The following is a 113,031-nucleotide window of genomic DNA, read 5'->3' as shown; positions in this document are numbered from 1 at the left end:
CTAGGTGGTTCCGGGTCGTCGACGCCGGGCAACCAGGGGTCGGCGACGTCGGGTGGGTACCAACCACCCACTTTCGATGTGGATGCCTACGCTCGACCACCCGGCTCGCGGCTTTCTCAGGGTTTGTCCCAGATTCGGGAGGATATCCCCGTAGAACCCACCCAGGGAGGAAGCCGAGGCGGTGGAAGCTCTAGGGCTGCGTCTGAGGCACCCGAGGAGGAGGATGAGGAACTGGAGGATCTGGGCCGGCATCCGTACAACAACGAAGAAACTAAGGCGGTGTACACCGCCTGGCTCACCGTCTCGTACGATCCCATCGTCGGAAACCAACAAGCCGCCAAGTGCTTCTGAGAAAAGGTCCGTGATGTCTACCACCAGACTAAGCCGAAAGGGGCCCGGAAGCGCAAATATACAATGCTCCGTGCTCACTTTGGCCGAGTCGACGCACAGGTCAAAAAATTTTGCGGCATCTACTCGGCCGAAGCGGCGAACTACCAAAGCGGAGCTTCGGGCGCCGACATTCTGAGGGCGGCTTTGCGCGTCTTCTACCAGGACACCGGTCTATAGTTCAAATATGTTGATATTTGGCAGCTCGTCAAGGACGAGGAAAGGTGGGCCGGCGGTGTCCGCTCGAGCTCGGGCTCAACCTCAAAGCGCACGAAGCACACGGCGAGCGGCCACTACTCGTCTGGTGACACCGGTGAGGCCAGCGAGGGTACACCGCAGGTGTTTGGGGGTACGGGGGATCCAACGCTCGACGAATACGGGGGATCCAGCCGTGGGCGCCGTCGGCCGCAAGGGACGAAGGCGGCGAAGACGGCTAGAGCGAGGAAGGGCCGAGGCGAATCAAGCCAGTCGGCCTCGGGATCGGGCTCGCGGGGAGGCTCGGACACACTTATGGTGGCGTACATGACGTCCACAATGGCGGACACTTCCCGCTTCTCGTATGCCCAATTCACGGCCTGGTGGAACGGAATTGTGTATATGGCAGCACAACTTGGCCTTCCGACTCCCCCTCAACCTCGACCGCCTCCGGAGGATGATTCGCCGGCGGAGTAGTTTTTTTATTTTCCCACCGTTTAATTGTGTGTTTTTTATTTTGTGTTTTTTATGTTTTTAGGATTTTAATTGTGTGCTTTTTTATTTTTTTTAAGTTTAAGTTGAATTTTTTTTAATGTTGTGTGTTTTTTAATAAAGTGTGTTTGTTTTTTATTAAAGTGTGTTTATTTAAATTGAATTGGGTTGGAAATAAAAAAAATGAAATTGAATGAATAGTAATTTAAGGAACGGTTAAGGAACGAAGGGTTGCAGGTTCCGTTCCTTAGTTAAGGAATGGAGTAAAAAAGTACAGTGGGGCCCTCAAATAGTGGTTTAAGGAACGGTATAAGAACGGTATAGGAACAGCGTTGTGGATGGTCTCAGACCACTCAAATTATTTCATTTTGCTTTGAACCTTAAAATGTACTTACCCTATGATGCTAGAATAAAATTATAGAATTTTTATGAGCACATATCATTTATCGTGATTTTACTAATTGAATGCGTAGTTGATCTTGATGACGAATTTGTATGTCTATACCAAAAATACATAAATTGGAGTTTGAAATTTAAATTTTACAAAATACTCATATTAATTGGCTCTTAATTTCACCAATCCTCCTCCAACAATCAATACAACCCAATGAAATAAATACAATCTTCCACACACTTCTCTCTTCCTCCTTCATCTTCCTCAACTCTCCTTCCTTAATACCTTAACAAAGCTCTTGTAGAATACGAATAAATAAATATTACTTACTTTGTATACTTTGTTTGTCATTGATATTTACATGCCCCCACCCCGGTCGCAGTCAATTTCCTCTCCAGAACGTCGCAAAATAAATTTTTTGGCTCCTTGCTCATGTTTTCATCGTTGCCGAAAAGCAGAAAGAGCCGGCTAAAGGAAAATGAGAAGATGACAGTAGATGAGAGAGATATCCATAGGAGAAGGATGAAAGTTTATTCAATGTAGTTTCTTTTTTTTTCGTATCTCAATATTACATGAAAGGAAATACTTGTAGGAGGATTTCATGTGCTCCACTACTCCACCAAACCAATTACATAGCAGTTATATATAACAAACTAAAAACCTTCTCATGTATTCCACTACTCACGTCTATGGTGTATATAGTCACTTTCACATTACCTTCTCCAATTGCATTACCTTTCATATATTTTACATGTGCTTTTTATGTGATTGTTAATTTGTTATGATACTAATTTTGTGATCTTTTGAAACCATGGAATTCACTGGTGGGGAGGGTATAATGAGAAGGTTTGTTCTCGATATTATGCAGCAAAGTTTTATTTATAGTTTTGACTGATTTATGTTATCAAGATGGAACTCAGCAGAAGAGCAATACCTATCATGATTTCAACTTTGCTCCATTTGTGTTTCTAATAAAATCACTTGTGAGGTTTGCAGAAAGAGAAAGGAAGACAACCACAGTAGATGATCTGCATTATTTGTCGAAAAATCTACATTATTGGTTGGTGTACATTATTAGAATGAAAATCTACATTATTACACTATAATGGTACATTATTGGTCGGTGTGCATTATTAGAATGAAAATTTGCATTATTAAATTACACATGACATTAATCTAACCGTCAAATGACAAAATCGTGAGGCTGATATCAGTTGAATGTTTGGACAATAATACATATGTATATAGGGTAGTTTGATAATAATTACTGTATAATTTATGATTATGAATTATGTATTTCATTTTATTTTATTATAATATTCATAATGACAGTTTTATAAATATCTCCAAAACTCTCATTTTATATATTTATTTATATATTTATACATTAGTAGTGTATATGTTATCACACGATTTGACGAGGGAAAAAATCGGCAACTATTTAAAGAAATTAGTTCTGTAATTGGATTGATGTGCATGACCTGTTAGGCTATTACCAAGTGCCAACAACCACTGCTAGTTGCCTTTTTCTTACAACGTGATGTCAATATATATAAAAATAATTAAATAAACTATTTCCTTCTGAAGTTTGAATATTAAATATGTAAGCTCCATGATCTCAACAGAATTAAATGCAATGAATCATAAAGCAAAAAAATAAACAAGGCAACAAAATACATACGACAATTTAATTTGACTAAAAATTAGCCCAATTGTCGACCCACCCGACCAATTCCACGACGCCCAAATCAAAGCGACTGAAATTCGTCTCTCCGCCGCCACCAAAGGTTCTGCTGCTTCCTCCGCCGATTCGCCATGGATTCCTCCCCATTCAACAATCTACCCCAAGACACCCTCCACCAGATCTTCTGCCACCTCCCCCTCCGCCAAATCGCCGCCGCCAAGTGCGTCTGCAAAGCCCTCCGCGCCGCTCTCTCCTCCGCCTCCTTCCACCACCTCCTCCACAGCCAATCCCGCTCCCTCCCCCTCCTCGCCCTCAAGACCTCCCACCGCCACGTCTCCACCCTCCTCAACCTCCACTCCTTCGACCCCGCCGCCAATCAGTGGCTCAAATTCTCCCTCTCCTTCCTCCCCTTCGCCGGCCTCCACCCCATCACCTCCTCCAACGGCCTCCTCTACCTCTGGGCCTCCTCCCCCCAAAATCCCCAAAAAGCCCTCGTCGTCTGCAATCCCCTCACCGCCCGCTTCAAAACCCTCCCCCTGCTCGGCTCCGCCTGGTCCCGCCACGGCGCCGTCCTTGCCGGCTCCCTCACCGCCGTCCTCGTCCTCACCGAGCTCGCCGTTCTCTACTACTCCGAAAATGGAAACCCTAATTTCACCCCCAATTGGCTCAAATTCTCCTCCAATTTACCCTCCAAACCCCGCAGCCCTGTCTTGGCCTCTGATTTCATCTTAACCCTATGCGACGTGGGGTCTCCGTGGAGGTCGCAGTGGGCGATGTTCAAGGGAAGGATTGTGGATACGGACAAGGCAATGCAGTGGGTGAGGCAGGAGAGGCGCGAGTGGGGGGACATTTTCGACATTTTGAAGCGGCCGCGGCTCGTCAAGGCCGGGAGCGATCGCAAGGTGTACATGGTGGGGGGGCTGAAGAGCTCCTACGCGCTGCAGAGCGCGTGCACGACCATCTTGGTACTGAGGCTGGACTTGGACACCTTGGAGTGGGAGGAGGCGGGGCGAATGCCGTTGGAGATGTATAGGTGTTTCGTGGAGAGTAGTAAGTTTAAGGTGTTTGGTGGGGGCGATAGGGTGTGTTTCTCGGCTAAGAGGGTCGGGAGGTTGGCGCTCTGGGAGGAGTTTGGGGACGGCAAGAATGCGTGGAGGTGGGTGGATGGCTTGCCTGGGAGCGGAGATGTCCTCTCCCGTGGATTCGTGTTTGAGGCCAGGCTCGATGCTGTTTTGTAGGTCAGAAAGATTTTCACTTTCTTTCTAATCTTGCTATGCTATACATGATTATGATGATTTGGAATATTGAATGTCTTGAATACAATGTGTTGTAGTATTACCATTGTTATTGTTTATGATCATGTTTATTTTATTTATGGGAGATGCTAGGGGCTTGAATTTCTTGTGTTGAATGTTGGCTGTTGAAGGTTGGAACTACAAATGTGTTTTGCTTAGTGCTTGTGTATGGGATTCAGATTTTAGCTGTAAGTTTGGTAAAACGACAGTTATTATTGTTGAGGAAGCAGTTGGTTTGTTTTTTTGCTCGGAGATGGATATGTCAAGCTTATTTTTATGTTCTTTTTCCCTATAGATGGTTCATAATTCTAGGCACGAATATGGTTGATACCTGTCTAGCACTTATGGATCCATTCGGATTTTATGTTCGTTTTCCCTATAAATGGTTAAGAGTTATAGGAACGAAACTGGTTGGCTCTGTCTAGATAATTATCTGTGTAGAACTTATGGATCCATTTGATGATTTTATGTTCTTTTTCCCTGTAAATGGTTAAAGAGTTTTAGGAATGAAACTGGTTGGCTTTGTCTGTACGATTATCTGTCTAGAACTTACGGATCATTTGATTGTTTTTTGTTCGTTTTCCCTATAGATGGTTAAGAATTATAGGAACGAATATGGTTGGTTCTGTCTAGATGATTTTCTGTTTTGAACTTTTGGATCCATCCGGATGATTTTGATCGACTCAGTCAAGGTCATACAATCATGCTTTTATAACTAATGGAACCATTCTTAAGACACATCAAGAGCCAAGCCCTTCTGAGTTACTAATAGCATAGTGTTTGGTTCCAATTCCCACTGAAGTGGCATTGGTTTCTCGTTGCACGAAATGTGCATTCCGTGCTATAATGGTTATGGGTTCGTCTTGTGTTTTGTTTTCTCACTTGAATGATGGAGTTCTAAACTGTGTGTACATTGTAATTGTCCCTTTATTTTCCTCATAAAAAGTCACTCCACAGTCCCTAGAAATTGCATAAGTAAAAGAAATAGAATAGGGAGATAGAAAATGGGTAGCTTATGGTACCTCGGCCTCTTTAGATCTCTCTATAGAATCTACCTATATTGTTTCAAAAGGCTTGAATATTTAGTAGTAGTAGTAGTAGTATACTACTAGTAGTTCATAGAATTGCAGAAACTACTACAAGGCTATCTAAGTTTGGCTTTTCAATAGTTATGAGTTACTATGATATACAAAAATTGTCCAAAATGGGCTCGGGTGAAGCTCGGCATCATGTTATACTATATAGGAAAGAGAAAAATATATAGTATAACATTTTCCCCGAGTCTTGAACAAAAGCTTATGGCAAGACAGATTAAATACTAAGTGCATGCTTGGCAGGCATGTTAAATTAGCACAAGATAATTAATTAGGATGAGCTTTAAGATAAGGATATGCTATCTCACTATTTTGGGTTGTTAAATAATCCATCCTTTTGAACTAATTCGCTTCGAGCCTCAGTAGGCCGAGATGGGCTTTGATGGCCTAACATGGACCTTATTTTATCTACCAAACAACTAAATAACCCATATAACTCATACTTCTCTCGTCTCATAGAAATAAGCCATATTTTCTTTTTCGTCTGACCCATACAAATAGTTCATATTCATTTATGGCAACAATTTTCTCCATCTCTTTTACTTTACTATTTATGGGCCCCACTATCTACTACATAATTTTAACTATTTTTTCTCCTCACTTTTACTTTATCAATTACATATTAAAACACGTGTCAATCCCAAATGACCTATTTTTATGGAACTGAAAGAGGATATATTGGCCTTATCTATGCTCAGTACTAAACACGGACCAAGTATATTGGTCCCAATGGCACATCTGTATTTGTCATGTCAACTTTAATTTATTGTTTAAATATCCCAAATTAACTTATCGATCAAAGTAGTTTAGATATAGAACAATATTTATTACGCTCTGGTACCAGACTGGATATGTGGGCCGCAACAAGGTAGGGCCCAATCCAAAGCAGCATAAGCCCAACATATTACTGACACATTGGTAACTGTCTCGGTTCCAACATTATTTTGTATATTTATATCCTATTTTTTTATTGCAGCATTTCACATTATATTTATCATACCTGAAAGTGAGGTTATTATTATTATTATTATTATTATTATTATTATTATTGATAAAAAAAAGTACTAATATTATATTACTTTCTTGAATTAAAGCATTTCTTTTAGGAAAGGCACAATTATTCTCTTTCAAGTGCACACGACCTAGAGTTGGATCCTACTCACGAGGATAAAAATAATTCTCCAATCAAATAGTTAGATCAAGTCTTCTTTGAACAATATTATATTTAGGCGTGACAATTGGTGTATTGTTATAGATGTATAATGTTATTTTGACTTATTGTGTTCTATAACTTTATTGTGATGGCGTGATTAAGGACACCAACTATTGTGTCACTGATATGAGAATAACATTATTAATCTATCATTCGATTGCTTTGATAGTTTGTGGCATGATATAATACAGGACAAGTAAACATTGAATAATGGCAGATAAACAATTGTATGGTTGGAAAGATAGTTTTAATACATATGAGCATATAATTACAAATTTATTCTAATACTTTTATTTTTTATTTTTTATTTTTCCTTGATTTGAAGCTAAGATTATTTTTGTTGGAGGAGTGGCTATGACTTCTCATGAATTGAACATAGTACATGTTCAATCATGAACTCAGATCATCCAAATCGAACGGCTCCTATGGGAAATTGTATGAGATTTATCACATTTTTTGAAAGATGATCAATAATGGTTTCTTATAAACCTTCTAAGTGACTTGAATCATCAACCAATAAAATTGTTGAAAAGTGTTTTATCAACTAAATTGCACTTCATTGTTGAGATTTATCATCATAAGACTAGATCATATTTTGAATTCAAATTCAATTCTTGTAACACATGTTTATAATTACAAGGACAAATAGCTTAATTAGTCTACCACTGAAATATGGAGCTAGGTCCAGATGTAAGTATAAAAAATCTGTGTCATCCAAGTAAGTATAAAAAGTATGGAATTACGTCTACAACTTTCTTTTGCAAGAAAATATACTCCCTTCATCTCATAATAGATGTCACACTTTTCTTTTTAGTTTATTCCACAAAAGATGTCACATTTCCTTTTTTAGAAAAAGTTCTCCCTCACATTAATATAAATATATTATTTTCCCTCTCCACTTAACACACAAAACATCGCGCCACTTCCCAAGTGTGTCGTCTATTATGGGACGGAGGTAGTAGTACTTAGTTATGCAAGAAAATGACACGGAAAATACTTCAAAATACCCAATATTAATTAATAGGTAGGATATTCAAAATCTGAAAATAAAATACATAAAACTTTAACAGATATATTATTTTCTCCCAATAATGTAACCGATTATATTCTCAGTCCTCTCACATTCTATATTAGCCTATTGACAATGTTTATTTCCTAACAATCGCTTTTATAAAGAAATTAGACCTTTCTAAATATAAATGTACTTATTCTTCGCATTTAATACCCATTTCCCGAAGTCACTTTTACTACTGTAATAAAGAAGTAATGATGAAACAATTTTTATTTGATTTTCAATACATGACATATTATTATTATTATTATTATTATTATTATTATTATTATTATTATTATTATTATTATTATATGAGTAAAGTAAAGAGTAAATGGAAATTTGACGAGGATTCATGAATCCAAATTTGAATAATGATATGACTTAAGGTAGCCTTTTACCATAGGAATGACGATCAAATATGTAAATAAAACTTTTTTCCGTCACTATCAACCTATGTCACCTTTGCCTAATTTCAAATCCACTAGTGTAGAATCTTCATAGGACCCATATTTAGCACAACAAATTTGGGCATTTCCCTCTTTTTTCTCAATTTTAATCCAATCAATGTCTCACATTGGAAGTGGACTCTATCCAATTGCCATTATTTTATTTAATGATGGGAGAGTACAATCCATCCGTAAAATTTGTTTCTCCAAATTCTGACTCAATTACTCTATTGACAACATGAGAGAATAAACCTCAACTTCAAAAGTTTTCAATTAAGTTTGAATTTCAACATTGAATAAAGGTCTAAGTTTGGACTCCAAATTTGTCCAAAACATTGTACTAGAATAGATGTAATTATTACACATTTGTGTGTCATGGTGTACTCGAAACTGAAACATTTGCCCTCGAACGTTAACTACTCTACCGCTAGGTTAACACACTAAAAATTTGAAGTTTGAATTTCATTGATATCTCTATAGATATGAATTGTATATCTTTTTACATAGTTAGTGAATTATTACATATAAACATGGATTTACTTGGCGAATGTTGAAAATTGTTGCTGATTCACATGAAAAAATAGATCAATGTATCATAATTTCTTTATACTTTTATACTCTCTCCGTCCATAAAAAACAGACAAGTTTTATTATTTTGAGGCGTCCACCAAAATTAGGTTAATTCTAAAAATGGAAAATTTTAAACCATAATACACATCATTCTAAATGTGGTCCCTACAATCCATTAACACTACTTCGACCACATTTTCATCTTCCCATCTATTTTACTTTACCAATCATGTATTAAAACTTGTATTGTTTACAATTTTATCTATTTTTTGCGAACGGATGGATGGAGTAATATGTAGATGATGTCATGGTGGGGCAATATTTAACTTTTAATTTGGATAGAAAGAAATGATGCCCTAGCACGATAATTAGTCGCCAATATATTAAGTTTAACGCAACAAAAAGGGTTAGAATTGTTTCGGCGTCATATTTCAACTTGAAAGCTACATGCGCTTGCACTACACAACAATAAATATTACTCCCTACTAGCAACAAATTTTATCATAGCCTTTTATTATTCAAATAACATGATAATGTTAGCTAAGAAACAAAAAATGATCACCGCGTTAACTAATGAAACCATCGGAAGATAAAAGATGCTTTCTTTAAGATAAACAGTGAGATAAAATAAATTTATTTAACTATTTGGGTTACAAACCATCCTACATAGTTGTATATGTGTTGTCCAATTATAATCACTCTGACTGTATGAAGCTTTTAGGTGATCCAAAAACAAATCTATGTGGATATGCTCCAACCTAAAGCGAACAATATCAAACTGGATATGACTCAAGTTCGAGCTGGATATGACTTGCTTACTTTGGTGTTATCGGGTTTGTGTCAAACAATGACATCAACGTCTTGAACCTGTTGCCTCACTGTAACGAAGTATTCCATGGAAGAGGCTCGACCATCAAATTCACTGCCAACGGCCGACCTTATCAGGCCATCCACAACGCTGTCACTAAACCGTCCCTTAGAGCACCCACAATGGGACGCCCGATGGCACGCCCGATGTGTGCCATCGTCCTCGGGCGCGCCCGATGGCTCCATTGTGAGTGCCGGATGATGGCAAGCCCTACGCCCACGCCCTAAGCTTTGGGCGCGGAAGAAGCGCGGACGATAGGCCATCGTCTGTGCCATCGGGCACCATTGTGGGCTCCGCGGACGATGACACGCGTTTTTGAAATTTTTTTCCGAATCTTGTCTATTTAAACCTCGTTTCTCATTCACTTATTCATACGAACATCTCGCCTCTCTAATTTCTCTCATCGCTCACATTTCTACCTCTCTTACATACCAAAATGAACCACGACGACGACACCACTAGTTCCTCGGAGGAAGGTAGTCCGACCGGGGATGCCTTAGATGCAGCCGTTGAAGAGGCCATGGCGGAATGCTTAGCCGAACTGCAGCGCGAGGAGGCGGCGGCGGCCGAGCGTATCCACAGGCCTATTCGATGTCGGACGGTTGTCCGATGCGACCACGCGGCAGCTCACCAACGTCTGGTTGCAGACTATTTTGCCGAGCAACCACGGTGGGGCCCGACTGTTTTCTGCCGCCGGTTTAGAATGCCGCGTTACCTTTTTCTCAGCATTGTCCGGACGTTGGAGTCACGTGATGAATACATGACGTATCGGGAAGATGGCGTCGGCAGACCCGGCATTACACCATTGCAAAAGTGCACGGTTGCACTCCGTCAGTTGGCCTACGGCACCACGACGGACATTTTCGACGAGTACCTCCACGTCGGGGAGACAACAGGCCGGGAGTGCCTGAAGAGATTTTGTAGGGGAATTGTGGAGGCCTACGGGGACACATATTTGCGTAGGCCGATTGCTGTTGATTGTCAGGGCCTGATGAAGATGCACGAGATGGTGCACGGATTTCCTGGGATGCTAGGGAGCATCGACTGTATGCACTGGGAGTGGAAGAATTGTCCGAAAGCGTGGAGAAGCCAATTCACTAGTGGATACAACTGCAGCCACCCGACGATGATCCTCGAAGTCGTTACTAACTATCGGCTCTGGATCTGGCATGCTTACTTCGGTGTAGCCGGGTCGAACAACGACATCAACGTCCTCAACTCATCCACCCTCTTCACCGAGCAATGCAATGGCAACGGCCCGACCATCGAGTTCACTGCCAACAGACGCCAATACCACATGGGGTACTACTTGGCTGAAGGCATATACCCACGGTGGCCTGTTTTTGTGAAGACGGTCAGCTGCCCAATTGGTGAGAAGAGGGTTTTATTTGCGCACAAGCAGGAGGCGGCGTGGAAGGATGTCGAGTGGGCATTTGGTGTGCTCCAAGCACGGTGGGCAATAGTGAAAGGGCCGACTCGTCTCTGGTTCAAGGAAGTCATCGCCGATGTCATGTATGCGTGCATAATCATGCACAACATGATAGTCGAGCATGAAGGGGGGAGCATCACCGACTGGAACGATGATGAAGGTGCATCTAGCTCGTCCGGCACGGCGACCGCGCCCACCGCTAGAGGATTACCGACGGGCTTCAATGGGGTTCTATCTAGACAGGCCTCAATGCGCAACCAACAAGACCATGCTCAGCTCATGAACGACATGATTGAAGAAGTGTGGGCACGTAACCGCCGTCGCTGAGTTTGCATATTTTATTAATTCGTATTTTAATGTATTAATTTTTATAAATGAAATGAAGTTTTTCCCAATTTTTTTTGTTATTTAAATATTCAAATAAAAGAAAATGCATAGGGCGCGCCTTAGGGCACGCCTAAGGGCGCCCCATTGCTAATGCTCTTAACCGTCCCTTAAATTACTATTCGCGGGCCCCACTGTACTTTTTTACTCCATCCCTTAACTAAGGGACGAAACCTGCAACCCTCCGTCCCTTAACCGTCCCTTAAATTACTATTCATTCAATTTAATTTTTTTATTTTTTTTCCAACAAATTCAATTAATAAAAAACACACTTCATAAATAAAATAACATTACATCATAAAATTAGAAAAAAAATAAAAAAAAAACATAATTAAAAATCCTAAAAAAATTAAAAATACATAATTTAATTTCCTCCACCAAAGTTTGCCCAAATGTGCTCCATTAGATCATCTTGGAGTTGGGCGTGGGCGGAAGAGTCACGTGTCCTTGCCCGAATAGACAACCGTTCTTGTATAGACGGATGCACTCCACTTCGAGGCGGACTACTAGCGGTTGAGCTTCCGGGGGCTTTAGGGTTGAACCAATTTCTTGCCTCGAAGAGGTCGGATTGGTAGAGCACGTTTATGTCGTTGTTAAAGCCGCCCCCGAAGTACGCATGCCAGATCCATAGCCGGTAGTCGGCGACGGCCTCGAGTATAACGGTGGGGTGGGTGCCTTTGTGGCCGCTCGTGTACGACCCCCTCCACGCCACCGGACAATTCTTCCATTGCCAGTGCATTCAGTCGACGCTGCCAAGCATCCTGGGGAATCCATGCACTTCTTCGTGAAGGCGGAGCAGGAACTGGCAATCAGTCGTGCTTGGCTTCCGGAGAAATTCATCGGTGAAGGCTGCCCGGACGCCTTTGCAGAATTGGAACAAGCACATTCTCCTAGTGTTGTCTCCAATGTGGAGGTATTCGTCGAACACATCCGTCGTTTGTCCAGTCGCAAGCTGACGGATTGCTGCAGTACATTTCTGCAGCGTCGTGTGGCTGGGACGGCCTACGGCGTCGAACCTTTCTTGGAAGAACTCTTCCCTGGCCGCCAATGTATTTGCGATGTGGAGAAATAGCGGTCGCCTCATGCGGAAACGGTGACGGAAGTAGGTATCTCCCCACACCGGGTTATCGCAAAAGTAGTCGCGGACTAACCTTGCGGCGGCTTCCTCCCGGTTACGATGGATGTAAGTCCGGGAGCGTCTTTGGGGCGGCGCGGCTTCCTCCGCTTACCGTCGTCAATCTTCTTCAAGTGATTCTTCCATTATTTGACGCATTTGCTCATATGGATCCATGAGATCGATTAAATTTGAGGGAAGAATACAAGAGATATGATTTGAGATGAAAATTGGAGAGGAAATGGAAATGATTTGGGAAGAATAGTTGTGTAGTTGTGTGTGAAATGAGGATGAATTAGGAGTATTTATAGAGTAAAAAAATTTAAAAAAATTGGAAAACGGCTAAAAAATGGTAATATTACCGTTTTCCACTTTTATTTTTTTTAATTTTATTTCAAATTAAAAAATGATTTATTGCGTCAGCGTGACGAATCCCACTCGCGGGCCGGCGAGTGGGCGTCACGCATGGCCTGGGAGCGCGCCACGTCCCAGGAGTGCGTGGCGAGCCGTCACATGCCGCGTCTCGGCGTGACGGGCGATCCGGCGAGACGGTGACGGGACGAGACGCTGCAACGCGTCCCGCCACCGTTCTGTCACGGAGTAACGAGATACGGGCCACCCGCGTAACGCGTTGCGAGTGGCCTCATATGTGGAGTACTAATTGGTTGATGGCATACCATAGGTGGTATGTACTTTTGAAGTCATTCACTTGTCCAACGAAGGCGAGGTGAGCTTTATTTGCTCAAAGGCAAGAGGCTGCGCTCAATGATGCCGAGTGGGCATTTGGTGTGTTGGGCGATATGCGATCGCGCTGGGCAATAGTGAAAGTCCTGACATGTTTCTTCTTCAAATCTTGTATCACTGATATAATGTATATTTGCATTATTATGCATAACATGATAGTCGAGGATGAAGGTGAAGGAGTCACCAATTGGGACGAGGAGGACATTGGACCTAGCTCCGGTGTAGCCCAAAAGCCCCAAAATTGGGGTTTACCGCCCCAATTTGATGAGGTTCTTCATGTACATACTATATACAATGCGTGAGGAACAAGCCCATGGACAACTCTAGTGTTATATGGTCGCAGAAATTTGATTCCATAACCATTGAAGCTTTTTTATACCTTTTTAAAAAAAAAATTGTTTCTCGTGGCACTTTTTATACATATTTTAATAATGTGTTTTTGAATCTATATTATTTTGCTATTTTTATTTATTTGATAACAATAACAGTAATAAAAAACAAAGATAAAAATGGTGAAATATGTTTGTAGGGTTCGGTAGCATACACCAAAACTCTACATTAGTATGATATTATATGTTTTGGGCGTCATGATTTTGCTCTTAAGAGCATGCACATCGGTGCTCGTCAACAAGGATGACGTCCCTGCCGTTGGCGCGGCATTGTGCAGTCCGCCGCAGTGCTCTTGCCGACGGTACGGCCCTGCTCGATTCCTCGAGCACGTCCATTGGTCAACGGCATAGCCGTTGGCATTTTCATTTTTTTAAAATTCGAAATTAATTAAAAAACTTTTTTAAAATTAAAAAAATATATTTTTCCACTTCCCAATAAATTATATCCGTTTTCTCACCACTTTTAATTTATTTTTCATTTTTTTTACCCCAAAATTCACATTTTCATCTATAAATACCTCCATTTCCACACAAAAAATTTCACACCACACTACACAATCTCTCATCATTTCTCTCATCAATTCTCACTCTTTCCACCACACCACACCAAAAAAATGTCCGGCTCCGGCGATCACCCTTCCGACTCCCGTGGATGGAACCACGAATGGTTCGGCTCATCGCCATTCCCAAATCCGAATACGGATTTCATCCCCCTCCTTAAACCCAAGGTTCGCATATTGCGGGTGGCTACCGACCTTACCCGGTGGACGAGCAAGATGCCTCTGGGGCAATACGGTTGGGCTCCCGAAACAGGCACCGGAAGGAGTGGCGGCTCCCAAACTCCGGAGGACAACCCCAACGCCCCTCCTCCCCCTCATAGTGTTCGTATTCAGGGTCGTGCCAGTGAACCTCACATCCGGACCCGTACACTTTGGGGGAGATGGAGATGTTATTCAAAGCCTACATGGTAATCTCCGAAGATCCGGAAACCGGCACGAACCAAATCGGGAGAGGTTTTGGTGGCGCGTCTGTCGCCGGTACAATGCCACCCGACCGGAGGGAACCATCGAGCGCAATGAAAGTATGGTGCGCAATGCCATCTTCAGAGCCAATGAAGAAATCCAAAAGTTCCAGGGGTATTACCTCCAGCAACAGCAGTCGGCGGGGAGCGGCACGAGACATCATCACTACCACCATGTCGACCTACCAATCTATTAATTACAAACCATTCAAGCACCTCAACGTTTGGCAGCAAGTGCGTACGAATCCGAAGTATAGGGGAGGCTTATCATCCTCCTCCAGCTCCTCCGACAAACGGTCGAGGTCGTTATCCCTATCCGACGCCGACGAGGATGAGGTGGCTAGCCAGCTTGTCAGAGCTAACTTGGGTAGCCCCGTCGCCGGCCCGAGCAGTTCCCAACGCCGGCCGCAAGGAAGGAAACATGCGATGACGCGCAGCAACTCCATCCGCCCCCGCTCCCCCTCCCTTTGTGCCACCTCAACTTCCCACCAACACGTTGTGGACCCTTTTGGCTCAACTCAATTTGGCCGATACGTCTCTGTTGACTCCCGAGCAACTTGATTCACATAGGGCAATGATACAAGGTCTCCGACAAACATTGGGGATAGCGCCATAGGCTAGTCTTCCATAGGGGTATTTTTAGGCTTTAATTATGTAATTTTTAATTTTGTAGGATTTAATTATGTAATTTTTATATTTTTTAAATTTGTAATAGTAGTTCGAGTATTTTTAATGTATTTTTATATTGTGAAAATGTTTTTAGTAATTGAAGTATTTAAATTGAATAATGGAATGGTGGAACCCTTGGGCATGTCCTTGCGGAAGGGCATGGATGTGAGTGTTGTGCTCTTGCCAAAGAGTAGGGAGTGAAAAATGAATAAAAGTGGGTCTGGGCCCACATCCATGCTCTTTGGCAAGAGCATGTATATGGATGCTCTAAGATACTTTCCAAAAGGTCATATACTAATGGAGTTTGGTAGCCCATATATATGTGTGCAACTTTTACTCTTTTTCTAATGTGGTACTCCCTCCGTCCCGGCTTAAACGAGACGTTTCTATTTTAGCACAATAATTTAGGCAGTGGTGTTTAGTGAATTAAATTATTGATAGTAAAGTAAGAGAGAGAGTAAAGTAAGAAAAAGAGAAAAAAATACGAGAGAGGATAAAGTAGGAGAGATGAGAGGATAAAGTAGGTGAAAGAGGTGAGGTGATTGTTGCAAAAAAAGAAAAAGTCTCACTTAAATTGGGACGTACCTAAAAGGAACACGTCTCAATTAGGCTGGGACGGAGGGAGTATATTCTTTGCATCTCCACAATGTTAAGAGCATCCACAATGGAGGCTAGCGGATAGGCTAGCCGATCGCGGGCGCTAGCCGATCCGCTAGCCTCCATCGCGACAATTTAGGCTAGCCAATCGGCGAGCTCTAGCCGATTCGCTGGCGCTAGGCGATCTGCTAGCCGCCATTGCGGGCTCGGAATCGGCTAGCCGATTTTTTTTTAAAATTATGTAATTTTTTTTATAATTTACTTTTTTTTAATTTAAATAAAATTATTGCATTTTCTCATATATGTGTCGTAAATTTAATTCCGTATTTGCGTGATTGTAATTTTTAATTATGTAATTCCGTAATTCCTGTGTGGAAGAGGAGTTTTTTTAAATTAATGTAAATTTTTTTAATTAATGTACTTTTTAATTTTAATATTATTATTGAATTTTCCCGTATCTATGTCGTAAATTTAATTCCGTATTTTGTGTGATTGTTAATTATTTATTTTTATAATTTTGTTTATTGTAGCTAGGCTATGACTGAGCTATTGCTTATCCAGTTGCTTGTCCTGATGATGTGGTAGGAGGAGTTTGTGGCTAGGATATAGCTGAGCTATTACTTGTCCAAAACCGTTGTGGACGCTCTAAAGCGAGTTTTGGATCTGACACTACCGTACTGTGGCTGAAAGTTGAAATGTAACGCGATAAAGAAAAAATAGAGATAGACGAATTTCTTGGTGCCATGATAAAGAAAAAAATAGAGATTGACGAATTTTTAGAGCAGGGATTAAGAACAGTGTAGCTAATTGGGTAAATTTGTGATGTTTTGATCAAATATACACGTGTCATTGGTATGTATTATCAGTTGGCCTTGCATTTTTGGTTTTATATGTAGCAAAGCAAACCCATGGCCATACCCTTTTTCTCCCAAACCGCCCCTCTCTTTCTCTCTCACACACAAATACACACACAGCGCTCAGTCTTCTCACCAGTCTCTGTCCAAAAACCAAAACTGACATTCCTCAGACTTGAAACCAAAACACTTGGAAATTTTCCATCTCTCATCGTACAACAGTAATCATCCGACAAATCTTGTGTCTGCTACAGCAATGGCGGATCTATTTACCTCCTTCCAAATTCACCGAATCCCTACTTTTTAGATTCTACCAACCGTTGGGAATCAAAGATACCGTTTCCGATGGAACTCGCTTAAACCGTCCTCCCTTTTTTTCCTGTACGGACATGGAATTCGCCGAGGAAGTAGGAGAGAGCTCCTCCCCGCCTCGGAGCTACTACGGCAGCGCAAACAACGATGTGATCAGGAATGATGTTTACAATCGCCTAATTGAGAATGGAAATGAGGAGGCGATTAGTAATCCTGATTTCTTCGACCTCTTGGAAGCTCACTTCAATCGCCTTCCTACAAGGTTTGTTGTTAATGTAGTATGTATAATCTCTCTCTTTATGCATTCAATATATGTGTGTTATGATTTGCCATTGAGTTCGAATAATTCATTTACAGTTTTGGCGGTTTTGGGATTTCAGTTGTATGTGGGAGTGTGATTCTTCTAGAGTTTGATTAGAGATTGTTTATATTGAGCTTCACACTTTCCAGATGCTTGGTTATGTGAATTGAGAGGCATGCTTTCACATTGAGCTTCACTAATTCTAATAATTCATTTACAATTTCAGTGTTTTAGAGCGGAAGGGAGACAGAAATTTCAGTTTGTATGATTCTTCTATAGTTTGATGTTCTGTTCCATTTTTTGGGATGTATATATAAGGTCGGGATTTTGTAGTTTATCTCGGGTTTAACATAGTATACGTTATGTCAGTCATTTAGTTTTATTGTATGATATGTTCTCTTAGTTGCTGTCATGTCCAATCTGGTGCTGTGACTTTGATGATTTGGTTTTATTGTGTGCAATCTGGTGCTGTGACATAGATGATTTGATATTATTATGTGTTTCAGTTATGGATTGGATATCAATATGGAAAAAGTTGAAGATGTGTTGTTACATCAGAAGCTTCTTGCTAGTGCGAAGGATCCTGACAATCAACCTGTTTTCCACATTCGTTTTCTAGAGGTACATTTCCATTCCCCATATTTGCATCCTCAAGAGTATTTGTAAGTGTTTGTGCATCCTCAGGAGTGTAACATTAATGGCTCATGGTTTTGATATTATTAGAAGCTTATGGATGCTGATTTTTAAATTGATTGACAGAGAAAGAAGGGAATGGTGGGGGGCAAGGAAACTATTAATGATTATGCAGAAAATTCTCATAAAAAAGTCAGAATGAATTTTGCGTTTGCATTCTTGATATTTTTATGTTTATCCAGTGACTTATTATTTTTTAAGTTGAGAATTAAAGACAGTATTGATATTTTGCTTGCTTTCCCAAATCGAGCATGAAAACATTGAAAATGATGGGAATTGTATCTGGTACTATTTGTTATACCAGATACCAGATTACTTTATCATTGTTGTTCCTCAGAAAGGGGAGTTATCTGCGTTTCGTATTTGTCTGATAACTAGTCTGCAGAGTGTTCAAGGATAGTACTTTTGCTTTCGCGACTACTGCTTTATTGCCAATATCTTTATCATTCATGAGGACATTGGTCCACATCTCTCAAATTTGAGCCGTTTATCTGCACTAATTTAGTATTTGTCAGCATTTTACTTCATGATATGTATCTAATGTATAATCATTTTTTTATACTGCTTAGAATTTTTGCACTAGAGATGATGATTTTGAGGGAGAACAGATTTTAAGTGCTCTCCCTGCCTCATTTCTAGATGATAGTGTCAATAATGGCGTCCTCTTGTCAAATGATAGGTAAGTGAGATTTTAATGAATTGATTATAAATTCTTTTTTTCCCGGTAAAGGCATGATCTTCCAGTATAATTTGCTTGGGAACAGGAATTCTGGGGGTGACTACGAGACTTTTTCTAAGCTTGAGGATCTGAATCTGGAAGTTAGGAAGAATTCCAATGATGTAAACAAGGAAATTTCTCTTGAAGATTTTGCACTAAGGTAGTTTTGCAATCCCTTTCATGATTTTTTCACTTCCACTTTTAGACTCTCAAAGAGATGAAACTTGCATCAGCTGAATCTAGAATTCACTTGAAAACCATGACATGGATCCAACTCAAGATCATATGAGATGGTTTAGGAGAGTTACTTTTATCATTAATATACCAGGAAGATATGTAAAATAGATTCTTTCTTTTCCATCACTTTGATGAGCATTTCCTTCAAGTCAACTAAGCGGTAATAGGATGACCGAAAATCCATGTTCATTGCAGGGAGGAAGCATCACTCTTACCAATTCATGAGATAATATTTTCAACTCTTGACAAGCCAAAACTTCTCAGTCAGGTAAAATTACAGGGTTATTGCTAAATAATCTTTGATTTTACCCCAACTATTTATTTTCTTGTGCCCAGCTATCTGCTTTGCTCTCTGATGCTGGACTAAATATCCGCGAAGCTCATGTTTTTTCAACAACAGATGGCTACTCCTTAGACGTATTTGTTTTCGATGGATGGCATTCTGAGGTATCTTGCTTAAGAGCTTGTGAGATGTGGCATATTTTATGTTGTAGGTTTTTTTTGACTTCTGCAATACTATGATTAGGATACAGAAGGTTTATACAACATTATGAGAAAAGCAATTGCTGAGAGTGAGGTAATTATATTGTTTTCCCATAACAACACTTTGAAAGTTGATATGTTTAAATTCAGTGCCATTCTTCAGTCTGTTATCATGCATTGGCTCTTACGGTTTACTCTTCATATGGTCATCCAATTATTATACAAGAATAGCATTGTTGTTAATGGCTAGTGGTAAATATTGCCTCACAAATCCCCTGCTTTCAATTATCAAGGGTTCGTGGTCTGGTTCTTCGCGATCTCAGTCAATTTTGGAGGAAGCTATTGCTGCACAGAGAAATTCGGAGGATTGGGAAATCGATTGGAGATTGCTGAAGATAGGGGAGAAAATTGCAGCTGGATCTTGTGGAGATCTGTTAGTTCAATGCTGCTGCTCATTAGAATTTGTTGATTTATGTCGGCCCATTTTTTTCCTAGTGCTTATGTCTCTAGTATTCTCACTGACAAGGTATCGTGGAGTATATCTTTGCGAAGACGTTGCTGTGAAGGTCCTAAAATCTGAGCATTTGAATAACTCCCTGCAGGCAGAGTTTGAGCAGGAAATTGCTATTCTAAGGTGGTTCTAGTGTGTTTTTACGAAACCAGGGATTTTTATCCTAAATCTACATTTAAATCCCTTTTATTGGAATGCAGACAGGTACAGCATGACAACGTTGTGCGTTTCATTGGTGCTTGCACAAAGTTGCCACATTTATACATAGTGACAGGTAAAGTCCTTTCAAGAAGAGTAGAGTGGCATACTTTAACTAGCTAGCTTCGCTCAATATTTTCGTTTCTATAACCATACTCTTCAGGGAGTTGAGTTTGCTAAATGGCTTCTTAACATATCTTATTAAATTTACCTGGCATTCTTGTATTGATATCTGAGTTTCCCTAAGATTTATTTGTCTCAATATCATTTCTAGAGTACATGCCCAGAGGGAGCCTTTACGAGTATTTGCATGAGAATCATTCTGCATTGAAGCTCCCACAGTTGCTGAAGTTCGCAATTGACATCTGCAAAGGAATGGAGTACCTACATCAGAAGAATGTTATTCATAGGGATCTGAAGACTGCAAATTTGCTTATGCATACTTCCAATGTGAGTTATTCATAAGAAATTAAAACTTTCAACCTTTTTGTTTTTAGCCCTTTTCCTATCTCTAGAGTTATGATTTGTTTGTTTCAAGGTTGTTAAAGTGGCAGATTTTGGAGTTGCGCGGTTCCAGAACAATGGTGGAGTTATGACAGCAGAAACCGGAACATACCGATGGATGGCCCCAGAGGTACAAGAAAACACATAACATGTGGCTTGACTTGGGTATTTATTTTATGTCTCTTTGATTTTCTCGTTCATTATATAGGTGATAAACCATCAACCATATGACCAAAAAGCAGATGTGTTCAGTTTTGCCATTGTTCTTTGGGAGCTTGTTACAGCCAAGGTGATGTTAAATTGTTGTTTGTATAAGCTTTCTAACTATTTTTTGAAGAATTTTCAATGAACAAGTTCAAGGGCAAGGCTTTATTCATCCTTGCTTCCTTTTCTTTCCATTACAGGTACCTTATGATAACATGACTCCTCTACAAGCTGCCTTGGGAGTGCGACAGGTCCGTGAACTACTTTCTGTGATACGCTATTGAATTGATTGAACATAGGAATATTGAATTCACATTCAACATAGGCTTTGATTCTAAGATGTGCATAGTTATGTATTGACTTGGTGTTTCTTATACATTTGCTAGGGTCTTCGACCAGAACTCCCGATAAATGCACACCCCAAAATACTAAGCCTGATGCAGAGATGCTGGGAAGCCATTCCTAGCAAACGCCCTTCGTTCAGTGAGATCAGAAGTGAGATGGAGGCGCTCCAGCAAGAAGTAAATGTATGCGCTTATAAATTCATTCAACAAAACGGTGAATAACGTGTTGCCAAATTTGCAGGATGCTCGAGATGCTGCGCCTAATGGCTCCTGACATCTATCTACAATCGACACGGTTTGATACTATCTAACGAGTAAGTGCTTCTTTAATTTTCCACATACTAAAGGTAAATGCCCCTGATATATATACTTATACATGGAACTGACACTCTTTGGGAAAAGATAAGTATATTTGTAATATAAATCATAGTAGTTGGTATGATGCAGTTTTGGATAGGAAGCTAACACCAATTTCACTACCTGTAAACAAAGTGAGTGTTTTCCACAGTTTGAGGAATGCAAATCTCTCACAATCACAATATGGATTTCACAAATATTATTCATATTTATATTTGTTTTATTCTATTGAATATGGTTTATGTCCAATTTGAATGACGGAATATGAATGATTTATATATGGTGATGGATGTGTATAGTAATTTTCTACTACTGTAGAAAGAGAATAGCAAATTCAATCTAATTTTGAATGTTGAATTAGATCCAATCTTCGAAGTGTTTAGTAACGTTTTGATTTTTCGAAGCATATTGTTTGAGTTGTTCGTGTATTGCCAATTTCAGCGTCACACGTCTATTGCAATTTTTACTTGTCAGAACAAAAGTTCAATATTTGGGATTTAAAGTGCAACTATCTTTTATGGCAGAGCTTTTTTTGCTCAAAATTTTAAATGTTTACTATGTACGTCTTATATTACATTATTGATTTAGTAAACACGTAAAATGATTTTTGATGGCGTGCACGCATGCAATGATAAAATTCTCTTGGCTTTTAAATTGAAACTACACATTACTAGTATTATAATTTCACCAATCACGTACAATCGCACGTTACCTTCGCTAGTACAATAAAATTACTATAGGAATGCAACATCAACTTGTCCTTTTCAAGTAGTCAAACTTTCCTAATTTCCCAAATGGTGAAGGCTTTTACTCTTCAATGAAATGACATGAAATCAAGAATTCATAATTCTAGTTTGGGTAAGGCCCACATTGAATTTAAGGCAATTGGAAAAGTTTTTGGAATTTCAAAATGTAAGGGTTGGGTTGTCTTTTGATAGTAACAATTTAACCATACGTCTTTGGTTCCATATAGACGAATAGGAAATTAAAGATGATAGCTGCTTTTTCTTCTTTACTTACCATACGTTTCAAACTATACTAAAACATTAACAAATTAAATTAAAGAAGATGTTGAAAAACGATAACACGTCTTCTCAATGAATTTTGTTTTGCAATTATAATATCCCCAATTTGTTTAGCAATTTTTTTTATCTGCACATGTACTCTAACACATTTTTATTTTTATCACCGAAATAATTATGAATGTATAGTTATAACATTCTTGATATCGTATAAACATACTCATTGTGTTATTCTAAAACTCGTTAGTCAATAAAATTGTTTTGTATTTGTAATATCCACGGGCTTTCTCTTTCTTGTAGAATAAGAATAACTTTATTTCAAAATAGTTGGTCAATAAAATTGACAATCCGAAGTTATACTACTATAAATTTCAACACGGTTATATTTGTATATTTATAGATATATGTTATTTAGTCTTTTTTTTCCATGAACATTAATTGTCAAGCAATAGGTCCACGTAGTCGATGTAGACTGTAGTCCGAATATTTAATATTTTACCAAACAAACTATTACTATTATTATTCAACATACACTACAAATTATTGATTATGACTTAAATTAAATTGTTCTCTACAACAAGTCTTTTAGCTGGACTTTAATGTCTCGTCGCTTACTGGAAATATTGTGAGCTTAGTTAGTCATCATATCTAACTTTCAAAAATCTTTGCTTCTTCAATAGCGTAACGGTTTCAACATCACATCACTTGTAGTTCATACTGAGAGTTCCAAGAAGGATTTTGGACTCTCTCTCTCTCAAATAATGACTCATTTTACTACTCCCTGCATCTCAAGAAAGATGATGTGGAAAATCATAACACGAAACATATAGAATAAGGAGGATTGAGAGAGAAGAAAAATCTTCATTTATGAATCAATCAAGTTACATTGAAAAAGCTAGATCACTATTTATACACAAAGCTAGATATTTTGGAGAAACAACTAACTCCTAACTAACTTCATAACAAACTTCTTAACTAACTATATGATGACTAAGCGCCTAATCACTACCAACACGACGCTGACTCGGCATGTTTCACATCTCACGCAAGCTTTCGTTCTTCCTTTTCATGCACATGCTTTCTCTCCTTTATGCATACCAGCTCTCTGCCTATGTCTTCATTCTCCATCTTTCACATTCCCCTTCAAGATGGATTGTAGAGGCTTTCGAAATTCATCTTGCTCAATATAGAGTGGAAAGCCATCGGCCCCAAAGGCTTAGTAAAAATGTCAGGAACTTGCAGATTGTTTCTGATATGTAAAGGCTTGATCACTCCTTCTAAGTATTTTTCCTCACAGTGTGACAATCTATCTCAATGTGTTTAGTTCTTTCATGGAATACCGGATTAGAACATATATGTATGGCTGATTGATTATCACAATATAAAGGGACATCCTTTTCAACCTTAACTCCAAAGTTAGCTAAGAGTGCCACTGACCAGACAACTTCACAAGTAGCTTGTGCCATCGCACTATATTCGGCTTCTACTGAGGATCTGGAAACGGTGTTCTGCTTCTTGGCTTTCCAAGATATCAAAGAGCTTCCAAGATATAGACAATAGCATGTCATTGACTTCCTTGTGTCTTGACATAATGCCCAATCTGCATCAGAGAAGATGCTAAGATTCACTTTGCAGTTGCTAGAGTAGAATAAGCCATGGCCTGGAGATCCCTTCAATTATCTTAAGACTTTCTCTGCAGCTTCCCAATGTTCATCAGTAGGGCTAGCTACATATTGACTCAATTTATGTACAACAAATGTTACATCAGGTCTGGTGATGCACAGGTACAACAGCCTGCCAATTAGCCTTCTATATTTTGATGCATCTTCCAAAGGTTTTCCTAAATCTACTCTCAGTTTCTTATGAGGATCCATAGGCACTGCAGATGGTTTGCATTCTCCCATTACAGTATCTCTCAGCAAATCCATAACATATTTTCTCTGAGAAATCAGGATTCCCTTCTTGTTTCTAGCTATCTTAACTCCTAGGAAATATTTAGGGACTCCCAAATCTTTAAACTTGAAGTGTTGAGATAGAAAATCTTTGAAGCTCTCTGTCATTTCAGGATCAGTTGTGGCTACTAGAATATCATCAACATACACAACAATGCCAAAGAAATCAGTGTGATCATGCTTGAAAAAGAAAGAATGGTTTGATGCAGACTGTTGTGGACCAAATCCTTTCAAGACTTGAGAGAATTTCAAGTACCATTGCCTAGATGCATGTTTTAAACCATATAGAGACTTCTTAAGCTTGCAAACTAATGTTGATTGGGAATTTGCCCCTTCAACAGTCTGCCAGTCAGCCTTGAAGCCCGGGGGAAGAGTCACATATATATCTTCTTCTAGATCTCCATATAAGAAAGCATTGTTGATATCAAGGTGAGTCAAGGACCATCCTTTACTGCAGCAAGAGCTAATAATAGTTTGACAGTAGTCAACTTTGCAACAGGAGAGAAGGTATCTAGAAAGTCCACACCTTCCAATTGGATGAAGCCTTTTGCCATAAGCCTTGCTTTGTACCTTTCCACTGATGCATCTGGGTTGAATTTTGCTTTGTAAACCCATTTGCAATCAATGGGTACCTTCCCCGGTGGCAAAACAGTAATGAACCATGTATCAGTTCTCAGAAAAGCAGACAACTCATCTTGCATTGCTTGCTGCCACTCAGGGTATTGGGAGGCTTGTTTATATGTGGTTGGCTCATAGATAGCAGACATGATAATGATATATTTGAGATATTCGGGAGAGAGCTTTGATAGGCTGAAGTATGAGGAGACTGGATAAGGTGAAGTGGAGCTCACAGAATTCCAGATAAAGTCAGTGAGGTGAGATGGTGGCTTTATTGTTCTTCCAGATTTAGAAATGGTCTTTTCTGGACAGGAGGTGGATGAGGGATAGATAGGTGTGGAAGAGGGAAGGTTATTATCATTATCAGATGGAACAATAACATGTGAGTGTTGAGTTACTGTTGTGTTTTCAGAAGATGGAAACTGAGATGGGGACAAATGGGAGAAAGGAAAAACATCTTCATGAAAAACAACATCTCTTGTGAAAAATTATTGCAAAGTCACTAAATCCAACAATTTATAACCCCTAAAATCTGATGGATATCCCAGAAGAACACATTTACTTGCTCTAGGGGAGAACTTGTCTCTGCCTCTCTGCAAAGTGGAGTCATAGCAGAGGCATCTATTACTCTCAAATGTGAGTATGATGGTGTTTTCTGGAAGAGAATTTGAAAGGGAGTGGAGTTATTTGGTAAAACTGAGGAAGGAATTCTGTTTAGGAGATAAGATGCATTGAGAATGCAGTCCCCCCAGAAGTGAATGAGCAAGAAAGATTGAAAAAGCAGACTCCTACCAACATTCAACAAGTGCTGGTGTTTTCTTTCTACCATGGCATTTTGTTGGGGAGTTTCAACACATGAGTGGTGTATAATAGTGCCAAATGAAGAGTATAAAGAAGGGATATTGAATTCAGGAGCATTGTCATAACGAATGGCTTTGATTTTCTTGCCAAACTGAGTGAAAACTGTATTGAAGAACTGAGGCAAAATAGCCCCAGCATCTGATTTGTTTTGCATCTGAAAAGTCCAAACAAACCTAGAGCAGTCATCTACTAAAGTAAGGAAGTATTTGAACCCTTGATTAGTAGAAGGACTGAAAGGACCCCATGTATCACAATGAACAAGATCAAAACAACTTTCTGCTATACTGTCTGATCTTGTGAAAGAGAGATGTTTTTGTTTTGCAAGGGGGACAAACTTAACACAGAGAAGTATTGGTTTTATTTGGAAAATGAAGAACATCAGACATGGATTTCAACTTGGCATATGATAAATGCCCCAATCTCTTGTACCATACATCAATGTTAGCAACAAGATTAACAGAAGGAATTACAGCAGAAGTGGAAAAAGAATTAAAAATAACTGGAAAAGATGAAGGAATTGAAGAACCTTTATTATCTTCTAAATCAGGAAGCTCTAGAGTGTATAGATTGCCTATTCGGCTACCCCTCCCAATCACAATTGCCTGAGAAACATCCTGAATTTCAAAGGAATTATGAGTGAAAATGACAGTACATGGAAGTGAGGAGGTTAAGGAACTTATAGAGATGAGATTGAAGCTGAAACTAGGGACATAGAGAACAGAAGATAGAGTAATATATGAGTTCAAAATGATAGAACCAATGTGTGTAACTAGAGCAGTTGCACCATTGGGAAGATGCACAAAGGCATTTTTTATGGCTGAATAGTTGTTAAACATTGACAAATCACAACAAACATGGTGAGTGGCTCCTGTGTCTAAGAGCCAATGTGGATTTGATGTAGTGACTGAAGCAATGAAATGAATGAAAGAAATAGTACATGTGAAGGAGTTTATGGAGGGATTATTTGGTGCGGCAGAAGATGAAGATAAAAAAGGTGTAGGTGTTGATGGTGAGGATTGAGTGGCAGTAGCAGCAAGTTGAGATTGCAGTAGACTGATGAGCTGCTGACATTGGCATAACAGTAGAGATAGCAGAGCTATTACATGAATCATCAAAGCTATTCTCCACAAAGTTCACATACTTGGAAAAATTGATATCCTTAGCATTGAATTTCCCTTTTCCTTTGCCAACACTTGGAGGAAATCCATGGAGTGCAAAGCATTTGTCTACTGTGTGGTTAGTCTTGCCACAATGAGAGCACAACCGACTCCTATTGTATGATTGAGCAGCATTTGCAGAATATAGTTGCTCACTCATTGAAGGAGCAATAGCAGGGGAGACATTACCATCAATTGTGCGTTGTCTCTCTTCCTGCAAAACAAGAGAGAAAACCTTGGATAAAGGAGGTGTAGGAATCATAGATAGAATGCTTGATCGGATCTGAGAAAAACTGGAGTTGAGCCCAATCAGAAATTGCATGCTACATTCCTCCTCCTGATATGTGTGCCATTTGGATGCACTGTTGCATCGACAAGTGCCACAAATACACCAAGCAATCGGCTGAGAATGTCTATATTCATCCCATAGAATTCGCAGATTTGTGAAATAGGTGTTAACATCATCATGCCCTTGCGTGAGAGACATGATCTTCTGCCTTAGTTGATACCATGTGGAAAATCATAACACGAAACATATAGAATAAGGATTGAGAGAGAAGAAACATATCTTCATTTATGAATCAATCAAGTTACAATGAAAAAGTTAGATCACTATTTATACACAAAGCTAGATATTTTGGAGAAACAACTAACTCCTGACTAACTTCATAACAAACTTCTTAACTAACTTTTTAACTATATGATGACTAAGTGCCTAGTCACTGCCAACACGACGCTGACTCAGCATGTTTCACATCTCACGCAAGCTTCCGTTCTTCCTTTTCATGCACATGCTTTCTCTCCTTTATGCATACCAGCTCTCTGCCTCTGTCTTCATTCTCCATCTTTCACAGATGACCCCTTCCTTGGGCGGCACAGGATTTTGTGCAATTTTATTTTATGTGTTAAGTGGAGAGAGGGAATAAAGTAGAGATAAAGGTGTTTTCATTTTTAGTAATGGGTCATCTTGGTTGGGATAAACAAAAAAAGGAAAGTGGGTCATCTTCGGTGGGACGGAGGGAATAGTATTTTGGTTGGGATAAAGAAAAAAAGGAAAGTGAATCATCTTCGGTGGGACGAAGGGAGTAGTATTTTAGAACAATAGCAGATTAAAATTTTATTTATTTATTTTTTATTTTTTTGATAAGTAAATACAAACTCTATTGAATCATTATACTCATATTCTATTATCAAACTAAAACATAAAAGTGATATCCTCATTCCACTAACTTTTTATATCCATTTTTCTTATAGAGTCACAATTTCTTAAAACTCGCGATGAGTCAAAACAAGTCTTTAAATCGCGGACGAAGAGTATTATACATCATATCTAATTACAATTGTTTAATTTAATTGAAAATATATTAGAACAAATGCAACGGCGCGTTTAAGATGGCCGACCGTGTAGTTTATATTAACTTTAATTTAATTGAAAATTGACTGATCGATCTTGTTATTACACTGATTATGAATATCACATTTTTATACCAAAATTTAAAAGTGTAGTTTATACATCATTTTTATAAACTAGACAATGCGTAAAAATGATATTGTTATATTGAATTCATCTTCAATATAATACTCCCTGCTTTGAATATTCGATATGATAGGTGTAGAAGGTGTACACGTGGATTTGAACTATATATTGAGAGGTGAATATTTCTTCTTTTTTTTATCGTGTGACAAATTTCACCCTGCTTTCGCGAATTGAATTATTGTTATTCTTTTCGTCCCAACTAAGTTGAGTCACTTCTTTTATGCACTCGTCTTGTAAAAAATATAAAAAATAGTTAAAGTGAATATATAATAAAGTAAAAGCGAGAATAATGAAGATAAGACTCTTCTTTATATTATTCTTGCTTTTACTATTTATTACGATTTTTTCAAAACGAGTGCAAAAAAGAAGTGATTCAACTTAGTCGGGAAGTGATGAGTGCTATATTTTAGTATACATGTGAAAGGTTTTCATTGATCGGCAACTAAAAACAGTATGCTATAAAAATTGTAACACCCGTACATTTAATTTATGGGTAATTAATCGTATACTATTCTAATATGTACTTTCATGAAAAAATCCCTGAAAATAACATCCATGCATGCCCTTTAACTTCTGTTATGTAATTATTAATTAACTAGGAACCCTTATCTAATATTTATATACTACTACTATAGTTCGAGAATAAATTTCCAAATTACATTTATGCTTATTATTCATCTAAATTAACTAGGAACCCTCGCCTAATAAATTACACGGCCGATGGTCCTTATTTTATACTTCTAGTAGGATAAAATTATTTTTATATGAACCAGACCCTATAATGCGCCCTCCGTCCTTAATAATTGGTACCATTTGACCCGGCACGAGTTTTTGGGGACGGACAAAAATGTAAATAAGTGATAAATTTTCAGGAACAAAGGGAGTACTAGGTAGCTAGAAAAAAGATGACATAAAATTATATTTATTCAAGAACAATAACAACAGCTCACACAAAAGAAACACACCAAGTACATAAAACACGTAAAATCACGCATGTTACCATGCAACAACACTTCATATGAAATAAAAAAGTGTCCCTTATTTTCACAAAACATATTAAGTAAAATTCCAATGTATCTCCCTCACTGCCTAGTAGTGAGGCGGTGGAGGGGACTTGTACTTGTAAACCAGTGGCGGTGGCGGCGGGGATTTGTATTTGTAAACCGGTGGTGGGGATTTGTATTTGTAAACCGGTGGTGGTGGTGGCGGAGGAGACTTATAAACATATGGTTTCTTCGGAGGTGGTGGAGGAGGAGGTGATTTGTACTCGTAGTGCTTCTTTGGTGGTGGTGGAGGTGGTGGCGATTTGTATTCGTATTGCTTCTTAGGAGGCGGTGGAGGTGGTGGTGATTTGTATTCGTATTGCTTTATAGGAGGCGGTGGTGGCGGAGGGGATTTGTAGTAGTAGGGTTTCTTGGGAGGTGGCGGTGGAGGAGGTGATTTGTAGACGTAAGGTTTCTTTGGAGGCGGCGGTGAGTATTTCTTCACCGGTGGCGGTGGAGAAGCATACTTATAATCGTCGGCTGTGGTTTGGGAAGGGAAGCTAATTAGAGACACTAATACCACTAAAAGAGTGGTAATTAGTGAGGCCATTCTCTTCCCCATTTTTGGTTACAATGAAATTTAACTTAGATTTCACCTCTTTAAGTAGATTTAGATTTCACCTCTTTAACTCAAGCCTACGTCAATAAATTGCCTACATAACATACATTTTTCAACATTTGGAAAAAAGTACTTCATATTTTAATATTAATCGGTGTTGAATGACTTACTATACAAATTAAACCAGGGAAGCATTAATTCTATGGGGCTTTTTTCTCACACGCATCAAAATCAACCGGCAACTTTGTCAACAATTAGCAATAATAGGAAATCTTGGGGTAGATCTTGATTAATTTGTTTGAAATGTAGTATTGATTAAGCTGAAGTTTTTTTTTTTACAGTTTAGAATTGTTCAAACATCTTTTTAAATCAAGTAATTTGTTATGCAGGATAAAAACATAATAATTGAAATTTTGTTAATCTTGAACTTCGCCCTTGAAATAAAAAATACTCCTCATCCGTCTACAATCATCTTGTTCCATTTTTTACTATTCATAAAAATACTCCAATAATTTCTTATTTATATCTTTCTCTCATTTGATCAATTTTGAATTAAAGCACGTCCTATATATCAACAGCTATATAAGATTGTTGGTATTTGACAAAATAAATAATATGAGTATTAAAACATAAGCTAAATGTCGGTTTGTTTACGTTGCACTTGCGTAGGTAACAAAATAAGCTTGGATGTTAGAATTGATCAAAAAACAACACAGAAAGAAAAAAACATACAAACTTTAGTAATTAATCATATAAAATCAATTAAACTAAGTACGTACATATGAACTTGAATTGATTATATGTACATAATAAAACTAATTAACTACAGTTATCCTACTTGCCAGTTTTATAGTGTCGTCCACTTTCAAAATTTTAAATATTAAATTGTTACGTTGTGTAGTTGTAATAAATTAAGATAGGATTTTAGAATTCGATAAAGAATAAAATTTAAATAAAAAACTCAACAAACTTAAGTAATAATCATATAAATTCAGTAAAACTAATTGTATGACAATGATTTATGAACTGTGAACTAATTGTTCTATTATAATAAATATAATAAAATATTTATTTATGGATGAATAGTGCCGCTTGCAAGAAACTTGATTTTGTGACTTCTGCTTCTGCAGACTGCTACCGTGCTACGTTAATTACTAACCAAAACTAGTCTTAGTATTTATTGTTTTTGGGCCTAAATATATTTTAAATATAAAATATAATTTAATAAAACTACTTAATAATGTTCCTAGACGGTAAAATTATTAACTATACAGTATGATATTGATATGGGATACTATAATATTAAAAATGGTAGTAATAAGATTTTATTTTTTTATGTATATATAAACGTACCTGTACTGCTAGTGACTTGAAGTCAACAAAGAATACCTAATCTCAGTAGAATAATTCAATTTGTTAAAGGTCCAGTCAATTTCTATCATGTAATTTAATGCATTGTTATTTTCGCTATATATATTTTTAATTTTAATTTTACTTTTACTAATTCTTATCTCATCTAGAATATTTTTGTTCACTTTTCTAATTGACAATTTCCATAATTAGGTACGCATTCTCTTAATTTATTTTGGGAAAAAGAGGGAAAATAAAACTCGCACATATACTTAATTTGAGTTCCTCCTTTATTTTATCTCCTTATCTTTATACAAGAAATTTCATTGGTTTTTGTTTGATGTTTCTTATTTTCACTCCCATAAGAACAAATTATATGGAGTAGTATTTAATTTTTTTCTCTACGAATAAGAGAGGATCAAACTGTATATTTGTAGACGTTTTATTTCATTAATTTTAGTCCAGGATTTTCATTTCATTGGGAGAAAATGTTGTTAAAATATAGTATAAAAAACTTTATGTGTTTGTTCTATTTGCTTGTATTCATATAAAATAGGAGTAATTGAAACTTTGTGATAGATCCATGAAAAATGAAATATGAAAAGTTAGAAACGAAAATAGAAATGTAAAGTTACCAATGACACACATCCACGTACCCACACAATGACATCCAACCAACTCCTTGTAGATTTTCATGATCAAAGAGCTAAAACTGTTTCTATATCTTAAAATAGAAATGAATTTTAATTAGTACTGCTTCATGCCATTTATAATTTTGTTTATTTTTTTTAACCGGAGGTAGTATATTTATTCAATAGAAAAAAATTATCTTGGAGTAAACACTTTAATGTTTTTTTTAAAGTGGGTGGGTGAACTACTTTTGGGAAATATCCTTATTATTTTCTTTGATAACAATAATCCAAGCTAGTCTTCAGTTAATTTTAAGCTTATGTACCATCTTATTCTTTAAATTTTTTATTTTAGATTTACTTATCTCACTTCAATTTTGCATCATTTGATAGTATTATATTTATAATTAGCTAGATCTCACATTTTATTAACACATTCCATAATTTATAATAGTATTTGTATGGAGTACTACTATTTAATTTATTTATCTATTATTTTAATTTCCCTTATTTTAGGCCAAGATTTTGTTTTCCACTTGATGACCAAGGAGGGGAGGGACATGCCCACCGGTTCCGGAACCGTGGCCATTTTCCCGAACCGGAACCGTCGGAATTCGGGTCGCGGTCCGGTTCCGGTTCAAGATATTTCGAACCGGAACCGTCACCGAACCGGCGGTTCCGGACGGTTCGGAACCGGCGGTTAACCGGCGGAACCGCCGGTTCGGGCGCGTATTTCAAGGCGTGTGGATGGGGCAGACCGGCGGCAGCTTTTCAGCTGAAAAACCGGCCGGTTCCGGCGGTTTTTGGGTCGTGAACCGGCGGTTAACCGTGAAAACCGGCGGTTAACCGCCGGTTCAGGGGGTTCCGGTTGCGGCGCGAGAAACGAGGCGACATGACGCAGCTTTTGCAGACGGTTTCGTTGACCGAACCGGCGGTTTTGTCCCGGAAACCGGCGGTTTTGCCCGGAAACCGGCGGTTCCGGCGGTTTTCCGCCAAAAACCGCCGGTTTTGCCGAAAATTCATTTTTTTTTCAAATTTCAAATTCGAATTCTTCCATTTTCTCCCCCATTTTTATCTATAAATACCCCCCTTCCGAGTCCCACGAGGCGACGACACTTTTAAATTATATTATATTGTTGTATGTTGTTGTATTGTATACTTATGTATTGTAAATTGTAATGTATCGTTGTCCGTTACAACTCAAAATCAATAAAATTTATTTCATTTTCTCCTTATTCGTCTTATTTGTGCTTGAATTATGCATTGTCTTGTTCCGATTTATTGTATAAAGCCAAATTTCAAATTTAAAAAAAAAATATTGAACCGGCAAAAACGCCGGTTCGAAAACCGGAAAACCGGCGGTTCCGAACCGGAACCGGAACCGCCGGTTTTCGAACCGGAACAGTGAAATAGCCTCACGGTTCGGTTCCGGTTCCGCCATCGACCGAACCGGAACTGGCGGTTCCGAACCGGAACCGCCGGTTCGTGAACCGTGGGCAACAATAGAGGGGACTGCTCTTTCTGTCAGGAAATTATATTATTTCCACGTGTACAAGTGGACTGAGTAATTTAAAGAATAAATTAAACGTTGACGATGTGTTCATTAACAAGCCATGAAGCCATAATAATGATATTATGGAGCCGGCTTGCAAACAAGCCACTTTAATCAAAATTTAATAAAAATTCTAGTGTATTTAAAGAAGCTTATTAATTAAAACAGTTTAGTCTATATACTCCATTTATTACTCCATGAAAGTAACGTAATTCAATATTTATGTTATTTATCAATTTTTTAAATATATTTCAAATAAATTTAAAATTCCTGTAAATTAGATTTATGATTTATTAATCGCAGTGAACTTAGTACTACTTAATAGACAAAATTTGAAGTTCTGTTTATTTCATCATTACTATTATTAACTGTATGGAGTAACTTTTTTTACGATATTAATGCACTAAAATCAGAAGAAAAAGCTTCATAATATTGAAAATTGTGAATTAACTTTATACTCGTCTTCCACCGCTAAGAGCATCCACAACCGTGCTCTTGCCAGCGGCACGGTTGTGGGCCCGGGCGGTACTATTCATGCCTGCTCTTTGGCAAGAGCACAACACCCACAACTGTGCTCTTCCGCAAGGACGAGCACAATTAATATAAAATTCAATTACACAAAAACATTTCCATAATATTAAAATTCATTTAAAACCCACAATAAATATTACAAATGACAAATAAAATTAAACATTGCATAATTAAAATCCTAAAAATTAAAAATTACATAATTAAAATCCTAAAAATTAAAAATTACATAATTAAAATCCTAAAAATTAAAAATGACACTACTTGTTGCCGAATTTCGCCCACATGTGGTTGATTAGGTCTTCTTGCCGAGTTGTCGGATGGCACACGTACACTTCTGCAACGCCGTGATACTTTGCCGGCCGGCTGCATCTACACCTGTTTGAAAGTATTCAACACGTGCGGACAATGTGTTGACAATTCGCATGAACAAGCGATTTGACATGCGAAAACGGCGCCTGAAGTAATCTGCCGGAAAACGCGGCTGGTCGGCAAAGTAGTCGGCAACGAGCCTTTCGTGGGCTCCCTCCCGGTCACGATGGATGTACCGTCGATTTGATCTGGTTCGTTGAGGAGGAGGAGCAGGGGTATTCGCCGCGACATATGCTTCGTAAGCGGCACGATGTTGTTCGTAGTATTCTTGTTCTTCGCGTTCCGCTTCCGCCATAATATGGGTGAAATCCATTTGAGATTTTGAGTGGGTGATGAATGTGTTGATAGTTTGTATGAGAATTATGAATGAGAGATGAATGAGAGATGATTTGATGTGATAAATGGATGATGAATGTGTGTATTTATAGATGATTTTGGGGAAAAAAAAAAATAAAAAAAAATCAAAAAAATTCAGAAAAAACGGGAAAAAAACGGCCATATTTTTGGGATTTGGAAAATATTTTTTTTTTATTTTTTAGCATTATTTATAATTAAATACCGATTTTTAAAAAAAAATAAAAAAAAGTTTAAACACAACGGCTATGCCGTTGACGAATGGGAGCGCGCCACGTGTGCGTCCGCTGGCACGGACGTGCTCGATACATCGAGCAGCGCCGTGCCAGCGGCGCGGCTGCAGCGGCGGCGGTCCTGCGCCTTGCCAACGGCGCGGACGGCGGTGGCGTCTTTCGCCACCACTGCGGATGCTCTAAATCTGTTATTCTAATGTCTAATATTTTCATCATTATAATTTAGCTTCGTAAATTTATGGATTAGCCTTAAAATTGGTAAATAATTATATTATAGACTTTTATTAATTTTCACTGATCAGTACTTACTACTTAATACTAATAGAAATTGATTTAATAGAGAGAGAGAGGGGATATTGAGAAAAGTAGAAAAGGAACACCATTTATAGAATTGAACAATATAGAAAATATGAAATTACAGAAACATGGGAACATTTTGCACTAAACATCAAACAAACACACAAAATAAAATATGGAAAGAGCGTCTGCCTTTGGCTTATTGCTAATAATATAGTTTTCCTCATTTAATTTTTCTTCTCCTCATGCATGGATCCATCTCTTTCAGTCCACAGCCACGTTGTCTTTTTCAGACATTCCCATATCCTGCATAGGTAATAAATTAATCCTTTCTTAAAATATCAGCTTTTTAAAATATATATCTATAATCTTAATTTGTGGTAAAAGCAACTTACATTGAATATTCGCTGATCAGTAGTGGTGAGGAGGAGGTGGAGAAGAGTAGTAGTATGGCTTGTGCTCCGGCGGCGGTGGAGATTTGTACTTGTAGACCGGGGTTGGTGGTGGTGGTGACTTGTATTTGTACACTGGAGTTGGCGGTGGAGGAGACTTGTACTTGTACACCGGGGTTGGGGGTGGGGGTGACTTGTACTTGTAGACGGGTGTTGGTGGAGGAGGGTACTTGTACTTGTACACCGGGGTTGGTGGTGGTGGTGATTTGTACTTGTAGACGGGTGTTGGGGGAGGAGGGGACTTGTAAACATACGGGTGCTTAGGTGGTGGAGGAGACTTGTATTTGTACACCGGTGTTGGTGGTGGTGGTGACTTGTATTTGTACACGGGAGTTGGTGGTGGTGGTGACTTGTACACGTACGGGTGCTTAGGTGGCGGTGGTGGAGACTTGTACTTGTACACCGGGGTCGGTGGTGGTGGTGATTTGTACTCGTAGTGGTGCTTAGGTGGCGGTGGGGATGAGTAGTGGTATGGTGGTGGGGGGGAGTGCACTGGCGGCGGTGGGGACGAGTAGTGGTATGGTGGTGGAGGAGAGTGCACTGGCGGTGGCGGGGATGAGTAGTGGTATGGTGGTGGAGGAGAAGCGTAGTGGTAGTTAGCATTGGCTATTGCCGGCAAGAAGATGGCAAGAGCTGCCACCACCAAAGTGGTGGTGAGAGAAGAAGCCATGTTTGCTTTTGTTCCCATCTTTAGGATTTTGGAGTTTGTTGGTGTTTCTACTTCACCACTTCCACCCCTTTTTATAGCTTCGGTTTAACCATTGTTAATTTTATTTTTTATTAGGTGAATCGTGAAAATTTGAGTAATACAGCTTTATTTAATTGTTTAAGTTAATTTCTTGATTGGCTGTCGATAAATTATTTTATAAATTGACTAGGAATAGTTTATGAAAGTTGCTAGTAGCGTTTGTTTGTTAGTTAGTGACATTTCCAATAATTCACACGGAAAAGTCTTCATCTTCTTCTTTTTATACATATATCACTTACTCTATTTTATTTTCTTTACTATGTATATACGGAGTATGTACTTGTACTACTATATTATGAGATTAGATATTCATAGTTGAGCATATACATCGTTGAAAATGAAATTGATAGGAAATTTGGCTGATGTAATTTAACTAAATACGTATATGGGAAGGGGGACCAAATTGCCAGTGGGTCGTGCTATTCATATTTGCAGGAATATTCTCCATTGAATAATGAGAAAAAAGTTTAAATTTAAACAGCTTTGTACTTCCAAATTTTTTTTATCAATACTCCCTCGGTCCCCAAAGAGTATGAACTTTGGGTTCAGCACGAGTGTTAATGCATTATTGGTAAAGTAAGAGAGGGATAGATAGAGAAAGTTTTTTAAGTATTGTTAATGGAGAATAGGTCACACCTCATTAAAGAGAGAAGAGTTTTCAAAATTGGAATGTTCATACTCTTTGGGAACTGACGAAAAAGTAAATAGTGCATACTCTTCAGAGACGGATGGAGTATTAATTAGCGGAATAATTCATTTCGGGGTTATTCTCAAAATCATCCTTGCTTAAAAGATATGTATATTGATAATTATGCCTCTATAGTAATTTTTAATATTGTCATAAAGCAATCAATACACTATATATTGACTGAAATTGATCATATATAGATTTTTTTTATGAATAAAGGAGTCGGCTCGAGCCATCTTGGCGAGCAAGAAGTCCAAAAAAACAGAGTTGAAAATAGACAAAAGGTACAAGAAAAGATGCTAATCTAATCTAAAGGAAAAGCCAACAAAACTAATCTACCAGAAAGCTAACATGAGCAACCTCTATCACAGAAGCAAACCACCATGCAAAATGAGCCAAGACTCATCACAAGCAGCTACAAAAAGAACAGACAGCAAATACCCACAAAAACATTTGTAGGAGGAAAACCAAAACACCAATTATTAGCTAGATAAGCTTTTCTACAATTAATTAAAGTAAGCTTTTACATTTCAAGAATTAGTTAAGTTAATATTAGAATTATGTCGTCTTTTAGAATCCATTATTAGATAAAGTGAAAGTGGAATGTGATGGTTGGGCGAATTTTTGATGGTAGTAAATGCAGGTAATGAATATAGATCACGACACAAGGAATTACGTGGTTCGATTTACTGAGGTAAATCTACGTCCACGGGAAGAAAGGAGGGCAAGATTGTATTGCTTGATCTGGTTTTCCAGCTTACAAATACAGACTTGCTATATGATATTTGATGTCTAGAGAGCTCCCTCTCTATCTGATCTAAGTTCTATTTATACATTGAACTAAGATCGTGGCTTGCATCACCACTAACTAGGTCGTGGCTTACATCACCACTAACTAGGTCGTGGCTTACATCACCACTAACTAGGTCGTGGCTTACATCACCACTAAGTAGGTCGTGGCTTACATCATCAGTAATTATGTCGTGGATGTCGTGGAGGTCATGAGATCCTGCATGGGTCCACTATCTCTTTGTTTGGTCCGCTATCCTGCATGAGATCCTGCATGAGTTGACACCACTATCTCCCAGTTCGGTCGAATAATGAGACCGAACTGCTGAACTATTGCCGAGCAGCTTTTGCCAATCTGAGAGTAGAGCTTGATTGGTCGGCTTTTATCGAGCTGTAGGCTGGGGCCGAACTCTTTGGTAATGCCGAACTGATACTCTTCCTTGGGGACCGAACTGCTGAGCTATTGCCGAGCAGCTTTTGCCAATCTGAGAGTAGAGCTTGATTGGTCGGCTTTTACCGAGCTGTAGGCTGGGGCCGAACTCTTTGGTAATGCCGAACTGATACTCTTCCTTGGGCTTTGGGCTGATGGGCCGTTACTGCTATTGGGCTTGTTTAGTACGTACCCCATCACTACCCCCCCGAAAAGCGAAGTGAATCACTTCGGCGAAGCGAGTCACTTCGGCATTCTGGATAAAGGTACGGGGAAGGCTGACGTCAGGGGACGTGCCTTGCGCGTGACTGCATTAAATGCGACAGTAAAATCCGGCCGTTGAATCCTGAAAAGGTGGGATTCGAAACGGTGCGATGATTTTGAAATCTTCTCCGAATCTGATAAATACGTCCTTTCTTCATCATTTGAACACTTTTGCTATTGCTTCTTCTGCATTCTCTCTCTTTCGCGTAAAAATTTCCTTCCGCTTTCAAGAATTTCTTCAGAATTTCTTCAGAATTTCAAAGAGTAAGAACTATGTCTTCTTCTTCTTCTTCTGAGTCAGGTAGCGGTAGGAAAGGGGATAAGGGGTCTTCTAGCCGGAAAGAATCCGGGGAGAAGACCGTAGAGTATTTTCACAGCATCTTGAGTAAGGATACTGTGATATCCCTACACGAAAAATATTTTTTTCCTGGGGGGAAGGTTGCAATTCCCGACGACCTTCATAGGGCTGACTCGCCGCCGGAGGGTTACGCCACCGTTTATGAAGCCGGCTTGGAATGCGGGCTTCGTTTCCCTCTTCCCCCTGCCTTTGTAGAGCTGCTAGATTTTTTTCAACTCCCTTTAGGTCAGGTGACTCCGAACTCTTGGAGGCACTTATCGGCTTTTGCTGCCGAACTGCGTAGGCTAGACAAGGATCTGTCTCTGAGGGCAATCCTTAATTTTTTCCAGTTTAAGAGAAAAGGATCTTGGTTTTACTTGATCCCTTTACAGCCTTTTAGGGCCTTCTGCAAAACCAAGTGGCCAAAGTGGCAACATCGCTTCTTTTTTTATAATAGGACAGCGGCTCCGGGCTTTCCCTGGAGAGGGCCGAAGTCCGTGATTCCTCATCCTCGGTTAGAACCGTTGGACGAGCTCGAGGGCGAGCTCAATAAGATTCCTATGATTAGGAAGCAGTACCTGGAGTCTGAGCTCGTCAAGGGCGACTTCGTGTTCGACTCCTCGTCTTCGGACGAAGAGGCTGAGGGTGAGGATTTCTTTTTTATGCATTACTGCCTTGACGACGAAAACTAACCTTGTTTTCTTGCTTTTTGGCAGTGAACTTGCTAAACAAGTTCGGTCGCAAATCCTCCGAATCTAAGGAACCGGAGAGGCCGAAAACCAGCAGCTCGGCGTCTGATGCCGAGAAGAATCCGAAGAGGCAAAAGACCTCTTCGGATCCAAAGAAGCCGGAGTCGACTTCGGCAAGTAGGAAGGGGAAGACCCAGAAGCCCCCAAGAGCGCCGGAGAAAGACGTGGTCTTGGCGCCTCCTTCGGAACATATCTGTGAGCCCTTTTTATGGCCCACGGACTTCGCCGAGGTGAATTCTCTTCTTGATTTTCTGGCCTTGCTTTTTTTCCTGTATTTTTTGTGGCCCCTCGGTTGACTTTTTCCTTTTTCCATTTTCAGAGGAACGATATGCTCTCCAAGCTCGTCGCCGTTGAACTCTCCAAAGCGTCCAACGATTATGCTGAGATGCAGAGGAAGTTGGCGGCTGCTCGTCACCAGGCCGAACAGGCTAAGGCAGACTTTGAGAAGGCCAGAGCTGCTAGGATCTCGGCCCAGGATGAAGCCCAGTTTGCCAAAAACCAGCTCGTCATCCAGCGAGAGCAGACGAAACGGAGGGATGCTGCCGCCGTGGTTGCCCAAGGGGAGGTTCTCCGTGCTTTCGCGGAGAAACTCTTTCTGAGCAATCAATTTTCGGCCTTTGTCGGTGATCTGCTGAAACTGATGACCGATAATGCCGAGCAGGGGCCCGAAGTCGTCCTGCCGCTGTACGGCCGAGAGATAGCAGCTCGTCTCCAGAGTCTGCCGCTCCTTGAGGAGCTTGCTTCGTCCTCGGTCCTGCTTTCTGCTGACCGAGTTCGTAGTTGCCGAGCTGACCGGGACGAGAATATGGAGGCTATCTTCGCCTCCTTAGGGCCAGTTTCACCCGCTCCAATTTTCCACGGAGAGGGTGAGACCGAGCAGCTCGATCAGCAGACCGGAGACAGGCAGGCCGAGCAAGAGGTGCTGCTGATCGGTGATGGGGGCACCGAGCAGGCTGGGGGGAGCAAGGAGGCCGAGGCTGAAGCTGAGGCAGACAAGGAGAAGGAAGCTGAACCTCACCGAAGAGCTGGAGACGAAGCTGGCGGAGTATGATTTCGTCTCCCTTCTCTTAGTTTAGTTTCTACCTTCTTGTAAAATGGCCTTGAAGCCCTCCTTGTGTAAAAAAATTTTTTCTTATGAATGAAAAAATTCTTCTTTCTGCACTTGTGTCTTCGTATAGCTTTTCGTACTCTCTTTTACTCCTGTTGTGGTTTACTACCTGCTCAGTAAACTGAAATGCCGAACTGACATAGCTGCTTTGTATTCTTAACTCTTAAGGAGCTGGAGGTACTTCACTGGAAGCGGCTGTACTCTTCCGCTTTAGACGAAGCTGAGAAAAAAGCCATAGCTGACCAGATGAAGAATGACGAACTCTTGGCTTGTTTAGTGAAGCTGGAGGCCGACAATAAGGACTTAGAGTCCGAAAAGAAAGATCTGGAGGCCGAGCTGAACACTGCCGTCGCTGAGAGGACTGCGTATGAGGATTTCATCTGCAGGCGCGGGGGAATGACCATCTCTGAAGTTCAGGAACGAGTTGACGAACTGTGGGAGGAATATCACGTACTCCGGAGGAACAATGCGCTGGAGAGCTCGGCTTGCCAACAAGTCGTGAAATCATTGCGGCGCTGGGCTTCTCGGTACGACATCATTCTTTCCCGGCGTCCCTCAATCGAGAGATTCCTTAGGCATTTCCCGCCAACAGATGGTCGCACTCCAGCTCAAACCCCTGATTCACTTGCTCAAAACCCTACTCCAAGTCAGCAACGAACTCAGGAACAGCCGGAAACGTTAAGACGAGAACGGACTCAGGAGCAACCGGAAACGTCAAGACGAGGACGGACTGAAGTTCGTAGAGGAGCTGTGATTATGAGTGAGCAAGATCAACAAATGCTTCGTGAAGAGACTCTTCGCCGCCGAGGTGCCAGAGCTTCCCGGGCTCAGGGAAGAGGCGGTAGGTCGATTGGAGCATCTCGTCGACCTGCTTATTCTTCAGCTGCCCGGAATGACCGAACTCGGCTTCACGAGGATTTTGTGAATAGATGGCTCAACTTTAGCAACCAGGGACAGTAGAATAGTCCTTTGTAATGGCGTAACGCCTTCTTGTAGGGCAGCAGAATTATATGCCGAACAAGATTTAATAAATGAAATTTTCATTTCGCTTCTATCACTGCGTATTTACAGCTCAGCGAAAAAATTTCATCGTGCTCGTCCTCGGTCTTATGAGGTAAACTTCTTTGACCGGACTCGTCCTCGGTCTTATGAAGTAAACTTCTTTGACCGGACTTGGTCCTCGGTCTTATGAAATAAACTTCTTTGACCGGACTCGTCTTTGGTCTTATGAAGTAAACTTCTTTGACCGGACTCGTCTTTGGTCTTATGAAGTAAATTTCTTTGACCGGACTAAGCTTGTGTCCTAATTTGGCGAGTTTTATCGCTCGGATCGGACTTTCCCTTGTCCTAATTTGGGGATCGGACTTTCCCTTGTCCTAATTCGGCGAGTTTTATCGCGTGGATCGGACTTTCCCTTTGTTGCAGTTCGTTTCAGACGGACTGCTTGTTTCTTAAGCTGAATTGTGGTCTTGTATCCTCCTTAGAAGCTTGGACTCACAATCGTTGGCTTATATATGTTCTAAAAAGGGGATCAGCCTTCGAAGAACAAGATACCTCAGTAACATTTGTAAGAGACGACACGCACATAGACAGACAAAACGCACATAGACAAATAAAAAGGACGAACAAGATTTTAAACTTTTATAAAACAAGCACAACGAACAAGTAAAAAAAACAAAGAAAGCACATACCTCTAGGACCGAACTAGACACAAGACTGACTGACCGGACTGTCTCTTACAAATGGAACTTCTTAAGGTTGGAAACGTGCCATGTTCGGGGTACTTGTTCTCCTGACACGTGAGTCAATTTGTAAGACCCTTTGCCGAGGACTTCTGACACCCGATATGGACCTTCCCATGTGGGTTCGAGTTTGCCCAGCTTTTCTGCTCGGCTTACTTCGTTGTTTCTCAAGACGAGATCTCCCACTTGAAATTGCAGCTTTTTCACCCTTTGGTTATAATACCGGGCTACTTGCTCCTTGTACTTGGCTGCTTTTATGCAGGCCAATTCTCTTCTTTCTTCGGCCAGATCTAGTTCGGCTCTCAGTCCGTCATCATTCATTTCTGAGGAGAAATTTAGAGTTCGGGGACTGGGTACGCCGATCTCAACCGGAATCACGGCTTCAGTGCCGTACACCAGACTGTACGGAGTTTCACCGTTGGAGGTTTTGGGTGTAGTTCGGTAGGACCATAAGACTTGAGGGAGATTTTCTACCCATTGTCCTTTGGCTTGTTCTAACCGAGCTTTTAACCCTTTCACCAAGATACGGTTTGTTACCTCCGTTTGTCCGTTTGCTTGTGGGTGGGAGACCGAAGTGAACCGCTGTTGAATATTCAGCTCTTGGCACCAATTCTTGAATGTCTTGTCGGTGAACTGAGTCCCATTATCCGAAATGAGGATGTGGGGTATGCCAAATCGGCACACTATGTTCTTCCAGACGAAATCCAATGCCTTCGAGCTCGTTATCGTAGCTAAAGGTTCAGCCTCCACCCACTTCGTGAAGTAATCCACGGCAACGATAAGGAATTTCATTTGCCGAGGAGCTTGTGGTAGTGGTCCTACTATGTCTATGCCCCATTGCATAAAAGGCCAAGGGCTTTGCATAGCACATAGATCGGTCTGCGGCATCCTTGGGATATTTGCATGGATTTGGCACTTCGTACATGTCTTGACGAGCTGCACTGCTTCTTGTACCAAAGTTGGCCAATAATATCCCCATCTCAGAACTTTTTTAGCTAGAGCTCTAGCTCCGATGTGGCTACCGCAAGATCCTTCATGAACTTCTCTAAGGATGTAGTCCGTCTCTTCTGGTCCTACACATCGCAATAACGGTTGAAGGTAGGACTTTCTGTATAGGACTCCTTCATGAAGTTCATACCGAAGTGCTCGGCATGTGATTTTCCGAGCTTCTCTCTTATCCTCGGGCAGTTGTCCTTGATCTAGATACTGTAAGATCGGCGTCATCCAGTTCGGCGAGCTGGTTACTGAATGTACCTCAGCTTCATCATTGCTTCGGTGTAGTAATTCCTCCACCTTTGAGCTCGGATATGAGGCCAACTTACTTAAAGTATCTGCTCGGCTGTTTTCCGCTCTGGGAATGCGGATTATCCGAAAATAAGAGAAACTTCGGCTAATGCTTTGCGCTTTGTCCAAGTATTTTTTCATCCTCTCATCTCGGGCTTCACTTGTACCCAGCATGTGATTCACTATGACTTGTGAATCACAATGGATTTTGAGAGATTTGACAAATAGACTTTGCGCTAAGTGAAGTCCGGCAAGGAGGGCTTCGTATTCGGCTTCGTTATTAGTGGTTGGGAATAAGAACCGAAGTGAATAAGTTACCTCGTGTCCGTCGGGAGCGATAAGTAGAATACCAGCTCCACTTCCCGTTTTATTCGAAGCTCCATCTACGAATCCGCTCCAGCAATCCGGCGGCTCTACTTCGGATTCCAGGGGCTGTGCTAGTTCGGTATTGGCAGAATTTTTCTGTTCGGCAATTACAGGGATTACTTGATCGAACTTTGCCTCTGTAAGAAAATCTGCCAAGGCTTGTCCCTTGATGGCTTTCCGAGGTAGGTATTCGATTGAGTGTTCTCCCAACTCTATGGCCCATTTGGCGATTCTGCCTGATGCTTCTGGCTTGGTCAAAACTTGCCGAAGTGGCAGATCGGTTAAGACGCATACCTTGTGAGCATAGAAGTATGGCCGCAGTCTCCTTGCAGCATTTACTAATGCCAGAGCAATTTTTTCCAGAGGTTGATACCTTGTTTCTGGACCTCTTAATGCTCGGCTTGTAAAGTAGATGGGAAGCTGCTTTAGGCCTTCTTCTCGTACAAGCACCGCGCTAATGGTTTGATCTGATGCCGCTAAGTATAAGAATATCACTTCGGCATCGGTTGGGGCAGAGAGAATTGGAAGCTTGGCTAAATAACTTTTGAGCTCGTCAAAAGCCTTTTTCTGCTCGGCTCCCCACTCAAATTTTGGTGCCTTTTTCAACACTTTGAAGAACGGCAGTTGCTTTTCGGCTGCTTGGGAAAGGAATCTATTCAGTGCGGCTAGACATCCAGTTAGCCTTTGCACATCATGTATGGACTTCGGCATCGCCATGTTCTGAACAACTTGAACTTTTGAGGGATTTGCCTTGAGTCCGTCCTTTGAAACCCAACAACCCAGAAACTTTCCCGAATCTACCAAAAAGGTACATTTTTGGGGATTGAGTTTGAGGTTGGCTTTTTTGAGCACGTCGAGGGTGGATTTGAGGTTGTCTTCGTACTCCGAAGTGCTTCTGCTTTTGACGACTATGTCGTCAACATACACTTCAACCTCTTTTCCTATCAAATGCCGAAAAAGCTTATCTACCATCCTTTGATATGTGGCTCCGGCATTCTTTAAACCGAATGGCATCTTTTTATAAGCAAAGATGCCGAAGTCAGTAATGAAAGCCGTTTTTGAAGCATCATTCTCATCCATTAAAACTTGGTGGTAGCCTTTGTATAAATCAAGAAAACAGAAAATTTCGAAGCCGATCAAAGCTTCTACTTTTTTATCTATGTTCGGAAGGGGATAGCAATCTTTAGGACAGTGCTTGTTTAGATCGGTAAAATCTATGCACATCCGCCATCCTCCTTCTTTTTTCTTGATCATCACAGGATTGGCCACCCAAGAAGGATATTTCACCTCGAATAATACATCCGCTTTCAATAATTGGCGGACTTCGTCATGGATGACTTGATTTCTTTCTGCCGCAAAGAGTCTTTGCTTCTGTTTTATAGGCCGGACTGAAGGATCAATATTTAACCGATGAGTGATTACCTCAGGGGGCACTCCGGTCATGTCCAACGGAGACCATGCAAAGACATCTTTGTACTCCTTGAGGAGCTGGATGGTCTTTTCCCGGAGTAGAGGCGTTCCCGCGAAACCGATCTTGACCGTTCTGGATGGATCATCTTCGTATAACTGAACGGTCATTGAGTTCGACTCTGGTGTGACTTCGGTCATTTCGCTTGCCTCAGACTCCGGCTGCTGTGATTGCTATGCTTGATGATGCCGATCTGATTGCTCGGCACTTTTAAGCGCAATCTGCAGACACTCTTTTGCTCTCTTTTGATCACCTCGGATGACCGCTATCCCACCTTTAGTGGGAATCTTGATGGTGAGGTGATAAGTAGAGCAAACGGCCCGAACTGCGTTGAGCCAGTCTCTTCCCAAGATGATGTTGTACGGGGACCGAGCTTTTACCACAAAGAACTCGATCATCGTACTGGAGCTTGTAGGCGCTTTTCCCACCGTGATCGGAAGGCTGATAATACCTTCAGGGCGGGTGTCCTCCTGGGCGAAACTTTTCAGAGGAAGTGGAGCCGGACTGAGCCGAGCTGGATCCACTTCTAGTTTATCGAAACATTCTTTAAAAAGAATGCTGACTGACGCTCCGGTATCCACAAACACTCTGTGGATCAGTTTGTTTGCCACTCCGGCTTGGATGACAATAGCGTCTTGATGAGGAGAGATGGCCGGGACGGGATCTGCATCTGAAAATGTAATCACTTCGTCCTGCTTCAGCCTTTTATGCGTTGGCTCCTCTCGATTGAAGCCTCTGCGCTCTGACTTCAGGGACGATTTAGTCTTCCCGGCAGGGAGAGCATCAATAGTCAGGATTACTCCATCATATTGCAGCTCGTCATCGTCTTCGGGGTCCTGTTGCTTTTTCAGATCCTGAGGAGCGCAGTTTGCACCTCTCTGCTTTTTGTTCTTTTTCGGCTGCTTGCTTTGGTATTTTTTTAACGTCCCTGCTTTCACAAGAGCATCAATACCTGCAGCCAAATGTCGGCACTCCTCGGTATCGTGACCGTGGTCTTGATGGAAGGAGCAATATTGATCCTGAGGTCGACGCGCGGCCGATTTCGTCATCCGCTTTGGTTTTTCGAACATATCGGAATGCAGTTCGAAAATTTCCGCTCTCGACTTGTTCAATGGTACGAACTGAGCGGGCGGCTTCTCGGGATTGAGACGTGGCCCCAACCGGTCTTGCACCGGAGTCCTTTGAATCCTTTCAAAAGGAGTTCGGCGAGGATGTCCCTGATCGCCAAAAGGAGTTCGGCGAGGATGTCCCTGATCGCTATGATCGGGCTTCCTCCTGTCTCCTCGGGATGAGCTGTCTAAAGACCGTTTGCGACGGTCTGCCTCATCGGCACGAGAGAACTGGTCCGCAATGTCCCACATCTCTTGAGTTGTTTGCGGACTGCATTCCACGAGCTTTCTGTAGAGAGCTCCGGGCAGGATTCCATTTTGGAATGCCGAAATGACAAGTAGATCATTGAGATCATCTACTTGTAGGCATTCCTTGTGGAATCTCGTCATAAAGTCGCTGATCTTTTCGTCGCGACTTTGACGTATAGAAAGCAGCTGAGCCGAAGTGATTCGGGCTTCCGCTTTCTGAAAGAACCTCCTGTGGAAAGCATCCATTAGATCTCGGTAAGATCTAATGCTGCCTTGGGGGAGGCTATCGAACCACCTTCTTGCGTTCCCGATAAGCAGCTCGGGAAACAGCTTGCACATATGGACCTCATTGAGACCCTGGTTCGCCATGTTATACTGATAGCGTCCCAGGAAGTCATGAGGATTCTCTAACCCGTCATAAGTCATCGACGGAGTTCGGTAGTTCTGTGGCAAGGGAGTTCGGGTGATATCGTCCGAGAACGGAGTCTTCAATGCTCCGTACATGGCGAACCCGACATCTCTTCGGTATGGAGGAGATGGAGTTCTCCTGTGATTCCGGTACCGAGGAGGAACAGGAACATGTCGGGGTTGAGGATTCTTCTTCCTGGAAGACACAGCACTACTGCGGTAGTGACTTTCATGTCTGGATGAGGAGGGAGAATCCACCGTTTTCGTCTCCGGCTTTTGGCTCTTTTGCAGGAAAATTAAGAACTCTTCCTGCTTCTCGGCCAAAAACAATTTGACAGCCTCGTTCAAATCGGGCTGCTGGGAAGACTCGGGGCGATGAGTCTTTGAGCGGCTTGTTCCTTCTCCGTGAGAACTGGAAGTAGATTTCTCCCGAGGCTGTTTTCCAGACCTGCGGGCTGGACTAGCTTCCTCAGGGTTATCACGAACGGTATTATGGGTGTTATGTGATCTGGTATGCATTTTTTTTTTTTTTTTTGGGGTGGAAAAAGGGTCAAAAATTCGCTTTATCACAAATTTGGTTCTCTGGTTCCCACAGACGGCGCCAGTGATGGTTGGGCGAATTTTTGATGGTAGTAAATGCAGGTAATGAATATAGATCACGACACAAGGAATTACGTGGTTCGATTTACTGAGGTAAATCTACGTCCACGGGAAGAAAGGAGGGCAAGATTGTATTGCTTGATCTGGTTTTCCAGCTTACAAATACAGACTTGCTATATGATATTTGATGTCTAGAGAGCTCCCTCTCTATCTGATCTAAGTTCTATTTATACATTGAACTAAGATCGTGGCTTGCATCACCACTAACTAGGTCGTGGCTTACATCACCACTAACTAGGTCGTGGCTTACATCACCACTAACTAGGTCGTGGCTTACATCACCACTAACTAGGTCGTGGCTTACATCATCAGTAATTATGTCGTGGATGTCGTGGAGGTCATGAGATCCTGCATGGGTCCACTATCTCTTTGTTTGGTCCGCTATCCTGCATGAGATCCTGCATGAGTTGACACCACTATCTCCCAGTTCGGTCGAATAATGAGACCGAACTGCTGAACTATTGCCGAGCAGCTTTTGCCAATCTGAGAGTAGAGCTTGATTGGTCGGCTTTTATCGAGCTGTAGGCTGGGGCCGAACTCTTTGGTAATGCCGAACTGATACTCTTCCTTGGGGACCGAACTGCTGAGCTATTGCCGAGCAGCTTTTGCCAATCTGAGAGTAGAGCTTGATTGGTCGGCTTTTACCGAGCTGTAGGCTGGGGCCGAACTCTTTGGTAATGCCGAACTGATACTCTTCCTTGGGCTTTGGGCTGATGGGCCGTTACTGCTATTGGGCTTGTTTAGTACGTACCCCATCAGAATGCTTTTTCTTTTGATATAAATATACGATTTGTCTCCTTTAGCGTTTTTGTGGCCAAACATAATGTACTACATACATGAAAAAAAATTGGTCTTGTTACATGTCCGCGTTATTCTTTTCATATTTCTTTAATACATTTATTGAGTTATTGGTATTAATTATTTTCCGCATGTGATCTACATATATAAATGTGGAAACAAAGCCATCAAAATAAAATCACTTATTTCAAATTTATATATTCAATAATTGTTCGAGCATAAAATCATACTAGTACTAGTTTGGTTTCAAACCTTCATTTTTAGTTTATGTTTCTTATGGTCGAAATTGAGAATGTGTTTGCACAAATTTTTAATTTAAGAAAAAGTTGTGCTGATTTAATAAGGTGGGATGGCTTTTCTAAATTTGGGGGTGATGCGACGGAAAAAAATAGTGTTCATAGTTTCCTTACTATATTACATGAGGCTTAAAACTCTAAAATAAATGAAAATAATAAAATGGAAATCTGAAATAAAAGATTTTAAATACGGTAACAAAATTCGGAAAACAGTAAAATGACGTTTTCAGAGTGTTCAGTTTTACTCTTTAACCCGTTTTCACCTGCGAATTTGAAGTGATTTTAAGATTGTAACCTTAATTTTCAACTTCGTCGAGTAGAAAAAGTAATTTCGAATTGATTAGCTAATCATATACAGTTCCTATGGATAATTGGGATGCTTGGAATCTTGAATGCCGGTTAATATTATATTCTCACACATGTGACATTCGATTTAACTAAGATATATGGCTATTGAAAATTGATATCATTACAAAGATTAGGTGTATATATACCAAATCAAATTAAGCTTCTCACTCCCACAAAAAAATAATAATAAGGTCAAAGCTTGATTAATAAACTACGCTTACAATAATAACCGTACATATCCCACGCTTGACTAATTAATCATAAAATAGTAGAATAGCGTTTGATAATCATGTATTACTGATTGGTACGTAATTAAGTCTTACATTGTGAAAATAATTTGACTGTGACGCATATTTGGAATTCATGAGTGAAATTTCTACATATGACAAAACTGATATGCTAGCTAATTAGTTGTAGATTAAATGATTAAATAAACAAGGTGATGTATTGAATGACGTTGAAAGCAGCCATTTTTTCCTAATTGAAAATTGCAAACGATGATAGATTAGAAAAAACAGTTTCACTAAAACAACCAATTTTATCGACAGATCTTTTTTTAACAATAAATCGCAAAAATCCGTTAGCTTTTATCAACAGATTATCGACGGCAAATTCCGTCAGCAAAATTCTATCCCGTAATACATTGTCCGAATGGTGCCAACTTATTATCAACAGAAATTTCCATTGGTAAATTTCATATAATCATAATTTTAAAAAGTTTAAATGAGCAAATACATTTCCGTCACTAAACTCAAGGGTGAATTTGACGCTAAACATAAACATTAGCGTTCGTTGGGGATCTGTCAGAATGTTTACCCACATTGGCGGACCCACATATAAAGAGGGGAGGGAATGAATCCAATTTTTTAATTTTTTTCTATTATAAAATTTTAAAATTTATTCATATTTTGAACATATATGTATATAAAAGCCCCTAATAATATTTTAAATTACATGAAAATTTATTTTTGTATCAAATTTTGAAAATTTAGCCCATACTCATGTTTATTTCTGCATCCGCCCCTGTTTACCCATAGTGAGAAATGTGGAGTATATGATTGAATGGTTGAAAAAAAAGGACATGGAAGAAGATTCGTGTGTTAGGTTCTAATTTACGAAATATATGGTGTAATTGTGTTTTTAATTGGAATATATTCAATAGTCAATGCTTATTAGATCATGTATGCACGTTAAATTTAATTTTATGAGACCAGGATATTTTTTTAATTAAATGTGAAAATCCTATGAAGAGGGTGTGTGAGTTGTAAAAAAAAATCATACTATTCTGTAATAAGTTCATATGGATCTTTTTCATTTGTGCCTTCTCCTTTATATATTGTGTAGGGTCTGTAGATGGTCTAATTAATTTGAGAAGATTGTCTAAATTTGACAAGATTTATGTAAATTTATGTGTGTAGTATTATTTATTTGTAGTCATTTGTTGATATCATACAGAATATACAAACTTCATACTGCATAGTTTTTTGTAATGTAGTACAAAAGCAATTATACTTCACCTTACATAATTACTATGTCTGCATATGAATTGGGAAAACTTAAATATAATAGTATTTCGTTTAGTAAACCCACATCCTACCAAATTACCAATAATACTCAATAATAATAATGTTTTTTCAAATTTTAATTCGATTGTACGCATAACACACACCACAATCGGATTCACACATGTAGATCTCATGTGAATAGAGGGGGCTTGCTCTTAAGCCATTATTTTTGACCAATTTTAATAGTATTCATTTTCACTTCACTAATTAACTAGCTGTTCATTGTAATTAAGATATATATACATTATAAAAAAATTATCTTTTTAAGGACACAAAAATTGAGACACTTGCGTTGGAAAAATTTTAAAAATAACAATTTATGACCCAAAGGAAAACATTCCTAAATTAATGACAATTTAACTTAACCTTTTTCTTTTTAGGACGCTTTCCATTTGTGTTCTCTAATTTTAGTTGGGACAACAACAATAAGAATGTTTTTTAAGGGTTTAGGGTTTGAAAACACAAATTAACGTCCTTAATGGAATTAAAAACGTCCTTAATGATATTTTCTGTTGTAGTGATAAATTGTTTAAGATTTTAAAAATAATCCATTCTCATTTTTCAATGTGACTGATTGTTTATCGTTGGAGTTTACAAGGATTAGAATTGAATTTGATTTCTGCATTGATTGATTACATTAATTACGCTTGGTTTTCTTCCGGTTTCTTTGCTTTGATCCAACACAAATATCAGTCTACATTCATTCTTTAAAATAATCTTAGTAACATAACATAAATGAGAACAATTAAGTAGTAGTACAAGTGCAACATATAATAAAAATGTACTACTAGTAATTAGCAGTGTATGGCTGAAGACTACTATAATTGATTAGAGAATTGAAGATGAAAGCGAAAGATCCAAACGTCGACTTTTTAGCAGTATATGTGTATGTAGAGCTGTAATTAAGACAAAATATGAAAATATTAAAGTAATTAAACATCAATCACTTTTAGAAGGATTAACACGACATTTTTTTTCCTCCGTTTGACAAAATAAAGCATCCAATAAAAAAAAAGACATTGATTTTGTACAAGTAATAAAGCATCATTTACCGACACTCCGACAGGCTCTTCAGAAGATTCAGAAAGGTAATCATATTTTTAGATTCTGCATTCTTTTTTATTTGATATTGGATCCAATAAAACTTCTTAATATGACATTATAATTTTTTTAAAATTTTATATGAACATGATGGATGTATTTTACTTGCCTTATTGTGCTTGTATTGTCACTCCACTTGAATCTATATCGATAACTATTTGTTAAAATTTAGTCAAATTCTAATTAGATAATGAAATTTGATAAAACTCTCTCATATCATATACTAGTACGTTAAAAAAATTGTATTGTAAATGATGATGTGACAAAGTTACAATTACTCAAATTCTAATTAGTTAATGAAATTTGGTAAAATTTTCTCATATACGTTTAAAAAATTGAATTGTAAATGATGAAGTGACAAAATTATTTAACTGTCCCACAACTAATTACGAGCAAATGTAGAAGTGTACAATTTTGGCGACGTGAATGGAATAGTGGTACAAGTGTGTTAATGTCTCAATATGGATAATTAAATGACGTTACAAAATAAAAACTATAATGTAATAAATAAATTCATTTTTCCGCATTATTGTCTCCTCCATGTTGCTAACTACCCACCGCTTTCATGAATTTTTTTTTTCTATCAACGCAACTTCAATTTTCTTAGATTTGGATGAAGGAAAATTGCAAATTTTTAAAAGTTCAAATTTATAATTTAAATTATCAAATTTTGTAAAATAAATTGAAAAATAACTTAGTTTTTGTGATTTTACATATACTTAACTCAATTTTAATAAAACAAACTTTAGATTGCCTAGAAAATTATTTATATTTACTAGAATATGCAACAGGATTATTAAAAACCATATGAAAGCCCTAAAGCCGTAATTCGACTTTAATTAGGGTAAGATTAAGACAACATCGTATATACAATAGAGTATCATTACTTGTATATGATTAATTTAAATCCTGAATTGCAAAAAATATGAAACAGAGAAAGAAAAAGGAATGGATGATCCCACCAAATTCACCTTGTTTTCCGAATTCATGAAGGTGATTTCACAAACACGGTACTCCATAACTTTTTTGATAGTTTAAAGCACAATTTAACTCCTATCTGGAGAAGTCAATCGTAATCTTTTTTTTCCCAAAAAGTATTTTGTGTGATTGTTATTTTTATAATTTTGTTTATTATGGCTGGGCTATGGCTGAGCTATTGCTTGTCCAGTTGCTTGTCCGGGTGATGTGGCAGGAGGAATTTTAGTGCTGATAATGTGGCAGGAGGAGTTTGTGGCTGAGCAATGGCTGAATTATTGCTATTGGAGATGCTCTCATGGAAACCAAACAGCTGACCCAAAAAATGAAACAATATTTTAGTCAATTGCTTTTACGGGGCCATTGTCTAATTTATGATTGGGTTTCACTAAAACCAAACGACTCCTAAGTCAAAGTGCAAAAAGATAAAGTCAACTAATTTATTTTTATGAAGATAAACCAAAATTTAGTGCTACAAATAACTCACAAACTTGACAAGCACTGTGTGCAATATCAGCGTCATGACGTTCGACTTGTCCATGCAATTTCTCCGAATGTGATTTTCATTCATTTATTCGTTTTAGATATTTAGGTGCTGTCCTTCTAGATCATTTATATTTATTTCCATTTTTTATTCATGATAAAGCTTGGTATATAAATAACTGATTGATGTCAAATTTCTGACTATTATTCTTTGACAATAGAAGAAGTTCGAAACCGACCCTCAACCGTCAGAATTGATTGATCTATTAATATTATTAATTACTAATACATCTTCGAATCAATCTGTTTATATATAGCCCACTTTAACTGTTGATATTGGTGAAAGAAACATATGTAAATAAATTGTGGAGCTATGAAATATCCGTTACAAGTTAGAGTATGGAAAACATTAAAATGAATCTTTGACATTGATAAAATTTGACATATGGTGTTTCTTATTTCAAATTTGGCCTACTAATTAAGTTAATGTTTATTTTCTAAAGGATAGCGCTTGACAGTTAAAAATCAAATCCCGGACTGGTCAAATAAAGGATTTTTTAAAATTTTTGACACATAAGTAAGATAAGAATTTTTAATTCGGGAAACATAATCTAATGTAGTAAGGTCTAGTGAATATCTCACATCCAACTAACATTAGGCATACATTCTTAGGAAAAAACCTAATAGAATAAGGTCACATAATTTTAATTTTGGTAAAAAGATCAACTTTATCCAATTATTTGTGGCATTTATTAAAAAATATAAGCAATTACTACTAGTATTCATTTTGAATAAAATTTGGTGGTGGGAATATCATTGTTTCGATTAAAAATACATGCCTTTGTGTCTATATGGCAAACGTGTGTGATGTGTAATTTCCAATAAAAATGTGTGTATTTTTGATTGGCAGAAAGATATCCTGAATATTGGAAATTTTTATGGGACAATTTATTCTTTAAAAAAATTATACTAAACGATTATCCAAACAATCCTATTAATTTTTATCACAAACAAATTAATAATTTTAGAGTAGTAAATAGGATCACTTTTCATTAAAATTCCTAAATTTATTATCAATCGTAATAAAGAGTTAAAAAAAAAGAGTTAGAGAGATGCAGGAAAGCAGTGGTACATCTTCCCACATATGATCAGAGCTTAAATTTCTCGATTCTCAGGCAAAGTTTTGGAATTGCTGCGTTTCTCCCTCTGCTTTTTCCTCATCTTTGACTCATTAGCTCTCTCTCTCTCTCTCTCTCTCTCTCTCTACGCCAACATTTATTTCTCATTTCCTTTTATACTTATATTCTCTTCACGCGTCATCTTCGCCGGCTTAATTCCGGCGGTGGACGGAGTTTTCCGTATCGCCGACTTAGTCAATCGGACTCCGTCGGGAGGAGGTAAGACTTATTTTGACTTCGGAGCTTCGACAGAGAGGAGAGCGGAGAAACTGAGGAGCGTTGTTTTTGGGGGAAAAGTTATCCAGATCTGCAGGAGAGAGAAGGCGAGTGTTTTATTGTTGGATCGTTGAAGGCTTTGCTTTCATTAATTCGGAGGGAGAGGTGGGGAAGTTAGTTGGCGGTGTGGATGGTAGTGCGCGGAGGAGGAAGAGGTGGCGGAGTGGTGGCATGATAATGAGTGGAGTGGGATGGTGGTGGCGGTGGTGCTGGTGTGGAGGTGAGTGCTTCACATGGAATGGCAGATCTTGTTAGCTATAGTAATGCCGACCGTGACATCGAGCAGGTATACTTGCTCTTTGATTTTTTTTTTTTAATTTTCGGTATACCGAAATTACTTGCTCTTTGATTTGTCTATCTAGCTCTGTATTTATTGTGCTTTTGTTCAGGAGGTGTGATTCTTAGGGTAATTCATGTTTTACTTCATATTTTGGCGATCAAAGTTGATTGTTTTGTTAATGCGTTTTAGGAGAATTCTGTTTGTTTGCCAGTTGATTGATAATTTACGTGCATATATACATATATATGTGTGTGTGTGTGTTTCATTTACCAATTGAGTTTGTTCTGTTCTTTTGTACATCCCGTCTTTAGCATTTGTTGATAATTTAAAACACGTGGCTCCAAAGTTGGAATTGTGATATTTCTGTATGCGAATGTGCAGTTCTGAGCAGGGCTTTTCTTCACAATTGACGCCTCTTAACAAGATACACGGATAGGCTTAATTTGTAGCATTTAATCTTGTTTTTATTTGCAGTGGATGTCATATTCCAGTAGAGATTTCAAGTCTTATCAATATTCTTGTGTTTGAGGTGTCCCTTCTTGTACTTTTTTTGTTCTTTCTGAATGTTTGGTCATTCTCACATTATAAAAATTTGACAAACCATTTACCATGTGGCTAACTGAGTATAACTTGTGAATTTGCTTTTCATACTCTCTCTCGTTCCTGTCACTCTCTCCTCCCCAATTTTTGATCTGTTGGAGAAAAATGTGATTAATGTCTGGATTTAAACCTGGATGTGCTAAACGTAATGGTTGGAGAGTAAGGGAAACCTTTGGTAGGATCGTCACAGTATTTCCTCCTCAATACATCACCCTCCATTTCTTAACATCTATGCTTATCAATTCACACCGAATTTGGCTGGTTAATTTTGATTTAGAGTGTTCTAAAACTTGCATAGTCAAGCTCTATAACATGTTTGTTTAAATGCCGATATATCTTTTGACAATTCATTTTCATTTTGTGTAGGCGTTGGTGGCTCTAAAGAAGGGAGCTCAACTACTTAAATATGGCCGTAAGGGAAAGCCAAAATGCTATCCGTTTAGACTGTCCAGTGTAAGACTAACTTGCCTTATAAAGCCTTATGCTACTTTTTACTAGTGCTGGCAATTTTTGACACGACACGATAACACGACACGAACCGGCACGAAATTAATGGGTTTGGGTCAGAGCTTATTGGGTTCGTGTCCTTATCGGGTCGACCCGTTAAGGACACGAAAATTTCGTGTCGTGTTCGTGTCGGGTTCGTGTTATTCGTTAACAATACGTGTTCGTGTCGGGTTCGTGTTAACCTTTAACAAATAATATTTTAATATTATTAATTCTTATTATTTTCATTTTTCAATATTTATTAAATTGACTCTCATAGTCTCATATGGTCATATCTCATTTAAATCATTTAAATATTTAATCACTTTCCAATACGTGTTGTTATCGTGTCGTGTTGACCCGAAGTGGTTCGTGTCGTGTTCGTGTCGTGTTCGTGTCTGAGGGTAGCGGGTCGTGTTCGTGTTTGGGGTTTTCTTAACAGGTCGTGTTCGTGTTTGTTGTTATCGTGTTCGTGTTGTTATCGTGTCGACACGATAATGACCCGATACGCACGATTTGCCACCCCTATTTTTTACTACCTTGTATGATCTTGCAAGCTATGCTTTGCCGATATCATTCTGCAGTTGCAAATCTTTTTTTCTTTTTCTGGATTTGTTGAGTTTCTTTGTGAATTGATTATTATATCTAGGCATCGTTAATGCTATAAAAGAGGACAAGTGGTGCTTGATTCTTTCTTTTCTTGCCATTGCTTGTGCTTTAATATTGCATTGAGTACAAAGAAGTTACATTGTTCTAAGCTTACATATGTCTTGCCTTTCAACTTTCTTTTTATGAGTTTGCAATTCTGATATTCAGGACTGATATGTTTAGGTATGTAACCCATAGTATTTGGTATCACATATAGATGCAGTTAATTATTTTGGAGAAGTTCCTATTCAAGTACATATTTTTAAAGATCTGCATTTCACGCTCATGTTTGCAGTTTTTGCTTTGAATTGTTGTTCGAGGTTTGCTACTATCTTATTCCTTTCTGGGATATTGCATATAGTTGATCTGTTAGCCATTCTTTGTAGTATAACTCTCAAGCTTCATTTGGAAAAAAGCAATTTTCTGGAACATTACAAAAATACATTGAGTAAACTGGTTATAATTCGGAATAATAGCATAATTTGTTGATATGTATACACCTTTGGATCTAGCTTTACATACAAATACACTTCTGAAGAATCAGGACTGCCTGTTGCTCCATGCTTTGAATGGAGTGTGGACCTATCTTGTTCATCTTGGTGGAATACACACCTAAACTCCTGGACTCGAGAGAAAGTTTGGTAGAGACACGTAAAGAAGAAAATTCTAGAGGCAAGCTTATCTGTTGATAGGAAGTACAATAACTGTGAATAACTGATATAGGAATAGGAACCATATACCACAACTATTACTATTAAAAAATTCACTCAAACAGACGGCAAAAGGATAATCTTGGTAAAATTGACCTAATGTCATTACACACGGTAGAAGGAAATTGGTTGTAAATATATATGATCGCCTCTTGCATTCAAGGTATACTTGTATGTTTGAGCATTGAAGCTGTGCAATAACTTATTCTCCCCTTAGGTATTAAAGCAAAGTGGTATGCAATCATCACGTGCTACAATTGCAGTATACTTCTGGTGATTTATGTTTATCTAGCTCATGTTGACTGCATTTCTTAATATCAAGTACCACTTGTAAAAGTGTCTTAACATAATATACTTCTGTCATGAGGCAATTCAAACACATGTTAAATTCAAGAGATTATTGAGATGCATTAGTGGAGGGCCAGGAAACTTGCCTTCGCTCAAAACGCCTGATTCCTTTCCTACAAGTAGATTTAGATAAATGATCATGATTTTAGGATAATATTCATTTGCGTACAATGTTCACAGTCAAGTTGCCAAACTATTTATGTTTCAAATACAAGATACTATATGATAAAAACTCTGATCAAAATGAGCACTTCTGAATGATCTATTTATCAAAGAACTATTAGTCACTGGTACAATGAGATAGTAATTACTCTCAGATTATGAATAGTAAGTAAAGGGAATCACAAATTTAAAACAAACTGATAATAAAACAAAAATGATCTAAGCTGAGATATCATACAATAATTGCAGCAATTAATTAAAACCATTTTACATGTGACCATCTAAAAGTTTTAATATCAGAAATATATCAAGCGAGTTAAAACTTGTTTCCCTCAAAGAACTGTTATTTGAAATTTAAGATTGCTTATATCGTCGGTGGTTGATAAAACTCCTAATGGACTTCAGGGTGGCCTGTACTGTATTTTGAAATCTCAAGTATGGAGTCCTCACATTACTCTCACCCTCTCTAATAGACAATTTGTGAAATTTCATTGAAGTTGAAATATTGTAGTCGTTCTGTTAAAGCCCACCAGAATTCATCATATTTCAAATATTAGTTGTAAAGTGGAGAGACGGGATGTTATATTTAACTGTTATATTGGTTACCAAAATGGTTCAAGATTTTTCAACATTACTCCCTTTTACAAAGTCTATTATTCTTGTGCTATTTACTTCCATTTTAATGGTTGTTAATTTTTTTGCAGGACGAAACAACACTAATTTGGATTTCTAGTAGTGGTGATAGGAGTTTGAAGTTAGCTTCAGTTTCAAGGATTATCCCTGGACAAAGAACTGTAATATTTTAAGGAATTTGTTTCACTCCATTAATCTGCATTATCTTGCTTGTATTCATTTTGGTTCCTTTATTCCTGATTGTGTTTTCCCCATATGTTGGATATTTTATCTAGATTTTGATTTTAGAGATTGCCTTGAACTTGTTCTTCAGGCTGTTTTTCAAAGATATCTGCGCCCTGAAAAGGAGTACTTATCGTTTTCTCTCATATATAACAACGGGAAAAGATCTCTCGACCTGGTTAGTGATGAGCTAAAATTCCTTGATTCTTTTTAAGTGGGCTGTTTGCTCATTTTGTTGCATATTACTCCACTAGATCTGCAAGGATAAAGTTGAGGCAGAAAATTGGATAGCTGGACTCAAGGCATTAATAACATCAGGACAAGCTGGGCGCTCAAAAATTGATGGCTGGGGTGATGGAGGCCTCTACTTTGATGTGAGTTTTACAACCTTGTATGATCACTTTGGCATCCTCCACTGCTGTTATTTGCTTAGTTTTAGCGCCAGATTTCTTGCTTCATCCAGTTATTGGTTTCAGTATTGATTTATATTATCTCTCTCGCCATTTGAAACAATTAACAAATGAGTTGTACATCTGTGACAAACTTTTCCTGAAAAACACCTTTTTTAACTAGAATTTTCTTGAACCTAGTTTCAAGTTGGTATTTGGTAATTATCTGCGAACTTAGTCTTGGATTCACAAGTACTATAAGAAAGATTGCCGTGAAGATATATGATAATTGTCAAAGCCACACTTGGTGGAGTATGAGTCAAAAAGGAATTTGTTGCAAGAACTGCAGAAGTAACTTTTTCTTGATGAAGTGCTTGACTGATGACTTTTGGTGGTTAGCTTTCATTTGTTAGTTTTTGATGGTAGCTGATTTAATTTTGTGGCTGGTGACTCTTAGGTTCTCTACTACACTGCATTTGCCAAGTAAAAACTTTTCTTATCATTTCGAGATAGATTCATCCTCTTTCCAACTTGATATATTGCTCATATTCAAATTCATCCATATACCATCTATCTTCAACTTAATATAGTTGCTAATATTCAAATTCATCCAAGTGAAATGTGATTAGTTATATGGTGCCATTTCTGCACCTGTTTCAATCATATTCATTGACTAAATATTTCCAGGAAAATAGAGATTTGACGTCAAATAGTCCAAGTAACAGTTCTGTAAGTGCTACACGAGAAGTTAGCTCACCTGAGGCTTCCGTTAGTTCAAACATAATTGCTTCTCCTAAGAGCTATCGACCTGATAATTTTGTCTATTCAGAAAGGTCACATGTAGCTTTGGATCAAACAAATATGCAAGTGAAAGGATCTGGATCAGATGCTATTCGGGTTAGTGTATCTAGTGCCCCCAGCACATCAAGTCATGGTTCTGCACCAGATGATTGTGATGCACTAGGGGATGTGTATATTTGGGGTGAAGTTATATGTGATAATGTTATCAAGGTTGGGCCAGAGAAGAATGCTAGTTCAGTTAGTACCAGAGCTGATGTTCTTCTACCCAGGCCATTGGAATCAAATGTAGTGCTGGATGTGCATTATATAGCATGTGGGGTACGGCATGCTGCTCTGGTCACTAGGCAGGGTGAAGTCTTCAGCTGGGGTGAAGAGTCCGGTGGGCGGCTTGGTCATGGAGTCGGGAAAGATGTCACCGAACCTTGTCTAGTGGAATCATTAACGTTTTGCAGTGTTGATTTTGTCGCATGTGGTGAGTTTCACACTTGTGCAGTTACAATGGCTGGTGAACTTTACACGTGGGGTGATGGTACACATTATGCTGGGCTATTGGGTCACGGCACTGATGTCAGCCATTGGATACCCAAGAGAATTGCTGGCCCTCTTGAGGGGCTTCAAATTGCAATTGTGACATGTGGTCCATGGCATACTGCATTGATATCATCAACTGGACAGCTTTTCACTTTTGGAGATGGAACTTTTGGTGTCTTGGGCCATGGAAATAGAGAAAATGTTTCGTTCCCAAGAGAGGTTGAATCTCTAGCAGGTTTGAGGACGATTGCTGTTGCATGTGGAGTGTGGCATACTGCTGCCGTGGTTGAAGTGATTGTAACCCAGTCCAGTGCAAGTTTTTCATCTGGAAAATTGTTCACTTGGGGAGATGGTGACAAAAACCGCCTTGGACATGGTGATAAAGAACCAAGACTTAAACCTACCTGTGTGCCTGCACTTATTGATTACAATTTTCACAAAATCGCCTGTGGGCACAGTTTAACTGTTGGCCTGACTACATCCGGGCGTGTTTTCACAATGGGAAGTACTGTGTATGGTCAACTTGGAAATCCTCAGTCCGATGGAAAGGTACCTTGTTTGGTGGAAGACAAGCTTGCAGCGGAATCTGTTGAGGAAATCTCTTGCGGTGCGTATCATGTGGCTGTGTTGACATCCAACAACGAGGTTTACACTTGGGGCAAAGGAGCTAATGGGAGGTTGGGCCTTGGTGATATGGAAGACAGGAAAGCACCCACTCTAGTTGAAGCTTTAAAGGATAGACATGTTAAATTTATTGCTTGTGGCTCAAATTATACAGCTGCCATATGTCTTCATAAATGGGTCTCTAGTGCTGAACAGTCCCAGTGCTCCGCTTGTAGACAAGCTTTTGGCTTCACAAGAAAGAGACATAATTGCTACAACTGTGGATTAGTTCATTGCCATTCTTGCAGTTCCAGAAAAGCACTACGGGCTGCATTATCACCCAATCCCAGTAAACCATATCGTGTGTGTGATTCATGTTTTGTGAAGCTATCTAAGGTGGCAGAAGCTGGAGCTAACAACCGGAGAAATTCTGGACCACGGCTTTCAGGCGAAAACAAGGATAGACTGGACAAGGCTGACCTTAGATTGGTCAAGTCAGCCATGCCATCTAACTTTGATTTGATCAAACAATTGGATACAAAAGCAGCTAAACAAGGAAGAAAAGCTGATACATTCTCTTTAGGTCGCTCCTCTCAAGTATCTTTATCGCAGCTGCGAGATGCTGTTATGTCTACTGCTGTTGATTTACGTCGAACTGTTCCTAAGCCAATTCTCACAACCTCGAGTGTTAGTTCAAGGTCTGTATCACCTTTTTCAAGGAAGCCTAGCCCCCCAAGGTCTGCAACACCAGTTCCTACAACATCAGGTTTATCTTTCTCCAAGAGCATTACTGATAGTCTAAAGAAGACAAATGAGCTTCTGAATCAGGAAGTGCATAAGTTACGGGGGCAGGTATATCACTAAATTTAGTCTGTCCCCTTTTTTTGTTCTAAGGTATTGGGTAAGTTACTGGGTTCCTAATTTTTGTTATCATGAACTTGTTCAGGTAGAAATCCTTAAAAACCGATGTGAATTGCAAGAACTGGAGCTCCAGCAATCAGCCAAAAAAGCTCAGGAAGCAATGGCATTAGCTGCAGACGAATCTGCTAAATGTAAAGCTGCAAAAGAAGTTATCAAATCACTTGCAGCACAGGTTATGTTTGGCTTCTACGTTTATGCTTACTTTACATATATTTGTCAATTTCTTTATCCAAGTTATTGTTACTCCTTATGTAAGGAGTCAAAATACAATATGTTCTCTTAATAAATTGACTTTGCAACCTACAAGAAATTTTTTCACATGGTGGGTCATTACGTATCTGATTCGTGTTCGTCACGTGGTGGTGGATCATTACATATCTGATTACTTTCTTATGTTAGCCTTCTGTAACATGGTGGGTCATTAGATACCTGATTTGTCACATGATGAGTCAAGTTCTGTTTTGTTTTTCTGTCTGATGATTCTAAAGAAATTTTTATTAAGTGCCAATTCATTTGTTGTTGATTTGAGCAATTTTGTATGTCCAGCTTAAAGATATGGCAGAAAGGTTGCCGCCTGGGGCTTATGACCCTGAAAGTCTCAAACTAGTTTACTTGCCAAATGGTTCGGAATCAAATGTACACTATTCGGGTGCAAACGGAGAAAGGTACTCAAGATCAGATGATATCAACAGCTTATACTCTGCTTCTCACCCTGACACAGACCAAGGTGTGCAAAATGGAGTGCAAGGTCCATCTCAATTGCTCCGAGATCCTACTGGAAGCAGTGGAAGTGTCTTAGATGCTCAAAGACTTGAACATGGCTCCTCAAATGGAACAAATGATCGTCTGGTTGCTCGACTTCCTAATGGTGGGGGAGTTCTTCATTCCTACAGGAGCAGCGTGTCTGAAAGTCTCGACGGGCAAGAATCAACAACTAACAGTGAAGCTGGCTCGAAATCTAGAAACTTAGCAGTCCCAGGCAATGCCAGCCAAATCGAAGCTGAATGGATTGAACAGTACGAACCGGGTGTGTATATAACACTGGTAGCCCTTCGAGATGGAACAAGAGATCTCAAGCGTGTACGCTTCAGGTATTTTCTACCCTCTCGTCTTGTTATAATCGATGTTCCCTTCTTTGGGAGATCTCATATGGTTTTGTTGACAGCCGGAGAAGATTCGGGGAACACCAAGCAGAGATGTGGTGGTCGGAGAACCGAGAAAAATTTTACGAGAAATACAACGTGAGAGGATCAGACAAGTCATCGGTCAGTGGGCAGGTGGCCCGAAGATCGGAGGGAGGACTTTCACCTTCTTCGCAGATATAGGTAAAAACAGAGGTTAAGGGAGAAGATGAGCATGATGTGAAAGACATCCTGAGTTTTGGCCCTTTGCTTTTATTCTTTGTTTTTATTTAAATATATTTTGGTCGATTTGATCTGCAGGGAAGGCCATACATGATACATCTGCTTTTATGCTCATATTGTGTATATATTAAGCTCTCAAGTTATTATAATTATATTCATGTCAGGATTCTCGTTTCTTTATTAGTTTTGTAAATGTGATTTAAGCATGAGTCCACATGAAAAGAGAATAGCATAGCACGCCTTGATTAATTAAATTAAGCATGTTAATGTCCAACTCAATAAAATATATATAATGGGAAATCATGTTCGATGGTTAATGTACTACGTAATACTCCATATAATTTGATGACGAATTTCAAGCTGTGACTTAACTTTTCCTACGTAGTTGATACTTTCATCTACCTCATGCCACTATTTAAACCACTATTTCAAAATATTATTTTGCACAACTACTCATTTATTACAATTTTTATCAATATTAACTGAGTAGTTTCAGAAAATTAATACAGTATGAAATTCTTAATTGATAAACAAATTTAAACGGGAAAACTTGGAGATTTCAACCAACGAAAGTTGACTTAAAATAAGACAAAGACAACTAATTTGAAAATGGTTCAAGGGATTTGGTAGGAATGTTTGAATTTATAGAGATGAGGTGGAATTGGAAAGAACATGTTTTCATTTTATTTTAGGTCTATTCTAACATTCAAGTCCCAATATTTATTTTAGGGATATTCTAACATTCATGACAACAGAACCATATTAGGATGCCAGCTTAGTTAAAGTAGGTGAACTTGTGATCGAAATGTCACTAATATAAGTCCCATTTAGACTATTAATATTCAACTCATAGTACAAGATCGTTGTTAAATTGTAATTTCTCTCTCTTGAATGATTTGGTCCATATTATTTAATCAAACTCGCGAGTTTTAAAAAAGACTACAGTTTATATGTAGTACTCCCTCCATCCCACAATATAAGAGTCATATTTTGTCATTTCATCTGTCCCACAATAAGAGTCACATTTCACTTTTTACCATAAATGATAAGTAGATCCCACATTCCACTAACTTATTTCACTCATATTCTATTATAAAACTAATATTAAAAAATGGACATCATATTCTACTAACTTTTCTAGCTCACATTATTCTTTAAAATATTTCTTAAAACTCGTGGTCATACCAATTGTGACTTCTATTGTGAGACGGAGGAAGTATATTCTATCTATTAATTACTAAGTACTTTATTGAATACGCTTTGAAGCATTTTCAGTAATTGAAGAAATACATTTCTTAGCTGCTTCAAATTGCTTGTGTTCTACTTTGGTCAATTCTCTGTCCAAGTATTTCGAAAGAAGTATTAATACTTTAATTATTAATGTTGGTTATATGAGTATCATTTTAAAATTAAATGTTTAGTTGCATATTCATACCCCTATTTAATTTTTTAAACAGTTATAAAGTCTCAGAGTGTACAACAATAATTGATTCGCGGCGTGCAACTGCTTGTCATCCTCAATTATCACTCTTTTGTTTTAAATTGGTTGACAAAAACTTTAAAATATTAATCATATACTTACTAGTATAATTTACTCAAATATTTTCATGAGATATTCGGTTCCAGAATATAATAACTTTTTGCCTTTTCGAAAAGTCAACTTATCTTAAAACAAGCTCTTAACTCTCATATTTAATTAATAAATAGGTGGAAAAAGAAAAATTTGTCATTTTACCACAAGAAATATGGTAGAAGAATTTTTTGATTGCCCTACAAGCAATGAATGCTAATAATAATAGAAGATTAAAGAAAAGTAGTATATGACAAAATGAGTAGCTAAACATCCATTTAATTAGAGTTTAATTATTATTATTATTATTATTATTATTATTATTATTATACATACATATAGTTACATTACATCGTCATGCAATTATGTAGCTATGTATATAATCAAAACATGCTACAATGAATCCAAATCTACGTAAATAAACTTTCTTTCCTAAAAACAGAAAAAATAAACTATCATCTTTAGTGCCATAAATGAAGTTGGCCAGAAAAATAGATCAAAACCCTAAAAAAATATTCATCCCAAAATCGCCATCTATCATCAAGAAGATATATGTACCTCCAATACTTTGAGATGATTAATGTTAATGAAGAATTTCAAAGAAGGCCGCCTTCGCCATCCAAGCCGATGCTATTATGCCTTCGGGAGGGGGCGGATGGCGGTATAGGTACGCCTTTAGGAAGAAACCCGAAGAAAGTAGTCGTCTGCGGTGAAGAACGCCGTTGGGGCCTCACTTTGAGAAAGTGTGTATGCCTAGCTCCATTTGCATCATCAACACAAAATAAGATGCAAAACACTAGTATAACTAATGGGTGCTGCATTTTCCTCATCACAACAAGATAAATCTCAAGATTTTGGAGAGAGGGTTGAAAAGGGAGGTTGAAATATAAGTGTGTGTTGTGTTAGTTGGGGAAGAGAAGGTTTTTATAGTTGATGTTTGAATTAGATATATTAGTAGTAGTAGCATTTATACAAAAGAAAGACAAGTGGAAAAGTTGTGTGTCTATGAGGCTGACTAAACCCTTCCAATGATTTGCACTAATTCTATTAGATTTAATGAATCCTCTTTTTATTCATATGGAGCTAAAAGAGATGAATATGCTATTTATAAGATTTTTACCACCTTATATTTATTTTGGGTTTTTATTGTTTGTATAGTTATAAGATGTGACAATTCTCATTTTGATCACTAACGTGTGGCCCATGAATTGAAATGTAAACGCTCGTACCCCATAAGGATACTATATCTTTAATTGTCGATACATCTATATATTTAGAGATATTTTAATTGGATGAAATTGAGAAATATGGTAACAGGATAGTACACGAGAAAAAGTGAGTGTTGCATGGTTAGGTAATAGGTGGCCACATAGGTCGCATTAGGGCATCAGCAGTGGGGCGCCCTAAGAGGAGCCCTAAAGCCCGCCCTATGCATAGCTACGTCAGCATTTTATCCTCCTACCCTTCCACCTGCAGTTGGGCGCCCTAAGGCGCGCCATATAGGTTTTGCTATTGTTTTATTAATTAATTTAAATGTTTTCAAATATATAAATGCAAACAAATTAAAAAACACAACGATTAAATGAAAAACGACAAATACTACATTGATTAAAAAAAAGTTACACGGGTTAGAAATTAAAAAAAAGTTATACTCTACAAAATTCCCAACTTCCGTCGCAGCTCATCGATCAACCCCTAGAGGTACTTCGTACTGAAATCGGGATCGTACTGCGTGTTGGGGTCGAACGACTGATATTCGTCAGGTTGTGTACCCGGCCAACGTGCACCGTCTCCAAACATCGGGCTATTGGGACTTGAGTATTCACCGGAATCCATTTTATAGCGTAAGTTGAGAGTGAAAAACTGAATCGAAAGGTTACAAATGAAATGTGGGGTAGGGGTATTTATATAAACACAATTTTCAAATTTAAAAAATAAAAAAAAAATAAAAAGCACGCTGCATCGTCCGCGTCGCCCACAGTGGGCGGCCGATGGCGCAGGCGATGCCCTATCGTCCGCGCTTCGTTCGCGGACTAAGCTTAGGGCGAGGACGAAGCATCGTCCATCGTCCGCGCACCCACAGTGGCGGACGATGGCGCGCCCGTGGCATCGGGCGGCCTATCGCCCGCCCCACTGGATGCCCTTAAGCTAAGTACTAGTACAAATTTAGTAGTTCTGACAGTATTACATAATGTGTACAAGCAATTAATAATTAGAAATACTTTTTTGAAAAAAGGAGAGAATATTTTTATAATTATAATTGTTCGGATACACAACTTGGCAATATGTCCCGACCTCTAAATTTTTACCCTCGAAAGACCGATTACTAGCCAGGGGCAAATTTGTCACATATGCCCCTTCCTATAATTACACTTCAGTCCCTTTCTTCTTTCGCAATCACAAAATCTATATGTACTTCAATATTGCATAATGATGGACGATCCTTTCATCATGGGGAAATAATTTACTAAAATTGTCGGCTAGTTTTTTTTAATGTAATTTCCTAGACATTATAAGGTAGAACATGTCAAAATATGGAGTAGTATATTAGTGAACTATCACATGTAATAATGACAACAAGATGACATGAGATTAGTTGAAAATTTACAAGCCCTTCTTAAGATGTAGGTTTATTTTTTAAAAACCCCACGAATTTAGTGATATTTAACTAAATAAACACAATTAGCATCACTTAAATAGGGCTTGTTCAATCAAGAAAATATATTTTGTTTTTGAAAAGTCAATCAAGAAAATATTATAAGTGATAAATGTGTACATCAAATCAAGGATAGATGTGACATAAAACAATCGACCCACTCAGTTTTTTGTCACGATGAACATACTATCATGAAAAGAAATCGACGCAAATAATTTATTTTTGGAAAATTTACTAAATTAAGGATATGAGATTAAGATAATTGTGGACAAAATTCATAAAATAGGGTCAAAAGAAAATTGAAAAAGAAACACAAAAAAAAAAAAGAAGTCAAGTGAAAATGAAAGGCCCATCAGATAAAAAGGTGTACAAATCGTGTACGAGGAGAATACTTGTATATTAAGGTCAATCATAAGTGGGATATATATAGTATAGATCTCAAATAAAATATACTATTACAAATCGTGTATCATGAGAATAGTTGCAGCCCGACAATATGTCAAGATTATTCTCAAATAACTCTCAATCCAAAATATCTAAAAATAAAAATGGATTGTACCAGTACTATAGGTTTATCCTAAATTCAATAAGAAAATACACCTTAAACAATATAAAGTTGAGTTAATTTATCAATCATATCGTACAAAATTCTAAAAATATCCCCACAATTAATTTCTGCATATGCACATTTCAAATCTAAAAACATAAAGCTATTGGGCATGTGCTATATGGTGTTCAAATTTTGGGCTGCTCATTATTTTCATTAATCACTTCAGCTACCAAATAATACCACTGTGTAGATCTGACCAACAGACTTGTAATTTTAGTAAACATATATTGGTTAAATTAAATTAGTAAGGCCCCAAGAGATAAAAAGCTAAAAATTTAAATTTAAATTTAAATTGATTTTTAAGTTTTTGGTTGATTGAAATTGAGAAGATTAAGAAACAAGATTAATACTAACTATCTGCCACACCCAAATTGGCCAAAATACCCATTGGCCAAAATCAACACCAATCAGAGCATCTCCAATAATAGGCTAGCGACAGGCTCGCCGAATTATTGCAGCCGGCGAGCGCTAAATCGGCGAGAATTTCGGCGAGCGCACGCCGATTTCCGGGCGCTCGCCGATTCGCTCGCCGATCGACTCGCCCCTATTGCGGCCTCCCGATCGGCGAGCGGAAATTTTAATTTTTTTTAATTTAATGTTTTTTTATGAAACTCATTTTTAGTCGTTTCTCTTTTATAGAGACATCCGTGAATGTTTTATGTTCCACTTTCGATGTGGGACAAACTCATTCTTGGTTGTTTCTCTTTTATAGAGACATCCATGAATGTTTTATGTTCCACTTTCGATGTGGGACAAACTCATTCTTGGTTGTTTCTCTTTTATAGAGACATCCGTAAATGTTTTATGTTCCACTTTCGATGTGGGACAAACTCATTAATGAGGATGTTGTAATGTTATTTTAATTTTAATGAAGTGTGTTTTTTTAATTAATGTACTTTTTAAAATTTTAATATTATTATTGAATTTTCTCGTATCTGTGTCGTAAATTTAATTCTGTATTTTGTGTGATTGTTAATTATTTGTTTTTAGTGCTGGCGATGTGGCTAGGCTATGGCTGGACTATTGCTTGTCCAGTTGCTTGTCTTGATGATGTGGCAGGGGGATTTTAGTGCTGATGATGTGGCAGAGGAGTTTGTGGCTGGGCTATGGCTGGGCTATTGCTTGTCCACTTCCTATTGTGGATGCTCTAAGAGCATCCACAATGGTTTTCGCCCAGTCATAGCCCAGCCACAAACTCCTCATGCCACATCATCAGCACTAAAAATCTTCCTGCCACATCATCAGGACAAGCAAATAGCCTAGCCACATCACTCCTAATTATATATAACAAATAATAATTAACAATCACACAAAATACGGAATTAAATTTACGACACAGATACGGGAAAATTTAATAATATTATTTAAATTAAAAAAAGTACATTAAAAATACATTAATTTTTAAAAAAAGTACATTAAAATTAATACATTATTTAAAAAAAAATTCGCTCGATGCTCCGGAGCCTGCAATGGCGGCGAGCAGACCGGCGAGCGCATCGGCCAACGCATCCGCCAGCCCTCGCGGATCGGCGTGCGCTCGCCGATTTTTTCGCCGAAATGGAGCTCGTCGATTACAATGGTTCGGCGAGCGAACCGGCGAGCGCCAGAGATCGGCTAGCCGGTCCGCTCGCCGCCATTGTGGATGCTCTAATCAATCAAGATTGTGATTTCTAAAATTTATTTCAAAGTATATTTTTGAATGATTTAGAACATTTGTCGGGACTTTTACACAATATTTTACATTAAACTTGCATAAATTTCAAAATTTTATAAAAGAAAAAACTTTAAAAGATAACTTTATTGAGGACTTTCGCCCCTTCTCACTTCCACATGCTCATTCTGTTTGTCTCTTATTGGTAACAGATTTATGTGATTTTTATCCTTTTTTTAATAAAAAAAGAACAACATAAAAATATTATTTTCCTTCCGATCAGAAAATGATAAGAACAACAAATCACTTAATAATCTTCCATGAGACATTTATAAATATGAATAGGGATGATCGTAATATACGAACCATTTCCTCAATTTGTCACGCCGCTCACAACAAATAAATAGCTTATTAATATTTTAAATGGGAGTGTGATCTTATCGAACTTATAATTTATATTGAATGAGAAATACTACATTCTACCTAATTAATCAAATTAAAAATACTTAGGTTAGGTCGGTGCGACATTATTGAAAAATTGGAATATTTAATATACTCCCGTTACCCCATTTAGACTACAATCTACATCGACTATTTTACAAAAGCTAGTGACTTCTGATATTATAAATAAGCTAACTCAAGAAAGGTAAAAGAAATAGAACCAAAAATAAAAAGAAGAGCCGTGCTCGTTTTTACTTGTTTTTTTAATTTTTCTTCATCACCATAATGTATTCGTCTTGATTAATTTGAGAGTCACACACGCATCAAACACACATCTATAATCTATTTATTCAAACTTACAAGTTTTGACTCGTGCTATTTGCTACCTACCTACTTTTGCTAGGTCAAACTATAACAATAATAATGACAAAACTATAGTGGTCGGTCTAATTTTGCTGATCTAAAAAAATCGAAAAATGGATGAAATGATAAAATCGTGTATTTATATAAATCTGTGGCGGACCTAGACGGAAAATAAGGGTGGAATGACCGCTACTAGTAAAAGATTTATCTTTGGATGTCACAAAACACGTTTGAAAAGAAAATACCAAAAACGATATTCCCTCCTCCATATGTGAATAAGAGTCCTACATCTTGACCCATTCTCTTATCGATGGTAATCGAGAGAGGCGATATTGTGGCAATGCATATTGAAGAGAGGAAAAGATTTGAGAGAATGAATCGGTAATTCTTATTGCTTGATTGTATGTGTTACATATCTCCCAATATATAGGACAATATAATTCCTAACTAAGGAAAAACAATTAATGGCATATCAATCTATTTTAGGGTATTGTATCAATCCCCTAATCTTCTCTCCTTGATTCCTGTAATTTGACACTCCCCCTCAAGTTGAGTAACGGTATCTCCGATATTCAACTTGCTCAATATTTCCTTGAAGATCTTTGGATGGACTGCTTTGGTTAGTATGTTAGCTAATTGTTCTTCAGATCTAACAAACGGGAACTCTATAGTACCCATTTCGAGTTTTTCTTTGATGAAGTGGCGATCGACCTCCACGTGTTTGGTTCTGTGATGCACTATTTATTAGCACTAAAAATACCTGCAAGCATACAGAGTAGATCTAGTATAGCTAAAGGTCAGTACCGGGATATCGAACACAGCGAATAAGATTGCAACTGACTACTATTTACTAAGCGTCATATACTATCTAGAGACACGTGATTTATGGGTTGATTAATTAAACTAGACTGAAAGAAATAAACAAAAAAACATAAAACATAAAAAGAAATAATACAAAGCAGGCTTAAGAATGTAGAATTTTAGGATCCGCAAACACAATCGACTTCCTTGAATTACGGTCTCCAGAGCTATTAAGTCGATCACAATTATAGATTAAACCCCCTCCCGAGGTGAGAAACCTGTAGATTAGGTGATAGGATTGAAGTCCCCTTCTAACCCTTAAATCCCTAACTCCTAAAAGCATATAAGATCAAAGACCTCACTCAAAACCTCAACTCTCCCGAGTTCTATTGAATTAAGGTGTGAATTATCCCTTTTTCCAAGTCAATTATTTCGTCTCCCGAGTACTCTAATCAACTCTAACATGTATTCAAGAGGTAGCTAATCAATTGAACATAGAAAGCACCAGATAAATCAAATAACTGCAAGAGCTAACAAGGAAAATCAATCGAATATCTATACCAAAAATTCTACAAAAGATGTTCTACTCATAGACAAGTAAAAACTACAATTAAAGTACGAGACATGAAAGAAATTGATAAAACCCAAGGTTGAATCTTCAATCTTCAGTCTTCTCTTGCCTGGATCTGCAGAGCTCCGCTCCAATGGAAGATGGATGAATTTAAGGGTGGAATATGGAATGGAAGAAGTGTAGAGAGGGAGAAGGATTGGAGGCTCTGAGATAAAGATTATGAATTAGGTTCAGAGGTATTTATAGGCTGGAAAAATGTTTATTTTTTATTAATTTCGTGCCCTATAAGAAATAGGAGAGATTTGGCTTCACAATATAATAATTTCTTTTCTTCCGTGAATTTCCGCCTAAATTCCCGCCAGCTTTGACTGCACTGCGCAACGTTCGTAGAATTGTCATAACTTTCTCCACAGAACTCCGATTGAGACATGTAAGATATCCACGCGAAGCTCTTTCGAAGACGAAGAGAATGGCATGTAGTAAGCACTGACTAGACTTCAAAATCGCTGGCAGAATAGGCTCGAACAGAGGCTGCTGCACTTTGGTCTTTTTTTTACCTTTTTCTATTTTTTTCTATCATTTATCAACAAACACGTCAAAAATACCAAATGTATAACATATGCAATTTAAGAACATAATTTGCATGATTGAAATTTAATACAAGTCAAATCTAGTCCTTAAAAATATGCAAAATCTGTGTTTCTCATTCTGTCGTGTTGTACTGGATTCTCTGAAATGCTGATTGCTGCTTTGTTGTCACAAAATAGTTGACTTTTCCGTGTAGGTGGGAAGCCAATTTCTGTCAACAGTCTCCTCAACCATATTATTTCAGTGAGTCCGCTCTTGATTCCTCGAAATTCGGCTTCAGCACTGGATAGAGCTACTACATTCTGCTTCTTGCTTCTCCAAGTGACGAGGTTACCTCCAACGAATGTGAAGTATCCCCCTGTCGACCTTCTATCTATTGGATTGCTTGCCCAGACAGCGTCAGTGTATCCATGGACCTCCAGGTCTTTTCCTTTTGCTAGGAACACTCCATACCCCACAGTTCCTTTCAAATATCGAACGATTCTTAAGGCGGCCTCCATATGATCAACCTGTGGTTTGTGCATGAACTGACTAATTAAGCCAACTGCATATGTGATGTCCGGCCGGGTATGTGAAAGGTAAATGAGCCTCCCCACTAATCGTTGATACCTTTCTCTGTCAGCTAGATCAGCTCCTTCTTCTATTTTCAATCCATGGTTTGAGATCATGGGAGTTTCTGCGGGCTTACACTCCAATAAGCCTGTTTCTACCAACAGATCCAAGACATATTTTTTTCTGCCTCAAGAAAATCCCGCATCGGGACCTTAACACTTCAATTCCAAGGAAGTACTTCAGTGCTCCAAGATCTTTCATCTCGAATTCTCTTAACAAGTTCTCTGTTAGACTCTGGATTTCTTCAACATCATCTCCAGTGATGATCATGTCATCGACGTAGATGATCAGACATGTCACCTTATCATCTCTCTTCTTTGTGAAGAGTGTGTGATCGGACAGGCTTTGCTTAAATCCTAGTTTGAACATTGCTTGGCAGAATCTTCCAAACCAAATCCTCGGGGACTGTTTTAGCCCATACAACGTTTTCCTCAAACGGCATACTTGTCTGGTTCCAAATTCAGCTGAACATCCTGGAGGGACTTCCATATATACTTCTTTGTCTGCCTCGAGTTCTCCATGAAGGAAGGCATTTGTAACATCGAACTGGTGTAGGGGCCAATCCTTGCATGCTGCTACAGACAGTAGAGTCCGAACGGTATCCAATTTTGCCACTGGGGAAAAGGTTTCGTCATAGTCTACCCCATACACTTGTGAGTATCCTTTGGCCACGAGTCTCGCCTTGTACCTCTCAAATGAACCATCAGCTCTTCTTTTAATTGTAAATACCCATCGACATCCTACTGTCTTTTTTCCTTGAGGCAATGTACACTTCTCCCATGTTCCATTTTTTTGAGAGCATCTATCTCCTTTTTCATGGTTTCCCTCCAATGTTTATGTTTTACAGCTTCCTCGAACTTCTGTGGGATTTCTTCTTCCTCATACAGCGCTGCTTCGAATGCCCTGGCCATTTCTGAGAGTTGTCCCTGTGCAACATTAGTTATTGCATATTTGTCCTTTCTTCCCTTCCAGTCCGGTGAATACCTTCGGGGAGGAATTCCCCTAGTGCTCCGCATGGGCAAGTCATATGATTCCCTATTTCTCCCGCTAGTTTCACCAGCGTCTCCATTGTTCCTGGTTTCATTAGTATTCTCAGGAAGTACAATATCCATATCAGAACTGTTTACCTCAGGAATCGAAGACGGGGTTGACTGTTGATCGATGTCACCTAACTCTACGTTCTGACTAGTGGGGTTTGACGGCCCGGCGGTGCTGCTAACTTCCTCTGTTGGACCGGCGTCTATGACAGAGTTTGGCTCTGGATGCTCTTCTCCTATTCGGTTTCTCCCTTGAGTGGGTAAAGGTAGCCAATTTAGTAGGTCACTATAGGGACTATTGTCTGGTTGGTTCTCCCCCTGAGCACTAGATTGGCTATAGATGTACTCTCCCTCAACAAAGTCGCAGTTCATGGTGGTATGCATACGTCGAGTGGCTGGGTCATAACATCTATAACCTTTTTGGTTTTTTCCATAGCCAAGAAACACACATTTGAGGGCACAGGGTGAAAATTTGGTACATTCCTGTTTGGGGATGTGGACAAAGACTAAACAGCCAAACACCTTAGGTTCAAGAGACAAGGATGATGGAAGTTCAAAATGTTTGGAGAAAACATCAAAAGGAGTTTTAAACTCAAGAATTCCAGTGGGTAAACGGTTTATCAAGTACACTGCAGTAGCTATAGCCTCAGGCCAAAAAGTTTTTGGTATTTTGGATTCAATTAGAAGGGCTCGGGTTATTTCTAGGATATATCTGTTTTTCCTCTCTGCTACCCCATTTTGCTCCGGAGTATAGGCACAAGAGGTTTGGTGAACTAAGCCTTTATCCCGAAAGAAATCTCGCATTTTTGTATTGACAAATTCCCCCCATTATCTGACCTTAGAATTTGGATGGAGTGATTATACTGAGTTTGGATTAGGCTATAAAATTCAGTGAATTTTTCAAAAACATCAGACTTATTTTTCAAAAAATAAACCCAAGTCATACGAGAATAATCATCAATGAACAAGAGAAAAAAGCGAAAACCCTGACCCCTAGTAACCGGGGCAGGACCCCAAACATCAGAATGGATCAAAGAAAAAGGAGATTTCATACGAGTATTGTTCAACTTGAATGAATGTCTGTGGCTCTTGGCCAGTAAACAAGTTTCACAATGAAAAGATTGCATAGATATACCTAATTTAGGATAAAGAAGGCGAAAATATCCTATGGATGGATGTCCTAACCGACGATGCCAAAGCCAAGCCTGTCTGTCTGCCAGTCCGTGAGAAAGCATCGCAACACTCTGTTGGGTTATCTCGTCCACATAATACAGTCCGCTTCGCTCAGTGTCATGCCCAACTATCGTCCCCGTCTTGATATCCTGTAACATGCAAAAATGAGGTTGCATTAGTAATTTACAGTTAAGCTCTTTGGTCACATGACTAATGGATAAAAGCTTATGTGATAATGTAGGAACAAAAAGACAGTTAGATAGGCGCAGAGTTGGCGAAACATTGATTGTGCCTGCCCCCTGAACTGGAGCGAGGTCCCCACCGGCGGTTTGGACAAAGGTTTTATTTGATTTGGATATGGTTACGAAATCAGAGGCTTCGAATGACATTGTGTCTGTAGCCCCACAGTAAAAAATCCAATGTGGATCCTTTGGACCGGATGTGGAAGTGGATGAAGAGGCTAAGGTGTCAAATGAATTTTGAGTCGGGATTTGAATCTGGAAAGATATAGGATTGTGGGGTGCAATTTGCAAGGTCTTAGCAGCTTGGGGGTTATTTTAGGTATTTTTAGAATTTTTGGGCCCTATTTCGGATATGTAGGTAGGGTAGGGGTCTGTTTGAAATTTGTCGAAATCTGGGGGTGTATTTTCGAAGGCTTTTTGGGAATGGGGTATTTTTGGTGATTTGGGGTGTGTTCTGGGGCCAGATTGGAATTTCCAGGGAGTATGGGGAGTATGGGTGTTAATAGATTGGAAATCCTCATTTGAGGATTCCGTCGCCGCTCCCCCCTCACAAACCCTCGCCGCCCCCATCTCACAAACCCTCGCCGCCATGGGAACCGTCGCCATCGGTAAATCGTTGCCGGTGGTGTTCGATTCCGTTGTCTCACCTTCGGACCATGTTCTAGCCACCGAAACCGAGGCTATAGCCTTCTCCTCCGATCTGTTCTCGCCGCTTGCGGTCGATAAGCCTTTGCTGCCCGCCGGACTTTCGGTGTAGGTAGCTTGGTTGCCGACCGTGATCGCCGCTGCTGCCCGTCCGCCGCCGCTGCTGTTCCGATTGGCATTCCGGGCCTGTCGGGCCTTCTTCATATCCTCGTACCACTCCGGAAATCTGTGAATATGAAAGCATGTATCTTTCGTATGCTTTTTGCCTCCACAATGGGTACACACTAGCTTGCTTTTATCTTCATCCCTTGGATAATTTGAGTTCCGGGACGGTGGTGGTGGCGGTGGAGGTATCTGTGTTCGATTTCGGTCGAAAGCCCCTAATCCAACTCCGATATCGGTGAGGGCTGTTGGCTCTGGATTCATCAATTTGTCATTCACAGCCTCTCGTCTGACCAGGCTGTACGCTTTTCTTGCTGTTGGAATTGGCTCCATGTTCAAGATTTCCCTCTTGATCTTGTCGTATTTATCATTGAGAGCCCATATAAATTGATACAATCGGTGCCTCTGGGTATTTTGATTGTATCTCTCGATGCTCCTTGGTGAATCCATCGGATTTGGATCTCGGCTATCTATGGAGATCCACAGATCTTGAAACTTATTCCATAAAGCTTCTAATGTCATATTACCTTGTTTCATTCCATATGTTCGTCTGTGCAGATCAGAGATTTGGAATGAGTCCGTTCCACTTCCATACGTGGTTGCTAGACCTTCCCATAGGTCTCTGGCAGTCTCGTACTGTGAAACCTCGTTCACAAGGCTCGTCTGGATGTTGTTGATGATCCAGTTGAAGCAGCAGTTGTCTCGTTGCTCCCACTTCGGGTAGCTTGGATCGGTGGATGCTGGAGGGTCTGAAACTCCAGTAATGTGAGACTTCAGACCCTTTCCAGTGATTGCCCGTGTCATTAGCTTCGCCCACATGGAGTAATTATCTCCGTCGAGCTTGGTTGACACATGAACGTCACCCAGTGATTCTGGCTGGGTTGACGGTGGTTGATTTGGTGGTTTTTGAGACATACTCAGTCTCATGAATTCGGCGAATTGCGCCGCAAATTCGGGTGTGAAGTTCACACGGCTATTGGTTTCTGAATCGGATTCTGACATCCTCTTCTCCTTGTTATTTTGCAGGATCTAAAAGGTCGGGAAAGGTCGAGACTATGATGATAATTTTCTGAGTCTCAAACCAAAACCTGCTCTGATACCATCTTATCGATGGTAATTGAGAGAGGCGATATTGTGGCAATGCATATTGAAGAGAGGAAAAGATTTGAGAGAATGAATCGGTAATTCTTATTGCTTGATTGTATGTGTTACATATCTCCCAATATATAGGACAATATAATTCCTAAGGAAAAACAATTAATGGCATATCAATCTATTTTAGGGTATTGTATCAATCCCCTAATCTTCTCTCCTTGATTCCTGTAATTTGACATATTCAACTCATGTTAAATTCAAAACTAATACAAACATATAAGATCCATGTGCCATTAACTTTTTTTCACTTTTTTTTCTTAACATTTCTTAATTCTCGTGCAAGAAAAAAAATAAATTTCCCATACGTGGATGAAGGGAGCATGTGTCATATGTAAATATATTATACAAAGTATATTTTTTATTTGAGCATGATGCTTATTACAAGCAGAGCATTATAGTACTGTGTTAAGAGATGATTTCTCTTAACAAGTTTCCGGCGTCGCAGGGGCGATCGGCGGAGGGATAAACGCTAGTGGCGTGAGCTTTGCCCGTCAATCAAACCAATATTTAAGATTGCAAAAGAAAGTAAAATACGATAAAAAGGAAAATAAGATAATTTGATATTTCTTGAATGATGGAAAGGAATAACAAGGTCCCTATTTATAATGCTAAATACCCTAGCTTAGTGACCAAGAAAATAATCACAAGCATATAATGGAAAGATATGGAAAATAATTGATAGACAAATTAATAGAGATATGGAGATATCTCGTATCATGCTGCAACTATTAATCACTATCTTCTTCCTCGGAGCAGCACTAAAGGCCAAGAGAGGGGACGGCTTTGTCGACTTTTTGGCAGGGTAAGGGGAAATCGGCCGCTAGAGGGTCAGCCGCCCTATCTCGCCCCCGCATTCGTTGTTGATAAAAATGTTATTACTCCCTCCGTGCCAACTAAGTTGAGACAAATCTTCCCATATCATGTTATATTATCTTATTAGCTATCTCATGCCATTACCTACGTTGAGAAGATCAATGGCTAACTCATTAGCAATCACAAATTAAGATTAAATCTTAGTCATTAAATTAGGAGATTTATTGGTTAAACTAATGTCACATGCATTATATTTTATATTAAAATTAAATAAAGTTAAAGGGTATTAATGTCAATTCTCTCTAATTAAAATCATCTTAAAACTTTAAATTTACGTAACTCTCTCGATTTAAATTATTTTTTTGCAAAAAATATATCAAACTAAAGGTAATTTTATAAGGATTCCAACGAGATCTTAATTGCATATATTCCGACGATGTTCGGGTGATGCAATTTGATAAATTATATTTCAATTTTCGTACATGTGATTTTATCAACAAATGCAAAAAAATCTCAATAGAGTGTATGCAAAATCTCAATATAATATAGGTAAAATATCAATAAAACTGTGTTGATATTTTCTTGTACTTGTGTTGATATTTTCATGTCATATTGTTGATATAAAAAACACCCACGAAAATTATCATATGATAACATAATGACGATATTACCCTTTTATTGATATTTTGTCTACTATTTATTGATATTTTTTATTCAATCTAAGCCTTTGATTTTTGGATCAAAAGGTCCATATTTAGTCTCAATTTGGGATTAAGGTGATAAACTCAGTAGAAGAAGGAAGACCCTGTTTCGGTCGGTATCTTGTAATTTAATTTAGATAAATAGATGTCGACTTCATTAATGTGAGAGGAGAAGAAAATGAATCAAAATTAAACCTACTCTCTACGTCTCACTCTCACACATGTTTCTAGCTCTTCACGCTATTGTGGCTTGTCTTCTCGCAACTTTTGTCATTCTATCCTACATTCGTTGCTTTCATTCGCAACAATCACATGTTTGATTGATTATATTATAATTATATGGGATATTTTTTTTAGTGCGCACTACAATAAGGTCAACTTGAATATGTTCTTCAAAATTACCCACTTTAGCAAAAGCTTTGCCTTTGCCTACGTAAAATCAACTCACAAATAATTACCCTACCACAATATGTTTTGTTTCAACGAATCTTTCCTCTCTCTCCAAATAACCCACCTATCATAATAATGAAACGTACTATGTTCTCTATAAATGTTTAGTTTTATGAGTATATTTATTCATTCTCATTTCTCAATTAATTTGTCTTTTGTATTATTCTAAAATATTATTTTGTCACTTTGAGTTTTGATAGCTAGGATAAAATCTTAAAATTTCAAAAACTTGAACCATTTCTTTTTGTATGAAATGAAAGGCTCAAGCAACAATTAGTGAATGAAAGATCAAAATAAGTTGAGCAATCAATTAACTAGATTACAGTAAAGCTACCTAGTTTTTGTACTTTTTAGAGAAAAAGTCCTAATTTATATATTTGAATATGATCATACTATAAAATAGTACTAGTATCATACTCAATATTTAAAATCTCGAGTTATGTCTTTATAAATATTGGTCAGGATAATCTACAAACCCTCTATAATACAAACTATATAAACTTTAGGCGTTGACATTGTTGACATTTCCCCAATGACAGAATTCGTATTAGGCGTTGACATTGACATTCCCCCGATGACAGAATTTATATTAGGCGTTGACATTGACATATGAATCCCATTATTGACTATTGATTCCTTACAAGGAGTGTGTGTAGGATTAAAGTTTGTAGTTTATATTTTAGATAGGGGTTTGTATTTGATTATACCTCTTATAAATATATTATAACCACACTTTAGAAAGCAGAGATTTGAGCGAAAATGGCGAGGGAAAAGCGGAGGGAGGAACTATACGTCACTGTACCTAATCTCTTCCGCTGCCCAATCTCCATGGACGTGATGAAGTCGCCGGTGAGTCTCTGCACCGGCGTCACGTACGACCGGAGCTCCATCGAGAAGTGGCTGGCGCTCGGCCATAAAACCTGTCCGGCGACCTTGCAAACCCTGCCTTCCACGCTCACCACACCGAATCTCACCCTCCGCCGCCTTATTCAGCTCTGGCTCTCCCATGCCGACGCCGCGCGCGCGCCGCAGTGTGCTGTCTCCAAGCAGGAAGCGGCGGCGATCATCAAAGACGAGCTCAACGCTCCTTCCTTGGAGAAATTGATCAATTTCATGAAGGCGTCGGAGGGGAATCTGAAGTTCGTCGCGCTGTCTAGCAGCGCGATTTCGAGATTCGTTGAATTCTTCGTTGAATCCGACGAAATTCGGATTCGCGAACTGATTGTTGAGGTTTTCGATCTGATCTCGTCGGAGAGTGGCGTAAGAGAAAAGTTAAGCGAGCTCATTTTGAACTCCGCCGACGGAAGAGAATGTTTATCGCCGTTTGTGACGGTTTTACTTAAAGGAAACGCCAACGCGAAGGTTAAATCCGCGAAGATTTTGGAGCTAATCGCTCAAAATCCTGAATCGCAGCACAAAATCTCCGATCGACCAGGCCTATTAGAGAGTCTATACACCCTAACCACCGCAGAGAGCGATTACTCGGCCGTGGAAGCCGGATTATCGGCTCTGTTAGCAATCGCAACCACTAGGGCGGCGAAGAAGGAGTTGATCCGGTTCGGAATCGTCCGAACCGCGGGGCGGATCCTCTCCGGATCGGATCCGGCTCGCGGCGTGATAGAGAGAACGGTGGCGATGCTGGAAAGCGTGGCGTCGTGTACGGAGGGCCGGGGGGCGATCGGAGGGGACAGGGAGTGTGTGGCGGAGACGGTGAGGAGGCTGATGAAGTGCTCCGGCACGGCGACGGAGAACGGGATAGCGGTGCTGTGGAGCGTGTGCTGCTTAGCGAGGGACGAGTCGGCGCAGGAAACGGCGGAGGAGGAGAATGGATTGACGAAGGTACTACTGGTGATGCAGAGCGGCTGCTCGTCGAGTACAAGCATGATGTGCAGGGAATTGGTCAAAGTTTTGAGGGCGAAGAGTGGTAAGTCCAATTTGGCTCCTTATTATCAATCTAGGACTACTCACATTGCGCCTTATTGAATTTGACATACAATTAATCTAATTTTTATTTAGGTAGATGCATTAAAAATTCAAATCTGTAAATGTTTTCACAGGGAATGATGATATATACAAAGATACTCGTATTTCGACTATCGTTCTCCTTTAAAATTGTGGAGTATTTGTTTATTTTTTTACAAAATTGAAATCATATTGCAATCGGTTCGTACTCACCGCCTAATAACTTCAACTATATCAACCTTGGTTTATTCTGATTTGTATTTAATGAATTTAATTTAATGTTCTTTAGCTCATGTCAATAGTCTCAGGCTTAGCTGTGAATGGGAGTTTTAGTGTGAAATTGAGAAAATATAGTAGAGAAAACAAATATATGAATCATTATAGAAAAGGACGAAAAAGTGATGGACCTTGTTATTATGTCAAAATGGAAAAAAGAGACTAATAGTCAATAATAATATAATGAGCCTCTGTTTCCGGTTTAATTGCAACAAATACTATACAAAGTAATTGTTGAATGCATGACTTTAAGTTTTAATTTATTTAGCGACGAACTTTTTATCGAGCACATCTAGCGCTTAGAAATTGGTAAGTACTCAAGGTAATTCCGTTTTACAAGTACCAAAATAATCGATAAACATTATTTATTTGGTGCCATCTAATCCCGAGCTTCTCTTATGTGAGTAACTGCTAAATGCTTACTGAAAAAATTAAAATGACAAATCAAATTTTATAATAATAATAATAATAATAATTTATTTATTTATGATTTCATTTGATTTATATTTTTTACTATAAATCAAACCAAATCCTAGTAGTAATAGTTTTTGGAAAAATAAACCAAACCATTTCTTCATCTTAAAATTAATAATTATGTAGTGCAAGAATTTCCGAATTTTAATACACTCCGTATAATAATTATACGGCTCCGAATTTTAAAAGCTGCAAATTTGTACAAATAAGAAAAGATAATTGTACCAAGGGGAGGGGAGTGATCAATTACTAACTTATCATTTAATTGTTAATTACAACTAATTTAAGACTATGAGATTTTAGAAAACTTGTGGTCTACAATTTATCACGTGTAATTTTCATTTTTATTAATTAAATCAAAAAAGATAAAAAAAACTACCAAATTAGAGTTTCGGATGAAAATTTGAATATAATATTTCGAAAATATCAACACAATGCTTTGAGAATGTTAACACATTGTTTATATTGACATTTTACGTGTATTATATTGATATATTTTATATATCATGTTTGCATTTGTTGCTATACGAAAAAATTGAAAATTTTCGTTTTTTTTAAAATTTTGACATCGGAACATATGCAAGTGAGATCTCGTTAGAATCCTTATGAAATTATCTTTAATTTGATATATGTTGTGCGGAAAAATAATTTAAATCGAAAAAATTATATGCGTTTTAAAGTTATGAGATATTTTTCAAAAGTTAGTTACAATTAATTTATTCTAAATTGACTTTAATACTTTATTGACGTTTTTTTGTGGTCGTATTGACATTCTGAGATTGATGATCTAGGCTCTTAATTTGAATATCTAATGACTATTATTTAGTTATAGTTAATCATTAAGTATTGAGTCAGTAATATAACAACTACCCTCCTTCCCTCCCGTGTAAAAATAATTAGTGACAAACAATAGATTCCCTAATTAATAGCGTTAACCAAACATGCCCTAAAACTAAAACCAATCACCATCTACCTACCCCAACGCTGCAAAATTTCGAAGCATCAAACATCAGTTTCAATGGAAACTTCAACCGGCAATGCTCTCATCATTCTCTCCCCAAATCCACGCACTCACACTGATTTCAACTCCTCCTTCAACCATCTCAGCACCCTCATTTCCTCCTCCCCTTCCTACTCACACAGCCCCAATCCCACCGCGGCCACACGCAAGGTGTTCGCTAAAATCCCCAAACCAAAATTGAGCTTCTCATCCACCACACTTTCTAATCAGGAGCTCACCAAAAGTCCTAAAAAACATAACTTGCTCAAGCCGGCCGTTAGAGGGTGTCGCCAGCGGCTCATGCCCTGTTGAAGAATCTCTCCACTCTTGAACGGGCGCTCATCGGCGCCTCCTCTGGTGGAATCGCCGGTGCATTCTCTTATGTCTGTCTTCATCCGCTCGATACGGTCAAAACCAAGCTGCAGACAAAGGGGGCATCGGAAATTTACAAAGGCGCCTTTGATGTGATTGTGAAGACTTTCCAGAGTAAAGGGATTCTTGGATTTTACAGCGGCGTTTCCGCTGTTATCGTCGGCTCGACGTTTTCTTCTGCGGTTTACTTCGGAACGTGCGAGTTTGGGAAGTCGTTTTTGTCGAAATGTGGGAGCTTTCCGCCTCTGTTGATCCCTCCTACAGCTGGTGCAAGGCGAAATTCCAAGAAACTACGTCATGGGGAATTATATCCGCCATTTGTATCCGGAAAAGACAAGTTTCCATAGAGGGGAAAGACGCGAGAAGTTCTCGCGTGTTTTAACTAAACACGCATGAGGCTCTCACGTGTTTAATTAAACACGCATGAGGCTCTCACGTGTATATGTAACACGCATGACGCTCTCACGTGTATATGTAACATGCATCAGGCTCTCGCGTGTTTAACTAAACACGCGACACGCTATCGCGTGTTTTCCTTGGACACATATTCCAGTCCAAACGGCAGAGACCTCACTTCCACCTTGCTCATTCTCTCACTCTCAGCGACGGCCAGCGTCTCTAGCCGGTGAAAATCGAAGTGAATCCGATATTTTGATACTCTAATTCTTATTTTAAGTGGTGTTAGGTAATTTTTTACTATTAATTTCAATTATTATTGCTATATGTTAGTTAGGTATAGATTTAGGGTTTATGGTTTGACATTGTGTGACAACAAAAACATTGAATTTGTAGTTATATGTATGCATTGTGAACTAAATATATAATCGAAGCATTGAACTTGGTATTTTGAATTTTCGGTTTTAATTTTGTTCATTATTTATTTAAGTATGTTGAATTTATAGTATATGATGTTATGTCGTACTTATTTTGCAGGTTTAATGGTGTTTGTGAGTTTATATTGGGATGGGAAAATTATTTAGCTCCCAGGTTTGGGTGTTGCTTATGATCCCCTCGTGCAAAATCCTTTATTATATTGAATGAAAAGATATCTTGTTATCAGCTTGTTTCAATGATATGTGAAAAAATTGGAATTGAGTTGGATGCACATACGATTGATTTAACATGGAGGCATCATGTGGTTTTTAGTGGAGTGGTGAATTATATAGCTACACCAGTGGATGATAATTTGTTGGAGTATATGTTTGCTGAAAATCCACGTCAAATTGAACTTTTTATTGAATATACTCTTGTTACCATTGCGTTGCAATTTGAACCACCTATCACTCATCATGATGTTGGAACGTCTAGGAGAGATGCTTATCCTAGTTTTGATGTCGGGACATCTAGGAGGGATGATGAATATCATAGCTTTGAATTCAACACATCTGGGAGGGAGGTTGATGAACCACTAGACGTACCAAATGTGATATGTGGTGGTTCAGATGGTTCAATAATTCAAAACCAAATTCAATAATTCAACAAAATATCAACCACATTCAACAAATTAACACCAAATTCAACAAAGTAACACCAAATTCAACCGTATTCAATACTTCAATAAAACATCAACCAAATTGAATAATTCAACATCAAATACAATCAAATTCAACATAAAATCAACCAAATTGAATAATTCAACACCAAATTCAACCAAATTCAACAAAATCATTTCAACCCGTGAACCCTAACTCTTATACCCAACTAAAATATACCAATAATAATCGAAAGTAAGGGTAGAAAGTTACCTAACAACACTTCAAATTGGAATGGGAGAGCTAAATGTCGGATTAGGGTTCGATTTTTGCTGGTTGGGAAGAATGGGGCGACGATGGAGTTCGCGTTCTGTGAGAGGAGAAGCAGCCTGGCCCGATTTTGTATCCAAGGGAGACACGCATTAGCGTCTTGCATGTATGTTTAAAGACGCGATAGGAAGACGCGTCTATTCTTTTAAACGACGCGAGAGGAAGACGCGTGTATTCCTTTAAACACGCGAGAGCCTGATGCGTCTATACTTTTTAAACACACGAGAGCCTCATGCGTGTTTAGTTAAAACACGCGAGAACTTCTCGCGTCTTTCCCCTCTATGGAAACTTGTTTTTTCCGGGTACAAATGGAGGATATAATTCCCCATGACGTAGTTTCTTGGAATTTCGCCGCTGGTGCAATGGGGAACATCGTGTCGTCTGCGATCATGGTGCCGAAGGAATTGATCAAGCAGAGGATGCAGGCGGGCGCCAAGGGCCGATCGTGGGAGGTTCTGTTGAGGATTTTGGAGAAAGATGGGATCTTGGGGCTGTATGCTGGATATAGTGCCACATTGCTTAGAAATATTCCTGCTGGTGTTCTGAGTTACTCCTCGTTCGAGTATCTGAAAGCTGCGGTCTTGAAGGAGACAAGCAGCCAAATTTGGAGCCGTATCAGAGTGTTGCCTGTGGGGCTTTGGCCGGGGCAATATCGGCCTCTTTGACAACTCCTTTGGATGTAGTGAAGACGAGGTTGATGACACAGGGAGGCTGTGAACAAGGTTTCTGCTGCCATGTATTCGGGAGTGAGGGATACAGTCGAGCATATACTTAAGGAAGAAGGGCGGGTTGGATTCACTCATGGGATGGGGCATCGGGTTTTCTATAGCGCGTGCTTTTCTGCTATAGGGTACTTTGCGTTTGAGACTGCTCGCCTAACCGTATTGAACGAGTATATAAGGAGAAAGGAGCGCGAAGATGCAGCAGTTCCTGCCTTTGCAGTAGTTGATCAAAGTGGCTGAGATATTGAGAGCAGTAGAGCTACAAACTTGATCAAATTCGTTGAAAATGAGGATGCAATGCTGCATTTTATCTCACCTTCTAAAGTAAGATGCTATTTGAGTCAAAATAATCATACCATTTTTCTACAGGATCTTCTTATTGCAGCAAGAATATAAGAACTCTTCACACAAATAGGATCTAACTCTAACAATATCCAGCAAAGGAGCAGCTAAAATTCGATACAACACTCTCTACAAGCAGTTAAAGACAGTTGTAGGCTACAACATATGCCTTGTAGAGAGTGTTGTATCGAATTTTAGCTGCTCCTTTGCTGGATATTGTTAGAGTTAGATCCTATTTGTGTGAAGAGTTCTGTTAAGATATCAAGTGTTTTCTATAACATGTTAGGGGTGCTAAGTTGATGGCAATATAACCGAGTTCGTGTGGACAAGAAAGATTGTTGTGTGACAATTTCATTGTAGAAAATATTGACATGTTTGATTTGCGTCGAATGTGCAGAGGGTGTTAAATTTGCAGAGTTGGATGGTTATTCGATTAAATTAACAAGTTTTTTATTTTTTATTTTATTGGACTAGTTGTTTGTAGAGTAGTTTGAAGCTTGGGTTTCTTGGAATCGCTGTTTGTGACAGATCAACTATGAACATCAGGATAGTTTCACTGAGTAAAGTTTATTTGAATTGTAATTTCGTTTCTGTATTGTAAGTTCTGATATTTAATACTCCAGATCAAATTATGTATTCGCCTAAGTAAAATAATTTTGTGTAACTTGTTATTCAAAAGCCATATATATTATAGTAGTATGAATTATGGATTATTTAAAATATTTCTCAGAAAACCTTTTAATTTTATAACATTAGAGATTATTTATCCTGGATGGAATTATAACAGTACATGTCGTTTTTATCAAGACAAATCAAATGAAAAACAGTGTAGAAAATATATTATACTATACTACATGGCAAATTGTCTAAAATACAATGCATTATGATCAGATATAAATTTGTACTTAAGCTTAAAATATATCTACAATTTGGATTTGTCGGTCATTCTCATATAGAGAATTTTTTGATGAAATTGTATTTGATATGACCATTGGAAAATCATTACGTGGACTTCATCGCAGCTGAAAACATCAATCCTATATTACATATAGACGATCAGATTTTTTATCGTAAGATCAAAGCGAATAAGTCTAAAAATCGTGGTTTTGATATGATTTTAAAGTTTCTAGAATGACTAGAAAATCACTAAAATTCATAGATAAAATTTGTCAAGAATTCATTATTTTTCAGATAATTTTCACCCATAAAACCCCAACTTGATAGAGGAGGAATTTGGTTTCATTATTTACTTTCTCACCACAGCCCCCAATCAAGTAAAAGAAGCCGAATTTAACACCAAGAAAAACCCCTTATGATTTTCCCTCCAAAATCCCACCGGAATTTCAAGAATGCAGCCTCCTCCTCCCAATCTCCTCCGCGCCCTCTCCCTCCTCATCATCTTCTTCACTCCATCCATCTCAACCGTTTTCTCCCCCGCCCACAACGTCACCCTCTTCGAAGACGCCTTCTGGAGCAGCCCCCACCGCGACTCCATTTCCCTCACTAAACACAAAGACTGCACCGCCCCGCCCCCGCCCCCACCCCTCCTCCTTTCGGCGTGGGCCGAGCATTCTACTCGAAGCCAGTCCGCTTCCTCGACCACTCAACCAAAGCCACCGCCTCCTTCTCCTGCCGCTTCTCCTTCACCGCAACCACCATCCCCCGCTCCTGCCCCTCCGGCGACGGCATCGCATTCGTCATCACCTCCTCCACCGCCGCCTCCATCCTCATCGATTTCCCACCTCAAGATTCCTACCTCGCCGTCGAATTCGACACCAACGACAACCACATCGCCATCTCCGTCGACAATTCCATCATCCCGGTATCCTCCTCCGCCGCCGGAATCAGCCTCAAAGACGGCAAGGAGGTAACCTCGTGGATCGAATACCGCCACTCCGACGCCATGATCAGGGTTTGGATCAGCCATTCCAACCGAATTAGGCCTCGAAACCCCATCCTCGTATCCAAAATCGATCTCTCCGATCGGTTCAAAGAATTCATGAGCGTCGGATTCACCGCCGCAAACGTCAGAGGCTCCTCCGCCTACACCGTAGAGCGCTGGCGATTCAAGACCTTTCTTGGAAATATCCCTCCCACAATCGCGATGGACGCCGTCAAAACAGGGGATTGCTCTGTTTGCTCCCAATTCGACACCAGCATCGAATTCGGCTCCTTCGCCAATAACCCTCCTTTGAGAAAGGAGATTCTCATCTTGCTTGTTGTTCTAGCTTCCTTTGCCGCGCTCACAGTCTTGTTTGCCGCCGCCATTGTTGCCTGCGTCTGCGTTGTTCGCCCGGGAGGGCAGAAACAGAGCCAGCTGTATCGGTTTCAAAACGGGAAGATGGTGCCGATGATGCTATCTCTGAGTGAAATCAGATCAGCCACGAATGGATTCAACCACGATCAGATCATCGGAGAAGGCGGCTCAGCTGTTGTATATGCCGGCAAAATCCCACATTGTGGGACTGTGGCAATCAAGCGTTTCAACCAAGACGATAATCATTACGATTCATCGCTCTCACAAGTCCCTTTCAACACCGAGTTTGCTACAATGGCGGGTTGCTTGAAGCATAAAAATCTACTGCAGCTGCAGGGGTGGTGTTGTGAGCGGAATGAGCTTGTTCTTGTTTATGAATACATGGCTAATGGCAGCCTCGACAAGATCCTCCACGGCCGGGGTCCTTGCTCGTCGCGCCTCTTGACGTGGGAGAAGCGCCTCAGCATCATCCATGGCGTTGCGGCCGCATTGATCTACCTCCACGAGGAGTGCGAGAGCCAGATCATCCACCGAGACGTCAAGACTTGCAACGTACTCCTCGATGCAGAGTTGAATCCGAAGCTTGGCGATTTCGGGCTAGCTGAGGTTTACCGGCATAGTATGAGGGCTCGGGATATGGCGAGAGCTACTTTCCCTGCTGGGACAATGGGGTATCTTGCACCCGAGTACGCCTTCTCGGGCATCCCCACAGTGAAGACGGACGTATACAGCTTCGGGGTCGTGGTGCTCGAGGTGGCCACGGGGAGGCTCCCCGTGGACCAGGGGGGTTGCCTTTTGATTGATCATGTGTGGGGACTGTGGGAGAGGGGGGTGCTGGTTGATGCGGCTGATCCGAAGCTCATGGGGCGGTTCGGGAAGGGGGAGATGGAGAGGATGCTCGTGGTCGGGTTGGCATGCATGCACCCTAACGGTGATATGAGGCCGGGGATGAGGGAGGCTGCGCGGATGCTGAAAGGGGAGGCGCTGCTCCCGGCCTTGCCTACGAAGCGGCCGGTTGTGATGGTTCAGTCTGTTGTGGTGCCTCAGTCAGCTGAGGAAATGGTGGTGACTGGGGAGGAGACTGATACACCATGGTCTACTCCTAGAACACACTTCAGCAAGAATCAGTACCATCCTGATAATATTGCTTAAGACTACTTGATTTGATTTGAGTTGAGTCAATACCTACTAAGTTTTTCTTGCATTCTCCATATTCACACTTGTTTCATGAAGCAGTCAATGTGAAGATTAATGATACACTTCTATTCAATTTCTTGTTATCTTGAGATCAATTTCTTGTTATGTTATGTTGTGGTAGGCACAAGCAAGTTTGTTAAGGGTTAATGCACCCTACTAATTTTATTCTTCTAATCAGGTTTGGTTAATCTTAAGTTGGATTCATATATGTATGTACCATAGAATTTGGTTGGGATTTACACAAGTGTTTCTTTTGTTTGTATAGATTTGGTGATAATATTAATGGATGCGTTTGGGCCCTATTTTATTTCTAATCGGCCCAATTAATTAGGCCTATATAAAAGGCCCCAATCTCAGATTAAACCTAGCGTCGAAACCCTAGATCAGTTTTAAGTTTTAACGCACGAATCCAAGGCAGTTTTTCCTTTTTCCTCCTATATGCTTCTCTTTTTTTTCAGATTGCGTTCAGTTTCATCTAAAGATTTTGCAGCAATTTGACCTAAATTTTGTTTTTTTATTTTCTGACAAAATGCCCGATGATGGAAAACTTTAAACATTGAATCGGCGTGATGGTGGATCTGGATTCATCAGTGGCCTTCGTGTTCTGCCGCCTCTCCCTCCACCACCACCACTTCAAAATCAAGCACTCGCACACGTGCACGCGGAGGTTGGTAGGTGGCGCGTGAGGCTCCTGATGAATCTGGCCCATTTATCTTCGCCGCTTATGATTCATAAGCTATGAGATCTGAGGGCTTAGTTTTATGAATATGAAATTATATTCATTTTATAATTTATTTCTCATTTTATAGAATTTTTGTTTTGCTAATCCTTTGATTTTGTGATTAGTTTCCGTTTTCTATAATAGTTACTACTTTTTAAAACTCAAAGATCAGATCATGATTTATAAGTATTTTTGTATGTGTGTGTTCTGTTATACCCAATGATGTTAAATCTGAAATGGAGAATGTTGCTTTGCTTTCCATCGGTAGCCTCCCCGCCCCCTCCACTGTAACAAGGCTTTTGCTTCATCATCTTCATCATTATCATTATCATTATCATTATCATTATCGTCTTCATCACCACCACCACCATTTTCATCGTTGTCAATTAGCTGCTGCTGCTGCTGCTGCTTCTCTTACTATTACTCCCTCCGTCCTTGTTAAATATGCGAGGCAAAAAACTTGTTTGCATTTGGGGCGAAGGACTGGCTTTGTTGGTATCACTGACCACTTCTGCATATTTGGATTCTGAGGGACTTATCTTTATCATTTTGGTTTCGATTGATCTGCATTTTCATTTTGTATGTTTGTTTGTTCATTTTCTTTGTCCCAAAAATTCAATTTCAAATCGGCATATGTATATTGTAATTTCAATACTACTGGTGTTTGTCCTCTGCACGTAGCAATGATACTATTGTGTATCTTGGTCTACTTCAAGTTTTGATTGTTTTTCCAAATTTTTCTTTGGATGATTGAAATTTTACTTCTATCATATATATATATATATATATATATATATATATATATATATATATATATATATATAGGGTCTTCATCTACCAAAATCAGTCCTTAAGTATAGAAATACAGACCATATCTAGACCGTCAGATCTGGAGATTAATGGCTAAGATCTGGAGTGACTCCTCGTTTTATATGGGTCATAATAAGGCCGATCTATGTCATGTTAGGGGTAATTTAGGAAACAAAAATATTAATAACTGTCGTTCCGTTTTTAGGCCCTGATTAATTGGGATTGGGAGTAATTACTGCACACGTTCCATTCTATTTCACTCTCTTTCAACAAAAACTCTCCAATCTCCCTCAAATCTTCTTCTTCTACCACCAAATCAACAAAAAATCATTCAACAAAAAATCGTCTCGGCCTCTCAAAATCGTCGTCTCCTCCACAGATTCGTCTTCTCCTCCACAAAAATGTCGCCTCCTCAAAAACCCTATTCCTACTCCAGAAAATCGGCGGAGAAGGGGAACCAAAACCTACTTTACCACCAAATCAACAAAAACCCTTCTCCAAATCAACAAAAACCCTTCTCCAAATCAAAGCGTCTCCACCTCAAAACCGTTGTCTCCTCCACAAAATCGTTGTCTCCACCAGAAAATCGAATCCTCCACGATTTTGGAAGACGGTGAACCAAAAGCCTACTTCAACAATGGTGGACACTCGAGCATCTGGATCTGCTAGTCATGACGGAAAAAGTTAGTAAGATTTTGTTCAACGCTTGACTTAAATTTGACTAAATCAGGCAAAATTGTCACTTTAATTGGTTGTTCGGCACGTAGTGTATCAGAGAACGAACGTGAAGAAGAAGATTTTGCGGATCCCTAAAGCACCGAAATGTATGTCGATTTCATTTTCTGGGATTTGGATGCATGTAGTTTTGTTTCGATTTTGGAACTTTGGTATTTAATTGTGGTTTTTTGTTCCATAAGCAAAAGGTCAAACCTCTTCAATGGCTCAAGTTTTCGTTTAGTATGACCCAAAAATCGTAGTTGACGATTTTGGTTATTATTAGTGTATTCGTCGGTCGTATGACCCAGTGCCAGCTTATTATGCCCCAATTTAACCAAATGTTTCTATGACTGAAATCCCCGTTTAGTATGACCCAAAAATATATCTAATGTTTTTGGTTATTGGTAGCGTATACTTTGGTCGTATAACCTAGTTCCAGCTTATTATGACCCAATTTAACCATATGTTTCCATGACTAAAATATATTATTAGTATGACCCAATAGCATAGTTGATGTTTTTGGTTATTGTTAATGTATTGTTTGGTCGTACTAATATTTGCAACCCATGTTTTGCAGAGGACGTTCTTTTGTAAGTATTTAACAATGATTGGTTGTCACAATCAATGCAAATCAGTGATCAACGCACCTATTCAGAGGTTGAAAATGAGTTGGACAACGACAGACAATGTTGATGACAACAGGGTTTATTTGCTTAGACACCTTGAAGTCTACATGGGTGAAAGAGAGGGTCAATGACTTTTGAATGCTTTCCTCTTGTTTTTTGTAGACGATAGCCCATGCGATGAATATTACTCGATACATTGGGTCACAATAAATCAATATTTGAGTTATAGAATTGTTAGGTTAATTTGTGTCATAATATACCAACATTCGAGGCATGACGTAAAACTACTCAGTACCAGCATGCCTCATACAATTTGATCGAAATGTTCGCATGAAACAAACTTATTGGAAGTACGACCGAAGAATATTCTCGTGTTCTGAACATATTAAAAAACCAAATACGCGATTGTAATCATGTTTTAAACATATTAAAAAAGCTAGCAAGACAGAAGAATGCAAACACAATAACTAAAAACAATAGTTATGCTTTTGGGTCATGCTAAACGACGTTTTGAGTCATGAAAATATGTGGGTATATTGGGTCATAATAATCCAATATTCAAGTCATGCCATAAAACTACTGTTTTGTATGCCAACAACTTAATGACGATGATACAGAATTGGAAATGGAACTGATTAATCTGGAACACGATTGGAGTTGGAATTTGCTAACGACGATGATATATAAAATTGAGAATGGAACGGATTAATCTGGAACACGACATCGACGAATATTAAATCACAAATAATAAATCTTCATGGAAAAAAGTATGATGGAAGTTTGATGGTAGATCGGTTGAAGAAGATGAAGATAGGAAGAAGAAGAAGTTGAGGAAAATAAACTGTTAACTCATGCGCGTGATTTGTTGGCCGAAATAAATGTAGGCAAGATTATAGGAGATGGCATAACAATAGAGAAATAGCTAATGACTTTATTAACCTTAATGAATATTTAGTGAATAAAATAATAATATTTAGGGAATTAAATGGGCCATTAGATCTTTTAATCTCAAGATCATCTCGCCTAATCCTACGGCTGAAAATTGGCCTGTATTTCTTTGTTTAAATGGATTCTTGTTTGGATCAAAATCATATATATATATATATATATATATATATATATATATATATATATATATATATATATATATATATATATATATATATCATGTAGAATTTTTATATATTTTCATCTGGACCATGGTCTCTTGTTGTAATGACTCAATACTCTAGAACATCCAATAAATGAAATTTTGATTTATAATTATGATAATGGCACTCTGCATTATTATTGTGCAACATGAGCTTATGCAACATAATATGCCAAATTTCAAACAACTGTTAGTTCTAATTATGCTCTTGAATACAAGTCGAAAAACATTATTTACACTATGTATTGGAAATAAATTAGATTATATGTAGAAAGAATTACAGGCCATGATTATGTGTTTTAAATATAAATAAATACTACTACCCTAAATAAACTCTTGTAATTGTAATTCTGTTAATTTTGATGCCCTATAGTAAAATCTTACTTTGATTTGTGCTTAAAGAAGTGTCTCACTTTTGGTGGAATTAGGAGAGCATCAAATTTGGTTTTGAGTCTGTTCATTTTTTTTCTTTGATTATTAAACTTTTTTGAAGCTACAGTTTGTAGGGTCTATTCTATTTGGGAATTAAACTTATCTATTCAAATATTGCGATAATCTTATCTTAGAAAATCCTTATTTTGTAGCACATCGCATACTTGCTCCTTTGACCATTAGGGTGTGTTCGTTTTGTCAAATACCATTTTTCCAGATAGAGTTTTGTAGCTGAAAATAAAATTTGTATCTAAGTTTATTTTTTTAATAGTTGTTTGTCTTGTGTGATTTTATTTCTTCAGTTTGTGTATTAATTGTTTGGTTTGTGGGTAATGAATATGTGTAGGCTACACAATTTCTTTTCTACCCCTCTATTATTTAACTATTTCCACCTATGCCCTTTAGAAACCCTAATACATATTGGACTTTTTTGTGAAAATTTCTTCATTCCTCACGCAGCTCTATCATATTCTATCCAAGCTCAACTACTCCAACTTGGTGAGTGCTACTCTTTTCCGAGTACATAGGAATGGGTTTCCAATTGCATTTTATGCTTATGGCTTCATTTTTTCAGTATTTTGAGGGATCGATTTTTAATTTTATGTTCAACAAAGGTTAGCATTTAGAGCTTCTGGGTTTATTTACACGCACGAAAAACCCCAACATTAGACTTGTCCGATGTTTAATTGGTCGCCAATTATGATTCGTTTTGTCCCCCTATTCAACGAAGTTTGGCATTTGACTAGATCGTATGTGTTTGCAATTACAATCGATTCTTTATGATTTGTTTATGCATTTGTGATAACAATGATTTATTTTGTAAAGTTCTTCCTTCATATAGCTTGAATTGTTGTGTTGTTTTATCGATTGAACTCGTTATATATGGTAGTGCAATGTCCGACTCTAAGCGTCCGAAGACCACCGGGGATGATAACCAGGGTGATGCAAGTAAGTAATGGCTTTTATTTCAGTCATTTTTGTTTTGGTCTTGCATCACTGTATTAATGATGTTTTGCTGATGTTGTTGTTAAATTAGGGGTGAATGCATATCTTAACCGATACCGAAAGGCTAAGGGCGACCGAACTCGTAGAAGTTGGACTGATCGGGAAGAGGAAATCCTCGTGACTGCAATGAGGGACCTGTCAGCAAGTGGCTGGAAGACCGATAATGGATTCCGGTCTGGATTTACTGGAAGGCTCCATGATGCTATTAAGCAAAGGTTTCCAAACACTGACATCAAGATCTGCCCTCATATCAATTCCAAAATCAGTGCTTGGAAGAAAACGTACTCTTCATTGGTTGGTATTCTTGCCCGGAGTGGCGTTGGATTCAACACAAACAATGACTGCAAGATAGACTGTGATGACGATCAATGGGAGCAGATCGTGAAGGTATATTCTTATTCAGCAAAAAATTATCTTTGTTGTTAATGACATTCTTATGTACACGTAGTACGACCATTTAAAAATTACTCACATATTTTGCACAGTGTGACCCGAATGCGAAGTTCATGAGGGGCAAGAGTTGGCCATACTTGGAGCATTGGCAAATCATTTTCGGTAAGGATAGAGCTACTGGCGCATTCACTGAGGACTTGATGGAGGCTGTGAACAGTCTCTACACTCAGGGCAGCTTGCATTCCCCAGGTGGATCTTATGGTCAGTCCATCAGCCTAGCTGATGACATATCTCATGTGCCTTCGCTTGGAACTGTGCCTCCAGATGGAACCGTGCCTCCGGCTGGAACCCCCCTATGGAAGGTGTAGCTGATAGCACTGGGCAGAGTACTGGTCACAAAGGCACGTCAGATGGTGGTGCGAAGAAACGGAAGAGTGACAAGAATGACACAAGCGTAGACGGACTGATTGAGATGCTCGGGAAGATGAATCACGACACCAATGCCCGGCTGGATTGTCTTTCCAAACGGATAGGCTATGAGTTCGATTTGAGTAAGGCACGGAAGGATGTATATGTGGAACTGGGCCGCATACCTGGGCTGTCGCGGGTACAGAAGTTTAATGTCGGGGAAATCATCCTTGAGAAGGTAGAGCGCCTTGACTTCTTCCTTGGAATGCCGGATGAGGACCGTCTAGCTTATGTTGTGCATGCGCTCGCCAAGTATGGGTAGTGAAGTGTCCGGGCAACAAATATTTTTGAGGGATATGCCAATACATGATTCCCTTCTTTTGACTGATTAACTATTTGGAGCATATGTTGGTCATTTATCATAGTTGCTTGTGAAGCAAACTTAAAACCTTGAACTGCCTTCTTTTGACATCCTAACTATTTGGACCATATGTTGGGCATTAGTGTAGGTAAGCAATGGATGTATTTTGGTATTGGTAATCCCTACTTCATGCGCCATATTATGAATATTAAGCTGTAATTGTTGACACTAGTGTATCAGGTTGCTAAATTATGATGCTGCTGAAGCAATCATTTGTTTATCTGTGATTTCTCTCTTTTTCTCATCCATGTCTCCATCAGATAGCATCGCCCCAATTCCAACTGATTTTTTTTTTAAATTTAGAAACTCATCTTCATAATCTAACAAAAGTTTAATGAGGATAAAATGAAGCTTACTTAAGTTCATTTTCACATGATAGTACACACCTTACTTAAGTAAGCAATGAAGCTTACTTAAGTTCATTTTCACATGATAGTACACAACCTTACTACAACTTACATTGAAGGAAAGTCCATCACAGAGACAACCATACATAGTCCAGGTACTACGCTCCTAACGATGTTGATAAAGCAAACCACAACACACAGCAATAAATACTACGAAACTAGAACAATGATACCATCTCCCACCTCATATGTAGGCAACATTACGCATCCTACCAAACACAGTCACTTCATATTATTCCTCCACCAGTTGGCTGGGCTCGTCGAGCCGCACGAGCTCCCATGCGGTGATTCGGCTGGATTGAATTTCTTCACACGTGCAGATGGACGAGTAGCAGGTTTGTGGTTTGCTGCCCCACTAGTCCCCGGATGCCTGAAGATGGGGCAAGTCTCAATGGACTCCTCAATGTCCAAGTTATGATAATCTTCGGAGAATAGTTTCCTTCTAGTGCTATTCACATTTGCAACCAAGGGAGACGATACGGACTCGCTAACCTCCGTAAATGGGTCGAATGGAACCATATGAGGCGATGGGTTTGCATCTTCCTCAGGTACAGGCACGGTGGTATCAGAAATTTCAATGACATTGGAGTTTGGCTCCGTCTTCGGTTTTGTTTTGCCGAAGAGCATGGTGAGTCTAGACCACTCGGGATCACCATAGTAGAAGTATGCCGCAGCCAATTGATTTTTCTAAATCAAAGAAATTTCATTGGTAAGAAGACTTCTTTATAAAAAATCCATGACCTTAACATTTGTAAGATTAAAAAGGATTATACCTGGAAGAGTGCTTTCCACGTTGGTTCTGGGCCTATGATGGTGTTGGAGTGAACGTACCATGATACACCCCGAGTCCTTGTAACAAGATTGAATGCATGATACCGTTTCTCCATAAACTGGAATCGTTCATAGAGCTCACGCCATGTGAATGATACCCCAGTCTCCAAGCTGATAGTTGCTACAGCTTCCTCTAATACAGGAATGGGTATGACGGTACCACTCCAATTGTTCGCTCTCTTCTCTCGTATGATGACCGAGAGCATGACTGAGTCGACCTCGGCTGTCCATCTCCCTTTGTATAAGAATGAATCTTGAGGTGGGATGTTGTTGGCCATTGTTTGTGCAATGTTGTGGGGATGGTGTAATCGTTTGGAGTAGGATGTTTCATTTATAGCCAAATACTGCATACACAGAATGCATGTGATGTGTTTCATTTATTCTTTTGGGAACTTAATTTGGCAGATGACACAGTGGAATATATTCCTCTTTCACCAGCTTTACTTTGGCTTATGTGAAGCGTGAGAATATTACATCAGTTCATGGAGCTCACGGGATGCAGCTGATGTTCAGCTCCTTTAGGGATGTACCACTATAATTTACAACAAGCCAATCAACATGCTTTGGAACATAGTTAAGTTCAGTGCATAATCATTGAAAATCAAATAAGACAACACAAAGTTTGTGAAAATATTCAAACAGAGAGATACAGAATTCAAATTCCAACTAAATTAAACACAAGCACAAAAACGACATGGGATGACATCTCCCACAAACTCAAGGCCACTGCTACTGATGTGCATTGATACTCTGCATCATAACAGAAACTTTGATCACCAAAGTGACAATATTTTGTAGATATGAATCGTGTTGATGGTAAAATTTTTACAGAAGTAATCTTATGATTTATTTACTCACCTCTGACCACATTATGTTGGCCAAATCATCTCTATACATGTTCCATCCCGAAGTGGCCTCAACAACGTCTACATATTCGATGTTCGAATTGTCACCCTCATTACCACCTGCTTCAGGCTCGCCGTCGATCAGCGCATCAAGTGGGTCGACCGACATCTCACTCCTCACATAGTTATGTAGTAGAAAACAACAAAAAATCAATCGTATTTGCACCTTGATGGGGTAGTACGAGGCGCTACGGAGTATTCCCCATCTCATTTTGAGAACAGCAAAGGCTCTCTCGATAACATTTCGGGCTTTCGTGTGACGCATGTTGAATAACTCGATTGCATTTTGTGGTTTGTCGGCATCGGGGCCCCATTCCTTCAAATGGTAACGAACTCCCCTATACGGTGTAAGAAACCCTTCACTATTTGCATAACCGTTGTCGCAAAGATAATAGTTACCTACGTTTGACAAATCGACCAAGGTTAAATTTAAATTACATCAACATTAGCGTGCATTATTTAATGGAAGTGAAACCTTCTTACCTATAGGTACCTTCAGTCCATATGGTCGATTCACTGCGTCCCTTAAAATACGAGCATCACCCGCTGAACCTTCCCAACCAGGCAACACATATGTAAAACGCATGTATCGATCACACGCAGCTAAAGTATTAGTCGTGATCTGCCCCTTCCTATTCCGAAACTTGGGCTTGTGTTCGTTTCGGACTTGTACATTGATGTAAGTTCCATCAAGAGCTCCCAAACACCCCTGGACGAAAAAAAAGAACTAAGTCAAATTATTTTATGAGCCGCATGATCAAACTTGTATTCGAGTATACAACCAAATAAATGACAAATAGGAATACACGCCTTAAAATGTTTCCACCGCCAATCAACGCAACCTTCTTTGATTGGTTCGGGTTTCACAACGAACATAGAATGCATTTTCAATACGGTCTCCATTACCTCGTGCACGTACCGTGAAACAGTATCCCCTGACCTCAAAAAATCAAAACGGACAATTCGGTTCTTCTTATGATGCGCTAATACACCTAGGAATATAGCAACCTGTTCTTCAATACAAACGAACCGTCTGTCACGCAAAACACGCAACTCTCGAAACAATCGACAAAGCCGCCCGAACGCATTACGGTCCATCCTAAAATTTACGAGGCAATCTGTATCTGAAACTCCAACAAGCCGGTTTAGGTGGTCAATTTGTCTTGGAATCCTATTTAGAATACTATATGGGAGCACTGTTTGTAGCTTTCTTCTTTTCGATTGGCGAAGACGATTTAAGATGAGGTGTAGTACAGCCATGCGTGAAACAAGAAATTTTTGAGTTATGTCTTCCAGTGTATGCATCACATACTTGTCAACTTTCTTAGCACGATTCTTGCCAACAGAATTGTTCCCAACAATATTCATATCTTCTGGGAATGATTACAGTAACTGCAAGGGAGAATATAAATTTTCTTAGGTGAACAAAACGATGGTATCATATTTTGTATGGAAATGCAGTAAAGTCAGTAGAACAATCCAACTGCTGTTCGTATTGCACACTCAAACCAAACCCTTCATCCAAATTTTTTGCCTTGATTTTGTCTTACAAAAAAAAAGCTATTTTGCCTTGCACACTCAACCCAGACCCAAATCCAATTTTTATTACTTCAATCGATCATTTTGGGTTAGACAATTTTGTAAACAAATCAGAAATTTATGACTTCAATAGATCGATTTGGGTATGAAAAAGAACAAAACAAATCTGAAATTTAGGACTTCAATCGATCGATTTGGGTAAGAGAAAGAACAAAACAAATCAAAATATGCTGTGAATTAACAGTTCGTTGCATTATCGAGGTATAAAAAACACATATTTGGGCGAATTTCATAATCTAATAAAGGACGCACCTTTCACACCGGATCGACAACGATCGACCTGCTGGGTTTCGAGTGCGAAGTGCGATTGCAGTTTGTAGTCGGATTGCAGTCACAAATCGAAGTACGACCTTCGTACACACCGTTGGATTTCGAGTGCGATTGCAGTTTGTAGCTAGTCAGGCGACGAATTCAGTGTTTTCGTCTTCGAGCTCTTGCGCCTTGCAATGTTCCCCAAATTTGGAGAAGGGCATATTGATTGTACGAAGGGGGTAGAGAAGTAATTGGAGGTTGATTCAGAATGTTGTTCAAAGTGAGAAATGGTATTGCGGCTTTTTTTTGAGATTAATAAACACTCCGTTACAGCTATATTCATCGGGCCTAGGCGGGCCTTGCAGATAGAGTTTCTGAGGGACCGAACAACTGTATATGTAGGTACCATTTCTTAAATGGTTATTACCTATAGACCGAACGGGTCCTTAATGTAGTTGTTGAATTCGTGTAAATACGAAGATGGATATAGGATTGGGTTGTTGGATTGTTTTAATTGAAAGGAATTACTATGATTTATTTGTCACGACCGCACTTTGCTAATAATAGCAAAAGCGGGAAATCCGTGACTAATAAGCGGAATTAACAAAATGAGGAAAGAACTCAAGGGACTTGCCGAAAGGCCAATCAATTGATACCACAAATTAGAAGCCAAGTATTTGATACAATCTCAGAATAGAATAATTTGACATGTCAACTGAATCAGAGTTCAATGATGAGACATTACTATTCTCATTTAACAAAACACAGCGGAATAGGTCCATACTGAACGACTTCGTGTATGAAGACACGAATCGTCGAGAAATCCACACGATTATTTAATAGCATCGACTCCGATCAATTCTTCTCCATCTTGACGTTCAACCTGCACATTTATAAATACATGCAGGGCTGAGTACATGAGTACTCAGTGGACACGTGCCGAAAACAAAACCTACAAATATAAGTTGTCATCCATCAACAGTATCACACAGGGGTGTTTCTTAAAAGGCCCGAGCATACTAAATTCTTTTGTGATCTTAAAAGTCCGACTGCAGTCTAAGTTCTTTGATGTATCCAACCATGTCTGCTAATCTAGTGTGCCGTGAAGGTGGCCACCTTCAACAAGCACCCTCGCTGGCCAACCTCTCTAGGATGGCTCACGACTCTTCAACGTGTACACAAGTCTATGTTGGGATTTTACCCACTCTCAGACCCGAATTTGATTTACGTTTTGGGGTTACCAAAACAAAAGAGGCACTTAGCCTCACAGACAAGCTTCATCAAAACAAACATTTATGGCATGACAACATCTTGAAATAATCGCAGTTCCATTTTGAGAAAAATTGATATTTCATAACTTCAAAACATTTGCTTTATATCCACACTATAGTGCTGGATATTAAAAGAAAGCCCACCTGGTATGCTTATCTCCAATTAACAAATCCTCGGTTGGCCTTACTTGCCCCTTGAATAATTTCCTTTGGAAAGAATAAATAGCGTAGCACGCTAATTAGCACTCGAACTATTTTTCTGAGAAAATAATGCATGCATCCTATCTCTTAGCTTCGTCTTATAGGATTCTCTTAATCCTACCTCGGGCTTCACTACTCTGCAGAGTTTATTTATTCACTTTAATAACTTTGGAGAATTTCTATTCTCTCTAAAATAATTATTTGGGCACTTATTTAAATAAAATATGGATTATTGGAAAATCCCTTTCTCAATCCCTTTCTTCGGATTTTCTTAAGGCCGCCATGGCGTCGCGGGGCGACGCCGGTCGGCTCTCGCGTCTCTCGTTTCCACGTCCGTCCTTCTTAATACTTTATCCGGGAATTTGACTTATTTAGCTTCAACTCGAAATAAATTCCACTCAACAATATTAAATTCCAAGCCCAGTAAAACTAGGTAGTCCGACCTTGAGTCTTTAAAATCTCTTGGCCCAATCAAATACACCACTTAATTATAGAGAAGAAATTGGCCAATTAATTAATAAATTTCCACAGCCCAAGTTCCCTTAAAGATTAAATCATTGGGCCCAATTTACTCAAATATACTTCCTCCCCATCGTGAATTTCTCTCTCCCATTCTTATTCAAAAATTGAAATCCCTAGTTTTAGGATTCAGCGGCGGTTTTCCTCACGGCTTCTCCGCCTCGTTAAGGTAGCAAGCGCTCTAGCACGCCATCGCCGTCGATCGGCCTCCATCGGAATCGCCGTCTCGACGGAGCCGTCGCTAGAGTCTAGCGGGGGTCATCCTCGCACCGCATCCGCCTCGCACGCTGCTGCTCCGGCAGCGTCGCCTCTTCTTTTTCGACGTTTCTCCGGCAGTTTCACGCCCGTTGCTGTCTCTTGTCCTCCGCCGAACCGTGGCTCTTCCTGCAGCGAAATCAGTGGCAGAGAGAGGCGTCGCCTCAATCTCGTGCTCCAGCAACTCGCCATTTCACTCCACGGATGCCGCATGGTGGCCTCCGTCTCCGTTCGTTGCCGTCAGGCATCCTCTCAGACAAGAAGCTAAGTTGTTTCCCCTATCCCCTTCTACTCGATTTCTTTTGAGTTAAGATTTGGAGTTCTCGATTGATTTATCGCTTTCGGCACTTGGGTGTTCTTATTTACTGGGAGAGTTTGTTATCATTCTGCTACACAAAGCCTTGTTCTGTGATTCTAGTACTTGGTGTCTACTTTAGTAAGATTGTGGCAAAGACTCTATATTGTGGTTCTTGATTGTTGAGGCTTAGCTTATGTGATACTTGTACATGCTATTGTTGTGGGAATCTATAGCTCTATATTATTGGCTAAAAACTGTGTTGTTCTACATGATGCGAAAGGGTGTAGTTATGGGGTTTACCTATGGGGTTTACCTCGCCCATGGAATTCCTCTTGTTTGTTGAATTGCTCTCTTGCCATTCCTCCCATCCCTTGTTGCTCCTCTTATGAATTGTGAAGTGGGGAAGGGGACGGTGGTATTTATAGGCAAAATGCCTTGGCCTCTTGTGGCAGAATCTTGGGCATTGAGCTCCTAATTTTGGCTACAAATTAGCTCCCTTTTTGAGCTTTAACAATGTTGATCATGCTAAATTGGTGTATATCTGGGGCTGCTCTCCTCGGCTGTCCTTCCAGCCTTGGTGATGAAGTTTCTCTTGCTCCAATGAGCTTGGTGGTGGAGCTTACTTTACTGCGGCCTTTTATCTTGATCCTCTTTTGATGATACTTGCAATCAAAACAGCTTGGCTGACTCTTACAGCCTTGATTTAGGTCCTTGGCTATCTTGTTTAGCTCATCTCGTCCCCTTCTACATTTTGGTTGGTCTCCCCCCTATTCCCCTACTATGAGTCTATTCTAATCTCCTTTCTTGTGAAATTTTTTGCAGGTCTAGGGCTGCACTTCTTGGAGTGTTGTGTGCTGGAAATCGAGAAGATGTGGAGGGAGAAAAGAGATGAATCTATTACATACTTTGTTTCACTGCCAGTTTTAGCAATTAGCTAAACCTTAGGCTTTGCATAGTTCTTGACCAAAACCTAAGTTAGCTACTAGCTTGATCTTAGTTCCTCTCATAGCTTAGAGTAGGATTAGTTGTTACATGGTGTGGGAATCGAAGCATGTACAATTTGTATTTCCATCCTCCTTGTAATTGTATCTCCAAAATGTACTCTTAATAAAAGCACATTTCTTACTTTCATCATTGAAGTAAATTTCCTTGAACTTCAATACTTCCAACGAAACACTTTATTTGATCCAACGTTGAGAATTACAACGGAAACATTTTACGCCTTCTAACGAAAATTAATTAAGCTAAAAGAGCCGATTTATCTCAAAGAGGGATCGAAATTTCCGGGGCGTCACATTATTATCACATAATTATTCATCTATAATTAAGTTGTGAAATTCAATATCATGAATCAAACAAAGTACGTGTTTAATCCCAAGATATAAACTAAACATCGCTGAAAGGAATGAAATCAATCATGAATCAAAAGATCAAGATATTATTCAAGTTAAGTTTATTTATAAAATACTCAACGGTGTGATTTTGTAATTAACTAATGTAGGATCAATTTGAGTTAAAAAGTTTGAATTTTATAAACTGTGGCTCTTTTTGCACTCTTCTCCCTTTTCAATTCTAGTTACTAGTTAAAGTAGGTCAATGTACATTTTTTGGAATGCATGTATTCTTTGCATAATAATGACTCTGCAACAACATATAGAAGTAATAATTACTACTTGGAAAATAGTGTTGGAGGCAATGTTGCATCTCTTTGTTAGTATAAGTATGCCATTCTTTCTCGACTGGATGTTGGCAAGTGTATCGATCTTGTGATTAGATTGTGAGAGTTCATTAAGTGTTCTTCATTCTTGTTGCATTTGTGATCAATCTTGTGTGATAATGGAAGGAGTTTCATCTGCTTAGGGACAAAAGGTGATTCGCTCACCCCAGGCGCCCCCATAACCCGGCCCGACATCGCTATGGAGGGGTTCAAACACGGTACCTCAGCGGCCAATTAGGTGGGAGGAACTTACACTGGTAACCAGCACACAAGGAGCCACCACAGTGGTGAAACTCCCACACTGCGGCTGTCAGCATTCGATCCTGTCTGCTTAGGGACAATCTACCACCCAGGAACCAACTGAGTTAAGCCCGGAAGGAGTTTCATCTGCCTTTCCTGTTGATGTAGGCATTGCTTTCTTGTTATCCCCATAACTCAACAAATTGTGTTTCAAGGTCCACATTTTTTTATTTTTCTTAAAATTATTAGGAACAACTGTGGTCATTCATTTAGCCATGTTTGTCAATGCTGAAAAGGGATTTAACATTTAGATCAGCTACACCATTTAGCCATATTTGGACTATCGAGTAATTTTGTTGGTTTAGCGAGCTTTTTGGTATTCGGACGTCCTGTCCTGATTATGGATTTCTTTACGATGATCTTGATCATTCAGCTAATATATTTTGCTTTTCCATATATTGTCATAAAAAATTACTACTTGCTTAAGGTGACAATTTCTCTTTATCTGACTAATTCACCAAATTATCACGTGTTTAATTACGAGTGCCTACATTTGTCATGAAATCTAGGGAAAAGGAAGAATTATCAAGGCTTTATTTGAGTAGAGTAATTACTTTTAGTCAAATTTCTAAAAGTGGACTTTTTGATGCTTCAGACCATGACCAAATTCCCCAAATCAAATAATTGAATTCCCTAGTCGTTAGTTTTCGACTTTTGGTGGTTTCAAAACAGAATAAATGCAAAAAACGTATGAAAAAAAAACAAGATTAATAAACTATGACGTTATTTTCTTTGAAAATGTGCATTATGTGCAATGGTAGTAGTACTTCTTTCTTTTAAAATTTAGGGTGATTAACATTTTTCGAATCTTATTTGATAAGTATTGATTAATTCATCATAACATTATTGAGTCAAATTGTAACAACTAGATTATTTAGATGTTTTATAAATGAAAGATCATTTCATTTGCAATTTGCAAAGGCTTCTTTGTTTCGTGTAATAATACATTGTTATACTTTTAATTAATAATACTAGTACTATTTTTTGACCAATATGTATATAGAAGTTGACAATTATGATTGCAACTTATCGTTTTGTTAATTTCACTTTCGGTTATTGATAATTAAGAGGGAGCATTCCATAAATTAATTAAAAAAAACTAATTTTGATAAGGGAAGAATGTTTTCTAATCAAAGTTTTACTATCATAATTAGGAGGGAGCATTCCTTAAGTTATTAGTATTTGATTAATTAATTAAAAAAACTAATTTTGATTTAGTTACAGTTAATTGTTTTACAAATTTTTCGTTTATCAATTATAACTGATAATCAATCTAGAAAACTATAAAAATACTAGTACTAGTATGCAAACCTTTATGTAGGGGTGGCGAAACGGGTTACCCGCGGGTACCCGCATCCGACAAGTTGGGTATCCTTACCCGATTTTAGCCAAATTTGTTGTCCCAATACCCACCCCGCGACATACCGGGATTACCCGATACCCGTGCGGGTATCCGTACCCGACCCGAAATCCTAATAAAAAATTTGAAAATCATAATAACTGTCAATGTTCCCTAATTTACTTTATTAATATCGATGGTAAACGTTGAATAGATTGAGAATAAAAGTGAGGGGATACTCTATAGCTAGTTCGGTGAGTTTTCAATTGTATGTTCATTGTAATATAAAAATGTTTCAAAAGAACTCTTAGATAAAGTACTTCCATTGTTCCGCCTTAATAGAGGCATTTCATTTTCTTCACTCATTTTAGAAAAATAATAATAAAAATACTCTTCTCCACATTATTATCTCTCTTACTTTATTTTTTATCTGTTCTAACTATTTATTTTTAATTTTTCATCATGAGTGCATATATGGCTATTATTATTTAACTATTTACTTTTTTTCTCCACTATTATTTAACTATTTGAAACACCTCTATTAATATGGAACGAATGCAGTATTAAAAGATGGAATATGGCTAATACTAATAATAACGGGTATACCCGCGCAGGTAGTGGCTATACCCGCTATCCGCAAAATTCTGAAACACACTACTCGATCCCGCCTCGTTTCCCGTTATCGTCGGGTAGTGGGTCGAGATGGGAATTAGACCATCCACATCTCTGTCTCAATACCGTCTCATCCCTTCACTATTCAAGGGTCCCACTGCACTTTTTACCCCATCTCTTAATTAAGAGACAACACCTTCAACCCTTCATCTCTTAACCATCTCATCCCTTAACTATTCATTCAATTTCATTTTTTATTTTTATTTCCAACAAATTCAATTAATATTTCATTGAAATATTAAATTAATACTAATAATTCATAAAATCATTAAAAACCACAAAAATTACAACATCCGAAAATATGAAAAATACATAATTGAAATCCTAATATTACAATTTATTGAAATCCACATAATCATGGAAAGTGATGTGGTGATCGTCTAACGGTTGCCAAATTTTACCCAAACGTGCTCCATTAGATTCTCCTGAAGTTGGGCGTGGGCGATAGAATCACGTGTCCTTGCCCGAACACACAGACGCTCTTGCAAAGACGGATGCACTCCACTGCTAGGCGGACTACTTACGGTAGAGCTTCCCGTGGTTTCAGGGTCGAACCAATTTCCAGCATTAGGTCCTTCGTCGGCGACAATCATGTTGTGCAAGATTATGCACGTATACATGATGTCGACCATATTCTCCATAAACCACGTATGAGACGGAGATTTGATAATGTGGAATCGAGCTTGTAGAACCTCGTACGCTCTCTCCACATCCTTGCGAGCAGCCTCTTGCTTTTGCGTAAAAAGAGCATGTTTTTCGTTTATCGGCCTGTTAAACGTCTTCACGAAGGTTGGCTACTTCGGATAGATGCCATCGGCAAGATAGTACCCCATTCTATATTGGCGGTTGTTAGCGGTGAAGTTGATGGTCGGGGCTTTACCATTCAAAACTTCGCTGAAGAGGTCGGATTGATTGAGCACGTTGACGTCGTTATTCGATCCGGGGACCCCGAAAAACACATGTCAAATCCATAGCCGGTAGTCGGCAACGACCTCGAGTATAACGGTGGGGTGGGTGCCTTTGTGGCCGCTCGTGTATGATCCCCTCCACGCCACATGGCAATTCTTCCATTGTCAATGCATGCAATCGACGCTGCCGAGCATCCCGGGAAATCCGTGCACTGTTTCGTGAAGTCGGAGCAGAAACTGACAATCTGCGGTGCTTGACTTCTTGAGAAATTCGTCGGTGAAGGCTACCCGGACACCTTTGCAGAAGTTCATCAAACACAGTCTCCTAGTGTTGTCCCCAATGTGTAGGTACTCGTCAAACAAATCCGTCGTTTGTCCAGTAACAAGCTGACGGATTGCTGCAGTGCATTTCTGGAGCTTCGTGAGACTGGGACGACCAATAGCGTCGAACCCTTCTTGGAAGTACTCTTCCCGGGCCGCCAATGTATTTGCGATATGCAGAAATAGTTCCCGCCACATGCGGAAACGGTGACGGAAGTAGGTATCTCCCCATATCGGGTTCTCACAAAAGGTATCTCGTACCAACCTTGCGGCGGCTTCCTCCCGGCCACGGTGGATGTATTTCCGGGGTCGCTTTTGACGCACCACGACTTCCTCCTTCTCCATACATCGATCTGCTTCTAGCGATTCTTCCATCATTCGACGCATTTGCTCAAATGGATCCATGAATGGATTAAATTTGGGAAAAAAATAATGTTTTGAGATGAAGAATGTAGAGTGTTTGAGTGAGAATAGAGAGTTTTTTTTACGGTGGATAATTTGTGGGAATTATTTGATATTTATATAAGTGATTGGGGGCTTTAAAAAATAGAATATTTTTTTAAAATATGAAAAAAAAACTCCTATAAACGGCTAGTATTTTTGGGGGAATTTTTTTTATATTATTTTCAATTTTTTCAGATTTTTTTAAAAATATAGAAAAAAAATATTTTTCAAGGGATATAAACAACCTCCACTCGCGGGCCGGCGAGTGGGCGTCACGGACGAACGGGAGCTCGCCAACCTCATCTCCGCGGAGGGACGTGGGACGCGACGGGACGAGACAAGACGGAGCATCCGCATCGCTGTCTCGATGCGGTCTCATCTCGGCCCGTATCGAGACAGCGCTGTCTCGGCCCGCATCGAAACAGCGATGCGGATGCTCTTACCCAATACTCGCTGCCCATTTTGCCACCCTTAGCTTTATGTGTGCGTGGAAAGATATTTTATTTTTCCAATAATGATCGATATCCAATGCAAGAAAAATATCCCCAAAGCCCTTTTGCGTAAGTAGTGATCTCACGTACATTATTGGTTCTCACCACATTTATTTTTATTTATTTATATTATATGATTAAATTTAATGTTTAATTAGCCTAACAGTAATAACTAATAAATTGTACTAATTGGGTCGATAAACTCTAACAAAATAAAAAAAAATCTATTTCGAAATAAAAAAAATATTAGGAACAACTGTGGTCATTCCCCATAACTCTAACAAATTGTATTTCAAGATCCACATTTTTTTCTTTTCCTTAAAAATATTACGAACAACTGTGGTCATTCATTTAGCCATGTCTGTCAAAGCTGAAAACGGATTTAACATTCAGAGTGTTCAATTTAATTCCATTTCTAACGTTTTCAAGAATTGAGGAGGAATTATGCATATATATAATTCAAGGCTCAATTGTTCAGTGTACAAGATTTGATTTCAAATATGGTCCAAATAGTAACTCAAACGCTGACTTTGACCTAATTGAATTATGAATTGTCAAATTTAACCCCAAATGATGGGTGAGAGAGAAGGTAATGAGGTGGAAATGTGAGGTAAATGTGTAAAATCAAGTCTATTTCTTGATGGAGAGCCCAATGCACAAACAAATCTTGCCTATTGTCCAAGATTTCATTTCTTGCCTATTTCTTAGAACATGCGGGCCTATGCCCAATTCTAAGGCTTCTTCCAATTAATTAGTGGAAGGTGAACAATCATAATTTCTCCAATTAGGCCAAGAATTGTCCGGTTCTTGGAAAGTGAACACGCCCTATCAGCTACACCATTTAGCCATATTTGGACTACCGAGTAATTTTGTTGGTTTAGCGAGCTTTTTGGTATTCGGGCGTCTTGATTATGAATTTCTTTATGATGATCTTGATCATTCAGCTAGTATATTTTACTTTTCCATATATTGTCATAAAAAATTACTACTGGTGACAATTTCTCTTTATCTGACTAGTTCACCAAATTATCACGTGTTTAATTACTATTGCCTACATTTGTCATGAAATCTAGGGGAAAAGGATAAATTATCTAGGTTTTATTTGAGTAATTACTTTTAGTCAGATTTCTAAAAGTGGACTTTTGATGTTTCGGACCATGACCAAATTGTCCAAATCAAAGAATTGAAATTCCCTAGTCGTTAGTTTTCGACTTTGGTGGTTTCAAAACAGAATAAATGCAAAAAACGTATGAAAAAAACAAGATTAATAAACTTTTAATATAACGTTATTTTCTTTGAAAATGTGCATTATGTGCAATGTTAGTACTACTTTCTTTTAAAATTTAGGGTGATTAACATTTTTCGAATCTTATTTGATAAGTATTGATTAATTCATCATAACATTATTGAGTCAAATTGTAATAACTAGATTATTTAGATGTTTTATAAATGAAAGATCATTTCAATTGCAATTTGCAAAGGCTTCTTTGTTTCGTGTAATAATACATTGTTATACTTTTAATTAATAATACTACTATTTTTTGACCAATATGTATATTAGTATAAAGAAGTTGGTTTTGTTAATTTCACTTTCGGTTATTGATATAAAATAAGGGAAGAATTTTATCTAATCAAAGTTTTACTATTATAATTAAGAGAACATTCTTTAGTTATTAGTATTTGATTAATTAATAAAAAAATAATTTTGATTTAGCTACGGTTAATTGTTTTATAAATTTTTCGTTTATCAATTATAACTGATAATCAATCTAGAAAACTATAAAAATACTAGTACTAGTATGCAAACCTTTATGTGTGTGTGGAAAGATATTTTATTTTCCAATAATGATCGATATCCAATGCAAGAAAAAATATCCCCAAAGCCCTTTTGCGTAAGCAGTGATCTCACGTACATTGGTTCTCACCACATTTATTTTTATTTATTTATATTATATGATTAAATTTAATGTTTAATTAGCCTAATAAATTGTACTAATTGGGTTGATAAACTCTAACAAAATTTAAAAAAATCTATTTCGAAATTAAAAATAGTAGAGAGTTGAGTGGGGTCAACCTCGACTTCCGTAATGTTGATATCACATGTTCTCCCATATTGTAGTAATGTGCTGTGTTTCTATTCAATTTCAACCTCAATTTAATCAAACCACAACGTGCTATTAATAATAAAATTTAAATATATAAGTTGGTTGGCACTTGGCAGTCTTCACAATCAAAGTAAGATTGGGGAAATTCAAGATGTAAATTAATTGGGTGGTGAGATTTACTTCCAATTACCTAATTTCTTGACTGAAATTAAGCCATTCAAATCTCGAGATAGAGAGATGACTACTTCTATTTAATTACTTATTAATTTAATTGGTTAGTCGGTTTAGACTTTATTTTGTAGATAAAATTTGACTATCTTCGGCTTCGCTACAGTAATTATTGTCCATCATTAAAATTACAATGATATTATAAAGGGTTAAGTTAGGTGTATGTACAGTTTTAATTAATAAATAGTCCTTTGGCCTTTCCCTATAAAATATTTATAAACACATTATAATTATTAATTAATCGGAGTTACA

At 38.8% G+C, this 113,031-nt stretch overlaps 9 protein-coding genes, 1 long non-coding RNA gene and 2 pseudogenes across 15 annotated transcripts; 8 read left to right on the top strand and 4 right to left on the bottom strand.

The window, feature by feature from the left end:
- Nucleotides 1-3,117: 3,117 nt before the first annotated feature.
- On the top strand, nucleotides 3,118-4,549 carry LOC121810749 (SKP1-interacting partner 15-like). The gene has a single exon (XM_042211492.1). The coding sequence runs from the start codon at nucleotides 3,284-3,286 to the stop codon at nucleotides 4,388-4,390; it is 1,107 nt and encodes a 368-aa protein (XP_042067426.1). The 5' UTR covers nucleotides 3,118-3,283; the 3' UTR covers nucleotides 4,391-4,549.
- Nucleotides 4,550-16,952: 12,403 nt separating this feature from the next.
- Nucleotides 16,953-21,988, top strand: LOC121810622 (serine/threonine-protein kinase STY8-like). Of its 2 annotated transcripts, none has more exons than XM_042211388.1 (16): nucleotides 16,953-17,467; nucleotides 18,013-18,127; nucleotides 18,769-18,878; nucleotides 18,964-19,077; nucleotides 19,350-19,422; nucleotides 19,491-19,601; nucleotides 19,681-19,731; nucleotides 19,931-20,070; nucleotides 20,164-20,271; nucleotides 20,349-20,422; nucleotides 20,621-20,796; nucleotides 20,885-20,980; nucleotides 21,059-21,139; nucleotides 21,255-21,305; nucleotides 21,441-21,575; nucleotides 21,640-21,988. In XM_042211388.1, exons 1-16 carry the CDS (start codon nucleotides 17,283-17,285, stop codon nucleotides 21,670-21,672), a joined length of 1,653 nt encoding a protein of 550 aa, XP_042067322.1. In that variant the 5' UTR covers nucleotides 16,953-17,282; the 3' UTR covers nucleotides 21,673-21,988. The 2 variants fall into 2 exon arrangements, with proteins under 2 accessions (XP_042067322.1, XP_042067317.1); XM_042211383.1 differs by having other exon boundaries at nucleotides 21,441-21,581.
- An 8,003-nt stretch (nucleotides 21,989-29,991) lies between these two features.
- LOC121798583 (extensin-3-like) lies at nucleotides 29,992-30,507 on the bottom strand. Its single transcript, XM_042198052.1, has one exon. It carries the CDS (start codon nucleotides 30,505-30,507, stop codon nucleotides 29,992-29,994), a length of 516 nt encoding a protein of 171 aa, XP_042053986.1.
- Nucleotides 30,508-35,878: 5,371 nt separating this feature from the next.
- On the bottom strand, nucleotides 35,879-36,999 carry LOC121810872 (extensin-like). Its single transcript, XM_042211599.1, has 2 exons — nucleotides 36,215-36,999; nucleotides 35,879-36,125 (listed from the first exon to the last, which is right to left on the bottom strand). The coding sequence occupies exon 1, from the start codon at nucleotides 36,957-36,959 to the stop codon at nucleotides 36,231-36,233; it is 729 nt and encodes a 242-aa protein (XP_042067533.1). The 5' UTR covers nucleotides 36,960-36,999; the 3' UTR covers nucleotides 35,879-36,125; nucleotides 36,215-36,230.
- Nucleotides 37,000-55,356: 18,357 nt separating this feature from the next.
- LOC121810549 (PH, RCC1 and FYVE domains-containing protein 1-like) lies at nucleotides 55,357-64,551 on the top strand. Of its 3 annotated transcripts, XM_042211313.1 has the most exons (9): nucleotides 55,357-55,976; nucleotides 56,937-57,023; nucleotides 59,629-59,718; nucleotides 59,871-59,957; nucleotides 60,034-60,153; nucleotides 60,856-62,955; nucleotides 63,050-63,196; nucleotides 63,571-64,115; nucleotides 64,190-64,551. In XM_042211313.1, exons 1-9 carry the CDS (start codon nucleotides 55,929-55,931, stop codon nucleotides 64,347-64,349), a joined length of 3,384 nt encoding a protein of 1,127 aa, XP_042067247.1. In that variant the 5' UTR covers nucleotides 55,357-55,928; the 3' UTR covers nucleotides 64,350-64,551. The 3 variants fall into 3 exon arrangements, with proteins under 3 accessions (XP_042067247.1, XP_042067254.1, XP_042067250.1); XM_042211316.1 differs by lacking the exons at nucleotides 55,357-55,976; nucleotides 56,937-57,023; nucleotides 59,629-59,718; nucleotides 59,871-59,957 and having other exon boundaries at nucleotides 60,057-60,153; nucleotides 60,856-60,897; nucleotides 60,998-62,955; XM_042211320.1 differs by lacking the exons at nucleotides 55,357-55,976; nucleotides 56,937-57,023; nucleotides 59,629-59,718; nucleotides 59,871-59,957 and having other exon boundaries at nucleotides 60,998-62,955.
- A 16,323-nt stretch (nucleotides 64,552-80,874) lies between these two features.
- LOC121810738 (U-box domain-containing protein 27-like) lies at nucleotides 80,875-82,725 on the top strand. Its single transcript, XM_042211484.1, has one exon. It carries the CDS (start codon nucleotides 81,389-81,391, stop codon nucleotides 82,610-82,612), a length of 1,224 nt encoding a protein of 407 aa, XP_042067418.1. The 5' UTR covers nucleotides 80,875-81,388; the 3' UTR covers nucleotides 82,613-82,725.
- A 1,584-nt stretch (nucleotides 82,726-84,309) lies between these two features.
- On the top strand, nucleotides 84,310-87,677 carry LOC121810978 (annotated as a pseudogene).
- Nucleotides 87,678-88,849: 1,172 nt separating this feature from the next.
- Nucleotides 88,850-91,090, top strand: LOC121810585 (annotated as a pseudogene).
- Nucleotides 91,091-92,586: 1,496 nt separating this feature from the next.
- On the top strand, nucleotides 92,587-94,138 carry LOC121810992. The gene is made up of 3 exons (XR_006052493.1): nucleotides 92,587-93,247; nucleotides 93,332-93,388; nucleotides 93,859-94,138. It is a non-coding gene; the product is annotated as an uncharacterized LOC121810992 (long non-coding RNA).
- Nucleotides 94,139-95,865: 1,727 nt separating this feature from the next.
- Nucleotides 95,866-97,936, top strand: LOC121810832. Of its 3 annotated transcripts, none has more exons than XM_042211566.1 (4): nucleotides 95,866-95,987; nucleotides 96,374-96,437; nucleotides 96,526-96,881; nucleotides 96,980-97,936. In XM_042211566.1, exons 2-4 carry the CDS (start codon nucleotides 96,383-96,385, stop codon nucleotides 97,253-97,255), a joined length of 687 nt encoding a protein of 228 aa, XP_042067500.1. In that variant the 5' UTR covers nucleotides 95,866-95,987; nucleotides 96,374-96,382; the 3' UTR covers nucleotides 97,256-97,936. The 3 variants fall into 3 exon arrangements, with proteins under 3 accessions (XP_042067500.1, XP_042067494.1, XP_042067490.1); XM_042211560.1 differs by having other exon boundaries at nucleotides 95,925-95,987; nucleotides 96,379-96,437; XM_042211556.1 differs by having other exon boundaries at nucleotides 95,934-96,437.
- A 110-nt stretch (nucleotides 97,937-98,046) lies between these two features.
- On the bottom strand, nucleotides 98,047-99,294 carry LOC121810814. The gene is made up of 2 exons (XM_042211539.1): nucleotides 98,897-99,294; nucleotides 98,047-98,810 (listed from the first exon to the last, which is right to left on the bottom strand). The coding sequence occupies exons 1-2, from the start codon at nucleotides 99,230-99,232 to the stop codon at nucleotides 98,346-98,348; spliced, it is 801 nt and encodes a 266-aa protein (XP_042067473.1). The 5' UTR covers nucleotides 99,233-99,294; the 3' UTR covers nucleotides 98,047-98,345.
- LOC121810732 lies at nucleotides 98,897-105,414 on the bottom strand. The gene is made up of 6 exons (XM_042211479.1): nucleotides 103,126-105,414; nucleotides 101,711-102,593; nucleotides 100,766-101,251; nucleotides 100,343-100,568; nucleotides 99,813-100,258; nucleotides 98,897-99,704 (listed from the first exon to the last, which is right to left on the bottom strand). Exons 3-6 carry the CDS (start codon nucleotides 101,225-101,227, stop codon nucleotides 99,684-99,686), a joined length of 1,155 nt encoding a protein of 384 aa, XP_042067413.1. The 5' UTR covers nucleotides 101,228-101,251; nucleotides 101,711-102,593; nucleotides 103,126-105,414; the 3' UTR covers nucleotides 98,897-99,683.
- Between the last annotated feature and the right edge of the window lie 7,617 nt (nucleotides 105,415-113,031).

Source organism: Salvia splendens, chromosome 1, assembly GCF_004379255.2.
Source record: "Salvia splendens isolate huo1 chromosome 1, SspV2, whole genome shotgun sequence".
NCBI lineage: Eukaryota > Viridiplantae > Streptophyta > Magnoliopsida > Lamiales > Lamiaceae > Salvia > Salvia splendens.
This window is presented reverse-complemented; position numbering and strand designations above follow the sequence as displayed.

Coding starts and splice junctions, on each gene's coding strand:
- LOC121810549 (XM_042211313.1), top strand. CDS start 55,929: ATGGCAGATCTTGTTAGCTATAGTAATGCCGACCGTGACATCGAGCAG. Junction 57,024..59,628: donor ATCCGTTTAGACTGTCCAGT/GTAAGACTAACT, acceptor ATTTTTTTGCAG/GACGAAACAACACTAATTTG. Junction 62,956..63,049: donor TGCATAAGTTACGGGGGCAG/GTATATCACTAA, acceptor GAACTTGTTCAG/GTAGAAATCCTTAAAAACCG.
- LOC121810832 (XM_042211556.1), top strand. CDS start 96,269: ATGATTTGTTTATGCATTTGTGATAACAATGATTTATTTTGTAAAGTT. Junction 96,438..96,525: donor TGATAACCAGGGTGATGCAA/GTAAGTAATGGC, acceptor TTGTTAAATTAG/GGGTGAATGCATATCTTAAC. Junction 96,882..96,979: donor AATGGGAGCAGATCGTGAAG/GTATATTCTTAT, acceptor TATTTTGCACAG/TGTGACCCGAATGCGAAGTT.
- LOC121810814 (XM_042211539.1), bottom strand. CDS start 99,232: ATGGCCAACAACATCCCACCTCAAGATTCATTCTTATACAAAGGGAGA. Junction 98,811..98,896: donor CGTGGAAAGCACTCTTCCAG/GTATAATCCTTT, acceptor TCTTTGATTTAG/AAAAATCAATTGGCTGCGGC.
- LOC121810738 (XM_042211484.1), top strand. CDS start 81,389: ATGGCGAGGGAAAAGCGGAGGGAGGAACTATACGTCACTGTACCTAAT.
- LOC121810622 (XM_042211383.1), top strand. CDS start 17,283: ATGGAATTCGCCGAGGAAGTAGGAGAGAGCTCCTCCCCGCCTCGGAGC. Junction 19,078..19,349: donor CTTGAAGATTTTGCACTAAG/GTAGTTTTGCAA, acceptor TGTTCATTGCAG/GGAGGAAGCATCACTCTTAC. Junction 19,732..19,930: donor AAGCAATTGCTGAGAGTGAG/GTAATTATATTG, acceptor TCAATTATCAAG/GGTTCGTGGTCTGGTTCTTC.
- LOC121810732 (XM_042211479.1), bottom strand. CDS start 101,227: ATGAATATTGTTGGGAACAATTCTGTTGGCAAGAATCGTGCTAAGAAA. Junction 100,569..100,765: donor TTTCACGGTACGTGCACGAG/GTAATGGAGACC, acceptor TTTTTCGTCCAG/GGGTGTTTGGGAGCTCTTGA. Junction 100,259..100,342: donor TGGACTGAAGGTACCTATAG/GTAAGAAGGTTT, acceptor TGTCAAACGTAG/GTAACTATTATCTTTGCGAC.
- LOC121810872 (XM_042211599.1), bottom strand. CDS start 36,959: ATGGGAACAAAAGCAAACATGGCTTCTTCTCTCACCACCACTTTGGTG.
- LOC121798583 (XM_042198052.1), bottom strand. CDS start 30,507: ATGGGGAAGAGAATGGCCTCACTAATTACCACTCTTTTAGTGGTATTA.
- LOC121810749 (XM_042211492.1), top strand. CDS start 3,284: ATGGATTCCTCCCCATTCAACAATCTACCCCAAGACACCCTCCACCAG.